General features: G+C 34.0%; 5 protein-coding genes across 8 annotated transcripts; 1 reads left to right on the top strand and 4 right to left on the bottom strand.

Moving 5' to 3' along the window:
* Positions 1–17369: 17369 nt before the first annotated feature.
* LOC123537171 (cytochrome P450 2D10-like) lies at positions 17370–25395 on the bottom strand. Its single transcript, XM_045320781.2, has 7 exons — positions 23953–25395; positions 22254–22466; positions 20508–20649; positions 19978–20079; positions 18951–19114; positions 18593–18720; positions 17370–18276 (listed from the first exon to the last, which is right to left on the bottom strand). Exons 1-7 carry the CDS (start codon positions 24502–24504, stop codon positions 18054–18056), a joined length of 1524 nt encoding a protein of 507 aa, XP_045176716.2. The 5' UTR covers positions 24505–25395; the 3' UTR covers positions 17370–18053.
* A 36034-nt stretch (positions 25396–61429) lies between these two features.
* Positions 61430–67333, bottom strand: LOC128550123 (uncharacterized). 2 transcript variants are annotated; one of them, XR_008368101.1, is made up of 3 exons: positions 65264–65514; positions 63438–63607; positions 61430–61960 (listed from the first exon to the last, which is right to left on the bottom strand). XR_008368101.1 is itself a non-coding variant. In XM_053528433.1 (3 exons), the coding sequence occupies exons 1-3, from the start codon at positions 67017–67019 to the stop codon at positions 61795–61797; spliced, it is 369 nt and encodes a 122-aa protein (XP_053384408.1). In that variant the 5' UTR covers positions 67020–67333; the 3' UTR covers positions 61430–61794. The 2 variants fall into 2 exon arrangements, 1 of the variants encoding a protein (XP_053384408.1); XM_053528433.1 differs by lacking the exon at positions 65264–65514 and adding an exon at positions 66987–67333.
* A 6443-nt stretch (positions 67334–73776) lies between these two features.
* On the top strand, positions 73777–80086 carry LOC123537218 (uncharacterized). Its single transcript, XM_045320855.2, has 3 exons — positions 73777–74136; positions 74445–74615; positions 79321–80086. The coding sequence occupies exons 1-3, from the start codon at positions 74110–74112 to the stop codon at positions 79540–79542; spliced, it is 420 nt and encodes a 139-aa protein (XP_045176790.2). The 5' UTR covers positions 73777–74109; the 3' UTR covers positions 79543–80086.
* Positions 80087–89373: 9287 nt separating this feature from the next.
* Positions 89374–130744, bottom strand: LOC123537223 (cell cycle control protein 50A-like). Of its 3 annotated transcripts, XM_053528422.1 has the most exons (9): positions 130651–130744; positions 116702–116835; positions 115837–115986; positions 113302–113506; positions 112460–112573; positions 112166–112186; positions 110001–110225; positions 99565–99730; positions 89374–97138 (listed from the first exon to the last, which is right to left on the bottom strand). In XM_053528422.1, the coding sequence occupies exons 1-9, from the start codon at positions 130715–130717 to the stop codon at positions 97093–97095; spliced, it is 1128 nt and encodes a 375-aa protein (XP_053384397.1). In that variant the 5' UTR covers positions 130718–130744; the 3' UTR covers positions 89374–97092. The 3 variants fall into 3 exon arrangements, with proteins under 3 accessions (XP_053384397.1, XP_045176796.1, XP_053384398.1); XM_045320861.2 differs by lacking the exon at positions 112166–112186; XM_053528423.1 differs by lacking the exons at positions 89374–97138; positions 112166–112186 and having other exon boundaries at positions 99561–99730.
* Positions 130745–135813: 5069 nt separating this feature from the next.
* LOC123536391 (uncharacterized) lies at positions 135814–142081 on the bottom strand. The gene is made up of 2 exons (XM_045319549.2): positions 141816–142081; positions 135814–137702 (listed from the first exon to the last, which is right to left on the bottom strand). Exon 2 carries the CDS (start codon positions 137700–137702, stop codon positions 136161–136163), a length of 1542 nt encoding a protein of 513 aa, XP_045175484.2. The 5' UTR covers positions 141816–142081; the 3' UTR covers positions 135814–136160.
* Positions 142082–144179: the final 2098 nt, after the last annotated feature.

Genomic DNA, 144179 nt, shown 5'->3' with positions numbered 1-144179 from the left:
TATTTGAAGGTCGAGTGTTTCTTCCTTACTAAATTTGCAGAATATTTCTTTATCAACAAGCAATAAGGATCCGATTATAAATGTTTTTACTAGGGGTTACGATTGGCTGTGCAGAGAGAGAGTTTGTCATCGTAATTTTTGACATTTGCGTATTCACATTCGGATAGAATACAGGCGACCTTTTTAATGTTATATATGTTCTTATCTTAGGTCAAAGTAACATATATATCAAATGTAATTGTAATACAAATGAGTATTCCTACTTACCAATATTAGACAAATGTTTTAAAAATATGCCCTCAAATACCTATGCTGATTAATATTACATCTTGGTTTAATTAAAGAGATTTAAATGTAGTCTTTTCACTTCTTTGATATGTAATTAAAGGCAATGTTCACATTCAAAATATCTAAGTATTGCACTGCTATGAAATACCCGCAAAAGAAGAGCAGTTTTTGAAAACTAAGCACACCATATGCTTCCAACTGTAAAAAAAATGGCTGAGGTAGAGTTTGCCGACCGGCCTTAAGCTAATTCGTCTGTCGGCGGGGTTTCAAACGCATCATACAAAAGTGACGCTGAGGGCAAAATTGATTGTGGAAGTTCCGTATTATTTCAGTTCATTATTTGTTCCAAATTCGTCTCGACGTTGTTGTTTCATGAATCCGATCACTGTCTATTTGAAAACTATTTCCTCAAAATTAAATATTTGTTTAGACCAGGAGGCGGCTTTCTGTTCCGTCTGTGCCAAATGCAAAGGTACATGTACACACAGAGCACAGCAATTTCCTAATAGTATCTCAAAACACAAACCGACCTTTTCTTACTTCTGTTGTCTATTTCATTATCTTAAAAGTAAATAAATATCACAAATGTTTGGATTTACTATGGATATTTCCAGATGTTCTACTGGCACGAGCATTATAATTAATAAAAAATAAAGACGTGGCAATTTCGAGCTCTGATAAAATTTTGACATCTTCGCTATAAGTAAACTTTGGTAACGAGACTGTTAACAAAACTTCATTTGCTTCTTTTTTCTTTACCTTTTTACCTTTTGTAATCACACACGAATTGTACGTGCACATTTATATTCAAACACCTGTACCATGTTACTTAAGAATTTTAGTCGGCTTCCTGGAAAAACCAAGTACTGGTGTCATATGAGAAGGCGTGGTCGTTACCCAATTGGGGCATGCAATTCTGTAAAGAATGCGAGTGTACTTTTATAAGATTGAATTATGTCATATTGTGCCATACGATGAGGTGAAATAAACTATTTGAATTGGAATGAATTTGTACGTTTTTTTTCGTTTTTTAATAAGTCACATCAATTAGTCAGTACAATTACAGAATCGCATATAAATTTATTAAATTTCTTTTTACTGTGTTTGAGCTTGATGTCACACTGACACAATTATAGGTCATATGGCGACATGCACGCTTTTGGCGGCGAAGGAAGACCCCCGGTGCCTCTTTGAACATCATTTAAGACTCAGGCAGGTACCTGAGTACAACCACCGACCATCTGAATGCCAGCTGGATGACTACCTCATATGAAAGAATTCTTTATCTTAAAATAAGGTATCGAACCCATAGCGGTCAGCCGGAATACAACAGACATTTAAATAACTGTTTTATGCAGCAAAAAATTATGGGAAAATGTCCTTTTTTCTGTGACGAACTGGCATACAGGATTATAGCTGCTATTACGTTTTTAAGGGCCAATGTGCCTCAGAGGTTATGTCGCTGGATTAAAATTGCTTACCCATCTACAAAAACGAATACATAAACACTATTCATCGTTAGAATTACACTAAACAATTTCTTAAATAGTTCAATCCTTTAGAATTCTATCAAACGATACATTCAAGTACTTTTGAGACAAAATCATGTTTTATGTCTTTAGGTTATCTAATGGCAATAAATAAATGGATAAAATAATATTCAATAGCATTTGCTTGTTGAAATTTAAAATAGCTAATTGAAAGATTTATGTATGGTAAAATGTCTGTATCCTTTAAAAGTAAACACTTTAAGTTCCAGTTTCCGCTTTTCTAAACAATAAATTGAAATTTTATCAGTGTGTTTTAAAGAATTAAAAAAAATTGAGAGAAGTGGAAAGTGCACAACCCTGTTACAGCAGTTTACTGTTAACCGAATCAGCAAACATAAAAGTTAAAGGGGATGTACATTTCCCCTCCTATAATTAGGACTTAATTAAGGTAAAATGGTAAATTTATTATATCATCACAAACGTGTTTTCTCCACTTTAGATCTTAAAGGGACTAACCCACACATTTTAGGCGAAAAATAATTTCTCTCAAAACTCTATAAAAAGTGACTACTCTGAAAGTGTCTAGTGGTATAATGTACATACTTATTGACAAGATTTTTGCAAGATATTCTTATAAATAATCAAAAACATTAAGCAGAAGGTAGTAAACCGTTGCTACACTTTTGAAAAATGTAGCAAATTTACATTCTTCTTGCATTTGTACCAATATCTAACTAGTATTTTCACCCACTTTATCATTTTTCATTGTCATATGTACATTCTATGCCAAACTGAGATTACCAATGAATATATAAGTAAGTGTGTGTGTGTGTGTGTTCGGGTTTAACGTCTTTCTCAACAATTTTTCAGTCATATGAACGACGGTGTCTACTTGTAGCAGTGAGCACAATGCTCAGCTTTATAGTCCCGCCTTACTGGAATATCACGCCGTAGACACATGACATGATACCCCACCCAGTCACATTATACTGACACCGGGCTGACCAGTCCTAGTACTATCCTCTAAATGCTGAGCGCCAAGCGAGGAAGCTACTAGTACCAATTTTTACGTCTTTGGTATGACGCGGCCAGGGATCGAACCCACGACCTCCCCCATGGGCCTATAAGTCACTTTTAAATAACAAATAGTATATAAAACAATATGTAATAATTTAATCAGATGTAGTTAAAGTAGATCAAATTCAATATATAAAGGTGGTTTTAACGAAAGACATTGCTGATATATTCAAAATGAATTTCATGCAAAATCACATATGTGCATTATATTTATATTTAAATGTCATGTGGGCCATAAGATAAACGTAAGCTGTTAATTGTATTTAAGTGTATAAAGATTTCCGTCTGTACAAGAAAGCTTTCACAATATATTTTGCAGTTTTTCTTGTATGTTCTCTTAACAAATAACACAGTTTATACTTTTGGGTTGTCTGTATATACGCACCGTCTGCTAATATGTTACCAAATATTTTCTGTCTAATGTGATCGTACTTCACACAGTCTAATAAAAAGTGCATTTCATTTTCAACTTGATTATTCTCACAAAGCTTACATGTTCTTTCACTGACTTGCTCACCAGTGTAGCGTCCCGTTTCAATTCTCAGAGCTAAAATCCCACACCGAAACTGTGCCAACATCGAACTTTCATTCTTTTCAAGGTTTAATAGTACATAGTCTTCTGCTGAGAAATTAGACTTAAACATTTTATATGTTCTTAACTTCGGGTTATTATTAACACTATTATTCCACTGTTGAGAAAACAAGGTCACCATTTTGTCATTGGCTAAGGTTAAATCGATCGCCCTTTTCTCATTAAAATATGTATTTGATCCAAGTGAGTCTGTAATGGATCTGATTTCACTAGACCAATTACTAGTATTATTGCAGTTATTATAGTCCGAAATAAAAACTCTCTTTGGCAATCTATCATTATTCATTGTAATAAGTTTATTCCAATAACGCAACATGTTTAACCACCTTCTGAACTTGTCTGGCAACCATCCGATATCTCCCGTTATTGCTGCTATTGGTGCGAACCTATTAACACCTAAAACGTAACGTGCTGCTCTGTTCTGTATACATTATTTAGACTTTGATATGCCTTATATCCCCATACACTAGAGCAATAAACTAATACTGGTACACCACAGTTGTAGAACAATTTTTCAAAGGATTTAAAACCAATACCTTTTGAATGTACTTTGTTAATTACACCACCCAACGCTCTGCCTGCCGCTTTACCCAGTGCATCAGTGTTTTCTCACTGAATATAACACTAAGATATTTATAGTCACGTACATTTCCTAATACATTATTGCCTATATGGTAAACAAAGTCAGTTCTGACGCGCCTCCCTTTGCGGAAATGCATACATTTAGATTTTGAAGTATTGATTGAAACCCTCCACTTCTTGCACCATGCATGAAGAACGTTTTACATTGCCTGTAGGTCGTTGTCGTTGTTAGCAATTACTACAACGTCATCTGCGTAAAGAAGGATTGTTCGAAGCTTATAACAATCGATATGGACAAAAATAGCAGTTGCGCTTTAGTTATACCGGAATTATGGTGTGAAGTGTTTCATAGCTATTAATGAATTGCGGACTACGACTACAACCTCTATTCAATGTTCTCGAATGGTCACATTTATTTTTTCCTTTTACGATTTTATACAGACTCAAACAAAGGTGATCCTGGGTTCTGAGCCAGTCCTAATCTGTTCTCCGCACTGAATTGGAGGTTGGGTTGAGGAGGACTGATTTCAGACACAATGTCTTTTATCAACCGTCGCGGTGAACGTACTCCTCGCCCGAACTCACGGCCCCGCAATCCGTATAGCTGCGCTTTCCACATTGAGCTAAGAAAGCAGACATGGAGGCCCATGTCATAACCTCATGAGTTTGTAAAACGTGATAGTAATTTTAAGCTAATCAAAAATATTTCTGAACGCTGTTTGGTCCGTGACGTTTTAAAGTGGTTAATGTTTAAACAAGGCATCAAATGACATTTTAAACTTATATTTCTGTGTTATGCAATTGACAGTTGTGAAAGTTCAGCACATTCCATTATAATCCATCCTTACCTTACGGGGTTATGCTGATTATATGCAATTTCTGTCTTTTTTATTTTGTGGAAATGTGTAGTTATAACAATCAATTATCAAAAAATATATTCTAACAAGAAATAAAATGTTTGCTGACCTTGCACATATCTTTTGTATGCATACATATCTAACGAATTAGCCGAAACCAGTTTGTTTCAGCAAAGCATTTTCGTCGAATGCTATATTTCATCATTACATGTATACAAATTTACACATTTACTAGTAGCAATATAGTTTCCATGAGATACTTCATATGAACATGTTTATAGACTTACAGGCATGTAAAAACACTTTAAACATACGTATTTCATATTACTTACAATTTTGGACCCTGGGAAGTTCATTCATAGCTAATGTATAATAGAGTTCCACTTCAGTCGGTGATAATGAGCGTGATGGTTTTATTACTTCTCGCGAACAATTAAACCGCTTTTTTCTTCTGTTGCGTGGTTGTGTCTTTTCTACATTTTTTATTCATTGTTATACAGGTAGTGTTTACTTGTGCACGTAAGTCTACTGGGTATCATGATTTGGCACGTAACTTTACTGCATCAGTTTTGTACTCATTTTAAAAAGGGTTCGTCTGTGGTCAATGTATTGGAGTGTGTCTAATCATTCACAAATATTTACCTATAATGATGTCAATTTCAGCTTGGAGATGTGCCTGTACGTCTTGATAGTGACACATGCATAAAATAAACAGACGAACACTCTTCAGTAATTCGGTCAAACCTTTAATCATCAAATTATTTGAGATCATATTAACTTATCAAGGTTGGGTACGTACGTCATACGCATTTGCTATCAGAGATATATTGACCCCGCTTCTAGTACTCTAGAATCGTAGCAGTGTCTACCAGTTTGCCAGAAAATAACCAAAGAACAACTTCGGATGAAGACTTTTCTGTCTACGCACACTCAATGATACGTTTTGAAATGAAAAATACAGCAACATTGGATATTTCATGTTAACTATATCTTTCTATTCAATGTCATTGGACACTTTAATTCTAAGCTCACTGAAACAAGGACATTTAAAGCCTATAACGTTTTTATTCACCTCTAGGAATGTCTAATACATTCATCTTACTTGCATTCGAAGTGTGATAAATGTTTGTGCAAGATTTTATTTCATTTGTCATCTAACTGGTTCATTACAAATTTTACTTGCTTTCATGAGTTATAAGAAGCTAACCATGTCATGCCCATAACAACACAATTTTGACGATAGTAGAAGGTCTGCTTTTAGGCCATCATCGTTTAACTTATGTCAAACTTTGAGAAAAACTATAGACCTTATCTTTAACCTGCTGCAAGTTTATCAAATATGAATCCTTTGATGTGCTCAGCCAAGAGCAAAGTGCTGCCAGTTTAAGCGATGTCGTCTAATTGGCGCACCAAACACACGTCACAAGCCCTCGCAATCCTCCTGAGGTGTATGTTTTCTGTACGAGGTAAACCAAATAAAGGTCAAATGAAATGATTTTTAACTTCATGAAGGCAAATTTGTGTCATTCCCGAAATCATTTGTCACTTATGCCCGAAATGCCACATTGTACTCTCAGACATTTAAAACGTTCCCTTCAGTATGACATATAGACTTTTGCCAGGTTGATGCAAACGCAATCGATAGTTTAATATCATCTTAACATATAATTTTAGCTTACGAAAATAATTTTGTAGCACGTTTGTTTGAATTAGCTAAAGTTTTCAATTATGTGGTTTATGGCAATCTCGTCTTGTATGCGATATAGCCATAGGCAAACACTACCACGTCTGACCAATTTTTTTTTTTAAGTTGTGCGGCACATAGCATTTATATTATAATAAAATTTCCTTTAGTGAGAAAATGTTTTCATTGGTAATTTTAACTTTTCAAGTGAACTTAAAGGGCAAGCAAGGCCTGAAGATAAGCCCTACTCAAGCCTTTCATAACACTGAAAGAATTTTTAAAATCGGACCACTATTAAAAAGATATGGCAGTTTGAAATTTAAGAAATTGGCTGATCATGGAGGCAGCCATTTTAGTGTGTTTATGACGTCATTTACACACTGCTGAATTTTTTATTTAGCAAATAACCATTTAAATAGATTAATTTCATATGTTTCATGAGTGTAAGATGTAAAACATGATAATTTCTTCCATTATGGCTGGAAAAAGTAGAGAAGTTATTTTAAGGAAATAAGTAAATACAGTTCAAATATGTATCAAGAAATTAAGAAATCCGCCATTTTGTTTATTGTTGCCATGGAAACAAAATGGCCGCCATTTTTATAAAATATTTAAATGCTCATAACTTTCTCATTTTTAAGACGATTTTGAAAATTCTTTCACTTCTTTAAATGTTTTGAGAAATCCTCGCAGAAGGAATTAACATAAAAACAACATTGCCTTTCCCTTTAAATATGACAACAATATAATTTAAAATGCATTGCTGTCTGTCATCGTTGTCTTTACGGAAGAAACCATCAGTCATCAGACGTACGAAATTATTCATAAAAGTAAAATGCTATTTCATATACTACAGAAGGCGGCTCAGCTTATGCGTTAGAATTAATCATAGATTACCTAACACAGCCTGCAACACATCAAATACCTACGTCTTAAGTATGTTCTATGATTCCATAAACACTTCTTCACTGTTTCCATTAAGCAAATTTCTTCTATAAACATTAAACAAACAGACTGATTGAGCTTTTCCTTTGAACTTTTTACTCATTGCTAGCATATTTAATGATAATATCGAATAAATAAAGACCAACACCATATCACTACATTGATAAGTTACTTTCGTTTGACTCAGAAAGCTACATCTAAGAACGAAGTTGATAAAAACAAGCACCGGCTTGGTTTAAGCGGTAAACAAGATCGTTACATTCTGGTTTGCTACTTTGTTTCTTGCTTCGATCTTCTGTCTGTATCCGTTTCCATAGTAACCGGCGAGTTATCTCGAGAACGGAAGTGTTCTAAGGGCCCCGTCTACTGATGGTTCAAACAAATTATCAATGAAGTCCCACAGCACATCTTTTCCAGGATCTGACTCGGGTAGAGATTCGCCAATTGGCTGACAAGGGCAAACATGAAACAATGGCAAGTAAAGTTTGTTTGTTTTTATTCTTAGATATTCTAAGTATAAAAGTATTGTAAGATACTCTTTTCTATTACTTTGAGTCAACAATCTCAGCGTCCGTATATTACTATACAGACCATTACCACATACAACAGTAATTCCTGAGACATGCTAAGTGCAGTAATTACAGGTGTAATTTGCATCATAGTAGTATTGCAACCGCCTCCGAGATCAGCAATTATCTTCCCTCTTAAAGTTTAAAAAAAACCTTGTTTATTCTATATAAACTTCTTTTTCTTTCTCACGAACATACGTAATATAATATATAGAAGTTATATAAAAGAGAAAAGTAAACGTTTAAAAGAATTAGAGTTTCCTTTTCTAGTTAAACGTTAGCTGAATGACTCTATCAAAACTTATACTCTACTTATAATCTCAACTTCAAAGAATATATGAATAACCGTAATATTTGTAAAACAAACTGTACTTTTGAAGGCTGAGAGATAGTGAGGTGACTTGTTTTATTTTAAATGCATTCTTTAAAATGAATGAATATATCTGTTTATAATTGTACAAGAAAAAAAATATATATGTACTTGACATCCTCCATAGAAGAAGGTTAATTCTGAGTGGGTTTGGGCATAGATGAGTTATTACTAGAAGAAGGAACGAGTGCCCAACTGTTCTTGGTATTCCACAAGAGGAAAATAATTTGTATTGTTTGAACTATTTCTTTTATATAATTACCTTTTAAAAGAATCTAAAGGTAGTTTACTATTTTCCTTGATAGGTTTACCAAAAATAGAAAATGGCTTCCATAATTAATAGATTGTGTCAAAAACGTTTTGAAATATTTAGAGAATTCACAATTACAGCATATTTTAGATATTAGTGGAAGCAAAGGATCCACTGTCAGTTATTTTGCAGGAAAGCCAATTGCTTACAAACTTGATATACAGTCATGGATGACAATCCTATGTTTGTAACTGACAGGTCAGCTACTGCCTGCTTGTGCGTAATCGAAATTAATTCCCTTGAAATTTCTGCATATTTTACTGATATATTTTTAATTGGATCTTCATTAGAAGTTGAAACCGCGGATAATAATTTGGACGTGTAGGGCGAGATGATCCTCAAAATAATTGCAATTAGCTTTTCACAGTCAAATAGCATACTGCTGAGCATTCTTTTCAGGAGTTAAATAGCACATATGTTCATGATTAACTGTATTCCCACATACCAATACTGAACACTTTGTTTTTGAAATATGTCCCCAATTACCCATACAGGTTAATATTGCATCTTTGCTTATTTATATGGTTTAAATGCATTTTTCACTTCTTTCTTTAGAAGTAATTCGAACTAATGTTCACTTTCAAAATATCTTGGTATTGCACTGCTATAAAACTCTCGCAGATGTAGTGTGGTACTTGATAAATGTGCACATCCCATATGCTTCCGACCGAAAAAAGTATTAAAGGAGGAGAATTCATCTGTCGGCGGTGTTTCAAACGCATCATTCAAAAGAGACACTGAGTACAAAATTGATAATAGAATGTCCATATGATTTAAATTGATAAATTGTTCCAAATTCTTCTCGAAGTTGGTTTAAATTATGATGAATCCAATCAGCATCAACTGATTTTTTTTCCACAACATAAATTTTCTTTTGGACCTGGAGGTGCCTTTTTTCGTCTGCGCAATATACAAATGAACACGTACACGAGACCCAATGCTTCACAAACTCGTAGCAATATCTCAAGCCAGACGTTTCACTTTTTCTGTGGTTGTTTGTTTCCAATACATAAATCTGGCACAATTGTTGATTCACTAGTAGATAGATTTAATGGATATTCCGAGATGTGCTACTGACACTAGCATTATAATTAATATGTTGGCCATAAGGTCATGAATAGGTACTGCATTCTTTCAGTCTATTCATGTCCCAATTAAATATTTATGTTAGCCATTTCTATTTGTACCTTATTAATTTGTATCAATAGACAGACACGATATTTACGTTTAATATGTTTGATCGAAAAAAGTATTAATCATTTTAAATTAAGTCTCGCTAACAAATCTAACAAAACTTAAAAGCCGTCATCCTGTTTGTCCGTCCGCCACATAAAAAGAACATTTTATTCATCTTTTTATTATGGCGCCTGTGTACATGTATAACTTTTTACATAGTGTTACTATAAATCTAGTCGATGAATTTATATAACAATAGCGTTAAAACCTCAAATATTCGTGTTCTTCCTATCCTTTATTGACAAATATTCATGTTTGTTTTATAAATTTTGTTATAGGCTGCAGGGTATATTGGTAACTGCATAATTTACACATTTAATTCCACGGGTCATGCAAAATTGTCTTTTCTGAAAAAACAACAAAAAAAACCTCCAAAAAAAAAAAAAAAAAAAAAAAAAAAAAAACAGAAACACGGTCCAATGCAACTTTAAATACGAAAATGACAATGAACCCTAACATTCCGCCTAGTACATTTTGGTTAGGTGTATTTTCTTGTTAGTTTTATTTACAGAGTGTTGCTTTAAACATTGTCTTTGAAGTACAGGATTACTATCACTAAATCTGAAAGTTAAATTAGAAAGTAATAATTATGTAAATACTAATAAGATTGAAAGGAGCCTTCACTTCAGAAATCCAAACAAAGTGACAACATTACAGTGAAATAAAATGCATGAACGTATTTTGTACGATATTATTTCTGGCGAAGACACTTAAATCAAAACTATTAACTAATGCAAATTTCGACATGTGCTACTGGCATGAGCATTATAATTGATAAGAACACGCGACACGGTTTCTTCTTCTTCTTTTTTTCTTGCTTTTTTACATTTTACCTTTCGCAACCACACACAGACTGTACTTGAAACACGTACACCATGCTACTGAAAAAAATTGAAACATTATTTTTTCACTGTATACTCATTATATCGTGCATTATACGTAAAGTTTCGTAGTGTAATGATCTCTTCATAAATCAATTTGTTTCATACCCATTAATTATAATCAAACTCGTATATTTGGCCATTTATTCCCCCATTATAATAAGTTTTAACATTCGTATTTTCAATATGCAGACATAAGGCCACAACAAAGTGTTTAATTGATGTAAATGCAGTATAAGACACTCACTATAGGAAAAGTGTAGTGGTGACCTCAGAAACGACAACTAGGCCTACTATCATGGAATACGGATGAATACAAATGCAATTGTACTTAATATTGAAAATAAAATGTGTGATGTAGAAATCGATAAATGAAAACAGTTATCAGGAAAGAGTAGAAGACAGTTAAGGACTTTTTAGATTGTTTAGGTCCGTCGTTGAAAATGACAGTTATGAAAAAGACCAATTGCCTTTTCATAATCGTAGAGCTATGTCTTTATTTAAATTTGGTGTAGCTTTAATTAGACTAGAAACTTGGAGGTATGAAAACTGACCAATACAAGACACGCCTTGTTACACTATTAACTCTATATGCAATTTCGCGAAGAACCGTATGATAAAAGTCTGCCACTTGATGTAGGTGCAGATGGTAATATCCGGTTCGAGGGTAACTGTTTAGGCGGTAACGAGGTTCTGCCGACTTTCTGCCGGATTTTTCTATCTGTAACAACAAGCAGTGGTAGATTATTTTTCTTGCATACAGTATTTTACCAAATTATAGAGCAAAATACTTTCTTTGCAGCACTCTTTCTTATAGTAGCATATTAAAAAAGCGCGGGATATTAACGTTCGTAAACAGAAATGACGTCATGACATTTCAGTGACGTAAGTGCCGGTTTAGTTTTATCGTTATGATTTTTTTCGTAAAATTACTTATTAGAATCGGAAAATATACTACAAGGAACGAATTGCAACTAACAAGACATTTGTCCGGTGTGCAAGAAATAACTGACAGAACTATTGATAGTGTGTTATGTGCATGCCATTCCCCATTATGCTTTATTATTATTTTACATTGATGACTCACTGTTTACTGTAAAGCCTGTCCTAGTTTTGAGACAAACGTTTAGCTATATGTTATTGATATTCTTTGGTGTTTCAGAATGTTCTATCACATATACAAATAAACAGGGTGTTACGATTATTTAAAATATGCGTTATTCTGGATTTTTCCATAATCTTTTTTGATGTCTTGGTGGTACATGAAAGTGCTGGAATCTTCCACGATGCTTTAAATAGGAAGGTGTCTGAGGACATAAGATCGTATTGAAAAGCTTTACTGTATTTCTTAATGACAAAATATTACCAGTTTGGACATTTTACATTTGATGGATTTACAATAAACTTGTGGATAAAATGTTTTAATATTTAGCCCGCTGGTGGCAAATGATTCTGCCTTTGCGACCAGTGCAAAGAAGATCGGACGTGCAGGCTTATAGTCTACACTATTCGCTATTCAGTCAGTAAATTTTCAGTAGACACCCATTCGAATTAAAAGTGGTATTGCCCAGATTGAATGATAGACCAGTCCATTGTAGAAGTTTAGGCTAAAGGTTAAAGAGAGGATTTACCTTCTATGGCGATACTGAATACAGTTTGAATGCTGTGAGGAATTTGGAATTAATACTTATTGGATTTAAATTTGATCAGGACAGGACTAGGACTATTCTTAATCAGGGCTGTTATATTTCGATCTTTTCAGATCGTTCAGCACGACTTTTATGTCGTGTTACTGGTACTGTTTAGTTTCTCAGCATGAACATTTCGGCCTAGGTGGTTCCAATACTCCCGTTTTCATAGCTTTGGGTATTGTTTCATCACCCCTTGGATATGGTGCCTGCTTTTTAGCTCACCTGTCACAAAGTGACAAGGTGAGCTTTTGTGATCGCGTGGCGTCCGTCGTCCGTCGTCCGTGCGTGCGTGCGTAAACGTTTGCTTGTGACCACTCTAAAGGTCACATTTTTCATGGGATCTTTATGAAAGTTGGTCAGAATGTTCATCTTGATGATATCTAGGTCAAGTTCGAAACTGGGTTATGTGGGGTCAAAAACTAGGTCAGTAGGTCTAAAAATAGAAAAACCTTGTGACCTCTCTAGAGGCCATATTTCTCAATGGATCTTCATGAAAATTGGTCAGAATGTTCACCTTGACGATATCTAGATCAGGTTTGAAACTGGGTTACGTGGGATCAAAAACTAGGTCAGTAGGTCTAAAAATAGAAAAACATTGTGACATATCTAGAGGCGATATTTCTCAATGGATCTTCATGAAAATTGGTCAGAATGTTTACCTTGATGATATCTAGGTCAAGTTCGAAACTGGGTCACGTGGGGTCAAAAACTAGGTCAGTAGATCTACAAATAGAAAAACCTTGTGACCTCTCTAGAGGCCATATTTTTCATGAGATCTTCATGAAAATTAGTGAGAATGTTCACCTTGATGATATCTAAGTCAAGTTTGAAACTGGGTCACATGGGTTCAAAAACTAGGTCAGTAGGTTGAAAAATAGAAAAACCTTGTGACCTCTCTAGAGGCCATATTTTTCAATGGATCTTCATGAAAATTGGTCAGAATGTTCATCTTGATGATATCTGGGTCAAGTTTGAAACTGGGTCATGTGCGGTCAAAAACTAGGTCAGTAGGTCTGAAAATAGAAAACCTTGTGACCTCTCTAGAGGCCTTATTTTTCATGGGATCTTTATGAAAATTGGTCAGAATGTTCATCTTGATGATATCTAGGTCAGGTTCGAAACTTGGTTACGTGCTGTCAATAACTAGGTCAGTAGATCTAAAAATAGAAAAACCTTCTGACTTCTCTAGAGGCCATATTTTTCAAGAGATCTTCATGAAAATTGGTCAGAATGTTCATCTTGATGATATCTAGGTCAAGTTCGAAACTGGATCATGTGCGGTCAAAAACTAGGTCAGTAGGTTTAAAAAAAAGAAAAACCTTGTGATGTCTCTAGAGGCCATATTTCTCAATTGATCTTCATAAAAATCGGTGAGAATGTTCAGCTTGATGATATCTAAGTCAAGTTCGTAACTGGGTCATGTGCGATCAAAAACTAGGTCAGTAGGTCGAAAAATAGAAAAACCTTGTGACCTCTCTAGAGGCCATATTTTTCATGAGATCTTCATGAAAATTAGTGAGAATGTTCACCTTGATGATATCTAGATCAAATTTAAAAGTGGGTCATGTGCCTTCAAAAACTAGGTCATTAGGTCAAATAATAGAAAAAAACCTTGTGACCTCTCTAGAGGTCATATTTTTCAATCGATCTTCATGAAAATTGGTCAGAATTTTTTATCTTGATGATATCTAGGTCACATGTGCTCAAAAACTAGGTCACTTTGTCAAATAATAGAAATAACGACGTCATACTCAGTCCAACACTGGGTCATGTGGGGATAGGTGAGCGATTCAGGACCATCATGGTCTTCTTGTTAATTTTGTCTTTTGGCAGTTCCTGTGATATGCAGGCTCCATAACCTCAGATCCCCTTTCTAAATTCCAGTTTGTTTAGTTCTGCTTATTGTTTTCTCGTTTAGGGCGAAACCCATTATTTTAACTGGGGACCATACGCCGCTTTTCATGGAATTACACGCTAGTGTAGCATTGAAGGTTCCATGTGCACCGCCGTATGAACACATCTGCAGATATCTCTAAATTGTTTTTTGTACTTTTAGCATGTGTAAATTTTGAGTTCCGCTCAACCCGGGGCTAGAGGGCGCGGACGGTAGCATGCATGTTAACTACCGTCCATGAACAGGCTCAATCAAACCGAGCCTGCAACATTGCTGAGCGACCTGTGGAGTTTCCACTTTTTCTATTCTATTGTATATTATAATTGAAGTTGACGACTAGTTAACATTTTCGATGCATTTAAATTGTTACTTTTCATAATAAACTTTGTTACTGTTAATAGATGCTCGCTTGTTTTTCTGTATTTTAAGTGTTAAACAAGCAATTGTTACCCTTAGATGAAATAAGTGATTTTGACAATCTATCTGATGATGAGAAACTTTGTACGGATTATTAATATTTTAGGACATACTGTAGATAATAAGTATATTTGGTAGCAGGTGTTTCGTGTTTTACATGCAGTTAAAGGATATTGTGAATCTGACAGTTATATCAAGTCTTATTTGATGTGACATATATGTTTAAAACAATATTTTAAAAATGTATTGTTTAAATCATTTTAAACAAACTTGTAAAAGCAAAGCAAAAATACACTTTCTCGATCTCGGTGTATTATTCCCTCTTCTAGTTGCTAGCTGTCTCTTGACTTTTTTTAACTTTAAATATTTATTAAAAATATTTTAAATATTTTGATCAAAATGACCTGTAACAATGTAAATGAGAGCTGTATATTTTCATTAAAGTAAGCTATGCTTTCCCGTGTCTTTTTAATTCTGTTAAGAATAAAATGTTTACTTTTATAAGATTTAAATATGTTGTAATACTGTGCTGTACTTACGATGAGGTGAAATAAACTTGTAGAATTTAAATTGAATTTAATTTAAACGTATTTGTACAGCTGTATTAATTGGCATCAATGGAGAAGTAATGTTTACGTCAAATAATAAATGTCAGTCGGTACAATCAAAGAATCACATGTTATTAAACTTTTCGTTGAGTTTAACGTCACATCAACATAATTATAGGTCAAATGGCGACGTTCCGGCCTTTTATGGTGAAGGAAGAAACCAGGTGCCTCTCTTAGCATTATTTAGGGCACGGGCATGCACCTGCGTATAACTAGCGACCTCCTCAATGCCAGCTGAATGGCTTCCCCACCTGAAAGAAGTCTTTATTCTAAGTAAGGTTTCTAACATACAGCAGTGAGCTTGAATACACCAAGCATTTCAATCACTGCTTTAATGAAGCAAAAACGTAACGGCTAAAAAACGTTCTTTTTTGTGGTGAATCGGCATACAGGATTATACCTGCTATCATGATTTTTGGGGACCACAGTGTCCAAAGAGTTAAGGTCGCTGGCTTAAAATTATTTGCCCATATACTCCTTCGATTACTTAAAAACCCTATTCATCACTGCAAATGAAACTAAGCAATATCTTACTTAGTTCCATTCTTTAGAATTCCACTAAACGATACACACAAGTATATTTGGAACAAAATTCTGTTTACGCCTTTAGGTTATCTAATGGCAATAAATAAATGGATAAAATAAAATTCTGTATCTTTAAATTGCTTGTTGAAAGTTTAAATAGCATTTCGAAATATACCTGTATGATAAAATGTCTGTGTCGTTTAAAAACAAACAGTTTAAGTTCCCATTTCCGCTTTTCTAAATAAATAATTGAAATTTTATTTTATATAAACATTACATGTAGTTGCAAAAACTACAGGAAAATAAGCTGCGATATGAAAAAAAATTATGGATTAGTATATCACTGTCTTCTAGCAGATTTTTTGTTACTAGTATCTTGACCAAACCTTTGCGGTCAGAGCCACATGACTTTACCTTATCAGAAAAGTAGTCAGTTGGGCCTAAATGAGAAGTCCGTCTACGGTAGCATATTGGTCTCTATAAAGTTGATGGTCGATTGGTCGATTGTTAGTTTAGATTTACGCCATTTCTGATCAAGCTTACGTTTAAAATGTACGAAGTCCTTGGCAATGCTATTAAGGTAAAATGGTACATTAATCATAGCATCACAAATGTCTATTGTCTTCGACCTTATACCTATACAGGATGATATGTCAAGCAATGGGAAGGTTGTTCGAAGCTTATTACAGTCGATATGGAGTCCCTTCTCGAATAAATAGCCGATGCGCTTAAGTAACACCGGAATTATGGCCAGAAGTTTTTATAGCTATTAATAAATTGCGAACTACAATTATAAAAGTCCCTTTAAATCAATGTGGGCGAATTGTCCCATTTTATTTTCATTTAGGTATTTGTGCAAACGCATTGCTGCAGAACATTCCCTGTAGAAAAAACTTTAGCTTTCAACAAATGATCATATCAGACGTTGTTCTCTTCTGAAAAATGAAGGTCCATGTATACATGTCTCTGTTTGTAAAAAGGTAATCGACAAACTGCTATGTGTCGAACTTCATTTAATACGGGTGCGGCTTCTCGTAATAATTTCGGACACTATAATTATATCCGTAGTAGATTTTCCCCGGTGAATTTTTTGAAATTTGAAGCCTTTTAGTTCAAGGAGAAGCATTGAAATTTTCTCTGATGACTTATAGAACCGTGCTGCTATGTAGTGTTTATATTTATACAAGACATCGGATGTGTCTTAGGTTTATATTTCTTTAGATCAAAGTGTGTTACGTTATATCTGACTTGTCACTCTCCGAAAGTTGTCAAAATTGAGAACCAAATTCATTCTAACTTCCCCTTGATCGTACGAGGAAGTGTGTGTCGAATATATTAAAAACAACAAGATAATTGTGACAATACATGTCCTTTTTATTCCTTTGCATTCGGTTAATGTTAAAAGAAGCAACATTTTTAGATAATTCTAAAAGTCATCGATAACGAATAACTTGATATCAATTTTTTGCAGTTAAGCATTTTCGACGATTTTTTTTCCTTATAAAGATTTTCTCATTTACTTTGAACAGAGTACTTCATATAAACATGTTTACAGGCTAAGAGGGAAGGAGTTTTTAACAAAATACTTAAAACATTTTCTTCCTACTAATTTCAGTGTTTTAATGCGAACAGCATGTTACACATTTTATTACATCTCGCAAAGAGCTATAAAAAATAAATGTATTTTATATTCTTTGCCTCCCGCAAACACTCAGTCAAACTGGATATGCTATGATTTTGCCTGACTGCGTCTCTGCTTCCATTGCTTTGGTGCGTCTTTGTTTCCAAAGGTTACTATACACCGGTAATATGTATATGTGCACGTTTATTTATTTACACATACGGTGTTACCCCTATTTCCATGTGGAGTGCTGAATCGAAGGCTGCGTGTTTGAATGTGGCTTTTGTGTCGAACTTTTGTCCTTGATTTCTTTTAGATTTGGTAAGAATATAATATTATTGCATGTGTCACAAAACATCTAACAGTTACACTTGACTAGAGAAGAGATTATTGACAACATTCTGGGTATCGTGAGATCAAATAATAATGTTTTCTCGAGATATGATTTGACATTCATACTGAGGTTCTACCAGCGGAAATGTTCTCGTGTATAGTCTCGGGTCTGCAGACGGCAAATCACAGTTTTCCGGTGGTAGAACGCGCACGCGCTGTAAGAGTGAAGTAATGGTGATGAAGATTCGTGATCGGGCGAAGTCCTGTCCTGGACATGCGCGTTTTCCTACACTGAATGGTATTACACTGAAATTTTAAAAGAAATTTAAAGTTACACATTTACTCCAGCAAGGAATATGATTATACTACAATGCACGTTTAAGTAACTGTGTTGATTAGGTTTATTTTTCACACGTGATATTGCTTTAAATTCTACAAATGTTAAGATTCAGGAGACAGATACATGCTAGCTATAAAGCTCAATGTATTTTAAATGATAGTTTTCTTCTTAGATATTCAATTTAAAACATTCTGTAGTCTTTACGATTGATATATGGACTGATTTTTTTTTAAGAAGACAAAATATTTGTTCAGGAGATTTTAAGTGTCCACTGTGACTTACTTTCGTATAAAGTTATGATCTGGCGGAAGTAGATCCCCTCTACTGTCAAGGAATCTCTCTGGACGGAAGTCCCAGGGGTCACCCCAGATTTCTGGGTCATGGTGTATACAGTACAAATTTGGGAAAATCTGGAAAAGAAAATACGTGTATTGAGAATAGATTTCAGACTAAATACACAATTTCATAAAAATATGAAAAAGAATGGTCCATAGTCATAGACAAAACGGTTTTGTTAATTTAGGAATAAAACACGAATCTATAAGACCGATGATGTTTTAGGTCAACAGTGTAGTCCCGTACAAAATATAGATTATCATAGCTGCTCTATCAGATAATAATTGAATATACAAATGCTTACCACGGATCCCCCTTCTATAAAATACCCGTCTAAAACAACGTCCTTTTTACACAAGTGTGGTATAGCCAGAGGTGTCTGAGAACCATAACGCCAAAGCTCGAGCATGACAGCATCCGTGTACGGCATCCACATCCGGTCTGAAACCGCGGGAAACCGTTCAGTTCCTGTGGAGGACAGTAACATTTTATCAGGTTTCTAAGTAGATAAATGAACCAAAAGATAATGCTGACTTGAAATTCTGACATTAAACTTCCTGTAGCCTCATGATTTCAAATGGTTCTCTATAATATTTTTAATTGTAAATTGTTTAGGATAGAATCTCTGATGCAGCCTGTGATACTAGTATTAATATTATTATACTACCATACATCAATGTATAACACATCATAACCTTTAAAGCTACTCCAGATTTCAAACTGTAAACGGTATATACTTTTATTTACATGTATAGTATGTTCCGGTAGAAGGGCCCCGAACTAGGTCGAAAACATTTCAGATACGGTCAAAATAGTGACATATCATAATTGCAAACACTACACGGACACCTTGTCAAACTATAAAGCTACCCAGGTACACGGTCGTGGTTGGACTCTCAACAACACGTTCATGTAGTGTATGTCTATTTTTCCTTGCATATGCTATTGGGGGCGAGGGGGATGGGTGGATATACAATGTACCTTATCTAGGCCGGAACCTGAGTATCAACGTATACTATGGTAATTAGTAACTCGAAATTTCTAGTTGGAGATACATAGCTCGAAAATTTTAACAGTTACTAAATCAAAATCTCGAGATAAGTTACTCCAAATTTAGAGGTAGAAACTCAACATTTTGAGTAAGTATTTCGACATTTCGAGCAAGTAAATAATATAAATCTGGCACTAATGCTCTGCCGTAGTAAATGAATGTAAGGCTATAGGGAAAGTGTTTTGTGTACTATGATTTGGCACGTAACTTCCTGTATCATTTTTATACTCCTTAATAAAGGTTTCATCTTGGGTCGAGGTATCAGAGTGTGGATATTTACCAATTATACTGTCAATTTCAGCTTGAAGATGTGTCTGTACGTCTTGATAGTGACACATTAGTAAAATAAACAGACGGACACTCTTCAGTAATTCTGTCATACCTGAAATTAGCAAATTATTTTACATCATATTAATTTATCAAGGTTGCTTACATATATTATGCGCATTTGTCATCCAAGATATATTGACCACCCTCAAGCATTCCACAATCATAACAGTTGCTATAAGCTTGCCAGAAAATAACCAAGCAACGACTTCGTTTCGAGGAATAAAAAATGTATGATGTTCTAATCTGACTTTTCTGTCTACGTACGTGTCATGTAACACCTTCTGGTCACTTTGCTCATTACATTATATTACTCGATTCACATATTACTTACTTTCATGGGTTATAAGAAGCTGACAGTGTCATGCTCATAACAATACATTGTGACAATAGCAGAAGGTCTGTTTTTAGGCCATCGTTTTGCTGATAACCTTGAGAAACACTGTATACTTCATTTGTTAATTGATCTTTTTAATGATTTACCAGCTGCAAGTGTATCAAATATGAATCCTTTGATGTGCTCATCCGATAGCAAAGTGCTGCCAGTTTTAGTGTTGTCGTCTAATTGGCGCTTTAAACACACATCAACAAGCCCTCGCAATCTTATGTCAGATGTGTATGTTTTCTGTAAAGGGTAGAGCATTTCTAGTTAAAAAAGTAAATAAAATAGAAATAGTAGAAACTCCACAGGTCGCTAAACACGACAAGAACGAAAATGTTGCAGGCTCGGTTCGATTGAGTCTGTTCATGGACGTTAGTGGAAATGCATGCTACCGTCACGCCCTCTAGCCCTTGGTTGAGCAGAACTCAACATTTACACATGGTACAAGTACCTAAAACAATTTAGAGACATCCGGAGATGTTTTCATACGGCGAACCTTCCATGATACACTAGGCGTAATTCCATGAAAAGAAAATTCCATGACCATAGAAGTCAATATAATTATGTTTGGTAAATTTTATGTAGTGTTATATTAAGCGGATAGATTGCTTTAACAGGGAGGGTGTTTTTCTCCAGAGACCCCTCGTGTTGGAAGTGACTTTCTTTAAAGGTTATGAGATACATCATGAATTTACTTTAAGTACATGTCAACTATATATATATATATATGCTCATCTAGAAATAACTTCAAAGTGTTCCACTATGACCTATGTTTAAGTGGTAATTTTAGGCAATCTCTTTGTTAAATAGTATGATTGTCAATTTATTGGCACCTTTGTGTCATTCCCGAAATCATTTTGTCAATTATGACCAAAATGCCACTTTCAGGCATTTAATTCTTCTCCTTTAATATGTGATATAGCCTTTTGTCTGGTCAATACAAAATCGAAAGCGTAACATTTGTACATATAATTACAGCTTCCTAAATTCAATTTTATACTACGTTTGTTTAAAATTTATACATGACTTTTGCAAAAGTTTTCAGTTATGTGTTTTACTGAAATTCAATTTTATTTCTGAAAGTAATCATGTATACAATACATCACCACGTTAGGAACATTTGTTTTATAGTAGCTGCACGACACATGACATTTATTATATCATTAAATTAAATTTCCATTGACGAAAAAACGTTTTTATTGGCAATTCAAACACTTCAAGTGAACTTAAAACAAGAATGTACTTTTAAAAACGCATTGCTTTCTACCATTGCTGTCTTTACAGAAGAACTCATCAGACATCAGGCCTACGAAATTATTTGAAAAAGCTGGTAGTTCATATGCTACAAAAGGTGGCGCGGTGTTTCAACAAGAATTATTAACGCAAGCTGCAACACATCAAATATCTACGTCTCAAGTATATGTTCTATGATTCCATAAACACTTCTTCGTTGTTTGCATTAAGCATATTATTTCTATAAACATTAAACAAACAGACTGATTAAGATTTTCCTTTGAACTTTTAACTCATTGCTAGCACCTCAGAGTAATTTATTTCAAGCTTCTTTCATTTTCTATATAAAATGAAGTAGAATTTCTTATTGAAAAGTAAAAGAAGTAATGTCGAATTTCAGTTGAAAAATATTCAAAAAAAAAAAATAATCGATAGTTTTTCTGTTTTGCACAAAATAGTCAAACAGTTCTTGTTATAGGCCAAAGTCATATCGGTACACTAATAAATAACTTTCTATATACTCAATAAGACTATTAATAGTATATATACTAATAATCTATTCTTCATTGCATAACAAGCAACGGTTTTGTTTAAGCAGTATACAAGATCAATACCTTCTGTTCCTCGAAAAAGCGTTTTGCCACTTTATCTCTTGCTTCAATCGTCCGTCTGTACACATCTCCATAGTAACCGGGCAAGTATCGCAAAAAAGGAAATGCTCTAAGAGCGCCATCTACTGATGGTTCAATAAGTTCAAATAAATGATCAATGAATTCCCACGGCACATCTTTTTCAGGATCTGACTCGGGGAGAGATTCGCCAATCAACTGAAAAACGTCGGGCAGACATGAAACAATAGCAAGTAAAAGAAAAAGTTTTTCTTTCATTGGGTTTTTTATTCATGGATATTAAAATTATTGAAAGATACCCCCTTTCTATTACTTTGAACGGTATTGTAGAAATGCTTTGTCAGGACTGAGGTCCGTATAGTATACTATCACCACCCACAATACAACAGTCATTTTGCGACATACTATCTAAGTGCATGGTATAATCATTTCAATTTAACAGAGTAATTACTGGTGTAATGTGAATTATACCAATATAGCAACCGCCTTCGCGATAGTATCGGCAATTTAGCAATTATCTACCCTCTTAAAGTTAAAAAATACCTTGTTTATTCTATATAAACTTCTTTTGCTTTCTTCACGAATTTATGTTATGTAAAAGGGAAAAGTAAATGTTAAAAAGGTAGTCAAGTTTTTTTTCTAATTTAAAAGTAGTTCAACATTGAGATTAAATCTTGACTGAATGCCTCTCCCACACCTTACACTTTAATTATAATCTTAACTTCAAAGTAAATATAAATAATCGTGACATTTGTAAAAGATAATGTGTAATTTTGAAGACGGAAAGATGCAGTGAGATTACTTATTTTTACCTAAATGTACTCATCAAAAAGAAAAAATGTTTATAACAGTACTAGAAAAACATATATACCTATACTTTACAAAGAAAAAGGTCAGTTTTCAGGGATTTCGGGCTTACAGGAGTTATTAGGAGCAGAAGGAACTCACTCCAGACCAATACAAGAATAGAATCCTCACTTTTCATGGTTTCCGATTTTGTGGGACGCCCCAAGAAGAAAATAATTGGTATTATTTGAACTTTTTCTTTAATATTACTTAAATCTGGAAGAAACTAAAGGTAGTTTACTATTTTTTCTTGATACTTAATCTACAGGAAGATAACCGACATATAAAATGGCATCCAAAATAAATAGACTGTGTCAAAAACGTCTTGAAAAATCTCCAGAATGCAAAATTACAGCGTCTTTTAAATATCAATGTAGACAAAGAAACTTCTTCAAGCCCTCACTGTCACTTATTTTGCAGGAAAATATAACATTAAACCAAGCGCTAACATGATTAACTACATGGTCTGGATGATAAGCGGATGTTTAAAACTGACAGAGGTCAGCTTCCTGCTCAGGGGCAATCGAAAGTAGTTTCCTTGAAATAACTTAATATTTCAACGTTTTTTAACCGATTTATAAGTTGGGGTCTCCATTAGCGCAATGGACGTGTAGGGCGAGATGATTGCAATTTTCACAGTCAGATTGTATAACGCTGACCATTCTACACATGAGTTCAAATAACACATATGTTAAGAATGGCTGTGTGAAATGATGTGTTTTATTACCATGTATATACTGGTTGAATTTTGCATAGATGAGACTGAAATGAAATATGTATTTAAATATGCATTGTAAATGCATGAGCAACTGTAGCAAAAGCGAGTATTCCTACTTACCAGTACTGAACACATGTTTTTGAAATATGTCCTTAAATATCCATGTGGATTAATATTACATCTCGGTTTACTTATAAGGTTTAAATGCAGTTTCTTCACTTCTTCTTTAATAAGTAATTCAAAGTAATGTTCACTTTCAAAATATCTTGGTATTGCACTGCTATGAAATTCTCGCAAAAGTAGTGTAGTACTTGATAAATTTGCACATCCCATATGCTTCCGGCCGTAGAAAATGTCTGAGGTAGAGTTTGCCGACCGATCGTTAGCTAATTCATCCGTCGGCGGGGTTTCAAGCGCATCATTCAAAAGTGACGCAGACGACAAATTTATAATAGAAGTTCCGTATAATTTCAATTGATAAATTGTTCCAAATTCTTCTCGAAGTTGGTTTAAATTATGATGGATACGATCAGCATCAATCTGAAAACTGTTTCCACAACATAAATATCCTTTTGGACCAGGAGGTGGCTTCCTTTTCCGTCTGCGCCAAATACAAAGGAACACGTACACGAGACTCAAAGCACAACAAATTCCTAGTAATATCTCAAACATAATCCGACTGGATAAAAGTTTCTTTGTTTTTGCCTGCTCCTCTACCGTCTGCTTCTCTATCTCCCTTGTAAATAAATCTTCCACAATAATTGATTTACTACCAGATATATCTAACAGATATTCCCGAGATGCGCTACGGGCACGAACATTATTAATAATAAGCTGGTCATAAACTTAAAGTCATTAATTGCTGGTACTTTGTTTCATATCCAATTAAGTAAAAGCAAAGTCATATAGTGTCCATCTATTTCCCATCTAAACATTTAACTTTGATATTGGTATTTATAGCTATTTATTAATCCGCATCAATAGACAGAAAATATGTTCACGTTTCATTTGTCTGTAGTTGTACAATTATTAGACCCACATACTTTAATTAACTTAATAAAAGTAATCCTGTTTGTCGATTTGCCACATAAAAGGAACATTTTTCATCATTTTTGTTTGATGATGCAGTAATTTGAATGCTTCATTTATTTTGGTATTTGTATATGATATTTTACATCTAGAAAACTGTAGCTTTAAAATTATCAAAATACTCAAATTAGAAATAACTATATTTATTACACGTTCTTTCAATTCAATTCAGCCGCTACACCTAAAACTAAATATTAATCCTGCAAATTCTACCAAACGTTGTATCACAAATGTTTCCGCTTTACTTCATTTCAAATTTATCTTTGGGCAGGGAACAGGAATAAAAAGATTAAATATCTAAAAAGCATTACTATATATCTAATCTAATTGAAATCCATTGCTTGATGAAAGATACATGCCCGATAAAAGTGCCTGTATCAACTAGCGGGTTAAATTCCCATTTTGCGCTTTACAATAGAAATGTTAGAAATTTTATTGCGAAAAAAAAAAGAATTTCAAACATTGGGCTCATAAAGTAAATAAAATCGGTTTATGCAAATGAAAGAAATAGAAAAGAACACGAACCTGTTACAGCAGTTTTCTTTTAACCGAACGAAATTCTTGGCCGCTACAAAATAAAAATCTAGAGTTTTTTTTTGTCAATTACAGTAATGGATTTGTTCGAAACTTTAGCGTCTGCTCATTTATAATTACTTGTGTTTAAATGGCGCCTAATACACATTAGATTTTTATTGGATGTATTTTTGTAACTTGATTTTCATGCCCTTGATGCTCAACTAAGATTATTTTAGTACATGACAAAATTACTTAGCCTAAGGAAAAAAAATATTAATATAAGATTTATTTCATTATATTTGTTAACGATTTGCATTAACATATATATTTAGCTGAAATTCATTAGAAATTCATTAGAAACGCAAGATTGGAAAAATATTTTTACTTCCGTTTAGACTTGGGGAAAAGAATCCAGATTAGAATCTATACACAGTTTTAAAACAGTTTTAAAACTTGCCTTTTGGTTCAGACTTTTGAAATAACCTATTATATCTTTCAAAGGCAAAAGTAAAACTAGAAATCATACTGAAAAAGGAAATATTAAGCTTTAAAAATACTCACATATTAAAGATTGTTGTTACAAAATTGTGTAAAGTCAATAAAGCATACATTTCTAATAGACATCTTACTTTATGTAATGTATATTTTCCTGAATTAAGTCTCTGACAGAAAATAAAAGAAGTGAAAATGTCATGCCTTAGCCGTACAATATTCCCTCAGCCTAAAGTATTGTACTAAATTAAGGTAAAAAACAATAGGGTAGAATTCTTATAAAATGATTAATTTTTCCCACCTTCGCTTTATACATTTATATATATCTGTGCTATTTACGCATCCGATAATTAGGTCAAGTACGCTACTTTTAAACGAAAGATAGTACTGTATATATTTATAGTTTCTTTTTTTCCCATATCGATTTATTATGTTCGAATATATCTATATATATATATAACTGTAAATAAGTTATCTTACCAGAATTCACTTCATAACCACAATAGCCTCTTGTTTTTTTGGGTTTTTTTCTTGGTCTAAAGTATGTATCGAAGACTACCCACTTTCTCCAAGACATAAAAGATATAAACATAAATGTGTTTTCATAATATTTAGACATTATTAGACATTGTCATTTCAAACCAATAATTCATAACCATAATAGAATACTTTTGTCATTTTTTTTCTGTTCACATGTTATTACATAATACTTGTATTTTATAGTCTGTGTCTTATCTCTAATAAAGTGTATGTTCTGTTCTGTTCTGTTTTGTTCTATACAAGATAACATATTATTACAGAATTATGAACAGAACAGAACAGAACAGAACAGAATATTTAATTTAGAATTTAAACTTTACCGTTTCTCATCCATAAACATAATCACTAATACAAATACAAGGTCAAAATATATAGTTGTTAATAAAAGAGGATGATATATAAACAAGCTGCATTATGACGTGGTAAAAATATTTGAAGCTTATACGTCGAATGCTATAGAATCCCTCCCCTATTACAAACGCTAGTTTGGCTTGAAGTGCAGTATAACTCTTTACAATATGACACAAAATTCCAGCTAATAAACACCAAATCAGAGACTCAGAATCCTTTTTTCTTTATATCAGTAAATTCATATCTATGTAAAACAAGAAGGATAGTGTCCGAACACTGTATGATCTTTGCTGTGGTACATTGTTAATTTCACCTTCTGGTTTGTTTATCAAGCCGGTATTTCCTCAGATCAAGAGGGTTATATAATATTTGACTTATCACCATCAATAGTTGTCAACATTAAGAGCATATTCGTTTATTATTTGATTTTCTAATATCTCATTTACAGGTAATTTTCGTCAAATATTTCGAACGCGTGCTTCTATACCTTGCCAATAAACAAGTCTTGCACAGTTGTTGATTTCTAATAGTAAGCCTATACCATTTGAGTTTACCCAGACTTACGGCTTAAAATGAATATTTTGTTTGAAGTTTGAAGTTTTTTTTTTTTTCGTGGTCAAAATCATTAGTCTTCGTAATTTCCAGCCGACCAAATTACACCGCGACTGAAAAGTTCACTTTGCATATTAATGTTTGTACATTTATGGACTCCTATATGAGCCGTGCCATGAGAAAACCAACATAGTGGCTTTGCGACCAGCATGGATCCAGACCAGCCTGCGCATCCGCGCAGTCTGGTCAGGCTCCATGCTGTTCGCTTTTAAAGCCTATTGGAATTGGAGAAACTGTTAGCGAACAGCATGGATCCTGACCAGACTGCGCGGATGCGCAGGCTGGTCTGGATCCATGCTGGTCGCACACCCACTATGTTGGTTTACCCATGGCACGGCTCATATACAAATATAAATAAACTGTAATAGCTACTAATGTATTTCAATACCCCCTCCCCCTCCCCCATCATTTTTGTTTCATAATGCAGTAATCTGAATGCTTCGTTTTATTTTGGCATCCGTATATAATTATTATATTATCATATTACGTTACAGATTAACCACTGTACTATAGGTTAAACAAAAATAGCTTAAAAATCTCAAATGTGGAACAGCAATATCCGATGCTCACACATAAAAGTTGTAGAATTTCGCGAAAAGTAATATCAGTATAACATTCACATGCATTCTAGAATAATAAGATATAATATCTATGACATAAGTAAATGTCTTTACTATGGATCTAATCTAATTGAAATACATTAAAACGTATATTTTGCTTGTTGAAAGATAAATGTCTGACAAAAATGCCGGTTGTTCCCATTTCCGCTTGACATTTTTTGAAGAAAAAAAATGAATATCAAAATGTACATGACCTTATTACAGTACAGCAGATTACTGTTTAGCGAACGAAATTCTTGGTCGTAACAACATAAATATATAATCATTAGTTTAAAGCAGTGTGTTTTCCCCCAGCCTATAACATAAGACTTAAAGTCTTCTTGAAGGATGACGACTCCTGTCTATGTAAAATCAGTTTAATTTCTCGTAACAAAATCGTGCAAGTTTAAAGAATGAATAATATCAAGTCAAACATATCTGAACACTTTTGTGTACGTGTTTTGAGCAGTGTTTTGTATTTACAAAGTATAAGGAATTTATCGTTCAATAATTTCCTTACATCAAGTACATTATATAATATCTGACTTTTCACCATTGAGAGCATAAGTCATGATAATTGTGTTTCCTCATATCCTTTTGACGTTATGTGGTTATATTAGTCGAATATTGAGTGAAAGATTTTCACATCAATATTATAAAAGTGACCATTGTTAAAGCAATAGAACTAACATTTGTGGAAAATCGAAAAAGTCCAATCATTTAAAATATTAAAGATGGTATTTCTTGCTCTTTATAAAATGTTTATAGAGATTTATTGATTAACGGAATGTACAGTTTGCATTTGTTACTTCATATAAATTGACATTTTATTCTACGGGGTAGGATAAAATATAGTGAAATAGTAGTCAGTACAGTAAAACTGCACGAGTACTTTGCACTCACCTTGTTCTTTAGAACCAGTTATATTATATCAGTTGATGAAAAAGGCAAGGTATGTTTCATGGTTTTGTTCATTTACTAGAACATTAATGAAAATTGATAAGATTTTGATAGATCGTGTGTATGTGTGTGTGTGCCAAATATTATCTAATGAATTATTTCTGACAGTATAACGTGACTTTTTCATAACTTTTTTGTGTACAGTTTATGTTTTTCTGGATATGTATGCAGATAGCAGATCACGGTTTTATCGGTGGTAGACAACGACAGCGTGTAAAATATGGAGTGGAGTCGTGAAGTGGAGTGGAGTCTGGAGTCTATTTTGGAGTCAATTTTGGAGTTGAGTCACTGGAGTGGAGTCTATTTTGGAGCCAATTTTAGATTGGAGTCACTGGAGTTGAGTCTCTGTAATGGAGTCAATTTTGGAGCGGAGTCACTGGGGTAGAGTCACTAAAAAGTGGTCTCTTAATGAAACAGTCTCTTAATACTTTGATTGATAAAACGGATCTTAAGAAAATGTCAATGGTCTCTGAATAGAAGTGGCATCTCGAGCAAGATTGTCTGTATATATTGAGGAATTTATTAAATGGCAGTGGAGTCACGGGGGAGGTGGATGTCACGAGAGTGGGTTTCAGCGCTCTTTGTGCTCGAGATTTATTGAAGAGAAGTTACCTGCACAAATTTATTGATATGTCTTGTTTACCATACTTTGTTAAACTGTGGAATACATGTATATAATTAGAGAAATGGTATCATCAGACATTTTTTCTCCTTGTCCTATTACCAGGTAAATTGTGATGTTATTTAACATTGAATATAGCGTTAACAAGCAAATTCTATGAATTGATATCCCCACTGATTGGAGCAAAAACAGATTGTTAACCATAACCTTTCTTGTAATTTTTTTTTTTGGAGAGAGGCCTTTTTTTCAAGGACGGAGCAATGTTGTTGTTTTTTGGGAGTTGGGGGAAGGTCTGGTGTTGCATATTTTATTTTTAAAACATTTTACTACATGTACTTGAAAAGAAAAATCAATGGCAGGGCAACTGGGGGTGGGGGAGGAGGCATTTTTTTTAAACATTTGGTAAAAAAATTGGGGGTGGGTGCAGTTTGGGTACCGGTATGGAGCTAGGGACATTGGTGTTGTGATCGTCTCATGATTGTGAACATTTGTGTCATGTTATTTTAGAACCCTTTAAGCATGAAGAAGTTATGGCCCGGAAGCAAAAAATATACCTTATTTTTTACCCTTGACCTCTAAGTGTGACCTTGACCTTGGAGATAGGGACATGGGTCTTGTGCACGACGCATGGTCTCGTAATGGTGAACATTTTTATCAAGTTATTACATAATCCCTTCATGCATGAAAAAGTTATGTATGGAAACAAAAAGTGCACCCTATTTTTGACCGTTGGCCTCTAAATTTGACTTTGATCTTTGAGCTCGGAGCTGGATCTTGTGCAAGACATTTCGTCTCATGATGGTGAGCATTTTTACCAAGTTATTTCAGAATCTCTTCATGCATGAAGGTCCGGAAATGAAAAATGGACCCTTTTGACATTTGACCTCTAAGTGTGACCTTGAAGTTAGGGACCTGGGTATTGTGTGGGACACATCATCTCACGATGGTGAACATTTGTGCCAGGTAGTAACAGAATGCATGACGGGAGTGCAATGTTATGGAGCTATTAAAGGCAAATTGTCGGACGGAATGACGTCCGGACGGAAGGAATGACGGACGCACCCAAAACTATATCCCTCCACACTCGGCGGGGGATAATAAAATATATTATAAAATGTACCATAGCATTGAAACTTCAATCAAAAATAATTCCCAACATTAAACACCAGACTCCACTCATAAACTTCCTCAGGATATACAGTTAATCTTGACTAAGAGGCCACTTGTATTTAGAGACCATTTTATCAATCAGATTTTTAAGAAAGAGACCGTTTCATTAAGAGACCACTGTTAGTGATTCCAGTCCTGAAACTCCACTTCAGTGACTCCACTCCAAAATTGACTCAACTCTAAAATTGGCTTCAAAAAAGACTCCACTCCAGTGACTCCGCTCCAAAATGGACTCCAAAATAAACTCCATTCAGTGACTCCACTCCAAGATTGACTTCAAAGTTGACTCCAAAATAGACTCCACTCCAGTGACTCCACTCCAAAAATGACTCCAAAGTTGACTCCAAAATAGACTCCACTCCAGTGACTCCACTCCTAAATTGACTCCAAAATAGACTCCAGACTCCACTCCACTACTCCACTCCACTCCACGACTCCACTCCATATTTACACGCTGCCGTAGAAAACACACGCTCTGTAAGAGTGAAGAAAGCCCCGTCCCGGAAACACGTGTTTTAACTGAATGGTACTGCACTGAAATACAAGACATATTGGGATTACAAAAATTAAATCACTTGTGTTATGCACTGGTAATTTAATTATAAAGCAGCCATCAAGGCTTTTGTCATCGGATGCGTAATGCAGTTGGTTGTTAAACAGCATTTTTAACATGTTTGTGCTAAATGGTATGTATAAGGTATTTCGAGAGGTTAAAGGAAGATTGTGTGTTGCAATGCAAAGCAGCCGTGTTAGTCACTCTTGGTTTTATACGCTGATTTAGAGCGATATCGTTATATTTTCAAAACATTTCATCTGACGAGAAAATGTTTTCCTTCTCTATTGAAACCTTTCAAGAGAACCTAAACACTTATAAGAAAACAAGCTAATACCTTTAAGAAACAGCGCTGTCTACCACTGCAATAATTACAAATGAAATCAACGGAGGTATGGTATTTTTCATTATACACGTTCTCTTATTTTGTAGGCCACAGAAGGACGTGTAGTTATAAGTAATAAACAATCTCACACAATGTGCAACATATCAAACATCTACATCTGAGGTATATTCTATGATTCCATAAACTCCTTCTCTGTTTAGATTAAGCATATTCTTCCAATAAACATTAAATAAACTGACTGATTGAGCTTTTACGTTGAACGTTTAACCCGCTGCTAGCAGCAGACATGTAATATTTTAACGACTGATACATTAATCCGCCGGCAAGATTTCAGTTTTTGTTTAAATATTTTTAAAACAAGTTACGACGAAATGTAGAATGTATGTTAAATGATACTTTGTGTCTAACAAAATAATACAACCATCGTATTCGATATAATGTTCAAATCCACACATGAGTAACTATGATTCAGTTAGAGAAAATCCCTTGAATTCCATCTATATCACCAATATTCCAGCATATAGAACAGAACAGAACAGAACAGAATTGTATTTCACTTGAACTAAACGTTCCTCGTGATAAACACATTTACAAGCATATTTGCATGGCATGAAAATACAGATGGCATTCATACAATTTTAACGGATTTTGACATTAATCATATACACACATATATATATATACATATACATACATATACATATATATATATATATATATATATATATATATATATATATATATATATATATATATATATATACACATATATATATATATATATATTATTTGTAAGATATTTCAGGATTTGAATGGACGGATTAACATTTAAATAGCATACAAGTACTATACAGTTAATTATATAATATTCAATGTCGCACCTATGCGCCGCAGGTCAATTAATTACACTAACAAAAAGTAGTTCGGAACTGTTAAACATCAGTTTCTTAACTAAAAACAACAACAACAAGAGCTTTCAATGCAGATGAGTAAACTAATTACACTACACGAAAAGTAGTTCGGAACTGTTTAACATCAGTTTTTAACTAAAAACAACAACAGCAAGAGTTTACAATGCAGATGACTAAGAAACAAGTCGAGCGGCGCATAGGTTCAACAAAACCATACATGTCGGTAAAATGTCCATGTTATACACCGTTGTTGATAGACGTGACCTCTATGCTTACATAGCATTTATCTCATTATTGGAATCTTCATGTTTGATTCATGTATAGTTAACTAAGATGCTGACGTTTATAATGTAGCAATACGTAAAATGGACGCATTACAAAAACATGCTGCCTTACAATATTACACAGTTTTGAAACACAATATAAATGACATTTATGATTTAATAACAACAATAAACGGCTAAAGTCTATAGAACACTAAAGGCATACACTTATTTGTGGAATGGAATGAGATACTTATTCCATTCCATTCCATTCCAGTATCTCATTCCATTCCATTCCATTTCAAACTTCCATTCATTTTGGTAATGTCCCAGAATATTAAATTGAAATCATGCATGTCAAGGGATAGACTGGCATCAGTCGTTAGAGTCATTGAATGTAAAGCACCTGGCCATAAAAACAATCCTCTCTGATACCACTTTCTAAAACAATTTACAATATCTCTTGCCTCTGTCTCTAACGTGTTGAGATGAGCCTAGAGAGGAAATGTTTTTTCTGAGAAAATAATTTAGTGTCAGTGTGAAGAAATTAATATTATTACAGACTATTTGATCTCATCAGACTTTGTAAGTCTAGTCAAGGGAAAACTAGCGTACTTAGAGTATGATGCAGTCTTGACAAGTAGTCTGAAGCTGTGGGATCTAATCTTGTCATACTATTTTTCGTGTCCTCACCTACACAGTACTCTGTGTAAGTTCAGATTAAATAAAAATGTCTGGCTTTGGATCCAAATGAGTTGTGGTTTGTGTTTTGGAGTTTAACGCCCTGATTCTACTTTTTTCATTCATATCAAGACGATTAGTTTAGTGACATACCGTTTCTGGGCAAGCTACCGCAGTTTACTAGTACTTGGTGCACAATTTCCTATACGAAGTAACAATTTCCCTTATTGGAACAGAGGTAGGGGGTGAAGAAACTCCCTGACTAAATGCCATGGGAAATGCTCCGACCCGGATTCGGAATTGAACCCACCCCCCCCCCCCCCCCCCCCCCCCCCACCCCCAATGAGGGACCAGCACTCCAAATGAACATCAGAATAAATAACTTGGCCCTATTTTTTAATGTTTCAAAGCAAAAAAAATAATCCATTCTGATATCACTCGATCCCTATTCCACCCCCACCCTCTAATCAAATAAAATCAGACCCATCGTGGGATGGGCTCATGGGATGGGATGGGCTGGGCTGAAGGTCATGGGATCGTGGGCCCAATGTAAAAGAAATATACAGTAAGGAACATTAATTAAAAGTTCAACTGATCAATTAAGAGGTCAGCTAAGGATAACAGGGACACAGCCTGTAATTACAATTCCCAGAGTGAGTATATTCACTGCCAAGAAGTGAAATGAATAAAAAATACAAAATCTAAGTCCTCTTCCTTGTTAGATTGTACTTTTACGGTTCCGATGCAAGTAATAAAGAATTAATGGACAGTATCTTTTATCATAAGTAAAGCAAAAAAAAAAGTAATTATTTGGAACAAAGTATATTCATTTATTGTTCATTTTGTGTGAATGTTAACGTCAAAATTTATTTATTTTATCTATATTCAATAAATTCAAAAGTGACAAATGTTAGAGAATCCCCCTTTTCGTAAATTTTACATGTAATATGTCTGATATATCTATATTCATTTTTATAATCTTTTTATATTGAAATTTGTTAATTAATGTTTACTTTTTATTTTCAGTAACCTCTTTTGTTCCGAGAATTGAATTATTTCCATCTCGTATTTTCTCTCAAAAATGATTTTTATTTCCTAATAAATTACTATTACAGAAACTCAGTGGGCATGTTCTAATCTCTGGCCTGGCCTGGCCCGGCCTGGCCTGGCCTGGCCTGGCCCGATGAGCCCAATTTCCGACTGAGCCGGGCCAGGCCAGGCCAGGCCAGGCCATAGATTTCAATTTCGTGAAAGTGATTTCTATAGCATCTTTAAAATCTGACTTTTAGAATAAGTTTGGATATTTCAGACATTATATAAATACATTTTGAACTCCCACTCTGTAAAATTATACACCTGGGAATAAGCCTGTAGCTAACATAACTATTATGTCTAATTTAAAGGTGATGCCTGATTAATTGTTATGACTATTATCAGGGGATCTCCACCTCAATTGACCCTTGACTGGTGGTTTGGTTTTCCCCAAATTGAATAACCTAACTAATTTTATTATTTTGTCTATTGAGGATTATTTAGTATTGTCCGAGGTTATTGAACTAGCACTCAAGAATATATTTTGTATGCTTCCGTAAAAAAAAAAAATTGTGCCCAAACATAAATAAAAATATAAATATTGAAAACCAAATAAAACATAAACATTTCTTTACTGCCAGGTCGTACATGCAGATAAAGTTGTGCTGACAAAACGTTCAGCTACCAATCTCGGGACTGTAAGTTCGAAACACCTATTTGTCCATTTTCATTATCATTTTTTTTAAAATTTCCTCTGTAAACTTAGAATGCAGGAAAATTATCACTTATCGTGATATATTGTTCATTTATTGAAAGAAATACACAAGTATTTGACATTCTTCTACATACAAGTTATTACCATAAAATGTTGTAAGAATAAAACCAGTAGCAATAAAATGACATTATATTGATTTAATGAAAACAATCTGAATTGAAATCGAACCCACGGTAACATGTGTGAAAGTCGGAGAACTTATCACTACGCCACTGTGCCATTGGTAAACTTTGCATGTTATTTTGGTCAATTTAGATACTTTCAGGTTACAAATATGATGTAAAATAAAGAGTGGCACCTCGAGGGTTCAACGCAATAAGGGCGTATCTATATATAATAATTATATGTAGATACGCCCTTGTTGCGTTGAACCCTTGACCTGTCAATACTAATGGACAACAACTTTCAATTTCTAAAGTAATGCTACCTCCGTTCTAGAACCTGGGATAGTATGGTGCGGGGAAGCGATATAAATTTTGTAGTTTAGGTTATACACATACTGAATATTTTTGTAAGATTGTTTTTATATTGATCTAAGTATGTGGAAAAAATCATACAAAGTCTTGTGAAACAGGCTCAAGAGCATCTTTTAGCATGAAATATATCACTTAGAAATAACATAAACACAATGCACCATTATTTTTTTGTGCAAGAAAAATATCGATAATCTAAAATGCCAACACCCTGACAATGAGTTAGAGGTCCCACAATTAATGAATATTATTTTCATTACTCTTCCATAAATTGAACATCAGCTTAACTAAACCAAACACATTAAAAGTTCAACTGAACAGTTAAAAGGTCAGCTAAGGATAGTAGGGACACAACCTGTAATTACAATTCCCAAAGAGATGTGTTCTCAGTGCATGTAAATATTCAGTTATATTGCAGCAGGTAAACTTATCAATGAAATTAGCCATTAGTTTTAAAACCAAGTGTTAAAGTTGACTTTAAATAATTTGATTACAGAAAAAATGGGTAGTTATCATTTAGTTACACCATTTTCTTCAGTGCAAATCTGTATTTCAAATAAGATGAATGACGGCTAATTAATGATTCTCCTGAGGACTGGTTGACATGCAGCAAGTAAACAATGCAGGTTAATACTGCCTGCTAGTGTTATTGTATATTTAGATTTTATGCCATTCATTTCTCTATGTATAATAAAATCTGGCCTGGCCTGGCCTGGCCTGGCCCGGCCCAGTCGAAAATAGAGCTCATCGGGCCAGGCCAGGCCAGGCCAGGCCGGGCCAGGCCAGGCCAGAGATTAGAACATGCCAACTCAGTGTAGGTTCATTCTCTGTCTTGGGTTAGAAGTCAACTGCTGAATTCGTCATTTATCTCCCTGCGACATATATATAATTCTAACATCATTATTACAAATTGTTTATTATTTTTATATTCAGATATATTTTTTACTACATAAGTCTATTGTTATTTCATTTATATATCATTTATAAATACGTATGCAAGAATGATATTCTACGTGTTTTTTATTTTTCATCATTTAATTTATTACTTTAAGATTATTACTGTTTTATTTAGGGTACTACTGACTGGATCAAGAGAACTTATTTGGAATAATAATGATAACAATAATAGGAAAATGTAATAACTGTTATTTGCCAAGAAAACATTATCTCCTTTTGTTACTCTCGGCCAGATCTTATTGGCACCATGGCATGAATTCCCAGGAGTATCATTTATTCTGTACAGAACTGTTTCACCTTAAGAAACCTGTGAGAATCTGAGAAAGTTTTGGGGTCAAATGGGTTCAGCCCATGTCCTTGAGACCATCCTATCCCACGAGCCCATCCCATGATCCCATCCCAGGTTTTCCAGGATCCCATGAGATATGACCTAAAGATGTAAACAAATCAGTATATTTTGGAATAGAATGGAATGGAATGGAAGGAGATAGTGAAATGGAATGGAATGGAATGGAATAAGTATCTTATTCCATTCCACAAATAAGTGTATGCCAACACTAAAAGTAGTTCGGAACTGTTTAACTTCAGTTTGTATGAACATAATTCCACATATATTACATTTATTGGACTAACTATTCATGATCTGGTATCGCAGTTCCACTGCTTCATAAATAAATTTGCATAACATTTCAATTTCATTTTTTCTGCTACTATTTAATAATTGTATAAATTTAAACATACTTGGTCTATTTCTGTAATAACTTTTAATATACAATCGTCTTAACCTTTCATATGCTGGACACTTAAAAACAAAATGGAATTCATCTTCAATATCATTTGTATTACAAATTTCACAAAACCTTTGGTTACGATCTACTTAGTTTGTACTTTTTGCCCAGATCTCAGAGAATTTCTCTGCTTTCCCCTAATCCATATATATAATTTTATGACCATTTAATGGACATTAGTTAATCAAAAGCTGTTTATTCAGACAAGGTTCAAATTGATATGATCAGTGGTAATGCCTCACCTCACTACCAGGTCAAAGAAACCACTGCATGGCTATCCTGTCTGCAGAAATAAGACTGATCAGATACATGATTTTATAATTTATCTATTCACTGGTCGAAAGATTCCAACACTGATACACTTTTGTTTTCCATCTGTCTAAGTACAGAATGTTAAGCCAAATGCATGAAAAATACTTGAATTTAACAGTTCTTGATTTTGTTTTATTCTTAATGAACACAGCACTGTTTTTAAAAGTAATCATAAAATCATAAATTTATCTGAAGGCAGCATAAAGTTACTGGAATTATAGCTGTAGTAAATATAAAAAAGGTTTTATGGATAAAAAGCTTTGACTGCATGGTTTTATGGTACATTCAACTTCATTTGCACGAACTCAGCCTGCTATACTCTTGAACTCCACCTATGGTCCTTATAAAACCTCTATCTTCATACCGTATACAATTAATGTGATTGTTTTTGAATAAGCATAAAACTATAATTCATAGCATTTCCATACTTTCTTTAGTCAATTGCTCAGTAAGATATGCAGTAAATCATGTTTCTCTAGTAAGTCTTACCTAATTATATCTGAAATTCAGTTGGTTTGAACTACCTATGGCTCGAATAAATTTGAGAATTTCCTTTTCTCAAGTAGTAAGTTTCGAGTTAAAAAAGTGAGTTTCGAGTTAGAAAAGTGAGTTTCGAGTTGGAAAAGTGAGTTTCGAGTTAAATTTTAAACTCACCCCTGTGGGTTGGAAACCTTGCTTGTGGTCCAGAACTCTCGGGTGAGGAAGCCATCTAGCTGGATGGTTGTGCTTGAAACAATGCATGGAGGGGCACCTGAGATTTTCCTTAAGTACCATGCATGGAGGGGCATCTGGGATCATCCTCTGGTACCATGCATGGAGGGGCACCTGGGGTCTGCCTCTAGCACCATGAATGGAGGGACACCTAGGGTCTTCCTTTAGTACCATGCATGGAGGGGCACCTGGGATCTTCCTTAAGTACCATGCATGGAGGGGCACCTGGGGTCTTCATCTGGTACCATGCATGGAGGAGCACCTGGGATCTGCCTCTAGTACCATGCATGGAGGGGCACCTGGGATCTTACTTTAGTGGTGTCTTCCTTTAGTACCATGCATGGAGGGGCACCTGAGGTCTTCCTCTTGTACCATGCATGGAGGGGCACCTGGGGTCTGCCTCTGGTACCATGCATGGAGGGGCACCTGGGGACTTCCTCTGGTACCATGCATGGAGGGGCACCTAGGGTGTTCCTTTAGTACCATGACTTTTTGTATGGAGGAGCACCTGGAGTCTTCCTTAGTACCATGCATGGAGGGGCACCTAGGGTCTTCCTCTGGTACCATGCATGGAGGGGCACCTGGGGTCTTCGTCTGGTACCATGCATGCAGGGGCACCTAGGGTCTTCCTTTAGTACCATGCATGGTGGGGCACCTGGGGTCTTCCTTTAGTGCCATGCATGAAGGGGCACGTGGTGTCTTCCTTTAGTACCATGCATGGAGGGGCACCTGAGGTCTTCCTCTAGTACCATGCATGGAGGGGCACCTGGGGTCTTCCTCTAATACCATGCATGGAGGGACACCTAGGGTCTTCCTTTAGTACCATGCATGGAGGGGCACCTGGGGTCTTCCTTTAGAACCATGCATTGTGGGGCACCTGGGGTCTTCCTTTAGTACCATGCATGGAGGGGCACCTGGGGTCTACCTCTGGTACCATGCATGGAGGGGCACCTGAGGTCTTTCTCTAGTATCATGCATGGAGGGCACCTGGAGTCTTCCTCTTGTACCATGCATGGAGGGGCACCTGGATTTTGCCTCTAGTACCAGAAAAGCTGGAAAATCATCAAATGACACATTTTCGTGTCAGTGTTATGTTAAACACAAACATACAAAATATGTAACTGTCCAATGAAAACCTTAAGGCATGAATATTTTATCACCAGTCGTAAGAAAATTTACCTACCCTCCAATGAAAATTTAACAGTGACTTAATGTTAATGAACATTTAATGGAGACCAAACTGCAAGTGGTATCAGAAAACTTATTTTTCCTTGAAAAGATCAAATACCCAAAAAATTTATGCAGCTTCTTCAAGCCGCGTCCTTAAACAAGTACATGTACTTATTTCACATCTACCAAGTAAGTAGTGTATCTATTGTGAAATTAGCGAATTCACCCAGATTTTCCCCTTTTCAATAAAAACATATGAAAATGTACTAAGAATGTTACACCCCTTATTGTTCCTTCTCTTGAGAAGGAACATCATAGTTCGGTAAGTCACACTACACTGAGCTACTGATATCGAAAGCTGTTGTCATTACAAGCTGCCCAGTCAAACTCCGTGACATTAGAAATAACCTCTGACGTTAAAACTATTCTTTCCTAATTGAGGCGACTCGCTGACTGACCGCGTCCATGGATTACATATTACTAAACCCGAGGATGGTTGGCTGAATCTTTTATTTCCTCCATTCTTGAAGAACATAACATTTGTACAAAACAGATAGACATATATCAGCAAATTTACATGTAAACAACTAAATATTATCGTTATCTTCAAATGCATGGTTAATATGTGATAACAAATCCCATTGCGACCCTCTAATTATGCGCAACAAATTCAAGCATCGAATCGTAATGGATTGACCGGGTCAATGTCTTATTGCCGTATTTACTCAACTGAAAGTGGTAACAGATTTAATTTTTTGTTGTAACAATTTTTGTTAAATAATAACTAGCGTAATTACCTACTTGACATTTTTGGCAGTATAAAACAGACATTGCAACCAAAATTTTACAAGATGATCATTATATATTTATATAGATGTGCCCTAGAAGGAACTTTTGCTATGCTTTAACTTGTGTAATGTATTGTTTTATAAGAAGACTTATAATATTTTCTACATGTTCATAAGCACATACAGTAATTGTGGTCTAAAAAGCACCAAAAACACAGCCTCAAAGCCATGCATTTGCAAGGTAAGCCCACAACAAATAGAAGCTGTAACGGAAAGATATTACAGACGGGTTGCTTCAAAAATCCAACAAGTATAAAATGCTTTATGAGTTTAAATAAAAGTCTACAATATATATAATAAATAAATTATTTTTCAACACGAATATCATTTTGTGCTGGTTTGTGACGCATTTACACTTTTGACACAGCAGTATAAACCGTCATATTTTACACGGATACCAAGCATGTTCAAGCTAATAGAACTGTTTTGAAGCACTAATAAGACATTATTACATCATCTATCAAAGTAAATCTTTTAACATTTACACTGCTAAATTTCTATAATGAACTTGTCCATCTTTCAATTAGAACAGTACCATTAACTGTTAAAAGGGATGTTTACCAAAAATATACTTGCTGAATGGCGAACGGTGCAGATCATAATTAGACGGCATGTTCTAATCTCTGGCCTGGCCTGGCCCGGCCTGGTCTGGCCCGATGAGCTCTATTTTCGACTGGGCCGGGCCAGGCCAGGCCAGGCCAGGCCAGGCCAGGCCAGATTTTATTATACTTAGAGAAATGAATGGCATAAAATCTAAATATACAATTACAATAGCAGGCAGTATTAACCTGCATTGTTTACTTGCTGCATGTCAACCAGTCCCCTGGAGAATCATTACTTAGCCGTCATTCATCTTATTTGAAATACAGATTTGCACTGTAGAAAATGGTGTAACTAAATGATAACTACCCATTTTTTCTGTAATCAAATTATTTAAAGTCAACTTTAATACTTGGTTTTAAAACTAATGGCTAATTTCATTGATAAGTTTACCTGCTGTAATATAACTGAATATTTACATGCACTGAGAACACATCTCTTTGGGAATTGTAATTACAGGTTGTGTCCCTACTATCCTTAGCTGACCTTTTAACTGTTCAGTTGAACTTTTAATGTGTTTGGTTTAGTAAAGCTGATGTTCAATTCATGGAAGAGTAATGAAAATAATATTCGTTAATTGTGGGACCTCTAACTCATTGTCAGGGTGTTGGCATTTTAGATTATTGATATTTTTCTTGCACAAAAAAAATAATGGTGCATTGTGTTTATGTTATTTCTAAGTGATATATTTCATGCTAAAAGATGCTCTTGAGCCTGTTTCACAAGACTTTGTATGATTTTTTTTCCACATACTTAGATCAATATAAAAACAATCTTACAGAAATATTCAGTATGTGTATAACCTAAACTACAAAATTTATATATCGCTTCCCCGCACCATACTATCCCAGGTTCTAGAACGGAGTTAGCATTATTTTAGAAATTGAAAGTTGTTGTCCGTTAGTATTGACAGGTGCCACTCTTTATTTTACATCATATTTGTAACCTGAAAATATCTAAATTGACCAAAATAACATGCAAAGTTTACCAATGGCACAGTGGCGTAGTGATAAGTTCTCCGACTTTCACACATGTTACCGTGGGTTCGATTTCAATTCAGATTGTTTTCATTAAATCAATATAATGTCATGTTATTGATACTGGTTTTATTCTTACAACATTTTATGGTAATAACTTGTATGTATAAGAATGTCAAATACTTGTGTATTTCTTTCAATAAATGAACAACAAATCACGATAAGTGATAATTTTCCTGCATTCTAAGTTTACAGAGGAAATTAAAAAAATGATAATGAAAATGGTCAAACAGGTGTTTCGAACTTACAGTCCCGAGATTGGTAGCTAAACGTTTTGTCAGCACAGCTTTATGTACGACCTGGCAGTAAAGAAATGTTTATATTTTATTTGGTTTTCAATATTTATATTTTTATTTATGTTTGGGCACAACTTTTTTTTTTACGGAAGCATACAAAATATATTCTTGAGTGCTAGTTCAATAATTTCGGACAATACTAAATAATAGACAAAATAATAAAATTAGTTCGGTTATTCAATTTGGGGAAAACCAAACCACCAGTCAAGGGTCAATTGAGGTGGAGATCCCCTGATAATAGTCAACAATTAATCAGGCATCACCTTTAAATTAGACATAATAGTTATGTTAGCTACAGGCTTATTCCCATGTGTATAATTTTACAGAGTGGGAGTTCAAAATGTATTTATATAATGTCTGAAATACCCAAACTTATTCCAAAAGTCAGATTTAAAAGATGCTATAGAAATCACTTTCACGAAATTGAAATCTATGGCCTGGCCTGGCCTGGCCTGGCTCAGTCGGAAATTGGGCTCATCGGGCCAGGCCAGGCCAGGCCATGCCGGGCCAGGCCAGGCCAGAGATTAGAACATGCCTAATTAGACAGCACGAATATGCACGCTGGTCATGATCTACACTGGTCTACAAAGGCGGAATTAATCGTGTCCAGCCTGGTACATTGCCGAACAAGTTGGAGCACTTGAACAAAGTTGGACTGTATTATATTTCGCTGAACAATTATTAAGTTATATATAAATATTTATTGGTACATCTCAATAACAAAACTTTCAAAACAGCAACATCTAAATTAAAGATACATGTTTTTACTTCAAAATCATGTAAACTACGTAAATGATGCGAATCATAAGGATAATTTTTCTTAATTTTAACAGAATTCGCGCATCTGACTTTGACTGTTTGACCTTAATTGTGTATGACACGTTAAATCATAAATGGTTAGATCTGTAGGTTAGTGCCTTTAATACCTTTTCAATAAATGAACCTGAAATACTGTTAAAACTAAATCGCTTTCTCAAAGGTACGGAATCCTGGTGCCATGTGAAATGTCGTCCGTCGCCCCTCAAAAGCGACGCACGACATTGTGATACGACATCGCGACAATGCGATACGACACGCGACAATGCGATACGACATCGTGACAATGCGATACGACGGACGACAATGCGACGCGACATATCGTGCCAAAATTGCCAACTAGACGCACGACATTTCGAAGCGACATCGCGACATTTTGACGAATGTCATATCGCATTGTCGCGCGTCGTATCGCATTGTCGTGTGTCGTTTTGCATTGTCGCGGGTCGTATCACATTGTCGCGATGTCGTATTGCAATGTCGTGCGTCGCCTTTGAGGGGCAACGGACGACATTTCACATGGCACTAACAGGATTCCGTACACAAGATTTTGGCTAAAAATGATTTTCTTTTAAAACTGAAGGTTTTGTCATATTACGACTTTTATAACATGAACTCATGTTTATTTCCATTTTTTTTAAATCCACACGATGCTCTATGCATTTGATCTTGGTCATGCAGTTTAATTAGGAAACAGAATATGGAAATTCAGGTAAATAGTACTCTTTATAATATTATTTTCAGATGATATAGAATATCAAACTCGGGGCTTAATTAGAAAATACAACATGCTTAAGATATATAATAATTTTACTTGAAGTTTTCATTTGCCACAACTTAAAACAAACACATCTTTTTGAAATAAATTTCACAATATTGAATTATAAATAACACAGACTTCCTTTTGTAATAGCTTCAAGCTGTAACAATAAATGTACAGATCAAAATGATCCAGATACAAATACACCAAATTAAATCACTATTGTGATGACCTGTTGTCCCATAACTCTACAGGGGCCAGGAATTTTACTTCTATGGTGATCAGGTTGCTTCACAAGTAAGCAGGGGACCTAGTAGTTTCTACTAGGAAAAGTGGGCAAAAAGAACATACTGTACTCTCTCACGTGAAAATCTACCTGTTTGTATTCTGAGACTATGTGCTGAGATTCTTATTTTTGTTAATGCTATTCTTAGTTTTCTCGATACTATATTTTCTAAATAAGATTCCAATCCAAAAAATATATATCTGTCTGGAAAGTTTTCTTCTCTTTATTTTCCTGTAACTATTTATTACTGATTAAAAAAATGTAAAACAAACATATAGCGACGCTATCTTGTTGATTGTTTTATTCATAGACGGTCGACATAAACATCGTGATCTCTTTGTTTCTTTCATTTACACAAACAAAGTTTATTTGCCTTTTGAACACTCGAAATTCGTTTTTCTTTTTTTCTCAATAAAATGGCTTTTGTAAGTTAAGACATGAAAAGATACAAGCATTTTTTTGTCGGACATGCATCTTTCAACAAGAAAATTAAACGGTTTGATGCATTTGAATAGGATTAAATGGTTGTGGCAAATATATATTTGAGTTTGTTTTGCAATTCCTTGCCCTACTTTATAACCTACAACTTCTTTTTATTTGAAGTAAAACGGAAACTTATAACAGCTATGTGGAATGGAAAAATGCACATTAATCATAATTGTTAATTATTTAAAAATTTAAAGCTACAGTTTTTTCGTCATGTACACTGATGTTATAATAATTGAATGTAAACTATTATATATAGATGTTATAATAAATCAAGCATTCAAATCATTACGTATACATTATCAAGAATGAGCGCCTATTCAGTGTAATTTGATTTTAATACGAGTCTATATATTTAGTCATCTGTGTACATATAATACAGGTACATAAAATAATTAGCATATTTTAAAAAACAACAAAACAACAACAACAAAAAGAAAACCTCAGTACACTGTCATGAATACATTAGAATTATAAGATACTTTTGTTTATACACTATGTCTACCACTCACATGTACATGTAATTACAATGTTAAAACCAAGATGTTGTTGCTAATCGTTAAGTAAAAACTAATATAACTTAAGACCTAAAATTACATTAAAGCTCAATAAAAACAAGAGCTGTCCGCAAGATAGACAGGGTGAAAGAGAAAATGGAACAAGGATGAATATTCAAAAGGGACTGCTACGTTCCTTAATCACAGTTACCCTACAACGTAAACCACAGCAGCATAAAATGTATCTTCACAACCTTTTTAAAATGATTAAGATTATGTATAGATCTAAAGCTTGACGGTAACCTGTTCCACCCCTGACAGCCATTATAAGCGAAAGATTTCTTCCAAAAACCCTTAACCTTAGGAATGGATAACTGTTACTATCCCTGAAACGAGTTGAACAAGTGTGAACATTACTTGCTAAATTAAAGTGCTCATGTAAATAGCTGGGTGCACTATTATAGTGTATCTTATGAACAAGGATAAGGAGATCAACCCTCAAATGAACAGTTAACCAGCCTACTTCCTCGCTAATGTCGAGTAAGATGCCAGTAACGTGTAATGACGGTAGGTGAAATAGTGCTGGAGATTTTAACGTTAGTCCAAATGTATAAGATAAAAAGATAAGAAATTTGTTTATCAACGTGACATAAACAGTATATGACATAAAAATAGTCACAAATACATGTATTCTATTTCACCGTAAAAAACAAATTATAATCATTTCAATGATCAACTCTGCCTGCATAAATACTCAAGTAGGTTTGAAAAATAAAATAATTACTTTGGATTGACATGAGTAAAACAATCAGTGATAAGAGATTCTTTGAGAGCATAGAACGCAACCAAGCAACATTATAGCAGACTCGGTTACCTGTAAAAAAGCAGCCAATTATAAACTTTCGCGTATTATCTTTGCCAAGTAGTGCATTATTTTGACGTGTTATGCTTGTTAGCATTTGATTTCACGTCACCATCTTGAAATATTACAGTTTTCCTGCAAAATAATTGTTGTAGTAAAGCGCTTGAAGGAATTCCTTTGCTTATAAAACTATTTTTTACTAGCGTTGTTATTCTGCTGTAAGACGTTTCGACAGAATATATTTATTTTGTGTGCCGTTTTCTAAGTAGGTTAGTAGTAACAACCTATAAATTGGGTACGCAAGGAATATAAGAAGTTACCTTCTTTTGTATAAATCATTTTGACACCATGTTTCTTAAGAAATATATTTTTACCCGTATGTCTGTCCACATATAGCTTGTCCGCGCTTCTTTGCAGGAATCAATGTAACGTCACAGGAAACAGAACAGAAACAGAGCAAAACAGTTAAAAACACTTCTAGGTTAAAAACTTATCAAAACTGAAACTTTCCTTTAGTTTTAGGGATACCCAGAGTAGTCAAAGGATAACTCTTTATTGAATTGTTTTGCTATTTAATATTCAAAGGTCTGTATACTCTTATTATCTTTAGAAAGTATATAAACCAATACAGTTTTAGAAAAGTCTTTGAAATCTCTAAATAGATATATCAGTCACTTTACGGAAAAACTGCCTAATCCACAATCAGATTTTAACGGAGGCTTACTGATAAAGATGATCCTCTAGAAATATTGACACGGTGCCCTCGTGTATGACATGCTGTAGAACGTTTTGGAGAAATGGTAACTCAGCCTCGTTCAAACGGAGCGACATGTTAGACATGTTATTCTAATATTTTGTAGTTATAAGATCTATGGTCAGTTTTGATTTAGGAGTGTATCGTCAAAACACTGAAATAATTGGTAACAATTAAGATCGTACCAATAAAATACCTGTCCAACATGTTCTACCGTACTGTCCCGCACGACTGGATACTTAAAATATTCTCAAAAAGCTTTCCCCATTTAAAATGAATTGTATTTAAAATGAAAATAAGCAATTGCTGAAAACTAAGTTCCACCTAGATATGCGAAATTTCATCACTGGGAGGACATTTTTGCAAATGCATCAAAACGAAGATAAATGAACGGTTCTTTTAAAAAAAGTGAGTTTTAAGGCGTTTAACTGTCCGAATGTGTGCCCCCTTTATGCAGTTCTTTTCCAGAATTCAATGTACATATCTGTAAGTTGACAATCTTTTAGCAGAGTGATACATATGTCTTATATGCTGTTTATTTTCTGTGCAAAACAACTTTTTTCTATGATGTGGTGCTGTTTGATTTTTTTCTCTAAATATGGGGCTAACCGGTAAAGGATTTAAAAGACTTTTTCAAAGATGTTGGTGTTCTTTCTAAAATTTGATATAATTTAAAAACAGACCTTTGATTATTTAAAAATTCAAAAGCGTTAAAAGCCACCAGCACGTGTAGTTTTTACAATACACTAAATATCTTCTATAATAATTATGTATTCATGAATAGTTCGAAATGTTTTTTTTTTTTCAATATCATTGTATATCATCAAAATTAGACAATTTTTACATGTCACGCTTATAATTCATGTATACATTTATATTTATTTTGAACATTGTAGGATTGTGATATAAGTGTTTATATGGCGTGACAGAGATACTCAACTTACGTTTAATTTAAGTGTCGTACGAGTGATTTATATACAGTATATTCAAGAAAAAAAAGTTTGATTTTTAAAAAAAATTAACTACTGTTTTTGATGAGACGAACATTCGCAAGAAAATAAAACGCAGATTTTCGTAAAAAAAAAGTTTTTTAATTACATCGTAAAGAGAGAAGATGATTATATTAACGATGGTATCACGGAGGTGATTGCTATATTTAGTATAGTTCAAATTACACCTGTGGGATTGGCAATTTTATTTACACACCGTGACTTCAGAATTTACCAAATCACTTTTGTCGTGGGTGGACTCATTCACGGCTTATCATTTCTTCCGGCAATTTATATAAATGCAAATATAAATACATTCAGACATTTGCGAAAAGCATTGTTGGAACTACTGTCTATCCAACCTCTGGCTGCTTTGTAGTAATCCCTACAGTCTCATCATCCAAACACATGTTGTGATAAAACAAGTTAGGAAGGCCGATGCATCATGTTAATTAACTGCAATTGTGTCAGATCCTGAGAGAAATTCATTGTCTTATTGGACCATCGGTAGGACATTTCCTATTTTGGTATACCTCGTTAGCAAACAGATGATCGAAACAAGAGACAAAATGGCAAAACAATTATTTCAAGGACCAAAACGTAGAAAATGTCGGGTCTATTTAAACATTTAAATTTTACACCATTTATGTTCACCTGCTTCTGAAATTCTATAACCAAGGCCTATCACTAACTTATTCTCTGTAAAACTGGTTTTCGTGTGTAGTATAAAATGGTCTTCTGGAATAAAAAAAAAACTAGTTTAATAATGTATAATATGTTTATCATTTTGACGATGTTAAAGGTCGTAACTGACAAATGACAAAATGATATCGGAAAATGACACTAATTACATTGAATTAGCAATTCCGATGTCAGCAATAAAATAAAAACAAAGAAATTACCAGAAACTACAAATGAAACACATACCTGAGTTGAGGACTTTGGAGATATCAAAAAGTATACAGGTATAATAACCAAAATTAAAATGAAATAAGGTTTCCTTTCACAGTATAGACCCAGACTGAACACAATCTTTAAGTTGTATCCTGTAACACCAAAATTAGTCTCTTTAATCACTACAGCCAAAATAAAATATAAAGAAGACCAGAGTTAAAATTTCGCAATACTTGCAATTTATTTACAGTTATGAAAGTCTTTATTAAGAAAACTTGTATACATCCGCCAAACGCGGATATACTAAAAAGTAGACAAACCACATCTGTCAGAAAGGACGTCAATATCCTGATTGGTAGGAGCGTGTGACTTGTACCAAGCCTTGACTAAATATCTCAAATAATTTAATAATTTCAAATATGACAGTTACGGAAGGTATCTGTTTCTATTACTCATATATCAATATCCATAGGAACAGACACATCTCCAAGAAAAATGAGTAAATATTTACGAAGCATGCAGCCGAAAAATCGTGACACACGATGGTACATGGATCACTTTTTGGCGTAGTTATGCTTCTTTCATGCTTATACTTAGGCGTAAAAATAATCTTACAAAAGGATTTAGGATAGGACGACATTATCATTATAGCGAAACAAGTAAATCACAAATAAGGCACTAGCCAATTTTAAAACCAAAAATACACAAACACTCGAAATTGCCATTATATTGCATACTTTCAATAAACGTGTTTATATCATCCAGATTTTCACCAGTTTAAACTGTATACATCGTGATTTACAACTGGAACTTCTTACCAGAGATATTCCTCTTTGATTCTGTCGGACTATAGCTTGATGCGAAAGTACGTCAAACTGGACATTCAATGTCTCTTTAACCGGAACACTCTGACTTGCCGTCTGCAGACCCGAGATTATACACGAAAAAAATTCCTTTGAGAGAACCTCAGCATTCCTATAGAAAACAATATTATCTGATCTCATGAACCAAAAGCAAGTTGTCAGCCTGGGGAAAACTTCCCTAGGATAACATTTATTTGATGTTTTACACAAAAACACTCTTTACCTTTATCTCAAAGCTGTATATAAGATCTGTAAGATCATCACTAAGAAGCATAGACGCAACCAAACAAAATTATAGCAGACTAGGTTTCGACCCCCACGCCCCCTATCACCAACAAAGCCGGAACTCATAATGAAAACAAAAACAAAACAAAACATATGTTCCAAAAGAATGAAGAAACAAAAACAAAAATGGGTTTAAATAACTCTGGAAGTTTTACTGTATTAAAATTCTTAAAGCCTGAGAGTAAAAGAGACAATAGAACATGTATATTGATGTTATAAATGACTATACATATTTATTTCAAGTAAGTTGTCGGCCGGGCTAGATTGTGTGGACACAACCGTTCAAGGACGCACGGACGTATGCACACATGCACACACATGAGTAACACTATATCCATCATTTTTAATGACTGGGGCATAAAAATACATGATGTCACAAAACAACAAACACAAAGACATACACGAATTAGTAAAATTAAAATTTGATAAATAGGCTGATTTGTAACAAAGTAGTTTAAGGCAAAATCAAGCAGAAAATTATAACATATTGAATATAGTATTTTATTAGTTTTGGTACCAAAGAGTAATTGATTTCTTTTAATTTCAAAATTTTAATTGATTTATCGTCGCAAAAGAAGGCTTAAGTAAACTTTCTCCCCACTTCGTATTTCGCTCGCAAAAAACAAAATGTTCTGAAGTTTGCAAGAGACAACTAAATATTTATGAAATGGGTAGATATATTGTGTAAGTAACTGCGTGTTACTTGTTTAATTAGTGACGCTTGACCCAATACGAAAATAATTCAGAATGAACTCGGGACGGCTTATAACATTTGACTAGTATCACTGATCTGATACCTACTGTTCTTTTTAATTTGTGGTTTAAGTAAAATATTTGTAAATTAATCCTGTTTACTGTCACTTCAAAGCTGCTTCATAGTTGTAGATCCACATCTCTTTTTTTGTCTGTAAGTAAACTTAATTTCACAATAACTGTAGTGTTACGTTTGGTTTAAGTATGATTTTTCCATACACCATACATCATTATCTCTATACGCCGTTTTTCTTTCTAAAGATATTTCTTGAAAATCTGATTTACAGATGATTAACAATATGTATATTGATATATTTAAAACTCATAAAGAATAAATTACGGCATAGCTAGAGTGCCAGTGCCAGTGCGTTTTTCCAAAGGAGAGATTCGATAGCGATTGAAGTAGATTCAAAATTTTACAATTGAATACACACGTATAGCTATTGTATCTGGCTTTTTGTGCAATTTAAAAAGTCAAACATGTATTGTACATCTTTTTATTTGTGGTAGAAACTTTTTTTTAATTTGTAAGATATTTTTCAGAAAATTTCAATTCATTGTCAAAAATGTTGTTCGTTTGAAAAAAAAAAAAAGAATAATGAAAATGTCGAATCTGATTTTTTTCTTTTCTTTTTCATTTTAAAATACTTTTACAAGAAAAAATAACTTTATGCTAATTATGAGATGTCGTAATTTCAAGTAAGGAAACGTAAAGCTAAAATTGCATTTTCAAAGATTCTGGTGTCAAAATGCAAAATACTTCATCAAAATGGATATTTAACCCACGATTGATTCTACCTTTGGACCAGTGTAGATCATGATTAGACTGCACATCCTGATCATGATCTGCACTACATGTTCACCATTCAGTCAGTATCTTTTTGATAAGCACCCCTTTTAACAGTTAATGACACTGTCCAGATTGAAAGATGGACATGTTCATTGTAGAAATTTAGCAGGGTAAGGGTTAATGATTAACGAAACAGTATAGTATTATATACATGTACTGAAATATCAGGATTAGGTCCTGATAAACACACTTCTAATCCTTAAGGATGAAATATAATATCAGTATAAAACGATATTAAAAATATATTCATGATAAGCTTTTTCAAACAGTCGTCACAATTATGCTTACAATTTTTTCCCACTAGAATTCTTTTTTTCTTCACGAAATTTCTATAATTTCTTATGTTAAGCGGAAATAGGAACTTAAACCGACAGCCTTTTATCTTTGAAACGATACAGACAGTTCTACCTTTCAAAAAGCAATTGAATTTTAAAGTTTTCAATTAGATACATAGTAATGCTTTTAACTACTAGATATTGTAAGTCTATTTAGTTACAGATATGTAGATAAATAGTTTTGATCTTATTACTGCTAAGATAACCTCAGTTTTTCACAAAATGTTGTCTTCGAGTGTTGCATTGATGTAAAGAGTTGGTAGAATGCTATGTTGTATATAGGAGTGAACTAAGACTTAAAGAAGTTGTTTAGTTTAAAGTGCAACTCATGAATGGTATGGAAAGAATGTGCATACATAGGCAAAGGTGACTTATTAATGTGCAATGATTTAAATAGACGTCGCTATATATATGACATTAGAGATCATTTTCTGCTTCAATCAAACAAAAATGAAGAAGAACAAATGTTCTTTTCATGATACAAGATTAGCTGGTATCAATTTGTATGCAAGTTTATAATTTGTAAGGACTGATATATAATGAAACGTGAACATATTTTCTGCTTATTGATGCGAACCAATAAATAGGTTCAAACACAATTATGAAAGCTAAATTTTTGATGTGGTCATAAATGGACAAATTTATGTTTTTGATTTCACTAGTTTGGACATGAGAGAAAAGCAATTTTCGTGACCGACTTATAATGCTCGTGCTTGTAACACATCTCGGAATATCCGTAGCGAATCAACATTTGCGCAAGATTTTATTTATAGCTGACGATAAAAACAAAACAAAAAGCAACACGATTTAAAACTATTATCTAGTAAATGAGTCTGTTGTACATATCCCATATGTATTTGGCGCTGACAATAAAAAGAAGCCGTCTCCTGGTCCAAAAGGATAGTGGATTCAAGATAATTTAAAACAACTTCGAGAAATATTTGGAACCATTAATAACCTGTGCGTCGCTTTGTAATGATGCCTTTGAAACCTCGTCGATAGATGAAATCATTTTCTACGGTCGGAAGCAATGAGATGTGCATTATTATCAAGCATTACCCTAGTTTTGCGAAAACTCCATAGTAGTGCAATACCAAGATATTTGGAAAGTGAACATTACTATTAATTACTAAGGCATGGGTTTTAGAACATACTTCAAAAACATTTGTTTAATATTTGTAGGAAGGAATGCTCTTGAACTTCTGCGTTGTTTTACAAGGTGAATATCAATTCACTGCAGCAAATATAAGCTGCTATCAATGTATTCTATTCTTGGACGGCCAGTCATAATATCCGAGTGCAACATGTATGGGGATCCATCTTAAATCAGTGATCCATGCAGTTGCATCAAAGAAGTTACTTTCGAATGTTATAAAGTAGCAGGTAGCTTTCGTCGATGTTTGAAGTTAAAACCATGTTCGCATTCGGGTTGACGCCACATTTGCGGTACTTGTAAGATTAATGACTTTGATAAAGTGAGGCGCCCACAGACGTGTATTGCTTACGAAAGTATTTTAGAAATGCTGTTGTTGTGAAATGTTAAAGATATTCAGGACGTTTTAGCGTAATAGGTAGAGGGATAATTGTGTATCCGATCGTTCACTTTGGTTTATATCTTGTAGAGTATGTACCATAGGTTTCTTTCTCTTTTAATATAAAGAGAGAGTTCACACATGGCCAACCCCTCTCTTCTAACGGAACAGTTCTAAAAAAGTAATCCGGAAAATCGGAAACTCTTAAACTGAATACTTGTCATCGTCCGGGAAATGTTCTTTGCACTGAAAATAAGCCTTCATCAAAACTAAACTTTTCCTTTGGTTCCAAGTTTCGAAGTTTTTTTATTTTTATAGTTCAGTTTAGATAGATATTCTTAATCTTCATAGACCTTACAAAAGAGGTTTATCTAATAATATTCCGTCTTTAAAATTAGACATTAAAAATATCACAGCTTATATATTGAAAGTTAGAGTATAATTAGATTACATACTAACTGTAATATGTGTGTTTGTAAGGTGTGACAATTCATTGAAGTAACGTTTAATATAAACGTTGTATGAAGACTTTGCATTTTATAAAGATCTATTTGATTTTTTGCATTTTTCCATTTCTTTATTCATAACATATGCGTTCGTAAGAAAGAAAGGAAGAAAAAAGAAAATTAGACAGAAAGAAAATGAAGATTTTCATATAACAAGTACTTTAAGACATTTAAGGATGGCATAGCGGTACTATCGCGGAGGCGGTTACTATATATATATATTGCAATCGCGAAGGTGGTTGCTATATATAATATACTAATAACACCAGTAATTACTTTGTGAGATTGAAATGATTAAACCCTGCACTTAAATACTATGTGTAATGTTGCGGATGGTAATGATTCGTAATATACGGACGTTGAAGCTGACTCAGTCGTGACTAAACATAAGGGTAGATTTCCCGGAAGCACACAGCCATAGAGCCATGCATCGCAAAGTAGGCCCACAACAAAAAGATTCTGTAACGGAAAAATATTGTACCTCTAAATATCTAATAAAACGCAAATTACAGAAAAGGAGGTGGGGTTTGGGTGGGGGGGGGGGGGGGGGGGGGTGTTAAGGGGTAGATAAAAGGGTCGGGTGTTGAAGGAAAGTTGAGCAAGGGTGAATATTGAAAAGGGAAAACCACATTTCTTAAACACAGTAACCCTATAATGTAAACTACAGCAGCGCAGACATCCGCATACAAAAGACAAAAACACACGCACAACTACCATACACACAATTAAGAAACAAACAACACTCTGGGGCACCGCCCAAGACACACACACACACACACACACACGCGCGCGCGCGCGCGTACACGCCCACACACGCACACGCACACACACACGCACACGCACACACGCGCAAACACAAATAAACAAAACAAACAACAGTCGGGCACCGCCTAAGGACGGCCGGCGGCCAAAATTATGGTGGACACGATAACCTATAGCAAAAGGAGATGGGGTGTGCAAATGCAAGGGAGGGCAAACGCAAGGGGGAAGAATGGGAGGGGACGATGGGGGTAGTGAGGAGAAAGAGAAAATAAACGCCAACAACAAAGAAGACAACACATTCAACACAAAATACGAGACAGACAGAAAACAAGTTGAAAGTAGGGGCACCGCCTTGGAACGGTCAGTAACCTATATAAAGGAAACTGAGGGTGTAAACGCGTTTAGCACATGCCAACCTCGAACTTACCCTATTTTCGACAAGTTAGACAAGACAATGTAAATAAAATCACTCCCAGCTGAGAAAGACTCTAACATTAGTCACAAAATACCAGTTCATATCAAGTAAAACATAAAAATAGGGTCAATCTAAGGTATAATTATACCAATGTACTCAACAACCTGTCTGAAGTCAGAGCACCAAGAGCCTGACTTTTAAGGGCACAACTAAGCAAGCTGCAAGACAAAATTCCACTCCCTCCATCCGTTTTTTGTAGGCATCAAGGAGTCTTACATTCTCTTAATGCTGAAGCTATAGTACCACTTTTTACGTCTTTGGTATGACGCGGCCGGGGACAGAGGAGAAGTGTTTATGGACTCATGATTCAGATGTAGATTTTTTATACGTTGCAGGTTGTTTCACTGTGAGTTCAGGTTGTTTCACTGTGAGCTTAAACATAAAGGGAAGCAACGCTACATGGCGTAGCGTATTTTATGACGACACATCTTGAATTTAGTTCGGCTAAAAACGGGTCAGGACGATTTATCCAGCTCACTTCAGCGTTATAATTATACGTTTATACATTTGTATTACAATTATTGCTTTTAAATGATTATTTTTGACATGTTTTACAAATAAACAAGGTCATCCTATGACCATTTAACAACAACTAGTAATTTCTCTCCCAGTAAGAGTCATAAATATATTTTATGGTTACATATAAAAGCATTTATGTCATTGTGACATGCTGCTTTATTTACTCTTTGTGTCTATCATCAACCAATCAATAGCTAGCTGTTACAGCTAGTTTTCCCTTAAGATAACCTCTCACTCCGGGCAATTTCCTAACCTAGATGCCGTTCAGATATTATCGGGAATCAAATTCTAGCCAATTCCAATTCTAGCCAATTCCGTCCGTGGGTATGGTTACCAATTTTTCACTTTTCCGGCAAACGGTCATCAGGGTGGCGGCGGTGTCCCTTGTGGCAGTTTCAGACCATCCTGATATGTTTTCTGTTCAAAGTTTTCAATAATGTTAGTTCATATGTAAATATTGTACATATTTAGCATTTCAATAAAATGCCCATTTTCACTCTATCCGTACTTGTGTTTTCACTGATAACATACTAGTGCCCGTTTGCCCTCATTTTGCTCCAAGTCATGCACCAATACATAAATATGTTTTATGGTTACATAAGCATTTATGTCATTGTGACATTCTGCTTTATTTACTCGTTGTGTCTATCATCAACCAATCAATAGCTAGCTATTACAGCTAGTTTTCCCTTAAGATAGCTAGCCATCACGTGATCCACATAATCCAATCAATTCTAAGCATCGCCATTATTCTCGTAGACTTTTTAATGATTACACACGATAGTTCTGAAGATTTACCACCTTCTCCCATTCCTCCACCACTTCCAGTAAAGGTAATTGTATTAGATAAGCCTTACATCAAGTATTTAGTTTGTTGTTTGGATGGATTGTTAATTTTCCTTACTGTATTATTCATTTTGTTTACACATGTGTAAAAGTTGTACATATTGAATACTCATAATCCCATTTGCCCTCATTTTGCCCCAAGTCATGCACCAATACATAAATAATTCTAGCAGATATCTTCATCTCCCGTATCCGACATATTAACAGGTTTTCAACCAAAAGTTAAATCTAAGTTAAATCAATGTTTCACAGGGTGTGATTTCAAACTTTGTCTCTTTGGACTTTGATAATTTCATTTGTCCTAAGTTTTTATGGCAAGAATTAAGCACGAGATTTGCTCAAGCGTGTCAATATACGCTTTCCCCACATTATACCTTGATAATGTAGACATTGTAGGAACGATTGTCAATGCAGGGAGAACCAAATGACATTTCGGACAACGGTAAAGGTCATGATTTGCAAAATGATTTCGGAAATGAGAATGACACTAATATGTTATTGAATAAACGGTAATCATGGTAATACTATAACAGAAATTACCACTTAAACACAATTAATAGTTGAGAATTTTGATATGCATTTTCAATCTGAAAAGTATACACGTAGCTGACACCTACATGAAAGTCAGACAAAGTGAGATATTTTCTCCCTGTACAATTAGTCCTTTTAAAGCATTATGCTCTTGCCAGTTTACCAAACACTCATGCCAATGTACATGCATAATATTTCTGTCAAAAATGTTTATTGACATATACTTCATATTAGCAGTCTTGATACAATGTACGCAATGTTCGAGTCTATTGTACAACTTATGTCAGTGTAGAGATAGGCCCTATAATTTTCAATGATAGTATTACATTAAATAAAGTCTAGAAATTAATTTCCAAGTCCTTGAAATAACCAAAAATGATTTCCCAAATGTGAAGTTTATGATAGTTTTGTTAATATCAATAACAGAAGTTTTAATTTTTTATTTAAAGTTGTGATCCACAAAGAATGACAACTCTTGCCTTGGGCTAGTACTTATAAGTAGAGATCTATTAGTTTACTTCCCTTGCAATTACACAATTAAGTGGAAAATGAAAACTGTTTCAGACACAATATTATACTTTTTTGCACAACAAAATCATTAAGGATTTATTCATTTGTGTTTGATTTACCCCTCAAGACATGGTTCCTATGATTCTGTCAACTTACATATGGTAAAAAAATAACTTTTAACAAGCCAATAATAAAACGAAGTACCAGTAGGTAAATGATAGTGCAGATAATACAGTTTTTCTTGTATCAAAATGTCACAATAGATCCACTTTTGTAATACAGAACACCTGGTAGGATTAGTAAAGGTGCAATTATATTGATCTCTATTTCCTATGCCTAGTCAGTGTATTTCGAATCTTAGTCTCCCAATCAGCCAGCAAATTCTATCATGTTTTATGGAAAGATATTATGTCTTGACACGACTATTTTTAGAAAAACAGGGCGTCTAATGTGTTCAGCCCTTTTACGGTATGCTCTCCTCTTTGTCTGACGGGCCAGATGGAAGATTCCGTGAAAGGCAGCTCTTAAAGAGCTGCTTCAATATTTGTCATCTGGCTTGTTTCGCCAGGGAACTATTGTATTTCTTCTGTTGCTCCGCCTTTTGCAAAGACATTGACTGTTCGTTAGGCTCTCTGTGTATAATTATGTACAAGAACATTTTGTGCTTTTAGAACTCTGCCTATTGTTACCATTATAACATTTATTTATGCTGTACTATGATTTTGGAACATGGCTGGGATAAAAGAGTAAGGGTTTGGCGCAATTAACCGTAACGGTTGTACTCTTGGACCGTTCTACGGCGGTGTCGAGCTGTGTTCCTTTACTCGTTCGTTTCTTTCCCTCGTATGAAATCACATTTTACGACTTCACAATTTCTTAAATTTATCAAAACACGAAGTGCAAAATCGTGAAGTTCTAATTTCAAAGTTCATGATTTCTAAAATTTCATAAAACGTGAACTCATTTAGAATGAAAAACAATGAACTTCAAGTTTTCAAACTTCGAGATTTCACACCAAGATTTCACGTTTTAATTTGTGAATTATGAAGTCATGGAGGCAGCACTGGTATTTCGTAAGAAACTGTTATTTGTTTTACATGTGTTCGCTGTCGCATAGCTCCAGAAAATATTCGAAAACCTAATCGAGACATTAGAATACCTCTCAGGTTCTAGGTGTTTGTAGATTTAATGCTAAAATTTACACACTGAACTTACTTCTTTACTGTAAGTAAACGTTCAAATTGTTGTTGTTACAGAGATTATCCCGTGATGGTAGGCTACAGTTACACAATTATATCAAAACCTTACTGTACTTTTGTGAAACAGTCATTTACCAGTCCGTCACAAGATAGGAAATCTATAAGACTTTTGTTTTAATCTATCACATTATTACGTGTTATGTTGGGAATAAATATATATAAACTAAGGGACAATACTCCAAATGCCATATCGTGTTTCAACTGAGATTCACCGTTGTCTTTTTTTCATTTTTGTAGACACAGATTTATCTTACATGGTTGTAAATTAAACATCATTATATTATAATTTGTTAAACGCCTTCTAAAATTGGAAGTCATGATCCAGCTAATGCGTTTATCTGTTGATGTGGCACGAACACATCAATATAATACTTTCATATCAACATATCAAATCTCATTTGTAAGTTCGAATTTCGTAGAAAAGCTCATAAACAATTAACAATCTTTTCATCGGCCCTTAATATACACCATTCTGATAACCGTAAAATGAATGAGATGAAAATAATTCTTTTTCACTGTTGAATCAGTTACTTATTTCTTACTTTTATCTAATACTTTCTGTTGTTCATTTCTTGTCAGACTGGTTGTTTTCAAGCATATCTGTGTTATTTACCAACATTAAACTGTTGGAACAACCAGTCTTTGGACACTGAAATTAGTTGACGGACATTGCATATTTTCGGCCCGCCTCGGTGGGACGATATTGCGATAGGAATATTATATGAAAATCTACGATAAAGTCCGAAAATCTCGCTCGGATTTACAACGAGCCGGGTAAAAGCTAGGCTATAGATAGCAAATTATACTCAACCGGTGTTAACGTGACTGTATAGCCAGTCGATCAGCTGGACGGTCAGCCAATGACCAGTGGCATACAACATATTAATTAATATGATTTATCAAATAATACTGAGAACGTTGTTTTGTTTAAGAAAAAGAAAACAAAATATTAAAAGAAGGAATTCCTGATCTGTGAAACGCGAGATATAAAAATAGAAACTGCTACGTACGCAGGCTGGCAAGATTGACTGCTACCCCCTCACTGAACAATACAGCAAGCGATGTATTTCATAAGATCAGATATAGCTCATTTTCAGCCATACTGATATATACTTTTTTAATGACTTTGCTGATCAGTAGTCAAAACTGTTAGCCCTCTGAACGGGAATCTATCTCAGGACCTCTCGCGCTAAAGGCGGACATTCTTCCACTAGCTCATACAGCAAAACAATACAAGTACACCCGTATACTTTACCCTACTTCACTTGGTTTTGACTGTTGACCGTCAAGCCATTTAGTTTAAGTGTTTTAAAACATGTCTTTAGAAATAAATGTCAAAATTGTTTTTTTTCTCAAATTTAAGCACGCCCTGAAATCCTTTGTTAAGCTTTTGTTATTTTATTTTTTGTCGGGTTTAACGTCATACCGACACAATTATAGGTCATATGACGACTTTCTAGCTTTTCATGGTGGAGGAAGCTCCCAGGTGCCCCTCTGGGCATTATTTCATGACGGGTGGGCACCTGGATAGAACCATCGACCTTCCTTACGCCAGCTGGATGGCTTCCTCACATGCAAGACTCGAAACCACATCTATCAGGGGCCAGTGGTTTGAAATCAGCGACCTTAACCATTCGGCCACGGAGGCCCCATTGTTAAACACAAACTATGACCGTAAACATACAAGATGACATATATCAAAGTCAATTGTCAGTATAAGATTTAAGTTTTTAGATTTCTTTTCATCTCTCAGGCTATAAATGTGATATGTTTTCACAGAAATTGCCACTGAGTGACATTTACGTAACATGTACCTCACGCGTCCATTTTACTTGATGAAATGACCACCAGCATTTGAATGTAAAAAGTATTTATATTACAGGAATGTAATAAGTACTGTCGAAAAGTTTGGAATAGTAAATATGTCCGGGACATTTTCATTACGCCTCCTATAACTTGGTTGTCGCGTTGACGTCCTTGTCGGAACGGTTCAGGTCGGACATTGAAGTAAAGGATAGTCGGCAAGCTGAAATGATTGTAGTTGGTGATCAAATGTCTCGGAAATCTTTATCAGACTCGAGGTTAGTGTCTTGGAATGACCCGCGTAGAATTCTTCGACATAAATCTTGCTATAAGTTTTTACGAATAGACTTCATGCAGTAGTATGTACCACCTTCGAGATGAATCGATTCAAGTTGAACAGTCTCATCCAGAATCCTACGTCAATAAATGTTTGTATTTCAACTTATTCTGTTTTTCAAGAGCTTTCATCACTGAGAAACTTATAGATGACGTATTCAAATCATTCGTTCTTTCAAAAACGAAGGTGCCGTTCAACGAATATTATGTCTCCCGTGGCTGACAAGATGATCATCTGGTCGAATCAATTAACGAAGGTCGTGAAGCTAGATGCCCTTGACATAACCCGCAATGGTACAACTATCATATGTCCAAGAAGTGTAGAATTTTAACTTATAAACGTTTCTAAACGTGTTGTGTTAATATATAAACATGACATAGAAATTAATATAAAGCCTTTAATTATGCCAGGTATTGGAGAGACTTTATCTTTACAAACACAGCCATAACATAATACCAATAAAAGGGAAATAATTAAATTCATAACAATTAATCATGCTATAAAACAGCAAGACTAGTTGTATATAATGCACACTTTTTTCTTTATATTGATATTGAACGGGATCACAACAATAAATCCAGACGACAGCGTCACGACACCTGCATTTGTAAGGCCTAACATTTAGTCAGCCAAAAGTATGTTACATACGTACACAAAATTGAGCTCGATATTATATATGACAAGAACAGTTTCGAGTACAAACTATTTACAATAATACTGTATATTCTGATAATCGGTATAGCAGATATCATCTGTCCATGAACGGTGATCCAGACGACAAAGATTCCGCTCTCAAAGCGATGCTGAGACTGGTTCTAAGTCTTTCGAGATAAAGTTCATTTTTCTCCACTCGCTTTTGTTCCAAGTTACGCCATCTGGCGGAAAGTTCCGATAGTTTATTTGTACTTCGCACTCTGGAAAAGAAAACGCGTGTTAATAACATGTAGCCTTTTCACGCTGTACTTTCTGGCTACCTAGGAGAACATCAGATCTGGCGTTTAAAACAATATTGTGCCCAAGAAAGATTCAAGAGAAAAAGGTAAAAGATAAAGACCTTGTTTATTATAACATTCCTTTTAAAAGGGAAATCAAACGTGATCTGCCTTGTACATATCTACTTTCCGAGTGCAGGCACAAGAAAGGAAGGCAAACAGTTACTACTTTTAACTAACTGATAATTGAACAACTAGTCACATCGAAACGTCTACACATTTCTTCATTGAGTTGATATTCATAGGTGTAAATATGTGGCTATTCGTTCAGACAAACTAGACATATTGCAGACACCATGAATAAGCCATGTAGAATGAAAATGTAAATGCGATTACAGATGAAAGCTAATTATTCATAATAATGACTTGTATTTAAGACAAGATATTTCAGAAAAGAGCGAATGACCATTAATATAATCGGCGCCTATTTTACATCTGCAGTAGCATTTGAAACATATACATTTCATTGAAGGATATACATTTTGTTTGTACAAATGTATGCATATAACACGCAACTGGACCTATGTCTTAGATAAATGCTTGGTGTTCCTACAACTCTATTGAGTTAATATAAGTTTTATACTTGAGTCAAGTTAAATCATAGCATGACCTTTTTTCGGAAGTTTCTTATCCCTTTACTCAAGTTTCAGCATATATGTTTTATTATATATTATACAAATGATTATATAGAACATCGCCTGAATACATGAGAAAAAATGGCAACCACTTATGCAAATGTTCCATAAACTCTTAACGATTAGCCCCCATTTTTGAGGAAAAAAAATAAGCAACGCCATTTAATAGACAGGAGGAATTCTTTAACGTGAAATTTTAACAGCTAATAAGGTATGTATATCACTCTATAAAATGGCTGTTAATAATTTACTGATATATACATTGAATTCTGGAGAAGGACTGCATAAAGGGGTGGGGGACACTTCCAGAAAGTTTAAAGCCTTTCAAAACTCTCTGTTTTCAAAGAACTGTTACATATCTTCGTTTTGATACATTTGCAATAATGTGCCAGTGCTGAAATTTCACATAACCAGCTTTAAAGTAGTTTCCAGCAATTGTTTATTTTCAATTCTTTACACATGATATTCTTTTTTTAAAGAGAGACAACTTTTGGAGAATAATTCAGGTATCCGGTCGTACGGGACAGTACGGTAAAACATATACTGGACAAGTAGATTGCTGGTAAAGATGGCTTTCGTTTACCAATCACTTCTGTGGTTATGGGACAAAGTCCTAAACCTTAAATGTAAATGTAAAACCAAAGAACAACAAAACTGTTTCAAGACAAACATTTCGTATTTTACTCTGTAATTTTAAATAAAGCTTTTCTCTTCTGTCTGAATGATTCGCAAGTGCATAATACTTGAAATAAAACCAGGCATACCTCCTTTGACTGGAGAGTTGTCTTTGTTGCTCCAGCTCTTGTCGTCTTCGGATGAATTCTTCATCCCAGCGCTGATCATCTTCACGTTGCCTTTCGTTAAGCAACTGCACGCGTTTCAGTTCTTTCCAAGTCGGCCCTGACTTATACATCTCGTGCATCTGGTAAAGCACCTGGAACAAACGCTGTTACTTTATCATTTTAGCTCATTTCCAAAATCAAAGTCAGAATATATGTGCTGCAGGTCTAGTTTTTCACCTGTGTCGTGATGTTGACAGTGTTTCACTGTCTACTTTATTCAGCAATCAGCAAATGTTTTTGATAATTAAGACCCCAGATAAAAATATATGGGAGGCTATGATAGAATCACGAATGCCGACTGCCTATTCCGTCCGTCCGTCGTGTCTGATCCATATCTTATAAACTACTGGGAAGGTTTTCATAAAGCTGGTACCAACTATTATCCTCATCAAGACGATGAGCAAAATGTTAAACTCGGGTCGCAAAGTCCAAGGTCAAGATATCAGTTGGAAGTCAAATGTCAAATAGCTTAAATTCGTGTCTGCTCCATATCGCGTAAACCGCTTGGAAGACTCATAAAACTAACATCAGCTGTTTCCCTCACCAAGATGGCGCGCACTGCACTTGCTCTGGGTCAGAACGTCCATTGTCAAGACCACACTTAGATGCCACTTGGAGCCAAAACTCAAAAAGCTTGAATTCGTGTGCGCTCTGTATCTTCTAAGCCGTTATGAAGATTTTCCTCAAACCAACTTCAATTATTTACTTCATCAATACAACTTGAAGAGTTCATAATGTCACTAGGTTCAAGGTCACATTAAGAGGTCTAAGATAAAATTTCTTAAACATTTATTATGAATTTCATAGAACTAGCATCGAGCATTAATCTCAAGCACAACCAAGGATACTAACTTAAGGTCCATTTTCGAGGTCAAAGATCAAATAACTTATACTAGCGTCCACTCAATGGAAGGAATTTCATAAAATTAGCATAAATTGTTAACCTCGCCAAGACGACATGCAGGGTGCCTAACCAAGGTGCAATGTCCAATTGAACGTTGATAACAACAATTTACTTTCCCTGTATAAAAGGTCAGATTGGGGTATTAATCACCTTTAGTTTGCTTTTGATTGGTTTGTTTGGTTTGTGTGGACGCACTGGTCGGGAGGGCCAAGACAATGTCCTACGGAGGTGAAGATTCCTGGCTTCTTCCATTGCCGTTTATCCTTGGGCAAGGTACTTTATCACGACTGCCTCAGTCGACTCAGCTGCAAATGGGTACCGGCAAATTGCTGGGGGTAAGTTATAACTTGTTTTAACTGTTGTTAAAATAGAGTCGCTGAAAAGCTCTACAGAGCTTGTGTTCATTGTTTCACAAGGCGACGGTAAATAAAATTTACCTTTACCTTTATTTTACCTTCGTTAGATAAATCTTAGATAAATCTTCGTCATCCAAATGGTTTCAGTTGTCAACCGTTGTCATGTTAAAAGAGATGTTAATCCACCAAACAAACAAAAATGAATATGGCATAAATCTTAGTAACTGTAAACATAAAATAAAATGCGATGCATGTCTATAAATATGGTCAAAGACAATGATTTTCAATATAGAATGGTGTGGTTTACTTTCATTAACTGTACCATACTGCAGAAAGTCATTAAAAAGATTAATTGTGCCAGGAGGCAAATGTATTTCTAGTATAATTTCAAGAATCAAATTCAAAATAATGTTCATTTAGTTGGTTAATTATTAAATAGGAAGACAGTTGTAAAAGAACGATACATAAAACAAAATTTCATTACTTACTGGTCAGTTGCTATATCCAAAATTATTTGATAAAAGAACATATGTGTTAAGGTGTGACGACACCTGTCATAACATGTAGATAAACCCTTAATTTTAGTTTAAAATTCCAAGTTTTTGTCGCAAAAACAAACAGATTCTATTGACTGTGGTATTGTGTTTAAATCTTATAACCTTAAATTGTTTTGTAAAGTAAATCTGAAGTAGGATTCTATCTTACGTTACATGTCAGTTTCGTGGGTTCAATTAAAAGTCACACAATGGCATTATAAATACAGATTGAAAAGGCTGACTTAAGTGTGTATATCTATTTGTATTTCACTGAATGTGGTTTAATTATGTTAAACCATTAATCTTTCGTTATTACCATTTCAATTTCACAAGAAACGAAACTACAAAAGATTAATAGAATCGCGTTTGTAGATTATAATCTGCTAAAGGGAAAAGCTGTATGGATGTTAAATCGTATGGAATAAATACAATTTACAATTGTATAAACGTTTTAATGAACAAAGGAGTAGAAACAGACAAATTGTGCAATGCGTGCTACGCCATTTGTCTTGCCAGTGCCAGCTGTGTTATTACAATTATATCGTACTTATAACTTTATTGTGGTGTAAAGATTGTCGATTAAAAATGTTTTGAATAGCTTAAGTAAAGTATTGAATATTTAATGTCTATAACACTCGAAAGAAGCGTGTACAGTAACCAACAGATGGATAGAAGTATCAGCTGTTTTGAATTACTTACCAAGTATTTCTTGGTATTTAGTCATTAGTGTTTTGTCAAACTTAGCGAGTGAAAACGCATGCTGAAACGAGTGAAAGGTTTATAAATTGTATTTAAAATTGAAAATAAACGTTTTGTATTAATTAAACATATCTTCTTGTAGAAGGAAAGCTATATGCGATACCATTTCAACAGAATGTAAAAGTCATTGATTATGTGTCGAAGACATTTTTGTTATGTGCTATGGTCTGTATTACAGGCTCATTTTACGTTATACAATATGCACAAAAACATAAATGATAAATGTAAATCTGTCTTTATAGAAGTATGACAGACTACATAAAATGTTCTTTAAAGCAAAATTTCTAAAGCTTGACATGCAAACATTGACATCAATAAAGCATGTCACATATTAAAATATTTAACTATTTTACATACTAAGTATTTACAGTACTAGAAAGCCAATCATATATGATTATAATTTAAAAACAGTGTTTATGATAATTTTGGCTGACGTTAGAAACAAAGCAGATAAGTAAAGAAAGGAATGAGTAACGTTTTTTCATAGATTTATTATATTAGTGTTCACTAGTTTTTATTCAGCGTCAAGGCATGAGTATGTACCCTTCCAATTTCGCATTTGTAACTATTTTAGTTCTCTTTTCCCATTTCCAAATTGACCAATGTAACAGTACACAGTTGAAGGGAATGATTTAAAAAATACATCGAGATTTCGCTTAAAATATGTGTCGGCGATTTCGATTTTTCCGCAAGTAAAATGGTTTATACATTAATGACTAAGAAATTGATAGAGTTTTTCTTTAGCCCCGTAAGATAAGACGTTTGATCAAGCCTCGCTACTGCTGCTGCTGCTGCTGCCACTGCCACTGCTATTGCTACTGAAGTGTAGCTGCGTTGAAGTATGATAACGATGATGATAAATGTTGATAATAATGATGATGATGGTTAGTCATGACGACGGAATAAGCAAATTTACCTGATTATTCTGGTAGATATCTAAAACCCTCATTATGGCAAGTTAAATCAAAATATCCACATGTTGTTATTCCTGGTACTACTGTCAAACACGTACACATGCATCAGGCAAATATCGTCTACATTAATTAAACAGAAAAGTCCATTATGTACATTCTTATTTTCAAATTGATTTCAATGCACTCTTTGAAATTTAAACAGTCCTAATGAAATTACAATATAGTGTATGACATTTTTACGAGCATGTCGTTCCACTAATACGCCTGTATTTCCGACATATAACAATGGTGTTTATTAGAGAAAACTGTTATTGGACTGCGTGGCAGAACATTGGCAGTATTATCTGGAATTGATTAGATTAGACGTAAATGACTTCATTTCTTGACTTGAGTAAATATTTTGCTGCTGTCAAATGCTGTGACAGATAGTTGCTTTAAAGGTACTGGCATGAAGTAGATCCGGCACTCATTTGCTATCATGTAACATTTTAACGTCTTGAAATCGAAGTTTTTTTTTTGTCTTTTGTTGACACTCCCTTGTTGGAAGCTGTCACACTCCCTTGCTGAAAATCAAGGTTGTTTTCTTTTCTCCTAGCACTGAATATGTTATTTACTGGTGTTTTCGTTTTTAGCAAAAACTGAATTTCACTGAAGAATGACCATCTTATGTATAACCACGCTAGTGAAAATAACATTTTAGGGCTATACGTGTATGTTTATGATTCCTACCTCAGGAAGAAAAAAAAGAAAAGTCACACAGTTGAGAAAAACAACAACACCAAAGTAGCAAAGTTTCAGCATAAAATTGATTAAGCGAGTTGAAATGATTACGTTTCCTGACAGCATTTTTGTTTGCCTACAGGATTACTTATATCATGGAACAATAAAACGACGATAATATGTGCAATATATGTATAGGACTCACCGACTCGTACGAGAGAGTGAGTCATACTGGCTACAAAAACAACCGAGTTTTGCCGGACAGGAAGAATAGAAGAAAATGGAATTCACTTTATATTAGGAAAAAGCGCAGGATTTCTTCTGTGTGAGAATTTACCTTATAGTACCTTTAAATACTTTTTCAAGGTGTGTTTATCTTTTTTATTCACGCTCTAGAAAATCAATATATTCTTAAACAACAGAAGTATTATAAAGTATGTGTGTCCCTACTGAATTGATCGATCGTTTTCTGCTGTATCAATTCATTTGTGGCAAATTAAATTAGGAAAGCAAACATTTAAGCAAACAATTAAATATTTTGAACGCCGAAGGAATTTCATTTGATATAAATATATGAAGCTCACGCACGTTTATCAGGCTAGTCTACAAAGCTTATTATTTGCTTAAGTTTTTTTTTTTTGCTTAATTCAAATACCTTGCACTGATTGTTAAAAGGGAAACATAGTTGCATTTTATGGGCCAATTGTTTTGTTTTATCCCTGTCCATAGCTTTTATGTACGTGCAGCTTTGAGGCTCGAATGCGATAGTGTTCTGGGTATCTCTTCAATTGATATATATTTGGAAGCTAAATACAGGATCAAATAATTCATTATGCCAAATATCTATAACACACTCTTCATGTTAACTAACATATTCTCACGACACAGGGCCATCTTTTGAAATCAATTGTCGCATGTCTGTATATACCCTGTATTCGTGGAGGGGATACCTGACTGATATCAGCGTTTTTCATTTGGAGAAAATGTATTTTGGGTAAAGCAATACATAAAATGGAAGTGAAAGTGTTATTTGTCATTTTTTTTTTAACCATTAAAGTTGTCGAAATTTACTAAAATCATATGTCGCCCAGCTGGGTTATCCTAGGTAAGACATACGCATTTTATATGGCGCAGTTAAGCATGCTTCCAGCTTTTGGCATGACCTACTTAGTATCTTAAATGCACTATTAAGAATGCACTTCAACATTCAATTGGTTACATTGTCGCCCGAGACAGTGTAATCAACGTTACCGATCATATCATATATTACTATATAAATGTAGGATGGAAACTAGTGTTTTACCCTTGCTATTGTATGGCGGAATGAGAAGGGATTTTCGTAGCTTGCATCATAGTATTGTTATTCGTTACCATGTTATCAATATCGCCAACTTATGGATAAGAATGTAATAAAAGTTACCAATTTTTCTTAAGTTTTAAAATAATTGACAATTGTTTATTGCTGAACATAACTTTATTGAAGTTAGTAACGATCTACCAACACATGCCTGCAAGTTTGACAATCGTAGCCGGAGAAATTATTGTCAAAGAACGGCAAAATGTAATCAAAGTGATGTAAGCTACGTGTTGGCATTTTCAAAATAGTTAAAAAAAATTGTAAGCATTTTATACCGAGAAGCAGAAAACAGGCGTTTGGTCCTTAATAGAGTATTTTCGAGGTAATCATTACATAGTTGCGTCCCTTTGTTCTCCATTCGCCATTATCAAGAATAAATGTCGTCTACTTGTGGCATTTATAACCATATTTGACCGGAGGCGTACGTAAGATGTATGGAATAAATGTTTTGGAACTGGACATATTTTTATCATGGATTGAAGCTTAAACATATGTTTTATTATACCGTGAAATCATGTGAAATTTCTGAACTGTTCTCTTTCATATATGCAGGTTTTTTGTTACTAGGTTTTAAGCGGAGATATGACATGATAACTAAATTTTCTTGCAGGTTTTACATTGCACAAAAATACAAGAAATACGGCAGATTAAAAGATTAAATAGAGTTGAAACAGACCATTTAAATGTGTGTAACGTAGCTTTGTAGTTTTTTCCATCCAGAATTTAAAGACTTAATGAATTATATAGAGATCTTATATACTTTGAATGGTTTCTTTTCTTAACTTCAGGGGTAGTATGATATTGCATAATGTCGCATTACTGGGCTAACTTGCAGATAAACATACTTAAGTGCTTTTAAAAAAGGTAACGCTGTTTACAATTGTAGTAACGTAGCTTACACGTTTCTTTTACAGATAACTATGAGCAAAACGCGCATACCACCAGAGAAAAAGGAAAAAGAAGGCGAAAATTATCTTGATAAAGAAAGAAAGCGAATGATATGGAAATATTGTGTGGAGAGATGTAAAACGGGGTGTTTAAGTTTAATTACGGCCCATCCGCCTTTTCGATCAAAAAAGGACCAAACGACCAGGAGGGACAAAGTTCGAAAGTATATGCGCGAACTCGCCGCATGAGAAAAACATCGGAGAAAAATCAAAATGCAAGTAACAATACAGATCAGCAAGAAAGTGTACCTAATAAGCTTGTAGAAAGTGATGAAAATGGTGTGAGGTCAAGCACGCCAGTCATGAAATTGATTGTGAAAATGCCAGAGTTTGATACAAAACAGAGGACCAGAAAGAGAGTGTGAAGAGCAGTATCGAAGCAGTTTGCCCTTAAATATGCAAATTTGTAGAAAAATCCAGTTTTAAGGGCAAATAACAATAAACAAGCACGGTGACCTATGATTCTTTTTTTTGCATTTTTCTAACATGAAACTGTATTCATATATAAAGGTTGAACAAATTCTATTATTGGGAAATTTTTGTCCCATCTCTCATACAAGAAACGGCAGCAAGTGTTGAAACGAGTAAAGTAAAGTAAAGTAAAGTGTCTGTTTATTATAGTGCCACCCCTACTGAAAGGGCCAGCCAAGTTTGCTTATGAGACACCTTCATACATTGAACAGCATTACTTCCCGATTCCTATATTTTAATGCCAGGCACCAGGCAGGAAGGCAATCGGTAATCATGGAACTAGCTGGCGGCTCACCAACCGGTCTCCCTTCAGTAACAAGTCCCGCCTCTGACAGGGTCCGAACCTTCGACCTCCCGATTACGGGGCAGGTGCCTTATCCATTAGACCACCACAGCTCGGTAGAAGTTTGTAATCATAATGAATATGTGTTGCACAGCAGTAATTTTAAAGGGACTGACCTCCAGATCGTACGACAACAAAAATTACTTGCGGAGAACAGGTTTGTACTGTTTAGGTTAACTGCCCGCCGTTACATAACTGAAATACTGTTGAAAAACGGCGTTAAACCCAAAACAAAAAAACAAACAAAAACGACAACAAAGAAAGAAGAAAAAATTTAAATACCGTCATACAGGTCCATTTGTTCAAATAAAGCGGAATAATTTATAATAATATTATATAACAGGATGATCAAATTAGCCCTCATTTATACCCACAAATTCAAGATGAAAGTACTTAAAACAGATACACAAAATGTTTTATTTTTTGTTTGCTTTTTTCATGAAGAATATTTAAGACGCACTGTTGTGTACTTGATGCCATGACACTAAATCTTTATTCTTCCTCAGATTATTAGGCTTCCATATTTTATTTCACAGGGAATTTTTCAGATATTGATATCATTGAACGTTAAGTGACTAAGGGGAATGAGTGATCACGGTAATATTTTACCCCCTATCATGCATTCGCATACCAGAGTTCTGCCGTGGTTCGCCTCATGCCTCGTCTGTCATGAACAGAAATGCCGTTTTTGTTTCGAACGGTGGAAAATAAATTAGGCTCCGTTCTCTCTATAATTGATATCATGATGGCCACGCGCGTGCAGTGGTGAGTTTCGGAAACATAACTTTGTTGGCAACCTATAACTGAGAATACTACTATGTTTTAGAAGGAGAGACGTTTTTTTGTACTAGATAAACTGTCATATTAATCAATTATGGGTGTCCATAATCACTTTGAAAATTGACAGTCAGATTTTAAGTCACGTATTAAGGATTATCACCTACAGGCCTGATAATCCTATTGCGGGTATTATTGATGGATCAAGATAATCGGACAGTCAGTTGTTGTCATCCTCGCCAAAATTACAGGTGGCTCTTGAACTAAACATTTTTGTTTCTCATAGCACATGAAAAGACATATATTCATATAATTCTAAATGATAGCTTCCGAAAAGATAAACGAAATGTTTATACTTATATCTATAGTGTTTGACTGGTAGTCAGTCTATCAAAATGTCCTAAAGTCGGAATAAAAACACATGCATCCGATTCCTGCATTAAGCCAGTATTTTATTGAGGTTCGAGGTAACAGCGACTATTTTCAAAAGGCGGTCAGGCACATTTAAGCAACATTTCAATTCCTCAGGGGCGTCGGAAGGTGTTTGATATTGGGGCCGCGAGGGGGTAGGTACGGGAGGGGGCATCCCCCTCCTGTAAGGGGGGTAAGGGGGACCTCCCCCTGAAATTTTTTCAAAACAGGATCATAAATGGCGAGTTCTGGTGCATTTTAAGGGTACTGAATCGCATCTGAAGTCTCCAGTATTTTCTTACTATTTACATGACTATAAGCAAAATAAAGTTTAATAAACTCTTATCAGAATTAATAATGTATAACGCAATACAAAGAATACATGTATGTTTTTTTTTTTTTTTTTTTTTTTTTTTTTTTTTTTTTTTTTTTTGTATTTAATGTATTGAACAATAATCATTCATGTTACATTCATTTCTTATTTTTGTTTGAAATATCATTTTTTTAGTAAAAACAATTTATGTAATTAATTCCTTACATCTTAGCGGTGTGATAAATCTTAACACTTACCTCTTTCATTAAATTAAAACATGATAATTATTTTTCTGAATTTTATAAGTTAATACCCTAGATCTTTGCGGCTGGGTATAGCTTAAACATTCCATTGACTAAAGACATGCCAATTAAAAACATGCTGATTTGTTCATGCGTAATTAAGTCCAATCACGGACACGTGTGTATGACTTCAATTAACACCCCCGATTGTGTCACCGTCACCACGGTAACACACTAATCTGGACAGCGTGTATTGTTTAACGCGAAGCAAAATTTAATATACTATACAAAATATTGGGTCCGCGGACCTGCGACTCCAACTTATGAATTTACAAAAAATCGTTTTTGGGCAAATTATTGGGGCCGCGGTAGCGGCCCCTGTGGCCCCACTTCCGACGCCCCTGTTCCTATATTCTGTTATAGTTATATTTAAGGGAAAAAAGTACTTCTTGAATTTTCGGTTACCTTTACATTTAATAGATATCGAGATATTTTAACAATATGAACCAAAAGGCAAGTATATAGGTGTCTATAGCTTCGGAATTTATTTATTTCTACACTAGCTAGATAGGGAAAGGGAGGTAATAGTAATTTTACAAAGTTACATTTCATATGTATATTAGCTAAATATATAGCTGTCAATTCAGAACTGAATTGTTCTTATATTCATATCATTCCTTATTAGGAAAAGCATGTTTATGAAATAAACAAATGCATCTTGCTTGGGTTAGCAGGATAAGTTTGTAAAATAGCTCCAGTGGAAAACCAATATGTAAAGCGCTTAGTGATATATATAAGTGCAAATGATCAGATGTTAACATTTCGATACATGACCAAAATCTGATTAACCACCTTTAAGACATTGTGAAATAATGACACTATTTTACATTTGGTATACAAATACATATCAACATATGGCAGACATTTTATTTTTAACAAAATGATGAGAATTTTTTTTTTTTACTCAACCTAGCTCTGTTTTTGTCAGACGTGTTTTATCTCTGTCTAATTGTGATCAAATAATATTAAAGATATCGTAATCGTTTGACTAAATATTTTAATAAACGGTAAAATATAATACATTATCAAAATAGATCAATTATTTACAGATATCGACCAGTGATTTGATAGGTAAACCATCGCAAGGCCACTACAGTATGTTAACAATAATCTTCGTAATAAATCGCGAAGTATCAAAAGAAGAAAATTACACTCTATTTATATCAACAATATAATAGACACAATGCAGGTATTCAAATACAATCCCTGGTGACGTTAAATTTTGGAGATTTTAATGAGGTTTTTAAACAAATTTAAAAAGGCTGTGCTACTTATGAAACGGAGAAATTAGGCAGCTCGGATATCTCTTTGAAAATGTGAAAACTTGTTATTTGATATATTTTTAATGTACATATACTCCTATAGTCATAAGAAATGCTAAAACCTCTTTCGTATGCCTAAATAACAGCAAAGTGAAAATGCCGGCGTAAATTGAATGATTCTTACTTGTATTAGAGTATCAGTGTAAAGTGATACATTACAAAATGGAAGACAGCGATTTAATAAACGAGGCAAGTATGTTTGTTCAGTTAAACATGCAGTAGAGTAGGAAAATACCAACATAAGATTTATGATATCCTTAACATATTTTTGTTGTCTAACAAGTTTCATTGTAAGCAGAGAGATGGTAATAACTGTTATGCACTGGCCAGTTTGGAAAACTAGTCCTAATATCTTTACCATTAAATATTAGTGAGATAGTGCGCGTGTTACCTCTAAAGGAAAAATGATCATTTCGTTTTTTTTTCTTAGCTTTTCTGAACATTAATGGATTTGTTTGCTAAGTACCAATGTTGAATTACTGCTATTTCTGTTGCAGGAAACTATGCAAACTGGTGGTTCCCAGCCGAACAGTAGGGCTTCAAGTAGGAAACCAGAATTTGTATTCGAGCAATCACCATCCGCGTTGTCTTCGGAGGAGACGGAAACTGTTGAACCGTTGCGGCCTGAGAGTACAGTAGAATATCTGATGACAGCCCAAGAAATCAAGGTATCCATAAAAATTCAACAACAAAAATTCTATTCGGGTAATCGTTTTAGACTAAGTTTATCTGCATCAGCAGCCGAGAAAATATTTCATCATGTTCCAGAAATGCTACAAATTAGCTATATAGCTAAATCTAGCTATATATAGCTAGAATTAGCTATAAAACCAATAACAATAATGCAAAATATGTCAAAATCAAATGCAAAATGGTCATTATCGCATCCCAACAGTTTATAAGATGAAAGAAAATTACACTAAATGAAGGTCTTTACTGTCACATTTTCAATAAATGCAGCTATTTTGTGCGATAAATCATTGGAGAATATGTGTCACTTGTGAGAATCTCTGTTACTTATGACTAATTTAGTAACGATTTATCGCAAAAAATGCAACATGTATTGTATAGACCTCAGTTCTTTGTGATTGTCTTTTGTCTCATAAAATAGACAAGGCAGTCTGAAAGACAGCTAAATCCCCCGCCACTGCTATGGATAATGAAAGGGTAAACCTTTGATTTTAGCTGTGACCTTGACCTTGAACTGACATGGCTGACTCATGAATTCTGCACAACGTCTTGATGAGGTGATCATTTGACCAAAGTTTCATGAAAATCCTTCAAGGGATTTAGGAGATACAGAGCTGAAACCTTTGACCTTCAGTTGTGACCTTGACCTTGAGTTGACATGGCTGACTCATGAGTTCTTGATGAGGTGATCATTTGACCCAAGTTTGATGAAAATCCTTCAAGGGGTTAAGGAGATACAGAGTGGACACCAAATGGAAGGCTCAAACCATCGACCCTTAGTTGTGACCTTGACCTTGAGCTGGCATGGTTGACTCATAATTTCTGCACATCGTTCTGATGAGGTAATCATTTGACCCAAGTTTTATAAAATTCCTTCAAGGGGTTTAGGAGATACAGAGCGGACACGAAATGGAAGGCTCAAACCTTTGACCTTCAGTTGTGACCTTGACCTTGAGCCGACATGGCTGACTCATAAGTTCTGCAAATCGCCTTGATGAGGTGATAGTTTGACCTAAGTTTGATGAAAATCCTTCAAGGGGTTTAGGAGATATAGAGCGGACACAAAATGGAAGGATCAAACCTTTGACCCTAAGTTGTGACCTTGACCTTGAGCCGGCATGACTGACTCATGGGTTCTGCACATCGTCTTGATGAGGTAATCATTTGACCCAAGTTTTATAAAATTCCTTCAAGGGGTTTAAGAGATATAGAGCGGACACAAAATGGAAGGCTCAAACCTTTGACCTTGAGTTGTGACCTTGACCTTGAACCGGCATGGCTGACTCATGGGTTCTGCACATCATCTTGATGAGGTGATCATTTGACCCAAGTTTTATAAAATTCCTTCAAGGGGTTTTGGAGATATAGAGCGGACACAAAATGGAAGGCTCAAACCTTTGACCTTGAGTTGTGACCTTGACCTTGAACCGACAAGGCTGACTCATGGGTTATGCACATCGTCTTGATGAGGTGATTATTTGACCCAAGTTTCATGAAAATCCTTCAAGGGGTTTAGGAGATATGGACCGGACCCGATTTTGTTACGGACGGAAGGACGGACGCAGACCATTCCCATAATCCCTCCGCCACGGCGGGGGATTAAAAAAGTGGAAACTCCACAGGTCGCTCAACACGACAAAAACGAAAATATTGCAGGCTCGGTTTGATTGAGCCTGTTCATGGACGGTAGTGGATATAAACCATTTGGATGGAATAATGACTGTTTTCTATTTGATATTGCCATATATTGTACAATTGTTTTTATAGCTATTTCTAGCTATATATACTGTAGCCAGATTTAGCTATATTGCTAATTTGTGACATTTCTGGGACCTGTTCATTGTTTTGTCGTAATTGTACCACCACAAGGCAGCTGTTAACAGTCTTTGTAAATGAAGCAGGCAATTTTGTGGTCAAATTGATATATGTTCAATTCCTGTATAAGAGAAACCACGTGTAGCTGTGGATTCGTGAAAAATATTGCACCCGAAGAATCTGCAGTTACTATGACTTAAACCATTTATGTAATACTGTTTGGTTTCATAAACATAAAAAAACTTTGATAACATCAAAAAGAACTTTATAATAGACTGAACCATACAAACCCATTCATTGCATAAACACAATCTATCGAATTTGACTATTCAGTATTGGAAAATCCACTCGGTATCAGTTGATCTTCTATTCTATACATTACTTTATTCAACGACTTCCGCGTTCTTATTTGATTTTTATTTATTTATTTCATAATTTCTTTCTTTCGTCTACTGACGACAGTTATATATATTGTCCGTTGAAAGCACGAACACCCCTCCAGGCCTAGATCTAGGAAGTGGAACTAAAATACAAACTTCAAAGGATAAAAAGCATGCATAATTACAACAGTAGTCAGTAATTTGAAAAGAAAATTATAAAGATCAAACCAAGAAATGGTCTGGGAAAGTGGGACCACTATTATATAGGTTAGGTGTATATGCCAAGTTTCGAGTTGAGTATGTAAAATATATGTCTGGGTTTTGTAAGGCCGGTGGTTGCACGCAAACGCCCGCCTGTTCCTAAAATAGTGTCCGTAGCGGCACCTGGGCGGTGGCGGGGGCGGGACCGGGGTCTTCCTTTATAATTAAAAACTGAAAATCGCCATATGAGCCAGCAAAACAAAATAGAACAAACAGCAAAAAGTGCTAGTTTTACCGGCGACTGACGCAGATAGCGACAGTATAACATACATTATTGTCACAGTAACAGAAAAGATGTGACCGTGTCCTAGTTGGACTGGACTCGAAATGTCTCACATAAAGTAAGGTAGTTTACTTATCATTATGTCTCGAGTGACATATATTCTTCCTACAACTCTAACTATATTAATTAGATCTTGAACAAAATGTTCTGTGTCGATAGATGTAAGTAAGCCTGCTGCAAATTATATACATCTACATAATATCATATTTAAAGGTATACTAGACCCAAATTTCATATTTGAAAACATGAAAAAAAAAATACTACCAGTAGTTTATGTATATATAGAATAAACAAATTTATGTGTATTAACACTGATTAAGGTTTCGATGGAGGCCTTGAGAAACAAAAATCAAACAACACCAAATCATAGAAAGAAAGAGTTGTTTGACATGAAAATTGAACAGCATGTAAAACATGTATATTACTTTACGAAACAAGTGTCAGCATACTGATATAAACATTGAATTCCGGAAAAGGGCTGCCTAAAGGGGCTCCACTTCCGGACAGTTAAACGCCTTTAAAAACTCACCATTTTCAAAGAACTGTTACACATGTTTGTTTTGATGCATTTGCAATAGCGTGCGAGTGGTGAAATTTCACGTAACAAGGTGGAACATAGTTTTCAGCAATTGTTTATCTTTTTTTCTTTACAAATGGCATTCATTTTCAAAGGGAGACAACTTTTTCTCAAAGATTACTTAAAATAATCGGAAAAAGTTGTTTCCCTTTGAAAATGAATGCAATTTGTACTTAAAATAATCAGGAACAGTTGTCTCCCTTTGAAAATGAATGCCATTTGTAAAGAAATAAAGATAAACAATCGCTGAAAACTGTGTTCCACCTTGTTATGCGAAATTTCACCACTCGCACGCTATTGCAAATGCATCAAAACAAACATGTGTAACAGTTCTTTGAAAATGGTGAGTTTTTAAAGGCGTTTAACTGTCCGGAAGTGGAGCCCCTTTAGGCAGCCCTTTTCCGGAATTCAATGTTTATATCAGTATACTGACACTTGTTTCGTAAAGTAATATACATGTTTTACATGCTGTTCAATTTTCATGTCAAACAACTCTTTCTTTCTATGATTTGGTGTTGTTTGATTTTTGTTTCTCAAGGCCTCCATCGAAACCTTAATAATAATACACACTGTATACATGTACAGCTGAAAGCAGTATAAATGTGTACTATCATAAAAACTGGAAATTTTTTACACAATCAGCTGTTACTACATGACATTTGATTATGAATGTAGCTCAATATAGGTTATTTATTTATATATTTAGTGAAGTTGAATATATTTGATGAGGATTATCTGCATTTGAAGTAAATATCTTAATATAAAATATTTCAATGAAAGATGAGCAGAATACATCTTTAATTGTTTATTGAATATCGGAGCAAAAAGCCTTACAGAAGTTAGAACAAGCCCTTGTCACGTAAATAACTTTGCTTTCTTAGTATATAATGTAAATTACAATGACATAATATTTTATGTTTGTTTTGTTTGCTATATTTTCTTTTAGAATGGATAGTTGAGCAAGAAAATAACATTTATGTACAGCATTGTGATTCATTTAGGCGATGTTCTGATAACAATACCTGGAGAATTTTCATCATATCTCACTTGTTCTTTCACTATTTACGAAGATATTTTCCAGGTCGGACTTCGAAGCACAATTTTTGATATTCATACCAAAAATAGAAAAAAACACAAAGAAAAAGAAACTACTAACCGTAAATTTGTTCATTTGTCGTGCGCAAATCGTTCACCGAAGTGCCTCAATTCCATCGAAGCGCAGCACCATGGTGCTCGAATTGCGGGATTAGCAGCCGTGTAACACAACCTTTGTAGGTTTGATCAAATAAAGTTATTTCTATGATTACTATGTTTTTGTGTTTGTGGTGAAGTGAATTCGACCTATATCATAGCTTTGCTTATTGCAGGAACTTGATGAAAGGCTAGAAGTGGTGATTGGCAGATTACAGAAGCAGAGAGAAGATTACGAGACATGGGAAAACAGTTTAAATAGACGGAGACTAGAAGCATATGGTAGATTGAAGGCTCTTGGAAAATTTCATAGACAGCGTATGGAAGTGTATGATACAGTGAAAGATTATTTACAAACTATGAACCCCGGAAGTAAAAGCCGAACATCGAAGAAATGATATAATTTACTGACATTGTTGCAGCACTTTGACGTATGGAGTGCTAAAATAATTTGTTGATTCCTGATGACTCAGTGAGAAAAACTTAACTTCTGATGTTGATCAGCGAAAAGTAATTGTCTTACTCTCCATGCTTCATTAAAATTTTGTAATGTTCATAGATATACTGTCCGCAGTCTAAAATTGTTTTCATTCTTTTTATTCTGTGGTTGTTGTGTTTCCCCAAATTGATATAGTATACATTTTGTTGAGTTTATTTTTCGTTTTTTATCTGTCTATTTGTAAATGTACTTACAATCAAAATTTGAATAAATGTGACCATTTCTTGATCATAATAAATACAGTGTATGATAAGAAGTACTTATATATTTTTAACTTAAAATATGCTATATCTATAATGCATACTATGGCAGAAAGGAGTCAAATGTGTTTCAAGATATGACTGATGGTCACGGTATTCTGTTTGTGTTATCATTTTGTGTTTGTGGCTTTGATTTCAGAATATTGTCCTCGAGTAAACTGATTTGTTGGCTTTGTAAATTTATACGCCGTTTTGTTTTAGTTTATTAGCCTCTTAAGAGTGATAGATGACAGATTTTGTTAACAAACGATTGAGCATTATTAAATCGCGGGTAAATATTTGAATTATACCGGCCCAAATGGGCCAGCTACAAAAAAATCTGTATTTTGTATCAATAAATTTCGCACAATTACTAATACAGGAAGCATTAGAACGGGTTAGTTGGGAAGGGTGTGGGAGGGGATGTGGGACAAAACTGTCTTTACTCTAAAGGGATCACTACGATGATACATATATAGTTATCTGCTTGACATATAGCCTACTTATTGTTCGAAATGCGTATGTGGACACTTCTAAAGCAAGCATAAAGTGTAAAAATGATATTTTAAAACTGTAAAAAGTCAGATCCTGATATTAATGTCTAAATCCATGTATCAAGACAGTTTTATTGAGAAGATGGTTGAGAAACAAGTGGATAAATTTCAGAATGATCCGATATGTTAATGGTAGAGGACAGATTATGTATTTTTGTGGCGTTCTCGAAGATGAAGACCATGTTTAGCGAAACTGTAACCTTTTTTGTTCTGTATGAAGGCTAAGGTATTAATATGTTTGATATTGCAGTTAATTATGAAAAACAAATGTTTCTCTTTACACATTTTCTTTTATACGCAGCTGTGCCAAAAGCTGTTTGACGCAAGATTTATCTTTGTAAATAACGTCAGTTAATAACCTTACACTTTTTAATCAACTTTGTTTTGTGGGTAGTAGTTGTTTTATAGGCTTCCATGACTATTCGTCGAAAGACATTTGGTCGAAAAGACATTAGACAGAAAGGACAATTAGTCGAATGTACAATTGGTCTCATAGGAAATGTCGAATGTATATCTAACCGAAGTTTCGTTGAATTTGGTCGAATAAAGAATGTAGGATCATACAAAAGATCTAGCAATTAATTTTAAGAATGTAAGTTATTGTAATTTCAAATTTTAAGGATTTACCTCTTTTCTCTGCCTGATCTTTTAAAGAAATGAACATATGAGTGTGTATATTGCTCTCGTTTTTCTGGTAAGAAGACAATAAGCAAGCTGTCCTATGACGATGCCGTGTATAGTGTAGAGTTGATAAAAGACGTTTGGGCAGATACTAAAAGTTCCATCCCCATACCAGAGTTCACTAAAGCAAAGTCTAGATATTGCAGGTTTCTTTCGGTACAAAAGATGATTAGCCTGCCTCATCCCTCATCAAGACTACAATTTAACTATTTTAAGAATATAAGTAAATATTTTACCTTTACATGAACGATTCTCGCGATTTTGAGTCAAGGCTACAATTCAACTTTTCTAAGAATATAAGTAAATCCTTTACCTTTACATGAACGATTTTCGCATCTCCAATAGATTTTCCCACTCTTGGGATCGCTTTTATCCTTATTGTAGGAAAATCCTTCGAAGGAATGTTTCCTTCCACATTTAGAACTAACGAAAAACGTTGGGTTTCTTTCCATGATAGGCCTTATTGAAAAACTAAACAACGTACAAGATTCTTTTTAACGGCAAATTCTAGTTCACTCACTAATATTTCTATATTTATCGCTCTTTTAATATTATAATAATGAATACATAATGATATATAATATAAATCATGAAAAGAGATTGTTCAGTTACTATTGTTGTCGGTAGGTCGGATTGTGAACATAATTCTTCTAATATTCTTTCTAATCAAAAGGACTTTAGAGATTCAACAGCAAGCAACACCTTTAGGCGTTTACTTAATTTGAGTAATTGGAATAGTCCATTCTCGATATGATCAAGGTTGGTAAATGTTTTTGTTTTAGCTTGCACAACAGTGTCTATATATGTACTTGTTAGGAGAGACTGAAATATAAAATATTTATAATAAATACAAAGTATTTTCGCATGTATACCTATCCTGGATTATGAAAATCACAATAAATACCAGAAATCTGAAAGCAATTTTTCCAATCGGATTTTACAGACGAGCATAGCTTGTCAAAATTAAAAGTAAACAGAATTATTTTTCACCAGAGAAATTCAGAAACATATAATTCGTCCGTTGAGCGCACGAAGGGGCCATCAGCATTCTTTGTATATATGTTGATAGCCCCTTCAGGCGCTCAACGGACGATATGTACTTTTAACATTGCAGATCTGTAGCATGGCATATACGGTATTATATGAAGTTTGTTATAAAAGTGCTTACCTACTTGAAACTTACATTATTAGTACTCGTATTAGATCAAACATTAAAAATAACCTGACTTTTGTTTATGACCCCCTCTTAACATGTTTTAATTTTAATATCATCAGATATCTATTGAATGAAAATCCGTACCAAGGTTTTGTGGTACATAACTTGTATTGTAAGCTTGTTAAAATTGTCTCAACTTAATACAATTAAAACCAGTGACCCGGTTATTTGCATTTTGCAGTGTCATGAGAGCAAATTTAAGAAGAAAGTAAATTTAAGAAGGTTAGAATTAATATTTGAGTAACATAATTAACATCGTTCGTGGCAGATCAAGGGTAAAATATCATTGAAATGGATAGAAAATTTAAAAGTACACGTGTGTAACTTAGTTCTGTAGTCGCAACAGAATTACCAATGCACTTTATTATTATAATTTCGTTAAATATATAAACATTTTTGGAAACAATAATATCTGTAAAAATTAAAAAAAACTTGAAGCTTTTAAGTTTGAGTTTACAACATAAACAATGTCACAGAAAGACGTATACATGGACTCAAATTCGTTCGATTCGGATAATGACAGTGTTTTCTTGGATACCGACGATCGTCTGTTGGCGCCGGAAGAGGAATTAGAACAAGAAGAAAGGTTACTAAAATGTAAACAAAGTTTAGAGACATCTCGAAGAGAACACGAAAATTGGAATGAAACACTAACGAAAAGAAGGATGTTTGCACTGTCACGACTGCGGACATTGCAGAGAACTCGAAGACAAAGGTTCGAATTTTATCAAAATATAAAAGACATAATTAGTGATAGTGGGACATGTAGTACTGGATCAGGTTCGGCAGATAACATAGAATAGGGGATTTTCATAGGAAGACATGAGAAGACATTGTTATTTCGCGAATATCCCTAATAAATCCTAGCTTTTTACATGTATTGAAAAGTGTTTTCATGCCAATACATTCAAAAGACGGACTTGGTTCTAAAGCGGAAGTTGACTCAGCAATATGTTCTTTTAAATATTGGATCTATATACGTTTTCTTAATGAAAAACTAAGATGGAAGCCATGTCCTCGAGCAACATTAACATGGATTTTAATGAAATGATCCACTTTTGCTAGTAAAACGGACAAAATCGAAACGATTGAAAATGCACGAATTTGTAGTGTAAAGTGTAATAGGTTTATCAATGACACGGATTGACGAAAATGATGATCAACCAGGAGACGCTGTAATTGCAGAACGTAGATAGACACAGTCATGTTTTACGCATGCATAGAATTTGCATTGATACGAATGAGCTGCAAGCTAGTGTTATGAAAATTATGCTTTGACAAACGTAACACAGTGTTTAAATAATTTGAATGTTTTCCATTTTTGTAATAATTATTTTATTTTTCGTTCCTCAAACCTCTTTTAGAAAATGACATCAGCGATTTGTGACTTTTACGGTCCTTTATAATACTTTCAGCAGCTACAAACGATAGAATTACGTTTGCATCAAATATAGCTTGGCGAAATAATAAATAACTGTGATTTTTATAGAGTTTTGTTGTGAATGTCAAATGAGAAATGTCGTAAAATAAATCATTTACTGAACCCCAACACATATCTTATTTAAAACACTGTACTAGTATAACTTCTAAAACGAATCAAGTACATGAACGAATAAGTCCTTGAATTTTCCCATACACGTAACTGTAAAAGATATGTTTAGTTGTACAAAAACCAGTTTTCGTTAAGACAACGTTGATTTTTCAGTGTGGTTGTATGAATCTGTTGGAATGACAATCAAATTAAACACCACAGGTTAAAATGAAATGTTTTACTTTAAATATTGCATGCGTATATATAAAACTGATAGGAGAGTTTCAGTTTTAGTCACTTAAATTTGTTCACATTTTCGGAAACTTCAGAGTCTCATAAGTTATGCATGCAATCTGCAAATAATATATTTCTAAACTATGTTTTTAGTTCCATTGCAATTTCAATAGATTTCATACACCAAGTTTGTTAATTTATCAAGTTAAAATCTTTAAATCTATGGACTGTCAATATATTTACAGAATGTCTATTAAAGATTGATATCCTAAACCTGCTAGTGACGTGTTTCAATTCTGCGTATATTACCTTTATGTTTTATTTCAATGACGTATATATTCAATAGAAATATAGGTTTTTATTTCAAAGACGTAAATAACCTTTCCCAGAATTGTTCACGATGACATTCATCATCAGGAAACTACAGATAGGTCTGCTTGCGAACAATATCTACCATTCCCAATGGTAATTCTACCATTTACAATGGTAAACAAACTGTGGGCACGTCGTCAAACATGACGACTGTCAAATTTAATAGCTTCCATTCTTGTCATATTCATCTCGAACCTACACCAGATGCTCTGAAGAATAGCTTCTGACATAACAACAAGCGTTTTCTTCGAAGAACATATCGTCCTTACAATGTTGCTTCATGCTGGAAGTCACGATCATGCAGCAGAAGACGAAGTTGTCTATTTTCCTTTAGTTCCGGTATGACAAAATCTGACAAATGGTTTAATCGGCAAACGAAATTAATACACCGTGATCGAAAGCATTGTCGTCATCTTTCATTGGAGAGAAACCATTCATTCTCATTTTGGCAGAGTAATATATGTATCTCAGATTCCATCGGTATCTGTATATGATACCGACGGTGACAATATATAGCAGCAGTGCTGATGAATATCACTACAGTGTAGGTTCTTCAGAGCACCCACAGATCCTCGTAGAGAAATGAGACCATTGTCAAATTCCTTATGAAACCATTTTCATCTGTGCACGTATGTGTTCACATTCTGAAAATTGACTTTCGAAGTAGATATCAGTATAAATAATTGAGATGCTTACAAATGCACGACAGGTTGCTCCGGGCAAGGTCAGTGGTCAAATTGTTTGCCCTAAGGCGTTCAAACTCTTGTAAACAGTATCACTAAAATGTGGTAAAAGTTACTTAAATCAAGGTATTGCAGTTTATTCATTGACTGCATGTTCAGTTCAAAAGCTGTCATCAGATTGTTTCGTAGGATCAGCCTTTGTACAGTCACAGGCCCTGGAAAGAATTTTGTGCGGAGTGATCTTATCCTATTCTTTGATAAGTCTAGAGTAATCAAATAACATTAGTTACTGAATATGTCTCCATTTATGCCTTCATTGAATGAGGAAGTTAAATAGTTTCGTGAAAACTTCAAGTAACGCAAAGCCGTCATTAAGTCTCGTGTATTCACATAAATCGAGTGATTCCAATTGTGATAGTCTATTAATTGCTCCTTCGACGCGGTAGAATATATTTCTATACAAGTCGATTGTTTTGAAATTATTTGGTTCACCTATACAAAGTTTGCGTAAATGATATCTTGCTTTCATGTTGCTCATGTCAAGTCTGTATATATTCTCCGGAAGTGGATAGCACGGGAGCACTTAACTTGAATTATCATAGTTTTTGCAAACCAGTGCGATAATTCTGTACATACCTCTTTCTAAAAGTTCGTTTACTGACGATATGTGAATCATTTTACCGGTATCTTGGCTGATATTATTTAAAGATCTTTGAGTTAATGACCAACGTTTACTGTGATCCAAAATATTCCAAAGGTCATGGTTGGCCATTTGATTAGCGATGAAAAATGTTGTCAAATTATTCAGGGACTTGTCAAATAACATTCCGAGGCTGTATTTGCCAAGCAATAACAAGTTGTCCTTTAATGACAGTTGGAATATTTTGTACGGCCGATATTGACATAAAAGATAATCTGATAAAATCTAGAATAAAATTTTCAATTGTCATATCTCTCATATACCGTAAACTGCCTTTTTCCAAACGCGTGCAATCGCCAAATGTAGGGCGAATCTTACTTAGGTTCAGTAAGTACATTTTTCTTTCCCTTAATGCAAATGTGATATTTTGTAAGCTATAAATCGTTATCTTTTCATTGTACGACAGATCATGACTATTTAGAGATGGCAATTGTCCGAAACTGTCATTTTCGACTTGCTGCACGCTAAAGTTGACTACTTTCAGCGATTTCAAAGATTGAAAATATTTGAACATATCTCTTTTCAGTAACTTTATTTGGCATCTTTCAATACCGTAGTTTTAGGTTATGCTTTACATTTTTACATAAATGATTTTAGACATGCTTTACATTTTTACATAATGTGCTTTACATTTTTACATAAATGATTTAAGGCATGCTTTACAATTGGCGTTTCAATATAACTTCTTCTCGGCGATATATGACCATTTTGTGTCGATTCGCAGTAAAACCCAACTCACTCACTCACTTCAACACCGATTAAACAATTGCCGCAAGTTCTGAAAATCTGGTTGAAAATGTCTTTCATTAAGACCGTCAATTTGTAAAATTGAAGACTTTCAGGGTCCTTAGTGCTGCAGACGGGTATATCTCTTCTTCGGTAATATTTGTTATTTATTTTTGCAAATCTAAATAAATGAGATTCTTCAAGGCTTCAAATGCTGTGTCTGGTATTGATACATTTGTGGATCTTAATTTGTTTCCATTTATTTTTAAAATACACAAACTACCAAGTCCTGTAAATGCGCAATCATTTAGTTTTTCAATTCTATCACTCGAAATGTCTAGGTATTTCAGCTGTGTTAGAGTTTGGAATGTCCCATATGGGATGTTTTCAATTTCATTGCCATTTAGAAGTAAACATGCTGTTTCATTCGGAAATTTTCTTGGGATTGCAGTAAGTTTTCTATCTGATCAGTCAACAGTTAAACCAAGGACTTAGATTTTCGATTTTTGGTTTATCAACGAGCACAGTCAGGATGTCCCTGCTTCATCCAATATATCTTAGTCTGATAATTTATTGACACTATTTGTCACATGAAATAAATCTTCATTTTTGGGATGAGATTTTTCTGATGCCTTTTCAAAGTCTCGAGTGTTTCTTTCCTGGTAATCAGTTTCTTCGCCGTCCGCAGTCGGTTACTTTCCAATATATATGATGTTATGTGTGTTCGGGTCGACAGTCTTTCCGGTCGTTAGAGCGTCTGATGAATGTTCGAAGACATGAGCAGTTGACTTTGATTCCCTTTCTGCCTCTACCTTGTGGTTATTTCTTTGTTTATCTCCTTTTGATACGGATCTAGAGTCTTCGCTCGACTTCCCGAATAGTTGCTCTGTATCACTTAATGTGTTTGTAAGATTTTCCTTGGCGTAAACAAATTATGTCCTTATATTCGTCATAGGTGTTCGGGTGAGGGACGTCTGATGAGAGTTTATATTACTGATATGTATCGATGTAGTACTGTTTGTAAGTACCAGTAATACAACTACCAGTAACATTTTCACTTTCACATGATAACGAAATACCATATTAATCTTCTAATTATCTGAAACAGCAAAAAAAAAAAACAACAACATTTCTTAACAGTTCATTTGACGTTTCACTGCCTTGGTAGCCTAGTGGTAGAGCGCCCGCTTCGAATGCAAGAGGTCGTGAGTTCACTACCTGGCCGCGTCATATCTAAGACACGAGTTTCCTCGCTTGGCGCTCAGTTCACTGCTTCAAGTAGACGCGGTCGTTAATATGACTGACAATGTTTTCAAAAGGCCGCTAATCCCACTCACTGACAAATACGCAAGCACGCATGCATGCACGTACGTACGCACCAAAACACACTTGACCTTTCCATTTAACATTTTAACAAATTTGAATGCGAAAAATACGCGATTTCTTCGCAATATATCGTTTTATATTGAGAAATATTGTGAAAAATACAAATAATATAGTGACTTATACAGTGTGTGTCAACCGTCTAAGAAATTCAAGCATAGAAGTGTCATCATGATTGACGTTAAGTGTAACTGTAAGTTAAACATCAGACAAGGAAGAATAAAACTGATATACATGTGGTGGAAATTCATTTCCTCAAAGATGATTATAATGGTTAAATAGTTTACGTATTTTCAGAAATGAAATAATAAATGTACTTCAAACGTGTTTGCTTAGCGACATTGATACCGATAAGAAATTCGGCGGATACTGTACAGATCTGAGCTGAGGCTGGCGGTACCAAAACACACAATAAATGGATATAATGTTTCTCTGTCTTCAGCTTTGATGGCCCTTCAAGACACACGAAAAAACAAGAAAGGATGCTTCTAACAAAATTTGTTGACTATCTATCAAGGGGTAAATGAGAAGTTGTTAGCAATAAAGGTTTACTGCAGAAGATGGGTGTCAGACCATCCACCCTGTACTAAAGTAATCTTTGCTTTGAGAGAGCTAAAATATGAACAGTTAAGAGAAGTATAACTTTGTAAAGGTTGGAGAACAACACAAGCTTTATAAGAATTACAGGTTGTTTTTTTTTAAAATATAAAAATTAAAGCATGTTTGTCATAACCCTATATAAACCTTCCACTTTATATCTGGCCTCTGAATAAGACCTTGACCCAGCACAGCTTAAAGTTGCAACTTGTACATCATCTAAATTTTGCAGTGTGCATAAAGATCTCCCATGGGAGGATGTCGTACACTTCTGACAAGACTTTCAAAGTTTTCCAAATAATCATATGGGGAAAGCTAGTCCTCCCACCTGGCAGCAGTTTTTTTGAACACAACAGAATATCATGAAGGAATTTTGTAGTTGGTCACCCAAAGGAACACTGATGTAAAATTATTTTGAAATTGGGCCAGTATTTGCTTAGAAGACTTTTAAAATTTTCCATCCAGCCATAAATTATTGTTTTTAAACAAACCATAACTCAAAGGAATTTGGCAGATCACCTAAGAAACATTGCTGTGAAGTTTTTGAAACTGGGCCCGCCACTTCAGAGGATAATTTTTGAAATTTTCTATAAAGCAATATACCAAAACCTAACAAATTATGGACATCTAACACCCTAAAAGCTAACAAAAAGCACTTCATGCATTTGTGAAAAGGGAGATAAATACAGATCAAACATTATTTTGTAAAAGTTAGACAGTCTGTATGGACAACTGGACCTAAAACAATATGTTTTCGAAATCTGTGTGGGAGACATAATAAACACTTCTTGTAACAAACAATAAACAATTTATGTAACAATCTTTTACTTTATTACAGATAAATTGACCAAAATCACAATCATACAGTATAGACTAGAATAATGAACAATGATTGATTAAAATTTCAGTAGGGCTGAATAAAATGAATAACTAGTTTGATAAACCACAATTTCCTTCAGACAGGTGAATGTCTTAAGATATCCTTGAAAACATTCTTACTTTGTAAACATTTACATACAGTTAAACACAAAGCTTACAATGTACATCAAAATATCTTTTGTTTTCTTCAAAGATATAACCTCTCAACATTAAGATATCTAAATCTCAAATCACAGTTATTTAACCCTTACCATGCTAAATTTCTATAATGGACTGGTCCATCTTCCAATATGGGCAGTACCATTTATCATTTGAAGGGGTGTTTACTAAAAATTAACTGACTGAATAGCGAACAGTGCAGACCATGATCTGACTGCACGGATGTGCAGGCTGATCTTGGTCTGCACTGGTCGCAAAGGCAAACCAATCGCCGCCAGCAGGCTAAGGGTTAAGTTTATATATATATTTTACAAGTGTTTTATAAACAAAATACTGTCTCATACACAATGGATATACTTCGTATTTACAATCATGTAAAAAGGTAATTTCTAAATATTGAAAAATCTGACAGATCTCAGTTGTGCTCCTTTAAAAATCAATCTGGCATTTCAGTGCAAAACAAAAGTAACTGCAGAAATCATTTCAGACAAAATTTTGAAGTGCAGTTACTGCTCTTTGTACAAATGTTTCTTTTGAATGTATGGAAAACTACCTGTAGTTGAAACAGCTGGTATAAAGTACATGTACTACAATTTTGAAAGTTAACTAAAATATTTGATATGCATGTGCATGAAACAATATCATAACAAGTTTTATTTTTTTTATTTAGCATACATGTATGTATGTTATAGTTTCATTCTTTAAACAAGATTTCTTAATCCAATAGATCAGTAAAACTAATGAATTATTTTATTCAGCCTTATTTAACATTGGTAAGAAAAACAAAACATATCAAAATTCATCTTAAACTACAAGGAAATGACTATATCAGATTTTTTTTAAGTTTTGAAGTCATACAATGCAAAGGATTAATTAAAACATTCCAGATTCATTTCACAACCCATTTGCATTTTGTTTTATGTAACAATGAGCCAAAATGGAAGATGTCTAATTTTCAGCTTTTTTTTTCAGTTAACAGTTCATGTATGAGTTACATCATCTAAGATAGTAAAATTGAAAATTTTATGAACATAAAGAAACAAATGTAAGAAACAAATGTAAGAAACGTATGAATAGCTAATTACTATCATGGGAAAATGCAAAACCTGTATGAAATCTGTTAATTTTATTTCTCTACTTTTAAATACTTTTACATTAGATAGAGCCAAATGAGTGATGTATTAGGCAGTGTCTGACAACATGTGCATGTTCGTGTATTAAATATAAGATTTTCATTTCCGGAGTGATGAAGATGTTCACAATCACGTTTTTTTATACATTTTTCCAGACAATTTTCGTTTACCACAATAATCTGGCATTTCATGGCTAAATTCATAGAAACTCCTACTTGAAATAGAAAACAAACTTTATGCTCTGAAACACTTTTCTTAGCATGATTAAGGTATAAACATGGATTTATAATATTGAAACCCGGGTAGTAATTTGCACTACTAACATAAAAGTCTATGTACAATTGGAATGTGAATGTGCTAACAGACAATAAAACAAACTTACAAACTCTCTAAAAATTCATTAACAATGAACATAGTTTAGCAGCTGAAATATCTATAGATTATTTGATTTGTATTGAGAAATTTGCACCACACATTCTGCAGAAGTGATACTGCGCAGGTTACATAATACTGTTATGATCAAAACAGGCCTATATTTGGATGCGTGCATTGCCAAAAAACAGGATTCGACAAGCAGAAAGGCTGGGCACCAGTCCAGTTTATGCATTATTGTACAGAGCAGTGTTAACTTATCCTATTATTCTATGCTTTTTTCTAACAAACATTTCAGACTGGCTCAATGTACAGGGCAATGTGAGCAAAGCACAGCTAATAACATATACTTATATAAGGTGAACAATGCATCCCACATCTATTGACATATTTCATTATGATACTTCAATAACTTAAGGCAATTTCCTGTTGAGTTAACATAATAATATGTACCAAATTTTCAGCTGTCCAATTTGGAATATATTGTATCCAGTACTGAAATATGTTGCACGGTCATGTTGTGTAAATGTGTTCCACTAACAGAAAAAAACAAACAGGTATAGAAGAGTGCATTTTTCTCAATAAAAACCAACTGTGATTAAAGTACTTTAAAACATGCACACAGTAAGGAAAAAAAAACCTAAAAATTATCAGATGACAAAATGTGTATGTGTATTAAAGACATTATGCTGCTCTGTAAGGCTTAAAATCTTGAACAGAAATTATGTTACAAATGGTTGAACACCATTTCTCAGCAGTATATGTTAAAAGCAATCATTAGTACTGTTTATTTCTTATCGGTTAAAATGATGTTGGTTTTCAACACTTTTAAATTTCTTATCAGCAAACTGAAAATTACCTTATGTGCAACTAATATTGAGATACATTATTACATAGAGCCCATACCTAGTCAGTACTATAAGGTAATTTGTTTGTTTGTTTTGGGTTTAACGCCGTTTTTCAACAATATTTCAGTTATATAACGGCGGGCAGTTAACCTAACCAGTGTTCCTGGATTCTGTACCAGTACAAACCTGTTCTCCGCAAGTAACTGCCAACTTCCCCACATGAATCAGAGGTTGAGGACTAATGATTTCAGACACAATGTCGTTTATCAAATAGTCACGGAGAACATACGCCCCGCCCGAGGATCGAACTCGCGACCCCGCGATCCGTAGACCAACGCTCTTACCTACTGAGCTAAGCGGGCGGGCTACTATAAGGTAAGAATTATCTGAAATCAAGTATGTATGTTTTCCGAAATTCTGACATACTGAAATTGTATTAACAGGAAATGCCCTACCAATAACAGGCATATACATTGCTTCAGTTGAAACCCTGTTAGATGAAAAACCCTTGGTATAATCTACATTTACACAATATAAAAATAAACAGCAATTATGCAAAAACATTCATTCTTTGGATTTAAACATGTATCAAAATGTATTCAGAATAAATATAACAGGATACAAGATATGAGTAATGTGTGCCAGCAACACTATATTTACACATCTATAATAATCATGTACAACATCTATATAATAAATATGTGAAAAAAATTCCTGTAATGAGTTTTAGTTAGCTACTACAATGCTATATCAGAAATGGTATTTATTTCATGTGTATCCTATAAAAATGCTTATAGTTTGACCTACTTCCACTGAATCTCAAATTGTAACCCAAAGCCAGAGATTTTTGAAGTTTTGATTCACTCATATGTATATTACAGCATCTAGCACAATATCTTGTAGGTAATTTCATAAAGTTCATCATTTATCTTGCCAATATGGTGACTATAATGGATTCTCACATGGTGTAAGTGCGATTAATTGACTGGAAGAGAAAAATCTGTGTAGAATGACTAAAATATCAGAGCTGTAAGCTCTAAAGTTTAGTATTTAGTATCAACATTCCTCAACCAAATTCAGTTCAAATTATCAAATTAACATTCTCTCTGAATATCAGATACAAAATGAGTTGCTTCAAAACACAAAAGTAGGTAACAGTCTAAGAAATGCAATGGTTGGTAAGACTCACTCTCTCTCCCTCTCTCTCTCTCTCTGTTCCTCTCTCCATCACTCTCTGAAAACAAATAAGATCACATGGAATGAACTTTAAGTGCATTGTTTTTTATACATTGCAGTTAAAATGTTAGATGAAAGTCAAAAGACAAAAATGGTGATATCGACTACTACAAATAAAATAAAGGGCAAAAATGAGAAAATTAAAAAGGTACTAGGAGACAAAGTACAATGGAACAGGATTATACATATAATCTATAAATACTACAGTATGATGAGCACTTTATTTATCATATAGATACAAAAAATTCACCCTTATTTTTTTCAACACTATTGTAAAAACCAAAAGTCGCCATATGACCTAAAATTGTGTCGGTGCGACGTTAAACCCAACAAAATAAAATAAATAAATTGTAAAAACCAAAAACTTTCGTCATAGCAACACATATATCTGTGCTAAAATTCTTTATATATATCAAAGAGTCAATCTGAAAAATGTTTCGAGTTATGGCCTGAGTTATGGCCTAAGTTTTATTCTGTTCTGTCACCCCTATACAGGAAGGTCAGCGATAATATGAATGAGAGCCATGAGATTTTATCTAATTTATAAAGATTCTATTCCAGTTGTATCTGATTATAAGTGCACTCTTAAAACATTTTTTTTTTCACTTGAAAAAACTTAAACAGCAATAACAAACTGCAATCAAAGTACTTCAATTTATAAAATGAATAAAAATCAATAATTACACATAGTGAATTAAGGTATTGGACCTGTAATAGAGTACCTCATTTTTGAAGAGTATTCAATTCGTACTATAAACCTACTTTGACTGCAGTTTTCAGGGGGGGCGTAGGTTCAAGCCCCACTGGGACCAAAATTTTTTCTCTCAGATTTTCCTTTTTTCTAGTAAGTTTTTACTTCTTTCAAGACTTATTATGGATGTATTGTACAAAAGTGGAAAATTTTAATTTTATAAGCGATTTTTTGCTGTTCAATGTGAATTTACCTCTGAATCAGGAGGGGTCGAGTTAGACATCTTTAAAAATACTGAGTTACATGCGGTAAAAGTTCTCTATTTTGCCTTCATTCTTTAGATTACATATTGTGGAAGAAATGCAGGTAGGTTTTACTTCTGCCCCAAAGTTATCTTTGAATGAAGTGAGCAAAATTCAAAACAGACCCACAGGATTCAACCTTAATTTTTCAATGTTGGAGTTTGACTGTCTCATTAAATCTGTTTACTTGAGGCACCCTAGAAACAAGAGCACCGCCTTGCGGGTGCTGACGCTCATCTGATTTTTTTTGTGTAATAGAAATATTGTCCTACCCATGATTTTCTAAGTCTAAAAAGGGCCATCATTCTTGCAAAAAGCAGGATAGAGTTATGTTTCTTGATGTACAGCGTCCACTTATGATGGTGAAAAACTGTTGCAAGTTTTAAAGCAATAACTTTGATAGTTTATGAGAAAAGTTGACTTAAACATATTACTCAACCAAGAAAATGATTTTCTAAGTCCAAAAGGGGCAATAATTATTGCAAAAATCAGGATGGAGTTACGCTGCTTGCTGTACAGGGTCAGCTTATGATGGTGAACAAGTGTTGCAAGTTTCAAAGCAATAGCTTTGATAGTTTAAGAGAAAAAGTTGACCTAAACATAAAACTTAACCAAGAAATCTGATATTTTCTAAGTCCAAAAGGGGCCATAAATCTTGCAAAAAGCAGGATGGAGTTATGGTTCTTGCTGTACAGGGTCAACTTATGATGGTGAACAAGTGTTGCAAGTTTTAAAGCAATAGCTTTGATAGTTTAGGATAAAAGCTGACCTAAACATAAAACTTAACCAGAAAACTGATTTTCTAAGTCCAAAAGGGGCAATAAATCTTGCAAAAAGCAAGATGGAGTTATGTTTCTTGCTGTACAGGGTCAGCTTATGATGGTGAACAAGTATTCCAAGTTTCAAAGCAATAGCTTTGACAGTTTGGGAGAAAAGTTGACCTAAACATAAAACTTAACCAAGAAATCTGATATTTTCTAAGTACAAAAGGGGCCATAAATCTTGCAAAAAGCAAGATGGAGTTATGTTTCTTGCTATACAGGGTCAGCTTATGATGGTGAACAAGTATTCCAAGTTTCAAAGCAATAGCTTTGATAGTTTAGGAGAAAAGCTGACCTAAACATAAAACTTAACCAGGCAACGCCGACGCAGACGCCGACGCCAACGCCGACAACCGCTCAAGTGATGACAATAACTCATCATTTTTTTTCAAAAAATCAGATGAGCTAAAAATGATATTTACAGTTTTATTTTGTGTTTTATAACTGTTTAACAATAGTTTGAGGTTTCTTTTATCAAAATTAATGCTGTAATGAATTCTCTGCTAACGTTTTAGATAGTGGCCATCACACTGAAATTTGTCTCAACTTGAGCTTGAGGAAATACCACAAATTATACAAAATTTACAAAAAACGGCACAGTAAAAGTTGTTTAAAATTTGCAACACAATGCGAAACATGGTCAACTTTAAGAATATACCAAGCAAGTATCAGTTTGCAAACATTACTATTAGAGGGCCAATACCTTAAGTAAACAACAGTGTTGTCAGGCATAGTGATGTACTTTTTAACTCCAAGCAAATTCTACTTAAAACTGCCTCATTTATTTAAACATAGAATGCTCATTTAGAAAAAGGCTTACAAATAAAGTTTATCATCAATTTCTAAGATTATGCGTATACATACACTATTATCAGCCATTATTTAAGCAGTTTTCAATGCTGGTATGGAACCATTACAGTAACGTAGCAATGGCAGGATAAATCTAATACTGTAAATGGGGTATTTTCTGCGTACTTTCACTCTGCTATCTAATAAGACAACAGAAACTAAATTACTAAATCTTGCTTCTTTCTTGTCTATACAATGGAAGGTAATACTTCTTAACACTCACGAGTTTTGAATTTGCCGGTCACTGTGATCACGTACATTTGTGAAAATACAGATATTAACCAATTTACAGCATTTTTCCTGAGAAAACTTGGGTAGTGTTTTGCCTAAAATGTGTGTTTGACTTGACTACAGTATCTGTTTTCAATTAGGCCAATTAAAGTTATATCCCATGTTCAGCATTCACCACTATGTTTAATTAAATAATGTGTTATATTTAGGTATATATGATTCCTATGGCAGCTGGACTCGAGAGCAGTTTATTAAACTGAATTTCCAACATGCATATTATACATTCCTAAGCAAAAAGGCACAAATGTTTTTCTCTATTAAACAAAAAATGAATGATAAATCATGCATCTGATTTATGTAAAACACAGTACTCAATTTTTGCTAAATATATATCGTTTTTTGTTATTCAGAATGACGGGTTAGGAAAGATTTTTTCCCAATTCTGACAAGAAAACATTGGGGTGGAGGCTAAACATAAATTTAACTTTATATGACCTAAATGTCTAGATATCCGGAAAAAAAATTTCAATATATTTTAATTTAAAAAAAAATGTTTTCACTGTCAGGCTTTTTTAAAAGAAGTTCACCACATGTGGTTAAAAAAGTTCTTCACAAATATTTCCATCATAATATAAATGAAACTAAAGAAATAACAGTGATCAAATATATAAAAGTTTGAATGGCCTATCAAGTTTATGCATTATTTTTGCTTGTTCTGTTCTAACTAAATTCATACATTCTTTCAATTATGCAATAAAACAGATCTCTTTTACCCCTATATTTCTAAGTTAAGAATTCTGAATTGTAGAGCTGGTAAGTCTTACAGAAATACAAGGTTAAAAAAGCTACAACCACATCCTCTATTAAAACACAGTACATCTTTGTAACATCAAAGTATCTGATGGACCATGAATACCCTCTTTAGTACACCGTGATCTAGATCTCATCTCCAATCTCCACATTATAATTATCATCATCACTGTTGTTATTTGAGATATTATCATCATCATCATCAGTTGAAAGTTGTTCTGCTTGTGACATTAATCATCTCTGATGTCCTGCAAAAAACAAGAACAAACAAGTCTGTGTTATTACTCTCATTATTTTATATGGTTTCATCAAACCTGACAACTGTTATTTAGATTCTAGTTACATGTGTATATATCTTTGTCTTTAAAGATTAGCAATATCACATTAAAACTATGGCTAAACAATAATTAGCACAAACTACATTTAGTGTGTGTATGCTGAAAATTTACTTGTACATGTAAATAAATCTGATCTTTAATTGGTCAGACAACCTGTTAATTAACCATGGGGCTTCACAGAAAGAATAAGTTCAAATAAAACAAGAAATAAAGTTCTTTTGCTTCAAAACAAGCAAAGGGCTTTGGGAACTTTTTGGCCATTCTTGCCTTATCTCTTTTACAAAAGTAACTGTTGGTGTACAGGGATGATATTCCAGGAAATATATAAGATGAGGGACTGCACAGGACACATTTTTAATCAACTTGGAAATACTGTGCAAAGTTAATGAAACTTGGAAACAAGGCTCATGGAAAAATTTGGAAAAGCTAGTAGTGGAGAGGGAGTATTTCTTCTGTACCTTGTTGTGGTTTGTCATTAAATCTGCACTTTGCTCAAACATAGTAAGATCTGAAATACTGTTAAACCTCTATCATTTTACTTCTGTTTGTATCAACAACGTTTCTTATCAATAATTTGTAACACAGCTAATTTTTTCAAAACAGCTTACAAAGTCATTCAACCTCAGACAACTGTGACTGATACATGCAGTATTATCTTTCAGGATTTCTAACCAGAAAGAACACAGTTTTCGAATAAAAAAAGTATTTTAACACTACATGAAACACCAAATGAGCCACACCATGAGAAAACCAACATAGTGCATTTGCGACCAGCATGGATCCAGACCAGCCTGTGCAACCACGCAGTCTGGTCAGGATCCATGCTTTCGCTTTCAAAGCCTATTGCAATTAGAGAAACTGTTAGCGAACAGCATGGATCCTGACCAGACTGCGCAGGCTGGTCTGGATCCATGCTGGTCGCAAATACACTATGTTGGTTTTCTCATGGTGCGGCTCAAATAAACATTGTAAAATAACCAGTTCTGTCTGAACATTTAACTCTTAATAATTCACAAATAATATCAGTGTTTGATTCAACACTTTGTTATACTTCATTTTTCTTTTTTATATGCAAATAAATTATATACTCAATAATTAGATCATTCTTTTGTTTAATTTGCTTAAATATTTACTGAACCATATATCAAACAAGGATTCCAACATTCAAAATCTATTCTTTGTCATTAAACAGGGTTCACAGTGACTTAAGCTGACCAAATAACATTTGTTTTCCATGACTTTTATTCAGTTTCGGTAATGTTTTACCTGCTAGCAAAGAGTTTAACAACAAGTGTGTCCATAGGACACTGGTACCACCACATAGTGTCATGGAACTATATATGCTACTTGCTGACAATGTAAGACTTAGTAAACTGTCAGACTGCCTTAAAGTAGGGGTGGAGTGAGTGAGGAGAGGTTACTACAAAAAATAATCTAAAAACACAAGATAAAAGCGACTAAAAAGAGTTGTTTTTTTTTTTTACTGGGAGCTGGGGTAAATCTCTATTTAACTCCAGGTGCAAAATTTACATGCTGAATAATATTTCTATAAGGTTTCTTGACTAGGTCAAATACTTTTAAGAGCTATGTCTGACACAAACTTTAAAACAGTCAAGCTAAAAACTGTTTTCCATGTGTGAACCCTATTAAATGACAAGAAATTAATTGGCAATACTCAAAAAAATTTCTTCAACCAAATTTGCTACTTTTGAGAACAATAATGACTTTTTCACTAGCTTCTAACAAAACAAAAATCAAGTAAACGTAAAATATTGTGCTAATATGTGAATCAAACAGTAAACATTATTTCTGTGTGAACTATTACATCTTCTGGCTTGAAAATTTAAAGTTACACCAATATGCTTTCTTGATTCTGGTAATGAAAACTTTTGTGGACTGAAAGATTAAAGTTCCTAAATTGTTACCAATAATCATCCCTTGCAAAAATCTTAGAAAAAGAAATCTGCTTGAAAACAAGCAAAAAATAAAACTTCTACTTTAGATTCTGAATATATTTGTGTAAAATTTGTTCTTTTAAAAATCTGACAGATATTCACTTTTTTGTCTTTCATCCTCTGTAACAATTCTTTCAAAGAATCATAATCAATATTCCAAGTGATTTGTAAATATAACATTCAATAAATGAGAGCCCTTGAGAAGAATTTTCCATATAAAAAATGTTAGAAATGTGGAGTGAATCATAAAAACATAAACAAATCTAATCTTATCATATGCTGTATCTAATTTTCTTTTAGAAAAACATCTAACAATTTAAAACATAGAGTATTTTCCATTCTTTCACAAGAATAATTGGTTAAAAAAATCCGAATACTTACTTGCGGCCCCATTTGAGATGTATAAGAAGAAATATGACACCAAGTAGGATACATATAGACCCTACAACCAGGTACGCTATACCAAGGAAGGGATTCTTCCCACCAAGCCATGATGTTGTTGTCAAAATGATACTTTTGGTACCATCAAACAGTGTAACAGGGTAGGCTGTAAAAAATAAAATGGTACTGCATGAACATTTAGGAACAAAATATAATTCTTGGATTTGCTGTTGTTTGATGGTCTCTACAAAAATTGACCCTGGACATTTAAAGTGTAAGCTATAAAAGACAAAATTTATAACTGCAAACTCTAAGAAGAAGAAACTACATTCACATCGTAATATGAGAAATACATAAGATACTAGTTGATTACATAGCATGATAATATTCCTAGTGTTACCTTTAATGTATACTAATAAAATGTGAAACAAGAGCTGTCCGTAAGACACTTTTCTCAGTGCTTGACTCTGAAATAGAGCTTTGCCAGTAAAAGGGGCTTAACTCAATCAAATATATAATCAGAGATATGGGGACTGTTTCTTCTAGTGTAGCCTTTGATAGTAAATAAATATTTTAAGTCAATAGCTTTGAAAGTAACAGAGAAATTGGACATTATATAAAACTTTAACCAAAAAATTCTAAGTTAAAAAGGGGCATAACTCTGTCAAAATTCAAATCAGAGTTATGGAGATTATTTCTCCTGGTGCAGACTTTGATAGTAAATAACTATTTTAAGTTTCAAGTCAAAAGCTTTGATAGTAACAGAGATATTTGACTTTATCAAAAACTTTAACCAACAGTGACACCAGCGAGTGCAATAGCTCTACAAAAGGTAGGTTAAAAAATCGAGCTAAAAATCAAATAAAAGCACCGCCTGCAGGTGCCAATGGTCATCTGTAAGTGCTTGTTGTAAGCCAATATGCAAGAAAAGAGTGATCGTTCTTGGCCCTATAACTTGCTACTGATCACAAAAAATGTAAAATGATTTAAAGCTACATTCAAGAAAAGTGAACCTAAACAAACAAGCGGGCCATGATGGCCCTATATCGCTCACCTGTTATCATTGCACTTGAGGACAAGAAGGTCCTCAGAAAAAATATCTAAGTCCAAAGGACAGGACCAACAAAGGGAAGAAATTAAACCAAAAAAAAAAAAAATTCTTACAAGGTACAGATATGTCAAAATACACCTAAAACTTGGAGGTACCATCCATGTTGTACCACAGAAAAGTGGTCTCGGTTTTTCCCTACACCCAATAATAAAAAAGTTACTAAAAAACAAGCTATTTATAGTAACGTAAAAGAGAAGTAATTAAAAAAAAAATGATTGTAAGTTAACAAAAGAAGGATCTGCCAAATAAATCTGCTGACATAATAAAATTTCAGATCAGTATCTTCATTAGTTACGGAGATATACCCATTTTAATTTGAAATAAAGGAAGGTAATTTGACATAAAATCAGTCCATAGTTATCTACCCTCATTGACTCAATCCAACTAATGACAATAATGAAATTTCAAATAAGTCCTATAAGTACTTACTGATATAAATCCATTCTGATTACATCAGGGGAGGTAATCAGATATAAAATAACTCTGGAACATACGAATGGATCTGATTTGTCATGGAATCCAAGATTTATTGTTGTTGAAAATATTTTGGAAGTTTGTATCAAATAAAACCATACATGAAGTCTCTATATGGCTGCAAAAGCCAAAATAGCAAATTCTGGACCTTTAAGGGGCCATAACTCTGGAACCCATGAAGGAATCTGGCCAGTTCAAGAAAGGAACCAAGATCTTGTGGTGATACAAGTTTTGTGCAAGTTTGGTTAAAATCAAATCATAAATGAAGCTGCTATTGTGCAGACAAGGTCATGATAGCTAATTTTGGCCCTTTCAGGGGCCATAACTCTGGAATCCATTAGGAGATTTGCACGGTGCCTATACCACGTGACTTTTATGGCTATGTGTGGGTATAAAAAACATAAACAGCCGTCGATTCAGGTAACATTTTTCATGATAACTTTCTTAATCCTGCACCAATTTTATTCAAATAAAGACGAGGGCCCGGCCATAAGAAAGATACAATCACAGCCCATCAGTTTGAAAAGAATAAATTCGTATTTTTGTCGAAAAGTGCAACCGCGCATTTTTTTGTCAGATTGCCGATGTGCTATGTGTGGGTGCATTCTGTTAAAATCGTTTATAAAACTCTTAAAAATGCGTTCAGCGACGGGGCAAATGGAACCGAGGATGTAATATTACCTTGTTTGACAGTTGCAAAATGATCGTTAAGAAATATAGCGTATTCCTCTCGTTTTTTAAATAAATAAAAAAGTGCTATGTGTGGGTGCCGCTAAATTTATGCTATGTGTGGGAGTAAACTCATAAAAATGATACCATTGCTTGAGATACTTGCACTAAGTGAGTTTTAACTTACTCGTGTTACATTCATAGAAGAAATGAGTATCCATCTAGCATAACTGATCTTTTTTATATTTATTTAGAAAGTCCCTGTGTTAAAGAGAATAGCGCGTCAGATTCATTGTTGTTATTGATTAGAAGCGCGTGTTATCAAACATCTTTGTAGGGATAACGCATGTTTTTTCGTGTTATAACATCTGCAGAATCTCGAGGGATTGGTTGGTACCCGAGCCCGTTACGGCGAGGTTACCAACGATTCCCAAAGGATTCTAAAGATGTTATAACACGAAAAGAATATGCGCTAACGCTATTCTAGCATAAAACGCGTTAAAAACGGGAAAATGAATATATTGTTCCTCAATATCATTGAATTTCCATGAAATGCGCGGTAAAGTCTACGTTGTTTTGTCACGTTGACGTCATTTCATTTTGAATTATCCGTTTTGGGGCTGTAATCAGGTAATGCGTTACGCTCTGCATGGAACGTGCATATATATAAAGGTGTTATAACAGCACGTGAGCGCGAGAATCTCTCTGTTAACACACGTTTTCTCTCCTGTTAAAACAACACCCGAAAAGTGACAATAACAGCAGTTTTATGCTAGAATAAAATTAAAACTCTGATATATGTTTGAAGTAAAATTTATGAAAAGTTATTTCCAATTCCTTCAGTTGTGTTGAAGTGTTTTTTCTTATCTTGATGCATAAACAACGTTTTTCATAAAACACGCAATGAATCAGTGTCCCTAAGATAGTTTAAAGGGCAGTATGTGTGACAATAAAGTGTAGAGCATAGATCGTAGCTTGGATGCTGCTCTATTGTAAATTCCACTGCTCACCTAGTTCGTGGTTAGTTGCAGCTAAAATGGCATTTATTGTAGCTTTGGGCTATACGTTTGAAAAACACAATTACTACTACTTCAGGTTGTAGTTCAAACCACTTTCAAGCATATAAGAAAGGGCTTCAATCCTCGAACGAAAATAAAGTACCTGCGTAGTGCATGTAATAACTGCTATCAAATTCATACACCAACATACACATGGAGTCATTTCATCAGAGCGCTAGCCTATTTAAGAAAATATATCTCATCCAGTGATTTGTCGCTGAATAAATCATTGTTTGGAATTCAGATGCAAAGGAATTATATCACGAGGGCGCCAGTCTTGTTAGAATGAATGTAGGCGCTTACAAAACCAATCTGTAGCGCGTCTAATCGCTAAAGTACAGCCAAATAATCTTAAACAAACACTCAATCAATTACATTTCTTGATGATTAAAATTTCAGTTTGTGATTTTAGAAGAGTTTCGTCACAGGTCTGTTGTGAGATAATATCTATCATAGCTTTTGCTTTTTTGTGTTGGTTTTGTAAGCGCCTACATTCATTCTAACAAGACCATTGCAGAAAATAAGGCTCGCAAAGAAATTATCAAACAAATTAAAGAATAAAATATTTTTTTTAGGAAGGGGGTGAACTGTCAAGAACTTCTCTTTAAAATGATCTAACAGACATAATTTTACCTGTATTTTTGATTGTCTTCTACTTTGTTAGTGATAAAGGACACTCCATTATACTTATCTAGTGTGACTGCCTCCGTGTCGAGTGGTTAAGGTCGCTGACTCAAACCACTGTAACTCTCATTGTAGAGGACCGTAGGTTCGAGCCCCAGCTACCCACTATGTCTCTTTTTGAGAAAGTATGCAGTTGTTACGGAGGATGGGAGTCTAGTATATGGTACTTCCAGGAACGATGGTTAGGTGAACTGCCGCCTCATATGTCATAATTATAATTAAGTTAGTTGTAAATAATTATGTATATGGAATTCATTAAATTGATAGATCTAAACTGATCAATTTGGATATCAAACATAATACGGCAGTGTTTTAAGCATTTCTCTATTGATGTCATAGAGTTGTTTTTTGGTATACAACTTTCTGTTTCGTAACGTTTTTATTTGTGAAATTATGTTGTCTTACTTTCCCCAATATATTGATATCACACTGTTCGTTTATATTATGTATATGTGTGCCACCGTGGGCTTATAGCCAGTGGATATATTTGAATAAACTTCAAACTTCAAAAACTTCATATGACTCCGACTGTTGAAACAGGGCGTTGAAATCAAACGAATAAACAAACAACTTACTCACAACATACATTGTCAATCCTAATATTAGTTTATTGACAGACGATATTTTGAACATTGTTTATATACAAATATTTTCAATAGTAAAATGGGTTAGTAACTCCCCATGCAAATATGATTCACCTTGTTTGTTTGGCACGGAAAGAGTTCACCATATTGTCTTACCTTTTACTGTTTCTGTATATAAACTTTTGTCAAAATATAATTTCTTAACTATGTGTTTTATTTTTCGTGCAAACAGTTTAAGACGCAATACTGACGTACAGTGATCTAAGTATGAATAACGACTCTGATGAAATGACTCCATGCGTTGTGTGTGGTATGAATTTAATAGCAGTCTTTTACATGCACTATCGCAGGTACTTTACTTTCGTTGGAGGGATTGAAGCCCTTTCTTTATGCTTGAAAAGTGGTTTGAACTACAACCCTGTAATAGTAGTAATTTGTGTTGTTTCAAATGTATAGCGCAAAGCTACAATAAATACCATTTTAGCTGCAACTAACCACGAACTAGGTGAGCAGTGGAATTTACAATGGAGCAGCATCAAAGGCTACGATATGTGCTCTACACTATATTGTTACACATACTGCCCTTTAAAACTACCTTAGGGACACTGATTCAATTGCGTGTTTATGAAAAACGTTGTTTATGCATCAAGATAAGAAACAAAACTTTAATACAACTGAAGGAGATTGGAAATAACTTTTTCATAAATTTTACTTCAAACATATTTCCGAGTTTTAACGTTTAAATAATTATGTTTGATAACACGCGCTCGTAATCAATAACAACAATGAATCTGACGCGCTATTCTCAAATAAAAAAGATCAGTTATGCTAGATGGATACTCATTTCTAGGAACGTAACACAAGTAAGTTAAAACTCACTTAGTGCAAGTATCTCAAGCAACGGTATCATTTTTATGAGTTTACTCCCACACATAGCATAAATTTAGCGGCACCCACACATAGCATGTTTTTATTTATTTAAAAAACGAGAGGAATACGCTATATTTCTTAACGATCATTTTGCAACTGTCAGACAAGGTAAAATTACATTCTCAGTTCCATTTGCCCTGTCGCTGAACGCATTTTTAAGAGTTTTATAAACGATTTTAACAGAATGCACCCACACATAGCACGTCGGCAATCTGACTGAAAAATGTGCGGTTGCACTTTTCGACAAAAATACGAATTTATTCTTGTCAAACTGATGTGCCGTGATTGTATCTTTCTTATGGCTGGGCCCTCGTCTTTATTTGAATAAAATTGGTGCAGGATTAAGAAAGTTATCATGAAAATGTTCCTTGAATCGACGGCTGTTTATGTTTTTTATACCCACACATAGCCATAAAAGTCACGTGGTATAGGCACCGTGATTTGGCCGGTTCAAGAAAGGAACCGAGATCTTATGGTGACACAAGTTTTGTGCAAGTTTGATTAAATTCAAATCATAAATAAAGCTGCTATTGTGCAGACAAGGTCAAAATAGTTAATTCTGGCCCTTTCAGGGGCCATCACTCTGGAACCCATAATGGAATCTGGCCAGTTCAAGAAAGGAACCAAGATCAGGGTTCTAGCCAGGATTTTGTGAAGGCATGTTGCTGAAGGGTATTTTTGAAAGGAGCGAAGTCGACAAAGGGGTGGGTGCGGGAGGGGATACCCTGCTGGGGGGGGGGGGGGGTATGGGGGGCCACCCCCAGAAAATTTTGTATTACTGCAACTCTTTTGGTGCATTCTGGTGCATTTCAGAGTGAAAAACACAGTGTTATTTTCAATGTTTAATAAGCATCATTTACATGCTCAACGAGAACAAATAGAGATAATGTGTCATAAAAAATTCCTCCGGAGTTTATTTGCTGAATGACAATGTAAACTTAACCATTTTAAGTTTCTGAAAATGTTTACTATTTATTTTACTTACAACAACACAGTTTAAGCACTGCACATTAAAGTTTCAGTTTTCTGTTCCTGTGGAATTTATTTGCTGAATGACAACGTAAACTTATCAATTTTGTGTACTTGGCGTTATCCCCCTTCTCCAAACTATTTAGAACATCCACTCCTAATGTCTTAGCTACATCAACTGAAGGTTTGTGTTTGGTGGTGTGAGGAATTTCCTCAATCAAGGAAAGTAAAGCAGTGTCATAGATGCTGTAATTGCCTCACATGTTTTCTTCCCTCACAAAACAAGCCTCGATCCCCCCACCTGTTTTTGCTTCTGCAACGTCAAATACCACTGCTTTCTTGTGCGAGTCTGAGTCCTTATGACTTACTAAAGATGATCGCCTTATTGAAGTACACTTCTTTGGCCTTCTCTGGTGCTTTACACATACTGAACACAACATACCTTGGCCTGAAATAAAGAATTTAAAACAATTTTGTTTTTTGCATAGCCAAAGGGATCCCGACCGTCACTGCTATGATAAGAGATCTAAATGGGTTTTTTTTAATGAATTTCAAGAACTTATATCTAAAAAAAAAAAGACACAAACACATAAAACATAGCCCTGTGTGTAAAGCCATGACAACTTAATTTCTAGTTAGTCATCAACTCTTCCTCCCTATTTTCTAAGTATGCATGTCCAATATTTTTTCTCCAAAGGAATCAGATTTGAAATATAAAATGTGGTCTTCTTATAATTTGTTTAATAACTGATAGTTTGCACTTTTTTTTAATACGTTCACAGATCGCTTGATACATACGATATGATACATTCAATAGACCGTTCAGTAAATGATTTAAATTACCGTTCTCTGAGAACTGTCATCCGGGGAAACGCTTGTTTCCATTTTGGATCAATGCCTGATTTCCTTTGGTCATCCGGCGTGGCTGGGTTGGATTCTGAATTTGTGACCGTTTTCTCTGGTGTACCTGGTCCAGGAAGAATGTCATTCACAGATTCGTCTCGCTTTTCACATCTCACTGTCTCCTCTCCTCTATTACTGAGTCACTAACACTGTTTTTCTTGAAACAGTTCATATTTAACAATGTCCCACTCTCTGATTTACGTTTATTTTTCAGGCATTATCAGTAATTAAGTAATACATCCACAATATTTCAAACTTTTCTCTACAAGTTCTATTTTGAAAGTGACGACAGAAAACATTAATTCTGGCATTCATGATGGTCTTTTCGATATTCCACAAGAGAAAACACAATTCATACATGTCAAAAAAACATTAATATTACGCCGAGAATTGTTCAAAATCATTTTAACATGTTGCACAATTTTTGACTTAGTACCTTCCATTGTCCTTTCTTGACTGCGAAAAACATTCGGATAATAATTGTTGAAAGTCATCTGTCATTTCTGATAACATAAAAAATGTTAAAACACTTTCATGTACACATCACAAGATACCGTTTGTCAAAGGATTTAAAGGCGGAGCTACGATGAAATTTACGTCACACGTTTCTACATAGGAAGCTGTCATTGGTTTATCGTATATCTTAACTGACATCGCTTTACCTGAACTATCGGGTGAGCACGTGGTAAACTTTCGAATACACTATCTGATTAATCGAGGTGTTTACTGGAATGCGTTTAAGACATGTCGCTTTGGCAATTAAGGGATGACGGGGGAAATAAGGGATGTCGAATATACAACTCAAAGCCTGAAGGCATGTCGCACGCGACAGGCGATAATAGCCTGGCTAGAACCCTGAAGATCATATGGTGATACAAGTTGTGTGCAAGTCTGGTTAAAATAAAACCATAAATGAAGCTGCTATTGTGCAGACAAGGTCAAAATAGCTAATCCTGGCCCTTTCAGGGGCCATAACTCTGGAACCCATAACGGAATCTGACCAGTTCAAGAAAGGAACCGAGATCTTATGGTGATACATGTTGTGTGCCAGTTTGGTAAAAATCAAATTATAAATAAAGCTGCTATTGTGCAGACAAGGTCAAAATAGCTAATTCTGGCCCTTTAAGGGGCCATAACTCTGGAACCTGTAATGGGATCTGGCCAGTTCAAGAAAGGAACCGGGATCTTATGGTGATACAAGTTGTGTGCAAGTTTGGTTAAAATAAAATCATAAATGAAACCACTATCGAGCAGACAAGATATTGTTGATGGATGCACGAGACGGACGAAGGGTGATCACAAAAGCTCACCTTGTCACTATGTGACAGGTGAGCTAAAAACTAGAGATGCTTTTGAGAAAAGCGCATGTCTCCCACAACTGCCCCTATGTAAAATGTCTAGTTTCTTTAGATGGTTTAGACGAGTGGATCCAATTATATGGTCTGGATGAGTGGATCCAATCAGTAATTCAAGGGCCATAAATCAAAAGTGCTTGGGTGGATTTGGCTAGTTATCGAACTTGGCTAAGGTCTTATGGCCAAACACATTTTGTTCAAGTTTAGTGAAGATCGGATGAGAAATGTTGGATTTAGAGAGCGGACAAGAGTAAAAAGGCGGATTTTTCGGTAATTCAAGGGCCGTAACTCCAAAATGCCAAGACCGATTTGGCTAGTTATCAAACCTGGCCGAGGTCTCATGGTCAAACACATTTTGTTTAAGTTTGGTGAAGATCGGATGAGAAATGTTCGACTTAATGCGGACAAGAGTAAAACTGCCAATTTTTCGATAATTCAAGGGCCGTAACTCCCAAATGTCTGTACCGATTTGGCTAGTTATTGAACTTGGCCGAGGTCTCATGGTCAAACACATTTTGTTAAAGTTTGGTGAAGATCGGATGAGAAATGTTCGACTTAGGAGTGCGGACAACAGTAAAACTGCCAATTTTTTTATAATTCAAGGGCCGTAACTCCAAAATGCCTATACCGATTTTGCTAGTTATCGAACTTGGCCGAGGTCTCATGGTCAAACACATTTTGTTCAAGTTTGGTGAAGATCGGATGAGAAATGTTCGACTTAGAGTGCGGACAAGAGTAAAACTGCAAATTTTTCGATAATTCAAGGGCCGTAACTCCAAAATGCCTGGACCGATTTAGCTAGTTATTTAACTTGGCCGAGGTCTCATGGTCAAACACATTTTGTTCAAGTTTGGTGAAGATCGGATGAGAAATGTTTGAATTAGAGTGCGGTCAAGAGTAAAAAGGCCGATTTTTGGTAATTCAAGGGCCATAACTCCAAGACGCCTGGACCGATTTGGCTAGTTATCGAACTTGGCCAAGCTCTTATGGTCAAACAAATTTTGTTCAAGTTTGGTGAAAATTGGATGAGAAATGTTCGACTTGGAGTGCGGACAAGCTTTGTGACAGACACACACACACAGACTGGAGTAAATCAATATGTCTCCCACACCACTGTGTGGTGGGAGACATAATAACCAAAGAATACCAATTTTCTAAGTTAAAAGGGGCCATAATTTTGATAAAATGCATATGGGAGTTATGGTTCTGCATTGTCATAAAGAGTGCAAAATTTCAAAGTGAAGTATATTGCTCTTATAATACTTAAGTAAAATGGAACAACAATTCCAAGCAACACATTCCAATTTTTTAAGAACCAAAAAGGCCATAATTCTGATAAAATGCAAATGAGAGTTATGGTTCTTGGCCAACAAATCTGCAAAGTTTCAAAAGTGTTTCTCTTAGAGTATTCAAGAAAAGAGAACCTAAACAAATTTTACAAAGAAATCCCAATTTTCTAAAAACAGAAAGGATAATAATTCTGACAAAGTGCATGTCAAAGTTATGGTTCTTGGCCATCTGGGGCAACTAATGAGGATAAACAAGTACGCAAAGTTTCACAGCTATAGCTCTTACAGATTTTGAGAAAAATTAGACTATAACAAGAATCTTAACCAACACTGACAATCAAGTGGTGACAATAGCTCATAAGATTTTTTTTTTAAAAATCAGACATTCTAAAAGTATTTTCTGAACTTACCATAATCAATTGTAACTTCATATGTTCCTTTAGGGAGACCTTCAGTAAACTGTGTCTGCTGGTGATTAATCCGACGATGAAGTTTACGGAAAGTCGGCAGGGCAGCTGTTCTCATCCATACAATAAGATCTTCATTCTTGTAGCCGTTGTTGTTCTCATCATCAGGATCAAGTTGATACACCATCTTGTTATTCCAGTTTGGTGGATTTGTAAATCCTGCCCATGCTGAAAGTGGTAACATTACTTTATTTACTGTGACAATGGCAAAGGAAATGGATCATTGTATTATCATTAGAAAAAATTACGACATAAAAAAAGCAAACAATGTTAAAGATATTCAGAAATATTGGATTCAGGATGTTTTAAAGAAAAATACAGCCATACAAACTAACTGCTAGATTATCATTCATCTTTTTAGGTTGGGGGCGTGGTGGAGGCCTTTCCTTAATTTCGGATAATACATGATGAGCTAAAATTAAAAACATATGAATAAAGTAGAGTGTATATCAATTAAAAAACAGATTATTAACCAATTTACTTTTTTAGGAAATAAAAATGGTTTTGGTTGCATGAAAAATTGAGGGTGGTGGAGATACAAAATGTAATAATCGACCAATTAATTCAGTATGGCCTATTCAAAATGTACTCAGAGGTTTTAACAGTTGTAAACAATTCCTGAGACAATCTACATGTATACTATCAAAGCAGCTTTCAAGTGAAGACAATTACAGACTAGAGCTGCTTTTGAGAAAAGCGCATGTCTCCAACAACTGCCTAATCATCTGAATAGTTATGTAACTGAGTCAACCATACACTGATGACTTGGCATCAACCATGCACCAATGACTTAGGGTGTGGATAGTGGCATCTGTGTACAGAGCAATTTTCAGTAATTCAAGGGCCATAACTCTGAAGTGCCTGGACCGATTTGGCTAGTTATTGAACTTGGCTGAGGACTTATTGGCAAACACATTTTGTTCAAATTTGGTGAAGATCTGATGAGAAATGTTCGACTTAAAGAGTGCGGACAAGATTTTTGACAGACAGACAGATGGACAAACAGACAGGAGTAAATCAATATGTCTCCCACCACAGTGGTGTGGGAGACATAAATGTATTTCTCACTTAAATGACATGCACACGCATTTCTTAACTTTTTAAGAGTATTATTTTGTAAACCAGGTTTGGATCTTACCCGACAACTGCTTTAGAATAAAATAATAACAGCTTGTTATGTTTTAAAAAAGATTTACATTCAATTAGACTTTTCACGTATTTGCATATTGTCAGACAATGACCTATAATTGCATAAGTTTGACTAAGAAAGTAAATTATTTTAACTAATCAACAATAGAAGTTGGTATCGAAACCAGAACTAGTTTCTTCACCACAAAACATGGTAAAAAGTGAATATACTGTGAAATCATTTTTGTGCAGACTCTTTTTTTAATTTCCAGGTTTGAGTGAATACAGTAAGAAAACAATCTTCACTTCAATTTGAAATCCAAAAGCACAGCTCTTCCCCTCCCCTATACTGAAATAGCCATAGGGGATGACAAAGAATTATTTACACAAAACCAGTGCTCTCACAGAACAATGATGCTCAACCATTCAAAAGCTTTGTCACTAAAAACATTTAAAAGTAAACAAACCACAGACATGAGCAAGTACAAAGTGGGCAACAACTCTGACTCTGAGTCTTATGACACTTATATAACCATCCATTTCCACCAGTAGTTACTGTGATTCAAGCTTATGCATAACACTTAATCAAAAACTTGTAAGCCAAAAAAGAAGATATAACATTCTAAAAACGAAAACAGAGCTATGGAAAATGAGCACTGTATGTCAGATTATCACAATGAACAAACATTTTAAGCTTCAATCAATCAAATTAGCAAACATTAAGATATCAGCTTCTATATAGAACTTTGCAAATTTGGGACAATAGCTCAACCTATTTTTCTAATAGTTGAGCTAGAAATTAAATGATGTCACAGTATTTTTCACTCTCAATCAATGGAAGAAGTAATGATATTCCAAGGCTCTCCCTCTGTAACTATTACCTGTTTTGGAAAGGACACTAAGTAAAATTCATACCAAAATTTCCATAACCAACTTTTGAACAGAACATAGGAACTGGGCAATATGCAAGAAATACTTACGGTCATCACTTTCATTCTTAGCTAGTAAAGCATAATGTCGTTAATATTTCATATTTATATTTTTTTATCCTCTAAAATCTCAACAAAAAATGTCAAAGTACTCAACAGTTTTGTTAAAGTTAAATAACAAAAGCATTATTTCTATTTTTATTGTGTTCTATAATTAAAATTTCTATAAAGTTTTGAAATTAAACATAAAATGTCTAGATAAACCACAGATTTGTTTAAATTATGCCTTTAGATTGAGTTAGCTCCCTGTGATAAACCCTAAATGTCCTTTGTATGTATACTTACAACTGGGATTTCCAAATTTGACATCCTTGTCTGATGCCCAGGCAATTCCAGTTCTTAACATAGAAACGTTCACATTCTGGCTTCCATCTCCTTTATATACAAAGGCATATGTATCTGTAATAGAAGGTTGAACAGTAATGTTAGCATTCCGAATGGCTGCTCAGGTTTAGCATTTTTTAATGCAATAAAATTTTGAATCTGAACAATACAATTAACACCAATAACTAGAAGACTTGTCATTTTGTAGCAAAGAATTTAATAGCATAAAGGTTTTTGAGTGCTTATGTCTGTTTCTGGGACACATAAAACCTTACACAGGTTCTGCATTATCTATTCACTATGTTCAGTATTCCAAAACCCTATCACTAAACTTAAGCTTTCTCTCAAATAATGTAGAGGATATTTGTTTGTTTCAGTGTAAGATCAAAATATACTTCACAGAGTGAACACTATCATGCAATATTTTCACGAGTGGTGCAGCCACTAGTAAAAATGTAAATTATGGTGTTCACGAGTGAAATATATTTTGATCTTACACTGAAACAAACAAATTTTTTATTTATTTTGTATATTTTTAATGGTTTTAACCAAATTATATTCAGTTTGTCTGCGCAATGTCATGTGCATCCCATGAACTAAAAAAAGTAATGGAAACACTATAGGTCCCCACTTTTAATGGTGGGGGCATTAAAATATTCACAATGTAGCATTTTAGATTATTCAGAAAGATTATTTTAAAACATTAGCAAGGAATAAATCAGACTGTTTCCAACTCTGGTAAAATATTGGTGATTCAAAAATATCTGATATTACAATATGAACTTAAAATATGTAAATCTAACCATTGAACAAGCTGTTGGCTATTGCACCACAAGGCGCTATTTTCATCTCGAGTGATGTGTTTATTTTCTTTGTCTTGAAGGGCTCACAGTCACTATATAGACTGTCCACATTGTACCCATGCAACTGGCTATCATCACGTGACCGTACATAACGTCGGTGGTTCTGATAAAAATTTGTTAATCCATAATACATGTACACTGTGCCCTGAAAAATACAGGAGTTCATTATTTATATCTACAAACAAGAATGATGTCAACATTGTATGATACATGCCCCCCCCTGAAAATGCTTGATAGGATAAATATAAAGCCCAAAAAGTGGCTATCTAGAAAAAGGAAGCTCACCTGAAATTGCAAACAATATCTGCATGGATAACTAATTCAACTTTGGATGGAAACTATAGAATGAGTAGAGTACACAATATGTATTTACAATATGTAAATGATCACCATATGATGATGTTTTCAATCTGATGGAAAAAGGAGTTCATTACAAAAGGTAAAGATAAAGTTGTGGTATGACTAAATCTAAAACAAGAGCTGTCCGTAAGACAGAACACTTGACTTTTCTCAGTGCTTGACTCTGAATTAGAGCTTGGCCAGTAAAAACTTTATAAAACTTTAACCAAAATATTCTAAGTTAAATAGGGGCATTACTCTGTCAAAATTCAAATCAGAGCTATGGGGATTGTTTTTCCTGGTGTAGAATTTGATAGTAAATAAATAACTATTTTTAAGTTTCAACTCAAAAGCTTTGATAGTAACAGAGATATTTGACTTTATTAAAAACTTTAACCAAAATGTTCTAAGTTAAAAAGGGACATAACTCATCAAAATTCAAATCAGAGTTATGGGAATTGTTTCTCCTGGTGTAGACTTTGATAGTAAATAATTATTTTAAGTTTCAAGTAAATAGCTTATAGAGATATATGACTTTATCAAAAACTTTAACCAACGGCGACAACGATGCCGGGGCGACTGCAATAGCTCTACTTTTTCTTCAAAAAGTCGACTCGAGCTAAAAAGGAGCATTTAACTAAACAAAATCAAACAAAAGTCCCAATAATATGTGCATATCCACTTCATGCAAATAATGTATACTAAGTTTTGGTTGAACTCGGTGTAAACCGTAGGAAGAACAATAGACTGACAGTTCAAAAACACTGAATGCCTATTAAGGGTCTTCAACTACATGGGCACATAAATCCTCAGATTTAGCTTTAAGTTATATCTTATGTTAATAGCTGTTTTAAAAGCCAAATATTAGTTTGTTATATATCTGCTCTCCTGGCACTAAGCACCTGAAATGGAACAATGCAATACATGAAACTTTGGAAAACTGTGATGATGCTCCCCCATGCATGCACTGACACAGTACATTGCAATTTGACACACACAAGACTGCATAATTATGTGGACTGTATGTATATTGACTGTATGCATACAGTATAGTAACAAAAAACAAAGTCTCATAACTATGCAGAATATTTATCTAAAAGAACATAACATGCACCATGCACAACTAGGGTTGGTACTGATCACTTGTGTGAAGTTCCATTAAATTATGTGCAAGGGTTCGGAAGATGAGGCAAGCTCAAGATTGCTTATGCAGACTGCATGTACATAGTATGTTAACAAGAAACAAAGTCCCATAACTCTGCAATTTTTGTTGTTGAAAGAACCTAACATGACCCATGCACAACTACTGTTGTTACTGATCACTTGTGTGAAGTTTCATTAAATTGTGTCAAGGGGATGAGGAGAGATGGTGCGCACAAGATTGTGTCTATATAATATAGTATAGTAACAAAAAACAAAGTCTTGTAACTCTGCAAATTTTTTTTCTGAAAGAATCTAACATGCCCCATGCACAACTACTGTTGTTACTGATCAATTGTGTGAAGTTTCATTAAATTGTGTCAAGGGGATGAGGAGAGATGGTGCGCACAAGATTGTGTCTATGTATATAGTACAGTAACAAAAAACAAAGTCCCATAACTCTGCAATTTTTTTTTCTGAAAGACCTAACATGCCCATGCACAACTACTGTTGTTACTGATCATTTGTGTGAAGTTTCATTAAATTGTGTCAAGGGGATGAGGAGAGATGGTGCGCACAAGATTGTGTCTACGGACAGACGGACGGACAGACAGACAACCTGAAACCAGTATACCCCTCCCTTACAACTTTGTTGTTGGCGGGTACAATGAGCACAGATTAAGGCAGCCTTGAAATGTAGGAGGTCCTAGATTCACTCCCCTACCAAAACACACCAAAGGCAAGAAACCAGTACCAGCAGCTGCCTTTCTTGACCCTCAGCATGAATAGGATAACTGACTTCTCTGTTTACATCTCTTATATCCATATAGATCAGAAATGTTGTTTCAAGAGTGACTAATAAAAGTTGTAGAACTTGCTTCATAATCAATCTAAACGAACTTCGTATGAACTAACTAATGGGGAACAAAAGAAAACTTCAGTAAATCCTGAAAAACACTTTCTGTATCCTCATACAAAATATATGCTAATTCTTACTCTGAAATCTTCTTTCAGTTCAATGCTAATTGTGCAGGTACAAGTCTGTCCCGTTGCTGTCAGGTTACTGAGAAGGTCAGCACATTTCTGACCAAGAGTGGCAGCATCTGTACTCGTACATTGAGTGTAGTCATACCTCACCTCTTGAATCTAGAAATTAAATAACAAATAGTTCCCTGATATCAATCTAAGAAATATTCTAATATATATTCAAAAGCAAGAAAAGAGATTTAAGAAAGTTTTTTTCTCATTAAAGTTTTAACATTTGGCAAAATGTAACTCTCAATATTATAATCAATCACATTTTATGTCTTAATCATAAGTGTGTACATGTATGTGAACTTGAAGGCAAATTTTCATTCCTAAGAGATGTCCATAAGACAGTGTGCTTGACTAGTTGACAGCTTCAGAGTCTATCTAACTTGAATATATTCAGTGTTAAACTTAAACCAGTGTCGGGTGAGTAGAACAGCTCTCACTATATAAAGAATAGTGAACATTTCATAGAAACATGAAGGCAAATTGTCATTCTTGCAGATATAAAATAACAATATCTCTTTATCTCATCTGCAGATGGCCATGTTTTTGATGAATCAGAATAATTTTAGAGTCTTGGAAGACTCAAAATGATCATTCATATTTCATTTGTGTAAAATATCTCAAAACCATGCCAGCAGTTTCAACAAGAACTTTTTTAAAGTTTACAAAAAAATTACAAAATCTAATTTTTGTGCCAGGTGATTTATGAAAATAAAAACACTAGACAAAAGTCATCTCATTTACTTTAATAGTAGTGAAGTATTTAATCACTCCATGGTTTTCTGGAATAAGTATACTATACAGTTAGCTAACAATAAAAACTTACATCATCTGAGGTAACAAGAAGTACAACTCCTAGTGGAATAAAAGCCAGACCTATAGCAAAGAAAGCTGGTAACACAGTGCCTGCTGTTAAAATGGGCTGCCATGCTGGAAGTCTTTGCTGCTTGAGCTTTGTATCTGTATGAATGGAAGAATAAAAGTGATAACATTTTGCATTATATATACCCTCTGAAAATGCTTGATTCTTTATTTTTAAAGTCCAAAAAGGAACAAAACCAATTTGCTCACCTGACCTTGACTATCTGACAGTCAGACTTCGAATATGTTAATGATAACTGTTACAATTGGGTATAGTATGAAGAACAGAACTGCTGAAATATGCAAAAATATGACCAAGACAAGAAATCAGGACTTGCTGGCTCTAAGACTTTGACCATAAAGATATGACATCAGAGATTTTCCAACTAAAACATTAGAGTGGCATGAAAAAGTCATTAAAATAAATATCCATGAATGAGGTCAGGGATTTTTTTCCTTATATGAGCAGTACCGGAAAATGGTACCATTCCCAATGCAAAATAGTGTATTTTTTTCCCAGTTTGAATGTAAAAATTCCCAATTTATATTATGAAAAAAAAAATCAAAATCGGACAAGAATTGTCAAAAAAATGGACAATTATGTAATACCAGACTCTTTGTCAGTGTGATACAGATAAAATATTATGAGCAAAGGTATGAACAATTGTGTATTAAAGTCATACGATATGATTTGTGATTAACATTTAAGCCAAATTTTATCAAAGAAATTCCCAATTTTATGGGTACCGGCAGTGTTCCCAAAATGGTGAGAAAAAACCCTGTAGGTCTACTTTGGGGCCTCTGTGGCGGAGTGGTTAAGACTGCTGACTTTATATCACTTGCCCCTCACCAATGTGGGTATGAGCCTCTACCTATCTTTTCATTCTGCTTTTAAAGCCCCTTTTGAGTAACTAGAAGCCTCACTCAGGGTGATGAATTCTTCATGTGAGGGAGCCATCCTGCTGGCTTATGGAAGTTGGGTGGTTCTAAGCAGGCATCCACCCTTGATGAAATAATGCAAGGAGGGACACCTTGGGTCTTCCTCCACCATCAAAGCTGGAAAGTCTCCATATGCCCTATAATGTGCCAGTGTGACATTAAACCAAACAGCATTCTTAAACAGCAGTGAAAAGTGTAAACATGATTCTTCTAATTTATTCTCATTTTTCAAATTTTCAATGGTATTTCAGTTATAACAAGAGCTGTCGGAGGACAGCAACGCTCGACTATTCAACAGCATTGTCGATTGAATGAATACGGAAGTCGAAAAAGGGACATAATTTAGTAAAAAAGCAAAATAGGGTTATGGAACATGCATAGTGCTTATCAGCTCATGACAGTGGACAAGTGTGTGAAGTTTCAATCCATTCCCATAAGTGGGTACTGAGATACCAGCTTACATACAGGAATTTAACCAAAAACACCTAAGTTGAAAAAGGGGCATAATTTTGTAAAATGCGAAGTTGAGTTATTGACCCTTTGCATTGCATGTCATATCATGACAGTGAACAAGTGTGTGAAATTTCAATCCTTTCCCATTAGTGGATACTGAGATACCAGCTTACATACAAAAACTTAACCAAAAATTTCTATGTTGAAAAAGGGGCATAATTTTGAAAAAAAGCAAAATAAAGTTATGGGACCTGCATTGTGCATGTCAGATCATGACAGTGAATAAGTGTGTGAAGTTTCAATTCATTCCAATTAGTGAGTACTGAGATACCAGCTTACATACAAAACCTTAACCAAAAAATTCTAAGTCGAAAAAGGGGCATAATTTTGTAAAAAAGCAAAATAGAGTTATGGAACCTGTGCAATGTAAGTCAGTTTATCACAGTAAATAAGTGTGTGAAGTTTCAATCCATTCCCACAAGTGGTTGCTGAGAAACCAGCTTACATACAAAAACTTAACCAAATCGGGACGCGGACGCGGATGCGGACGCCGACGCAGACGCCGACGCATGGGCGAGTCCAATAGCTCTACTATTCTATGAATAGTCGAGCTAAAAATGTAATGGTAGTCTGTTATCCAACCAGTTTCCTGGATTCTGTACCAACACTAACATGGTACCTGCAAACCTCTCAACATCAATCAGACGTAGAGGATGAATGTTTTCAGACAGCACACAATGTCTTCTATCAAATCCCTAAAGGATCAAACTCATTTGTTTTGGTTTATACTTATTTATTTTAGCTCCATTGTGATGAAAGCTTCAAGCTTATTTGAACCACTCTCAAGTCCGCTTCCTGGAAAAACCAGTACTGGTGTCAAATGAGAAGGCACTGTTGTGACCCTAGTGGGGCTCGAACCCACAATCCCCAGGTTTTTGTTTTGGGTTTAACCTATGCTATCTGTGAATGCAGTGAGTTAACTGTTGTTATTTAAAGACCTGATATAACATGGAAAATAAACAAGAGCTGTCACAGGAGACAGCGCGCTCGACTATCTTGGTGCTGGAAAGTGAAACTGGGCACATTTAACAAAGCTGGAGCTGTCACTTGGATGTTTAATGACTCCAACATGCATGAAATATTGGATAATAGCTTGAGTCTGTGTAAAAAGTATTAAGTAAGAGAGATAAGGATCAAGTGTATCAAAACATTACATATTAAGTATAATTCTTAGCAAAAAGGTGGCATAATTCATGAAATATTGGTGCAACAGTGATGCACCTTGTGACATGTTGAATCAAATCCATTTTGTAATAACTTGAGATATAGTGAAAATGCATCAAATTATCCTTTAATTTTAAGTAAAAGGGACATAATTCATGAAAAATTGGTGCCAGTTATGGACCTTGTGTCATATGATGTGGATGATAAGGTGGAACAACTACTTTAAATTTGAATCAAATCCATTCAGTAACTAGAACTGTCACAGGAGTGACTCATACCCCCACCATATGGTCTTGTCAAAGAAGAATGGCAACCATAAGAAATCTTAAAAATACTTTGGAGTACTTCATTCTGGGCTTCCACATATAAGTAATACTAGTATAATACTAGTATAGTAATACTAGTAAATATATTAAATCTCTAATATTAGAGATACACTAAAAGTGAATACAAAAAAGTGTCTTACCGACCCATGTTACCACAGAAAAATGTTTTTACTTTTTACATAGGACTTATTATAAAAAAGTTAGAAAAATACCTAAAATATTGAAAATCTAAAAATAGGATTTCTAAAAATAGACTAATTCATGGAATTTAAGGGGAAGAAACTCAGTACAAAAGTTAAAAAAAGGTTACTTCCCTTTGGCTCTAAGCCAATCAGAATGAGATATAGGAGAGATCGCCGTGACGTCACGCGTTAACATCTGTTTATCTGGTGGTTGGCAAAACAAATGATTTTAACACCGTTTGCGTATTGAATCAGAATTTTTAATTTTTAATAACTTTTTTGCTCATTTATGGATTTTCAAAATTCAAAAAGATTTGAAATACTAACAATCTTCATATTTTTGTATCCAAATATCTTTTTTCAATGAATAACCGTTTTAAATGACATATAATTTTAAAAGCGGCGTAGTGATTTTCACAACCTTTAGAAAAACAGTGTAAGTTAAGCGTTCATAATTAATCCATTTTATTTCGAAATAACAATTAAAAGTAATCAATAAATTGCTTGTTTTATAACCTTTCCATTGATCAAAAAATTATTTATGTAATTTGTGTTTTAAGAAAGTTTAGACCGTTAGAAAAACATCACTGTTTACAAAAAACATGGACGGTCGGCTTCTGCCCACCCGATCACTGTCTTATCAGTTCTAAAAATAGAATTTGTATACAAACACGATCTCTCCTATAGTGAAAATACATAAAAATTAACCTTAAATTCTACGTAAAAGGGGACACAATTCAAGACAAATTAGTGTCAGAGTTATGCACCTTGTGTCACATGATGTGGGTGATGAGGTGGAACATCTATTTTAAGTCTGAATCAAATCCATTCAGTAGTAACTGAGATATAGTGAAAATACATCAAAATTAACATTAAATTCTAAGTAAAAAGGGGCATAATTCATGAAAAATTGGTGTCAGAGTTATGCACCTTGTGTCACATGATGTGGGTGATGAGGTGGAACATCTATTTTAAGTTTGAATCAAATCCATTTTGTAATAATTGAGATATAGTGAAAATACATCAAAATAAACCTTAAATTTAAAGTAAAAGGGGACATAATTCATAAAAAATTTATGTCAGAGTTAAGCACCTTATGTCACATCATCTGGGTCATGAGGTGGAACAACTATTTAAAGTTTTAATCAAATCCATTTAGTAATAACTGAGATATAGCAAAATACAACAAAATTAACCTTAAATTCTAAGTAAAAGGGGACATAATTCATGAAAACTTGGTGTCAGAGTTATGCACCTTGTGTCACATGATGTGGGCACATGATGTGGGTGATGAGGTGGAACATCTATTTTAAGTTTGAATCAAATCCATTCAGTAGTAACTGAGATAAAGTGAAAATACATCAAAATCAACCTTAAATTCTAAGTAAAAAGGGGCATAATTCATAAAAAAAACTGGTGTCAGAGTTATGCACCTTGTGTCACATGATGTGGGTGATGAGGTGGAACATCTATTTTAAGTTTGAATCAAATCCATTTAGTAATAACTGAGATATAGTGAAAATACAACAAAATTAACCTTAAATTCTAAGTAAAAGGGGACATAATTCATGAAAACTTGGTGTCAAGAGTTATGCACTTTGTGTCACATGATGTGGGTGATAAGGTGGAACATGTATTTTAAGTTTGAATCAAATCCATTTGGTAATAACTGAGATAATAGATTTCGGGACGCGACGGGACGGGACGGGACGCGACAAAACTGACTCCTATATACCCCCCTCAAACATGTTTGGTGGGGGTATAATAACTGAGTTAGAGTGAAAGTGCATCAAAACTTTAACCTGAAACTGTAAGTAAAAAGGGGGATAATTCATGAAATAATGGTGCAAGAGTTATGGCCCTTGTGTCATATGATGTGAGTGATGATGCTGAACAACTATTTTAAGTCTGAATCAAATCCATTTAGTATCCATTTAGTATTAACTGTGATAGAGTGAAAGTGCACCAAAACTTTAACCTGAAATACTAAGTAAAAAGGGGGTATAATTCATGAAATAATGGTGCAAGAGTTATGGTCCTTATGTCATATGATGTGGGTGATGATGAGGAACAACTATTTTAAGTTTCAATCAAATCCACACAGTAATAATTGAGATAAAGTGAAAGTGCACCAAAACTTTAACGTGAAATTCTAAGTAAATGGGGGGATAATTCATGAAATATTGGTGCCAGAGTTATGGCCCTTGTGCCATATGATGTGGGTGATGATGGGGAACAACTCTTTTAAGTTTGAAGTAAAACTATCAAGTAATAACAAAGAAAAAGAGAAAGTGCATGGAAACTTTAACCAAAGTGCAGACGCGGAACGACGCCGACGCCGGGTCAGTAGGATAGCTCTCCATACTTCGTATAGTCGAGCTAAAAATGTAAAATATCAATTAAAATGAATGGATAAAGTGATACGAGTTATGTCAGGTCTTATATTTAGGACTAGAAATATGATGGCCAATTTTAACCTTTTCGCTCAATTTGTGACCTTGACCTTTGACCTTCAGAGTCGGTTCAAGTGCTCTGCACATGTTCTCATCGCCATCTACTTATATTCCAAGTTTACGTCAATTTCTTTAAAGGTTTTAAAGTTATTCTCCAGACACAAATTATGACAGATGCGGGATGGACATCCGTCACATAATAAAAATGTAATACAGGCAAATTAATGACAACTAAATACAACTTTTACTAGCAATTCCCATATATACGCTGGTAATACAGTACATAATAGTACTTGATATATTGATTACCGGACCTCTAGGCACCGGGTCTAGAGGTCCGATTTACCGGACCCCTAGCCACTTCCTAGAATTTAAATATAGGGCACGGTAAAATTAATTAAGATAACAATATGCATGACATTTACCAAGAAACAAAGTGGATTTTGGCAGCATTATGCACAGAAATAAAATTCTGGTTCCCTAGCCTATGCACGCTATTTTGGTTAGAGAACCGGTTCCGGATGAATAAGTTCGCTGTCTAAGGAACCGATTCCGGTTCTGTAGCCACTGCCTTAAATCACAAGAGTCTGAAATTCTATCAATAAGACCATAGAAGTCTATCTTTACAAAAAATACCACCTATACATATAAAATAAACACCAGGAATGAAACGTCAAAAACCCAGGGTCCCCTGATGGCAATTTAGCAAGCGTAGTTAAGAAATAACACTAAAATACACCTACCACACTCGACAGCATTCAAATCTGATACACTTTACAAGAGTAATCAAACATTTTCTGAGGTTTTTTGAGATTTTCAGCTGTCGCCGAAGCCATTCGCTGACGTCACAACAATAACAACAATTACAGCGCCGGGATAAAATTAAAAAGTAGCAATTCCCGTACTGTCTTACCTTCAAATTACATAACAGACATTTTCATATTGCTCTATTCATATAAAAAAAAGTCATTGTACACCAAGTATCAAATATTACTACTGAAATTTAGATACTCCGCCGCATCGTAAAATGGATTATCCCAAGAGTAACCTCCCTTTACGGATTTTCCCAATCAAATTTTGTAAATTATCAGGGGTCACGCTGTCGATCGCCACTTGAGCCATTTGCGACAAAAAATTAAATGTGGCTCCGAAATTTTCTAATTGGCGAAAATGGCTCGAAGCTATATCTGTCTGCAAAACCACGAATATTGCCAGTTTTACGAACCAAAATGTGTGAAAAATCGATAATCTGTATAGACACAACATCCGTTATCGAATCTGTTATTGAAAGAGAGGGAGCCAATTTGCAATTTTTTTTATTTGATCAGGCAGTTAATTGGCGATAATTAGATTATTATTGAATAACAAACTGGATAATTATAATCATCATTTTGTGCACTTGATACGATTTTATGAGCAGTCGGCCGTTAGACATATTTTCTATGATTGCCGAGTGTTAGTTTGGGCAAAAACAAATAAAAATGCTTTAGACAAGCAGAAATTGTAAGTATTGAATAGCTATGATGATAGAAAAGCAATAAACATAGGTATATTATCAAATATTTAATTCCAACTTAAGTTTTCCGAATTTGTCACCCGTTTTCGCGACCGTGATTTTCGGATATTTCTGTCATTTCTGACGAGATTTTTAGTGCAATTTTAATAAAAAGCCAATAAAAGTCTACATTTAAGAGAAATATGACAACTGTTGCAAAAGAAGCTCTTATTTTGAAGTATTTTTCAAGAATAAAACATGCGAAGGCATCGAACCCCACCCACTTATAGGCAATGTGCAAAATAAGACACTGTTTTTTTTTAAAACATTTTTTTTCTTTTTTGACATCTTTATTTTAAATGTGATTTTCAGAATTTTTTTTATTAAATGGCAGATGTTTATAAAAATGATAATTTTAGAAATTAACACAAATTGATTTTCTAAACAGCTTTTTAAAGGGTTAATTACTAAGAAATATGTTATAACTACATTAATTTCTTGAGTAGTTTGAGTACTTTGGTACATATAATGTAGTCCTACAAGAACATCAATGCTATGCGCTTCGCCATTGTTGGCCTCATAATTTTATCTTCGGAAAAAGCAGTGGCTCAGAGAAAAAAATTCCCAGTGTGACCCCTGAATTATCTTTTAATTGCAAAAGGAATCTAGGGGATATTATAGACTGATAAGTATTTTATCTTTATCTCGGTGCTGTAATTGTTGTTGTTGTTGTGACGTCAGCGAATGGCTTCGGCGACAGCTGAAAATCTCAGAAAACCTCAGAAAATGTCTGATTACTCTTGTAAAGTGTATCAGATTTGAATGCTGTCGAGTGTGGTAGGTGTATTTTAGTGTTATATCTTAACTACGCTCGCTAAATTGCCATCACCCTGTGTTCCATGCGTATTTTCAGGCGACCCTGGGTTTTTGACATTTCTTTCCTGGTGTTTATTTTATATGTATAGGGGGTATTTTTTGTAAAGATAGACTTCTATGGTTTTATTGATAGAATTTCAGACTCCTGTGCTTAAATATATTATGAAAAATTAACATAAGCTATTCTATAACATACAATTTATTCAAAATGTTCTTATGCATGTGTACTAAGTCTTATACTTGCATAAGACGAAAAATATAATCACACTGCCCCTCCCTTTCCAAGACCGGTAGGCCTAAAGTACGAAAATAAGGTTATTTTCGCGAAAATAAGCAACATATTTTTTATTTCTTTATTTTTTTAAATTCTTTCTTTGGTTTCTTAGAGACTATATTAGTATATGCTTCCATACGAAAAATGAGCGATTTTTATCTAATAATAAAGAAATAATCATCATTTATATGCAAACCGCACTGTTTTTACTTACGAAAATAACCGTAATAATTGCGAAAATAAGGCATATATTTTATATCAGTTCTTTTTTCTAAATTCTTTTTTTAGTTTCTTAAAGACTATATTAGCACATTCCTCCATACGAAAAATGAGTGATTTTTATCCAATAATAAAGAAATAATCATCATTTATATGCCAACAGCGCTGATTTTACTTACGAAAATAACCGAAAAAAATGCGAAAATAAGCTATTTCTTTTATGTTAGTTTATTTTTTAGATATTTTTCTTTAACTTTCGTAAAGACTATAACAATACATGCCCCCATACGGAAAATGATTAATTTGAATCTTATAATAACGAAATAGTAAGCATTTATGTGTCAGCCGCACTGATTTCAATTACGAAAATAACCGTAATAAATGCGAAAATAAGGCATATATTTTATATCAGTTCTTTTTTCTAAATTCTTTTTTTTTGGTTTCTTAAAGACTATATTAGCACATTCCTCCATATGAAAAATGAGTGATTTTGATCCAATAATAAAGAAATAATCATCATTTATATGCCAACAGCGTTGATTTTACTTACGAAAATAACCGAAATAAATGCGAAAATAAGCGATTTCTTTTATGTTAGTTTATTTTTTAGATATTTTTCTTTAACTTTCTTAAAGACTATAACAATACATGCCCCCATACGGAAAATGATTAATCTGAATCTTATAATAACGAAATAGTAAGCATTTATGTGTCAGCCGCACTGATTTCAATTATGAAAATAACCGTAATAAATGCGAAAATAAGGCATATATTTTATATCAGTTCTTTTTTCTAAATTCTTTTTTTTTAGTTTCTTAAAGACTATATTAGCACATTCCTCCATATGAAAAATGAGTGATTTTTATCCAATAATAAAGAAATAATCATCAATTATATGCCAACAGCGCTGATTTTACTTACGAAAATAACCAAAATAAATGCGAAAATAAGCTATTTCTTTTATATCTGTTTATTTTTTAGATATTTTTCTTTAACTTTCTTAAAGACTATAACAATACATGCCCCCATACGGAAAATGATTGATTTGAATCTTATAATAACGAAATAGTAAGCATTTATGTGTCAGCCGCACTGATTTCAATTATGATAATAGCAGTAATAATTGCGAAAATAAGCCATATCGTTTAAACTTTTTTTTAAAAATATCTTCTTTTACTTTCATAAAGACTATAACAGTTAATGCCTCTATGTGAAAAATCAATCATTTTTATCTTTTAGTGAGAATAACGGGAATTATTAATGAAAATAACGGCAAATGTGTATTAGATTACGGGGATTTTAACTATTAAAATAACTTTAATAAAGTTACATATTTTAAATCTCTTTTTATTATTTTTTTTTTATGAATGATACATGCATCTCATTTCAGTGGGTTTCATCCAAATATAAATATTTGTAATGTTATTCAAAGTAGTTTATGATGTTAATATTTACAATCATAAACAGGAAAACGTTATATATATATATTTATATTTGCAGAGAGATGCAGGTTTTGCATTTTAATAAACGGGAATAAGAATTACATTGTACTTTTTTTGGGTGAAATTTCCGTAAAATACATAGAAAAATAGTTTATATCATACAAAATAACGATTTATGTCTCTTTGAAATAATATGGTATATAATAATACTTCTCTCCATTGTTCCCTTTAATTGCTACTACAAACAACATATCACTTTTGATTGGATTATCACACCTTGATTAATTGTTTGTTTATATAAAGCATGTGTATATTATCTGCAATGCGCATTGCAATTAACAATCAATCAAGCGATTGTGCTGACATTGGGTAACGCTTTGGTGTATATACTTCAAAGAAAAGTACGACTATTATGAAAATATTTCTTTCTTCATATAATCGATCTCTATCTTATCATTAGTCTACCAAAATTCAGTAACTTATTTTCGCATATAAAACGTTATTTTCGTTACGATTTGAGGTATGTTAATAAATTTCGCTAATTATTTCATAAAATTGTTGGACTAAAATCATTAATTTTCGCTTCATAAGTGTCTTATGTTCGTACCTATATAATAATATAAATTCAAGTTGAATTAGATAAAAAAATAAATAAAATATAGCTTTTTTCGCATATAAAAGGTTATTTTCGCAAGCAATTTTGACGCATGTTAATTAAAGTCGTTAATTATTGGACTAAAATCATTTAATTTTGCTTTATAAGTGTCTTATGATCGTCTATATATAATGATATAAATTAAAATTGAATTAGATAAAAAAAATAAAATATAGCTTATTTTCGCATATAAAAAGTTATTTTCGCAAGCGATTTTGACGCATGTTAATTAAAATCGCTAATTATTTCCTAATTATTGGACTAAAATCACTTAATTTTGCTTTATTAGTGTCTAATGATCGTATCTTTATGATGATATAAACTAAAGTTCATTTAGGTAATAAATAAATAAAATATAGCTTATTTTCGCACATAAAAAGTTATTTTCGCAAACGATTTTGACGCATGTTAATTAAGGAGGTAGGTTACCTTCAATTTTGTATGTGCGCATGTCCAACCGGAAGCTAACGTGACGATTTACGACGACGTTTACGACAAATTAAATGTGTTTGTATATTCATTCTCCTGAAAACAAATCATGAACCTGCCTCCAGTCTGATACTTTATGGTTTAATAATGCAGAAATAATGAATCAACTGCTGCAGAAACGCTTCAAAACAATGTTGCTATAAAATGACGTCATTGGCGTCATGACGTTACGTGTCAGTTACCGCGCAAAATTAATAGCTTTTATCTTGAAAGTACGTAATTCTGTGCATTTTCTTTATTTTAACTTTAATCTTCAAATAACAAATATTTGCTGAAATATTTGTTAAGAATCTTTTGCTCTGAATAATCATCAACATTTTGCTTCTTTTATGTAGTTATATTGAAACGTTATGCGGATTGTAAGAAAATGGATGATGGTAACCAATGTTATCTGGAATATAGTTGGATGAAAGGTTACTTGTAACGGCCATTTTCAAATAAAAAATCTAGCAGTTTGATTTGTAATACCTATTTTTCAGGTTCCGTTGATAATTTGTTACTTATATACTAAAATAAGATCTAAAACTGTTCAAATTTCAGTAGAAAAATGTGGTTCCTTAAATTTAATTGATGTTACCATGGAAACGAAGCCCGTGACCTATGTATCTAAATGTAAAATTCAAAAGCGTTGACACTGGTCTATTTAAGAAACACAACTTTGGCTTTTTATTTTCATTTCAACAATATCCATTAGAATAATATCAACATGCTGAACGATTTTTCCATGAAAAATGCCAGGCGAGGGGTACTGCCGTATGTATTCTAAGCTGTGAAATTTGTTTGAATCAATGCAAATAACAAGAAAATATAACTTACGTTAGAAATAATATGTTTTAAAGCTACATTAACTAGAAAGATAATCTTATTCAATATTTTTTATAAGAAATTACGACAAAAAGCAAGATATAAGCTATTTTAAACATCTCTGTTGCCATGGTTACTGTAAACTTTAAGAAAAATAGGGTACCATGTAAAGTGCATGGTATTTTGCTTATAATATTTCCCAAATATTCCATGTTAGTCATTAACAGAATGCCACTTAGGCCGTCGAAAACGCCTATTTTTATACATAGTTGTTTAAAAATGAGAGAAAATGCGTTACCATGGAAACACGAGCCCCGCGACATATGCATTTAAAGCTTATATTAGAAAGCTAACGTGCATCCTAGTAAAATTATCAATTATGCAGACTTCTACGGATATCAATGAAACTAAAATACACTGAAAAGTGTTAAATATCCGTATTTTCCTTCTTCTTTTAATATGAAATATCTTTAGAGGGTCATGTTCTTCAATCCTAGATAAAAATTGAATTTGAAGGGACAGAGACAAACGAAATTGAGATTGTAGCAGGTCAAACTCCATATTACACGAAATGCAAAAAAATGCTGCGGCTCAACTAACTTGAATTTAACCTTGTAACAAGGTAACCTACCTCCTTAAAATCCCTAATAATTTCCTAATTGTTGGACTAAAATCGTTTAGAGTCAGTGTACCCGGTTTCGCACACATTTCCTAAGAATACCTTCCTTTCTAACCAAAAGTGATTAAATTTGAGTTTACCTGTATATGTCTAAATAAACACATTTATTTCGGTTTGAAACAAGTTACTTTCATTTCCCACTACAATGACGCCATACCTCTTAGTGTACTTGATTTGGATAACATATTTTGACCAGTTGTTGCATTTAAGCGTACCCGGTTTCGCACACCCTGCTATTTATAGAATTCAGTGATAACAATGCAGTTACTCAACAGACAAATATCAATTAACTATTTAACCATTTATCTAATTCAATTTAAACATATATTTTCCAATAAAACATCTGAAAGTGAAATTTAAAAGCAGTTATGAAAGTGGAAGCTAGGTACCAGTCCCTGTTTTTACTTCTAAAAGCAGAAAAAGCTAAAACAACTGAATACATGAAACAAAAATAAAACAACAGAAGCTGTTGAATCACAAAAGACCCCCACAAGTCTAATTATTCGCTTAAGTTCTCTGTTTTAATAAAAACATAAAGCAAACAATCAAGTTGAAGCCATTTTGCAGGTTGGGGGAACTTCAATAACTGTTGAAATATTTTTTCATTTAGGTAAAGCAGTTGGTAAATTCTTACCTGTATGATGGAATAGTTATTTTTCAATTTATTTTGCACCTTTTTGTTGTTGGCATAGCCATTTTTTTCATAAAATTTAATATTTTTCAGCCCGCCTATTGGCCTCCATTCATATTGTTATTGTTTTCGTCTGCACTTACCAGAACGAGGCTCCAGTGGGGAAGGACCCCTTGTGTCAAACTATGTAGGGAATAACTCAGTTTCGTGAAATGATAACGGAGAATTGTTGAATTTTCTGCTTTATTCTCACAAAGTACATGAATTTACTGGGTGTGCGAAACCGCGTACAGTGCGAAACCGGGTACACTGACTCTAGTTTTGTTTTATAAGTGTCAAATGATCGTCTCTATATAATGATATGAAATAAATTTTAATTAGATATATAATAAAAAATATATGGCTTATTTTCGTAAAAAAATCTTATTTTCGCACTTTAGGCCTACCCTTCCAAGACAATAGAACTGAAAGTTGAATATGAAACAAGGAAAGAAAAAAAGTCGATACTTCAATGTATTCATTCCAACTCTTGATGTATGTATATGTCAGAAAAAGTTTTAAATATACATTTATTTAATATTAACTTCATTTTCATTTCGTCACAGATGTCAAAATGTGTGACGAAAACAAAACAAGAAAAAACAGTGGCATAACAACAGAACTGTGTTGTCGATTTTTATTTTAACCCCAAATAATTTCACAAAATTAAATTGCTTAAAACGTCTATTTATTCTTATACAAAATTTTTATTAAGATTTCAAAAAACAAAGCACCTTTTGGACGTCGACTGGCTGCTTTTTCCGTCTCAGGACCTGGAGTTCCTGGTGTACCGTTCGCCATTTTGAAATATTTTGGCGTATCGTGAGAATGAAAAATATGTGAGAATTGCAAGAGGCTTGCTACACTGAATTCTTTCAGCATACGGGTTAAAAATATTATATCTACACAAGGATGCTTGCCTGTTCTTAAACGCAATTTGAGTATTTTGGCCTATTCGTTTCAATTTTGGCTTTTGCCTGGTGAATAGTTTCATTGTAACAGTTAAAAATCTTCATCATCATCATCATCAGTAATCGCCTCACTCTAAAAGAGTATACTTGCGATTTCATTAAAATACTGTACATGTGCAGCCGCAAGGGACAACTATTTACATCTAAAAGGTAAAAGTCTCTCTTTGTACACAGTTTAAAAACTGATAAAACAAAGATGTGTTGATATTTCCTAGAACAACCGTAAAGCCCTATAGCGTAGGCTGATTTATGGCACATTGAGACAGGCGGTTCCTTGGAGGGAAGAAGCTGTGTTGGTAGGCAGATTTGCTACAGGAGATTTGGTTGTACTGTTGGTTATGGATTCAGGCTGATCTTGATTGCCGTAGAGGAGAGTCAGGAATAATGGCGAAAAGATTATGCCTAACTTGTACAACATGGTTACTCTGGACATATTGCGTCTGTGCTGAAGTGTGTCCCACTGGAGTTCATGAAATATATTTGAGACTGAACTTGCTCGTTGGTAGTCATTGAAAAGCGAACTTTGAGTCTTTGCCTTACATGAATCATATTAAGAATTGTTTTCTTAGAATTTAAACATGTAAATGTGCATGTATTATATTAGTACGCATGCATGATTTTCAAGGAGATTTTTGTATGCATTTCTAGAAATGTATACCCATAGGCATACCCATAGGCTGTCAGTTTGGAAGATATTCTATAGTGTTTACCTGACAGACAAGAAATCCATGACCTGTACTTTTCTTGGTGTTTTGGTCATTTAAGAACATAAGGCTAGTAATTCTTTTTTTAAAATGGCCTGGCTATGTGTTACAGCTCTCATGCAGAAGATTGTTAATTTTATATAGAACATATAGCAAATTTAGTTATTACTCAGTGTACAGCCATATATGTGCGTGCATCTACATATTTACATGTGCATACTATTTTAAAATGTGCATGCACGAACAATGCACTTTCAAACAGAACACACTATAAAAACACTGACAACTTCAGCAAACAATCAACAATATATCCCAGGACACTCTCCAGGCAGTGCATGGATACTTGGTGTTGATCAGTCACTACGCGCTATTGATTGCTTCCAGATACTCTCTCCTAGCTGGATGCCTTTAAGCTTTCTGATAGTTCTCTTTCTCTCGCCTTCAGCGATGCCCATGGTGCTTAACATCTTCCAAAATGAGTGTGTGCAGTTTGGAGGCACCACATGGAATAGTCACGCCAAACACCCAAGTTTTCAGTAGCGTTCATCAAGCACATAATACTTGACAAGTTCCTGCTGAAATCGCATCGAAATTCCAAGGGGAGTGTCAAATTGATCGTCATATTTAACTTTACGGGCAAAGACCACCAATTAAAAAAAGTACACGGGAACTAACAATAAGGTATGACTAAATCCGTTCTGATTTCATGGCTATGTAAACGAATCCAAATTAAGGTGATTATTTTTTTCTCAAAATTTAAACATTGTAGAAAATATTTCCTATAGCCTATTCAGTTAAAATCTCTTTTGCCCACTATGACGGGGGTGGGGTGGGTGGGAGGCGGGGGTCATTTGATTCACGCGAACAATACTCATACAAAGTAACATGTCTGTGCGATGTCTGTGAAGATTAGTGCGTTATATACGGAAATATGTTTTGTCATAAAATGTGCATTTAAAATTGTTTCTGCCAAGTCTACTATTATGTTATTGAAATTAACACCTTTTTTCGCGCTTTATTTTGTTTTTATTTGGTTTAACCGATACAATCATAGATCATAAGGCGACTTTCAAGTTTTTGATGGTGGAGGAAGACCCGCCTTTTCTCGAAAACTGGACATGAAAATAAATGTCGGAAATGAAAGCTGTTGACAACTAGAATCGTCGTATATTCGAACACTTAAGTTTTCTTTTGACAACTATATACAAACAAAGGCTGAGGATGTGTATGTACATACAGGATTCAATAAATTTGAGAATCATAATAAAAAAAGTCAGTGCAACTGGTAAATTGATTTGTGTTGGCACCTCTGATTAGGCCCCTTATCCGTCATCCAGGGACGTTTTTATAGCTAGACTGACCAACACGTCTAAAGAAAACAATAAAACTTTGATCGTAATAAATGAAACTATTGTTTGTAGAAATGTTGTTGTCGTCTTTCAAACTGTAAGAGGCAAAGGACTACCCATTTAAAACATATATGTTATATTAGAGCATATAACTGTAGCATCAAGCATCAGGCGTCAGACTTTTCTTTTTTCCTTACTCTGTGTGTCAGTTGCTGGTATTTCTATATTTATATGTACATGATTGAAGATAACAGATAAAGTATAAATCGTCTCAATTTTGGTTAAATGTTTATAAATTGAACATATTTGTAGAGTAATATTATTCTATTCGGGTCTTAATATAAAACATATATATAGCATCACATATTCAAAGTATGTTTGGCATTAACAGTTAACAACATAACAGTCGGTATAGTCACTATCATGCATTGAAAATACAGCTATCATTGACGTAGGAGCGTCTTCAAAGGTGGAAGCTTGGAAGGAAACTGGCAACTGTATCCAAATTTTCATTTTTACCATTTTTACAAAGCCTTCTCCCCAGCGAAAACGGAGTGTTGTGGTGAAAGGTTGAAGAGATGGGCTGGGTATTTGGAGATTCCGTTCCAACGCTTTGCGTGTATTCTCAATATTCAGCATTAAGTTATATATTTATTGGTACAGTTAAATAGTTATATACTTTATGTATTCAGTCCAGAAATTTATATACACATGTATCAAGTTTTCACGACCCCTCTGTATGTTCCACTTCTACATTACGAGGTATTGACATAAATTTAAAACAAAGACTTAAATATATTCCTTTCTTCAGTGACTGTTTAACAAGGAGAATGTCAGTTTATATATTTAACGGCACATTCATATAGATTTCAGTGCATGCTACATCAATATTTTGAAGCCGTGGGCTATCTGAATATATTTCTGAGTAAACTTATTGGCATGTCGGTGGAATATCATAAACCCGGAACATATATAAAGGACTTTTCCTTAAATACACACTCAGGAGTAAAGAAATGCAGAAAGGTAGTGGTCAGTCTATAAAGATTGCGTCGGAATTTTCCGCATTTATCTTTTCAGTTTAGGCCTATTTTACATATGGCGAATATGATGATTTGTTTGTTTGTTTTGGGTTTAACGCCGTTTTTCAACAGTATTTCAGTCATGTAAGGACGGGCAGTTAACCTAACCAGTGTTCCTGGATTCTGTACCAGTACAAACCTGCCAACTTCTCCACATAAATTATCAGAGGTGGAGGACGAATGATTTCAGACACAATGTCTTTTATCAAATCGTCATGGAGAACATACGCCCCGCCCGGGGATCAAACTCACGACCCCGCGATCCGTAGACCAACGCTCTCCCTTCTGAGCTAAGCGGGCGTGCTGCGAATGTTATGAATTACATCCTAATGTCCTATCAATACAATGTATATTTCTTTTAACTCATCAATGCGTCAGATTTATTAAACAAGTTTGTCTTTGTTTCTTTTCCAGTTTAGTCAAATGAAATGTTGCCTAAGGAAATATAATAAATGTGTAGTTTTCCGGTAAATTTTGACTTTTATTTCCCTTTTACATGTTATGATGAATGATGTATCAATCTATTGTCAATATTTAAGTTTTTAATTAATTTACGTGGGAGAATTATGTTTAAAATGAACGTTACACATACCGTGAATGTTTCAGTTTTAAAAGTACGTTATTTTTATTTTTGATTTCCGTTTTTTTTCTGCTCTTAACAGGGATGTCTTAGTTTGGACAGTGTAGTGCAAAACCAAAGTGTTTTAAACATATTTCAACAGTTTTTTAAATCCTAAAAGGACCTTTTCAGTAGTTATAGAAACATAAGTCAACATTTATCCTTTATCAGAGTTACATTTTAAAACTGGCCTAAAGACTCAATTTTATTTCACTGTACCCATATAAAGAGACTAAGTGTGACTTTGAATGAAATGTCCCCACACACCACCTTTAATACAAAAATATGTTAAAAGTGAAAAAAAAAGAACAAACAAGATTACAGGCCTTTAAGCTGCACCCTTTAACTGTCCGTTAGTGAAAAAAAAAAACATTATATAGATTTTTTTGAATGCCCTAAAATTATCAACAGGATGGTATTTTAAGCAAAATGAGCAGAAAAAACAACACTTTTTTTTTTTTTAATTTTCGACTTCTTCCCTAGACATTTATACTCGAGAAAGGATTTACAATTTTTGCGATTAATCTTATACGTATCGTCGCTTGCATACCAAGGGTATTTCTGCGATCATTTTTGGGGCGATGAAGGGGTATATATACAAAAAAAAAATATTCTCTACTTTTCAGAAGTTTAATGTTTAAACTTTCTGTTTGGAATTATGTTAGGCCTGTCTTGGACATTCGCTTTCCCGGTAATTTTGGAGAGTCAGACGTATCCCTCTTGCATAAGCGGAGCAATAAATAGAATAGAAGTTTTAAACATTTACAAGAAAGACTAAATCAAAATATGTGAGCTCTATCAATAATGATACGGATGACTGGTTAAAATATAAAAAACATTATTAATTATATGACTGGTTGAAAAAACGTCCGTACGTTTTTACAAATTATTACTGAACACTGCATGATAATATATAAAAGACTATACGAAGAGAGATGGCTCGAAACGGTTGCATTCTTTTCCGAAATATATAGCATATTCTGGCTATCGTTTTGTAGTCAACAAAACCTTTAAATTCCGACTTAAACCGGACATATTGCATACCTTTTATTGTTACTAAAATGTTTTTAAAACATATTTTGCTTGGAAAGGATCTTAGGGAAACTGGACTTCAGGCCGTTGAGTACTAGTTTGGCAAGTAACTACAAAAATTGGGAACAAACAAATTTATAAAATCGTCATAATCATTTTATTGCACATTTTAGAATATATTTCTCGACAACAACATCTGTAACATTAATTTACACTACGATGTACACATATCACTATAGCACTTCTGGTTCAAAAACCAAGTATTTACATAATAAAAGGACAGAGAATATTTTACACAAAGGAGAAATTACAGTTAGAGATTTAAGGAAGAAGGAATAAGATTGAATTAGACAACACATTTACGAACTGTGTGCATGAAATAACATAGCAATTGTTGCATTTATATCATAAATTCACTGAACTTCGTAATATTCAGCTATGCTCAAAGTGTCGTTTTCCATTTTATTTATTAATGAGTTACAGTCTGATTTCAAACAATTATCTCTTTTTCATCTTCGCTTCCTAGAGAACTAAGACCTTCATCAGAAAATTCATCCCAAAGTTTAGTTTTCATAAAACTTTCCATTTCGTCATCTTCACTGACTTCCCGATTTTCATTAAAAATAGCTTTTACAATGTCAGAGACGCTGCTTACATTATGCACGATGTTCTCGCTCGCTGTACTTATAGAACTAATGTCACTGGGATCAGCGAGTAAAGAATCTTCCTCACTTAGACTATAGTCCACAAGTTTGCCTACGCATGCAGTGTTAAGGTCGACTTCATGTTGACCAAGAGTACTGTCCTCTCGAGACGTTTCGTAGTTGAGACTAACATGTGGTTCTCTATAACCATGGTTGATTTCAGATACGTCCGAGATAAATGCCGTATCAAAGTTTAAAATCTCGTCCTCCTGCCCGGAATCACTGCTTGTGTCGTAGTCTTGGAAAGTTAAAGATGTCTGTGAACTTTTACGTTTTGGTTTGGCTGTTTTGTTCTCAGAACCAGTTATCTGACGCTGCGTAGAATATTCCGAATTTGTTTCTGCGCCGTCACCTCGTTCCCGGAATCTAGAATCACGGAATTTGTAACCAGGTGAGCGGTATGTAATGTAGTCAGCGAAATATTTCTGTAACAATGCTTCCTTTCCCTCCTTCTGGTTCATTCTGGCAATTTTTGTAGCAATATCATTAGCAAGTTTGTCGTGACGTTTTATTGTCCTACTCTGTTCTTTTGCAGCTTTAAGGTTTGGCGTCGTGTGGATTTCAGTTCCGAGGTTATTAAGTCTTTTTGCAGTCAAGTCAGCTACAGAACAAGTTTTTGTTTTAAGTGATTTTCTAACAGCATATTTCACATCATTAACATTATTCTGTATTGTGCTAGTTACATCTTTACTACGTACAAGTTCGAAATCATCAGATTGTCCTGTCATGTTTCTGCTCATTTCCATTTGGCTTGCAGACGACAGTTTGTTTATTTCTTCTGCCGACACAGCCCCACAGAAATTTAAAAATCCTTTCATATTACTTTTGTCCACATGAGAAATAAATTCATCCATGCTGCTGTCAGAGTCGTTGAAATATATTTCCTTCACAAACTCGTTGTCAGCGTCATGTTTGTTTAGCCTTGTTTTATGTGAATGGACAAGTCCTGCCAGTTTTTCAACGTTTTCATATTTATTAGTTGATCTCTGTCTGTTTGTCAATTTCCTGCGCTTCGCTTCTGACATTTTTGGTGCGACAAACGCTGTGTTCACTTTGCGGAATATAAACTCGTAGTCAGCGTCCATTCCCCACGACCTCATCACCTTTAGCACGCGACTTTTGGCAGGAAGCAGACGTTCAATACCTCGGGAAGACTCGTAGATTCCGAAAGCCTCCGGAGTTCCATTTTCCTTGCCTTCTTCTGTTTTCTTCAAGACCATTTTGATGACATCACCACATGTTGTGTACTTCGAGACTCCCTTCACATATTTGAGGTTTCCATCTATTTTCATTGGGACATCAATGTATTTTCTCCTTGTATGAGACATCTGAAAATACAAAATTAAAGCACAAATAAGTACGAGCAAAGCATAAGTATGAAAGTGCAAAGAACACGGCCGTAGTCTGACCGCAACTGTACGAAAACGGCATCATAGTTATATTAATATATAAGTGAAAACTGGTTTATGTTATGCATTATTAGTACTTCGAGGAAGAATGATGTTGTATGAACTTGCAAAATGAAGTTATGTTTAGTCAAAAAACATAATTTATATGCTGAGCTATATATGACTGACTTACCACAAACGACTGAACATAGGAAAACATTTTAGTCCGACTTTAACACTTATAAGTAAACATTGATAATGAATTCAAATGGAAGTTGTTAGGTATTTATATGAAATTCTACAGCGATCGTAAAATGATTTGAAAAAAATAGATAATGAGTTTTTAAAAGATAAACCCATAATTTTGATGTAAATGAAAAGAAAAATGAATGTTTTCATCATAGATGTTCTAATTATTCCCGCCCAGAGACAAGCAAAACCTTTGTCGGTGTGATACTTCAAAGAGTTATCAATGTGCCGAAATATCTTGATATTGTTTCTTACATGCAGATTATAATTTTTGATAAAATTTATCTAATAATAACATTGTATGATATCATCATTACTTCCTTTTAACATTTATCATAATCTGATTAAAATTGTAAGAATTTTCTAGATAACATCAGGATAACAATAGAACGTGATAATGAAGTCGTAATTCTGTTTACAATTTTGTGACAGTATGTTTTACACTTATTTAAACTTAAATTCTACAAGTCAAACGATTGGGAACAATTTAAAATAATATTTAAAGAATCTGAAAGAAAAAATCAGGAGATATGATTAAATTAAAAATCGACTCCAAGGCATTTGATTCAACTTCTCTAAACAACCGACAAAATACTGGTCACAATTGTCGCACGTATAAAAAATGATATAATTACTTGATAAAACGTGAAATGCCTAATTCGGATAGGATAAATAATTTAAAGGTCCATTACTAAGGGAAAGTGAGTTGGCAATTTTTTTCATAGCCAGTGCATAGACTTCTGCAAGACACTAAATAATGAAGAGTGGCAGGTCAAAATTTACAGAAGGTCTTTGGAACTCAAAGAAATGTATGTGTATTATGTTGAAATTTCAATGAATCGACAGAATGACCCCCCAGGTCTTTTTAACTTTCTTCATACTTCATAGAAAAATAATTGTACATATACTGCGATTTATTTCGAATTTCTACATACCAACTTTCATTTTCCAATAAAATGAAATAATTTCTGTGCTTTTTAAAAGAAATTAAAATGTTCACTTTCCTTAGTATTGGACCTTTAAACACTGTAAAACATGCTCAAGCTTACAACCAAACAGTCGAAATTATAAATGCAGTCGCCGGTGACCAGCCCTTGTTCATTGTAAATTTAAATATATTGGTCTTTAAATCAGAAGCATTTGAAAGAATTTGTAAGGTGTTATTACCATAAAGTGAAATGTAATTAAATTTATGACCTCTTTAAATCAGTCTCTACTGCCCCGTGTAGCTGTACCATTTCTACCTATTTACGCCAGCATTGCATGAATAATCTTATTTGACCATAACTTTAATGTTTAAGTACGCATAATGACATAAAACCCTAGTTTTAAGGTTTTTATTTCTTCCTCAGTGAGCCTTTAAATTATTTTTGTGGATACTTTATTACTCACCAAAGACAACCTGTAAGATCGTCCTGATAAGGACATAAATTACAAAAAGTCAGCGGCGAAGAAATATAGGCTTAATGTGTTCCCTTAACATGAGATTTAACATGTTGAATGGTTTGAAAATAACAATTTAGAACATACATTTATTTGCGTAACCGGAGTAATAAAACTCAAAGAAAACACATAAAATAGATAAATCACACAGTAAAACAGTGAAGGACAAGCGACTCGAGTAAATTGTCATTTTTCATATCTGTCAAAGGAAAATAGTCTTAATAATATTTTGTAATAAGAATTGTCATCGGACGCCAGCCTGGCTTCATATTTTGTAATGATTAATGTTTTCTAACGCTGAAGTACCTGTTGAATTGTTGCAACAGTGAAAAAATTAGAACCTTTATGAAAAACGTGACTACTACAGAGAATTGTGATATTGAAGACGAATTTCATTTTATCTGTATCTGTCCTTGTTTTGCTGATCTTAGAAAGAATTATATTAAGAAATATTATTACCATAGACCATCTATGTTTAAGTTTATAGAACTAATGGAAAGTACAAATAAGACTATATTAAGAAATTCAGCAAGGTATCTTAACGTCGCATCAACTTAGACGTTCTCTAATAAATGTTGAAACATAATTTATGTTCATCCTCTGCATATATTAATTGATATTATGTATAAATAATTTGTCTTGTAATACGTGATTTTTACGTTTTATTATTATTGTATACACTTTGTGTATTTGATTATGACGATGTACTGTCTAATAAAATATATGTTCTGTTCTGTTCTGTTCTGTTCTATAGATATCTAAAATTTGAATATATGTATATATTTGAATATACAAGAAAATATTATTGAACTAAAATATCTAAAGATGCTAAAATGCTTTACATTACAAATAACGATATGATACCAAACTAAATTAAAAATTTGTGTTTTTCAGACAATATTCAGTTCTGTTCTGTTCTATTTGATCCGATGATCAAATGACTTTGATTTTTACTATCGAAACATTTGCTCGAACTTAACATTTGACCTTCACACAATATTTCCTTCTTTATCAATAACTGCTTTATAATGGTAATGGAAATGATCATGAGTTCAGAAGGACTGAAACGTTTTCTGATATATCAACTTAGTTTGCACGTGTGACAGACTGAAAATACTTCAACCCTGACCGATAGTCGAACTCGATACCTCTTACACCTAAGGTGGACACTCAATCATGTTGCTATAACTGTTTCAAGCTTCAAGTTTATTTATTAAATCCATTAACCTCAACAGTCCAAAACATGTATGACGACCAGTTAAAAATTGCATATATTTAACACATATATTTCATACATTGCATTTAGTATATCAATAACAAAATGTTATATACTAATGCTTAATTAAGACTTTAAGAAAGCAATTAAAGTAACAGGAAAATACATGATTTTGATACGAGACTAGAAAACCAGCTCATACAGCTATAGGTAGTACAAGTGCACCCTTACACTGTACATTACTATGTCTTGTTATACATGCATTTTCACTTTTGTATTGAATTGATCCGTTAACTTTTACCAGGTTCGACCTACGAAATAAAGATACAAGAAAAAAAATGATTATACAAAAGTTAGAATTAAAAGTTCATATCTCATTATATCCCACAGGAAGTATCTTTTACAATTATGACCAGTGGCAGAATGACTAACGCTGGGACTACCGCACAGAAAAGATGGTTTGAATGCGTGTCATAACTGACTTGTTCATATAATTACCTTAGTCATCCTTAAAACAAAAATATCATTCACTTATCAATGTATGCTTCATTGAGGACACGAAAAGATACAAAGTATGAATTAAACATGAACACCCCGTGACAAAAAAAAATTGTTGGTACAGAAAAAAGTGTATCAATCATCTGTTTAACAAAACAAGCTTACTTTTCAACAAGCATTTTACTATATGTATAATTTTATAGCTTTAATTCCATATTTTACTTGCTGCAGAAGTTTTAACTATTTCTGCCAAATTCTTCTAACGGTAAGTAAAACTGTGTGCATTAAAATTTGGTGAGAAGACACATCATTAAACTTAAAGAAATATTCAGTGTAAAAACAATCTATCCAGTTTGTACAAGAAAAGAGAAAAAAAAATTGTACTTTTGTTTTATAATTCTGTTACTTGAAGTATTTTTTTTGTATTTATATACATTTAGAAACCCTTTTACCAGAGTATATTTCATCCAATATATAACTTTTAATTGTCGTCTGCACCTGTATCGCTTTCACAGATTTATAGTAGTTTTAAACCGAGATTTAAACATCGTTTATCTTTCATTACAAAGTTATTAATAAATATAAATTTAAAAAGTATAAATTTTACAAGATATGAATAAAGTTTTGAAAAATGTAGACATACATACCTTTAAGTTTGAAACTAGCAATTTCCTTTATAATGGTGTCTTATGGTAACAATCTCCAAAATATGCTGTCTTCGGTTATCTTAACTGATTCGTAACACTTGTAATTGAAAAATCTAATGCTCGTTTAACTGTCATTGCAGTTTTATATCCTTGTCACGTGACGGACATTAACTTAACGTCAGGACCGTAACGCCCGCAAGGTATTATGGGTGGCCTCGCGCTGAAAATTGTCTTCTGCTTGACACGCGCTGTGACTTCCTTGACCCCCGACCAGCAGAGGCAATTTAGACAAAAATACGACTTCCTAAAAAGTAAATTTAAAGACAGAATGCCTATTTCTTTGCACAATTGCAATTAATTATCAGAATTGTGTTTATAATTAGTTAAGGTTGTGCCTATAATGAGATGATAGTGGAAATGACATGTCCAAACATTGCAGTTATTTGTTTAGGGATTAGGAAACAAGGGCCAATCGGCCCCACACCGGGGTTTATAAGTAAATATAGAATAACGTGTAGATAATCCGAATTACAAACACTTAATACTTGAGATAGGTGACCAAAATATGATATTATTTTAGAGCATTGTTGTCAGTAATCATTTGTAAGCAATTATTAGTACATAATGCAAAAGTCAGATTTCGTGGTAAAATTCAATAAGTAATTCCATATTTTTCATATTTTAACGATTTTTTTTTAAAAAAAAAAATGTGTATTAAACAGCTTATTAATTGTCATTAACTTTTACAAAGCCGCATATTTGGTAATGTCCTAAAAAAATTCTCAATATGTGTTAAGTTTCTTCTCATTTTTTATGAACCTTATTTATATTTTGAATTAAAATTCTTTCAGCACACGTAAACATAAGAGGGATGTGGATTGCGTTACAAGCGTCGCTACATTGAAGATGTTTGTTCAAGCACAATACACTCTTATAGTTTAAGATGTAATAAAATTATATCGCCTGTGAAATAGTTTTAAAAGAAAATTAAACACTTGAAAATAGGACGAATATTTGAAAATTTAATCTACAAAAAATATCTGACTCATCATGGTTAATCTTTCATTCATGACATAAAGCAATAAATACATCGTTGATATGGGAGAAAACGTAAATCACATCTTTTTAAAGCTTTAAGAACGCAAACTTGAGGGGCTTGATTAAAATAAGAGAATAATATATCCTTACATGAGGAAGAGAAATCTTTTAATTTAGTTTCTATTTATTTGATATTTTTAGTGAGGCTTATCAGGTGTTTAGCTATAGTAGTTTGTAACCTATTTTCAATTTAATATTTTTGTTTCTTTACATTTCTGAAACTAAAATTTATTACAACCATCACTGATAAAAAAAACCCCTCTATTATTAAGAGTTTAATTAAAAAGTAAGAACTACAGGAGAACAAAATCATTGTAAAAGTGACACATGATAACAGCCACGATAGTGTCATAGTGTTGTACTTGTAGTAAATCTAAAGTGCCAAAAGTGCGCTAATCGCCAGGTTCGGAGTCGAATTAAGGTCTGAACCCTGGCCTCTGGGGACAGCGATGTGTCAACGATAAACAACTTTGTTATCTATTGTATTCCTTGTGTACATACATGATAATTTCCAGGTTTTACGACTGATATCAACTTAAATTGCAATAAAGATGTTTTAATTATTTTCATTAACTCGTGTCAGGACAAAGTTCCATATTGTTAATGGTCATAATTTTTGGTTTTATCTCATCATCTTTTTTTTCACCCAATTCTAACCAATTTTGGCAAGACTTTAATTAAGTCTTGTGTTTATATGTATGTTGTCACATTTCTTATTTGGAACTTCTCCTATGTTGCATCCGATAATCTGAATATTATAGGCAAGTTCCCTAGTTCAAACACAAGTGGGGTTTGTAGATAGTTCCTGAGGTATCAAAATGTGCGCACGCCTTCTGGATCCTAGTATAGAACGATGTATAGTTGTGGTTGACAAGGACATTTTGGCGAAACCCATTACAATGTACTAACTATCAAGTTTTATGAAACTTTTCTGTCCTTTTTTCTTCGTGTTATATTTCCCCCTAAACAAGACACAGAAAGACCCAAAAATTCACCAACAGCTTTCACATATCCATAAATTACCCAACAAAACCCACGCAAATAAAATATTTAGAAGTTATTTTTCAAAAGTTGGCCATCTGGTAAATCAAAGTGAAATGCCGGTACTTTCTCAAACATTTAAAGATGTGTCGAATAATAAAACAATCATCCGCATTAAAACTTAAGGTAAAATCGGTTGTCATAATTCATTAATCTGTAACACGTATCCATAAATATTTGATTAATACTTTAATACCACACAAAGATAAAAGAATAACTACCGAT

This window comes from Mercenaria mercenaria, chromosome 17 (genome assembly GCF_021730395.1).
Source record: "Mercenaria mercenaria strain notata chromosome 17, MADL_Memer_1, whole genome shotgun sequence".
NCBI classification, from domain to species: domain Eukaryota; kingdom Metazoa; phylum Mollusca; class Bivalvia; order Venerida; family Veneridae; genus Mercenaria; species Mercenaria mercenaria.
The sequence above is the reverse complement of the archived record's forward strand: the minus strand, read 5'-3'. Positions and strand labels throughout refer to the sequence as shown.

What these genes read in the sequence shown, in the direction of transcription:
- LOC123537171 (XM_045320781.2), bottom strand. Translation starts at nt 24,504, where the DNA reads ATGTTTGAGATATTACTAGGAATTTGTTGTGCTTTGAGTCTCGTGTAC. An exon ending in AAAACATGTGTTCAGTACTG is followed by an intron (nt 22,467 to 23,952) that starts GTAAGTAGGAAT and finishes GACGTTTTTCAG; the next exon opens with TTGATTGGCGAATCTCTCCC. An exon ending in TGAAATTGACAGTATAATTG is followed by an intron (nt 19,115 to 19,977) that starts GTAAATATCCAC and finishes TGTCCTCCACAG; the next exon opens with GAACTGAACGGTTTCCCGCG.
- LOC128550123 (XM_053528433.1), bottom strand. Translation starts at nt 67,019, where the DNA reads ATGAGGGTTTTAGATATCTACCAGAATAATCAG. An exon ending in ATATCTACCAGAATAATCAG is followed by an intron (nt 63,608 to 66,986) that starts GTAAATTTGCTT and finishes CGTTTGTTCCAG; the next exon opens with GTGCTTTACCAGATGCACGA. An exon ending in CAACTCTCCAGTCAAAGGAG is followed by an intron (nt 61,961 to 63,437) that starts GTATGCCTGGTT and finishes TTTCTTTTCCAG; the next exon opens with AGTGCGAAGTACAAATAAAC.
- LOC123537218 (XM_045320855.2), top strand. Translation starts at nt 74,110, where the DNA reads ATGGAAGACAGCGATTTAATAAACGAG. An exon ending in ACAGCGATTTAATAAACGAG is followed by an intron (nt 74,137 to 74,444) that starts GCAAGTATGTTT and finishes TTTCTGTTGCAG; the next exon opens with GAAACTATGCAAACTGGTGG. An exon ending in TGACAGCCCAAGAAATCAAG is followed by an intron (nt 74,616 to 79,320) that starts GTATCCATAAAA and finishes TGCTTATTGCAG; the next exon opens with GAACTTGATGAAAGGCTAGA.
- LOC123537223 (XM_053528422.1), bottom strand. Translation starts at nt 130,717, where the DNA reads ATGGCGAACGGTACACCAGGAACTCCAGGTCCTGAGACGGAAAAAGCA. An exon ending in AGCCAGTCGACGTCCAAAAG is followed by an intron (nt 116,836 to 130,650) that starts GTGCTTTGTTTT and finishes CCATTCATACAG; the next exon opens with ATACAAAGCTCAAGCAGCAA. An exon ending in TAAGAATGAAAGTGATGACC is followed by an intron (nt 110,226 to 112,165) that starts GTAAGTATTTCT and finishes TACCACTTTCAG; the next exon opens with CATGGGCAGGATTTACAAAT.
- LOC123536391 (XM_045319549.2), bottom strand. Translation starts at nt 137,702, where the DNA reads ATGTCTCATACAAGGAGAAAATACATTGATGTCCCAATGAAAATAGAT.